We start from the raw sequence: 102,305 nt of genomic DNA on the forward strand, positions 1-102,305 counted from the left end.
GAGAAGTGGGGTTGGATCTGATAACCCCTCCTCAGCTCACAAGTACAGCTACGAAAAATACAGATGAAAACTCTAGGTAGATAATGCTTATAGCTTATCATGAGATACTGCACCTCAGACGAGCAATAGCTCGAGATTTCCTTAGATATCGTACACCAGCTGTTATTTTCTTAAATACATAGTCCTCCGCCCCTTGTCTTACCAGACACCGCTGTTCTATCCTGCCGGTGCTGTGTATAACCGCCCAGCTGTATGTTGATAGTGTCGTCGTTCAGCCACGACTCCGTGAAGCATAAGATATTACAGTTTTGAATGTCCCGTTGGTAGTTTAATCTTCCCGCATAGGTCATCTATTTTATTGTCCAAAGATTGCTCCTTTGCTAGCAGTGGGGGTTTATTTGATCGCCTACGAATTCTCAGAAGGCAGCCCGCTCTCTGGCCCCTTTTTCTCTGCCTCCTCTTCAGGCAAATCACGGGGATCTGAACCTGTTCCCGGGAAAGCAGTATATCGTTTGCGTCAGCCTCGTCGGAATGGTTAAAGGAAAAAATGGATTCTGCCAGTCCGTGGTGAGAAATCGCAGTCCTGATGTTCAGAAGTTATTTTCGGCCATAAGAGACGGTAGCGGCAACATTATGTACAAAATAAGTAAAAAATAAGTTACAAATAATCCAAATAAACAAACAAAAAAACACAATTGATTGGGGGCACGTCTGCCTTCTTCTTCGCCAATCATTTTGGACATGACAGTTTATGAAAAAGTTTGGCCGGGGTAGGCGGTCATTGTAAAATAAGAATGTGTTCTTAACTGACTTGGCTAGTTAAATATAGGTTAAAAAAAGTTATATATATATATATATATATATATATATATACACACATTGGCAAGAAAAAGTATGTGAACCCTCTGGAATTACCGGGATTTCTGCATTAAATGGTCATTAAATGTGATCTTCATCTAAGTCACAGCAATAGACAAACACAGTCTGCTTAAACTAATAACACACAAACAATTATACGTTTTCATGTCTTTATTGAACACACTGTGTAAACATTCACAGTGCAGGGTGGAAACATTATGTGAACCCTTGGATTTAATAACTGGTTGACCCTCATTTGGCAGCAATAAACTCAACCAAACGTTTACTGTAGATGTAGATAAGACCTGCACAACGGTCAGGAGGAATTTTGGACCATTCATCTTTACAAAACTGTTTCAGTTCAGCAATATTCTCAGGATGTCTGGTGTGAACCTCTCTCGAGGTCATGCCACAGCATTTTAAAATCGGGTTGAGGTCAGGACTCGAGATGGCGTATTTTCTTCTGTTGAAGCCATACTGTTGTTGATTTACTTCTGTGTTTTGGGTCGTTATCCTGTTGCATCACCCAACTTCTGTTGAGTTTCAATTGGCGGACAGATAGCTTTACATTCTCCTGCAAAATGTCTTGATAAAATTGGGAAATCATTTTTCCGTCGATGATAGCGAGCTGTCCAGGCCTTGCGGTAGAAAAGCAGCCCCAAACCATGATGCTCCCTCCACCATAATTTACAGTTGGGATGAGGTTTTGATGTTGGTGTGCTGTGCCTTTTTTTCTCCACACATAGTGTTTTGTGTTCCTTCCAAACAACTCAACTTTAGTTTAATCTGTTCACATAATATTTTGCCAAAAGCGCTGTGGAACATACAGGTGCTCTTTTACGAACTTCAGACCTGCAGCAAAAACATTTTTGACAGCAGTGGCTGACAGCAGTGGCTGTCTACACATTACAATTCTACCTGTGATTACAAATGTACAATGATTAATGTTTTCCTTTAGCTTGAGGTTAAGAATCAGTGATAGACCTTGCAAGGGCATGAAAAGGTCAACTGTAGAAAGTCATATGTCTGTGTGTTAAAACTGTACTTTAGGTAACAAATGGACAATAGGGAACCAAGAGTTCCTGTTGTTGCTATGTTCCAGTCTTACTTCTGCTAGCACATGATAGCAATAAGGAGAAGAGTGATTGGGAAACTAACTGCCAATAACGCAATAAGCTGAACCCCACCTAGCAGAGACATCTTTGTATTAGCAACTATGAATTATGAGCTTATATGGTATTAAAGTTAAGGGACATCACATCCTCAGTAGGGGATAAAAAGGGAGTGTGCTGAGTGTGTTACTTGCAAATTACTGTAAGTGTATACTCCGGGTTGCAATCCGGCTTGCAATCCTTATTAAACAAACTAACCTCTGATCAAAGAGGTTTCCTGTGGTCTCTTGTTTAACATAGGGCAGAATTCCCCTACAACACTCTAGGAATCTTCTTAACCCCATTCAGCATTCTGCACTGTGCTCTTGCAGTCATTTTTGCAGGACGGCCACTCCTAGAGAGAGTAGCAACAGTGCGGAACTTTCGCCATTTATAGTCAATTCATCTTACCTTGGACTGATGAACATCACAGCTTTATACATTTGTAACCCTTTCCAGCTTTACACAAGTCAACAATTCTTAATCTTATGTCTTCTGATCTCTTTTGTTCGAGGCATGGTTCACATCAGGCAATTCTTCTTGTGAATAGCAAACTCACATGTTGTGAGTGTTCATAGGGCAAGGCAGCTCTAACCAACATCTACAATCTTGTCTCATTGATTGGACACCAGGTTAGCTGACACCTGATTTCAATTAGCTTTTGGAAAAGCCATTAGCCTAGGGATTTACAAGCCTTTTCCAACCTACACTGTGAATATTTAAATTATGTATTCAATATAGAAAAGAAAAATACAATAATTTGTGTGTTATTAATTTAAGCACACTGTGTTTGTCTGTTGTTGTGACTAAGATGAAGATCAGATCAAATTTTCTGACAAATGTATGCAGAAATCCAGGTAATTCCAAAGGGTCACATACTTGTTTTTGCCACTTATATATAGATTCCTAAAGTCTCTCAGGCTCATGCTGATTAAAAGCTGCAAAGACCAACGACTCCATTTCTCTGTAGTCGGTAAACAGTGTAACCAAACAATGTCATAATCAGTTACCACATTTATTGTGCGTATATGTGACCCGTTTCAGGAAACTAGGCATATGTCGCAAGTCACGACTTTACAGGACAGCTATTTGAGCTTTAAACATTTTTTTTAAAGCATTTTTTGGCAGTAATACCTTCTGTAAGCTGTGAACTTTCATGTGCTAATAACAAACTTACAAATACAATTGTTAAATTACGAGCCTTCTTGGACTTCATGGCGTAGCTATTTGGAGGTCAACTGCATGTGGATGTTCTTGAGTTACAGTCTGTCAACTGTTCAAAGTAACAACCCAGGAAAGTAGTGATCACAGTGATAGATTGAATGTAAAATAGATACATTAATAAGTGAACTACAGAATATGTATGCTGAAAGGACATTGTCATTCCTCTCTTTGAAAAGGACACAGAACATTGGACTTTTTCCACATTTTGTTACGTTACAACCTTATTGGGGTGGCAGGTAGCCTAGTGGTTAGAGTGTTGGGCTGGTAACCGAAAGGTCGCAATATCAGATCCATGAGCTGACAAGGTAAAAATCTGTTGTTCTGAACAAGGCAGTTAACCCACTGTTCCTAAGCCATCATTGAAAATAAGAATTTGCTCTTAACTGACTTGCCTAGTTAAATAAATAAAAAAATCTAACATTTTTGAAATATATACACCACTGTTCACAAGTTTGGGTTCACTGACAAATGTGCTTGTTTCTGAAAGAAAGTACATGTTGTGTCCATAAAATAACATCAAATTGATCAGAAATACAGTGTAGACATTGTTAATGTTGTAAATGACTATTGCAGCTGGAAACCGCAGATTTTTAAAATGGAATATCTACATAGGCGAACAGAGGGCCATTATCAGCAACCATCACTCCTGTGTTCCAAAGGCACGTTGTGTTAGCTAATCCAAGTTGATAATTTTAAAAGGCTAATTGATCATTAGGAAACCCTTTTTCAATTATGTTAGCACAGCTGAAAACTGCTTTTCTGAATAAAGAAGCAATATAACTGGCCTTCTTTAGACAAGTTGAGAATCTGTAGCATCAGCATTTGTGGGTTCGAATACAGGCTTGAAATGGCCAGAAACAAATAAGTTTCTTCTGAAACTCGTCAGTCTATTCTTGTTCTGAGAAATTAAGGCTATTCCATGCGAGAAATTGCCAAGAAACTAATGATAGCAATTGCTTAATTAGCGTTATTATGCAAGTTGAGTGGACTTAAAAAGGACAAGAATTTGAGCCAATGTGTTCGTGTCTTTAATCAACAAACTCTGCTTGAAGTCATGCTCCGGGTGTCGTGGGTGTGGAGTCAAATGCAGGAGACAGAGAGTTCAATGCTGCGCGTCTTTTAATGGTACCAATGCACCACAGGGTGCTCACAAAAACGTTACGTTCCCAAAACACAGGGAATCAAAATGTACAATGGGAAACAATCCCGACCGGACACTAACACGTGCCTATACCACAGAGCCGAAGGTTTACATAGAAATAATCCCGCACAACAACCAGGCGGGCCGGCTGTCTAATAAAGACAAACTAATTAAACATTCACAGGTGCTACCACTCAACATACAAGGAGGGGAAGGAAAAACAATCAGTGGCAGCTAATAGGTCGGTGACGACGACCGCCGAGCGCCACCTGCCCGGGAAAGGGAAACACCCTCGGTCGGACTCGTGACAGTACCCCCCCCCCTGACGCGTGGCTCCCGCAGCGCGCCGACACCGGCCTCGAGGTCGCCCCGGAGGACGAGGCGCAGGGCGATCCGGATGGAGGCGATGGAAATCCCTCAACATGGAGGGATCCAAGATGTCCCCCACCGGTACCCAGCACCTCTCCTCCGGACCGTACCCCTCCCAGTCCACGAGGTACTGCAGGCCCCTCACCCGGCGTCTTGAGTCCAGAATGGCCCGGATCGTGTACGCCGGGGACCCCTCGATGTCCAGCGGGGGGGGAGGGACCTCCGGTACCTCACTGTCCTGCAGGGGACCAGCTACCACCGGCCTGAGGAGAGACACATGAAACGAGGGGTTAATACGATAATAGGAAGGGAGTTGTAATCGATAACACACCTCGTTTATCCTCCTCAGGACTTTAAAGGGCCCTACACACTGCGGACCCAGCTTCCGGCGGGGCAAGCGGAGAGGTAGGTTTCGGGTCGAGAGCCAGACCCTGTCCCCCGGTACAAACACGGGGGCCTCACTGCGGTGGCGGTCAGCACTCCTCTTCTGCCGTCCACTCGCTTGTCGTAGAGATTCCTGGACGGCCCTCCAGGTCTCCTTGGAGCGCTGTACCCATTCCTCCACCGCAGGAGCCTCGGTCTGGCTCGGATGCCATGGTGCCAGGACCGGCTGGTACCCCAACACACACTGAAAAGGGGACACGTTAGTAGAGGAGTGGCGTAGGGAGTTCTGAGCCATTTCAGCCCAGGGAATGTATCGTGCCCACTCCCCTGGCCGATCCTGGCAATACGACCGCAGAAACCTACCCACCTCCTGGTTCACTCTCTCCACCTGCCCATTACTCTCGGGGTGATAACCGGAGGTCAGGCTGACAGAGACCCCCAAACGTTCCATGAACGCTCTCCATACCCGGGACGTGAATTGGGGGCCCCGATCAGAAACGATGTCCTCCGGCACCCCGTAGTGCCGGAAGACATGGGTGAATAACGCCTCCGCAGTCTGTAGGGCTGTAGGGATACCGGGCAACGGGAGGAGACGGCAGGACTTAGAGAACCGATCCACAATTACCAGAACCGTGGTGTTCCCCTGAGACGGCGGGAGATCGGTTAGGAAATCTATGGACAGATGTGACCATGGCCGCTGTGGAACAGGGAGGGGTTGTAGCTTCCCTCTAGGAAGGTGCCTAGGAGCCTTACTCTGAGCGCACACTGAACAGGAGGAGACATAACCCTTAACGTCCTTAGCCAACGTAGGCCACCAATACCTCCCCTGAAGGCTCCCCACTGTCCTCGTCACCCCAGGGTGACCCGAGGAGGGTAGGACGTGAGCCCACCGAATCAGTTTGTCCCGAACACCAAGCGGCACGTACCTTCGCCCCGCTGGACACTGAGGAGGCGCGGGTTCAGCCCGTAACGCCCGCTCGATGTCCGAGTCCACCTCCCATACCACTGGGGCTACCAGCTTCGAGGCGGGAAGGATGGGAGTAGGTTCGGTGGACCCATCCTCCGTGTCATAAAGGCGGGACAGTGCGTCAGCCTTCACGTTCTGGGAGCCTGGTCTATAAGACAAAGTAAATCGGAACCGGGTGAAGAACATGGCCCACCTTGCCTGACGTGGGTTAAGTCTCCTAGCTGCCCGAATATACTCCAGATTCTGGTGGTCGGTCCAGATGAGAAAGGGGTGTTTAGCCCCCTCAAGCCAGTGTCTCCACACCTTCAGAGCTCTAACCACCGCTAGCAACTCCCGGTCCCCCACATCATAGTTACGCTCCGCTGGGCTGAGCTTCCTTGAGAAGAAAGCGCAGGGTCGGAGTTTTGGTGGCGTACCCGAGCGCTGTGATAGCACGGCACCCACCCCAGCCTCGGACGCGTCCACCTCCACTATGAATGCTAGAGAGGGGTCCGGAAGCGCCAACACGGGCGCATCAGTAAACAGCGCCTTCAACTTGTTGAATGCTCCGTCCGCCTCTGCTGACCACTGCAAACGCACCGGGCCCCCCTTCAGCAGTGAGGTGATGGGAGCCGCTACCTGGCCAAAACCCCGGATAAACCTCCGGTAGTAGTTGGCAAAACCCAGAAAACGCTGCACCTCCTTTACCGTGGTCGGAGTCGGCCAATTACGCACGGCCCTAATGCGGTCACCCTCCATCACTACCCCCGAGGTGGAAATGCGATATCCCAGAAAAGAGACGGCTCGTTTAGAGAACACGCATTTCTCAGCCTTGACGTATAGGTCATGCTCCAGCAGTCTACCAAGCACCTTGCGCACCAGAGACACATGCGCGGTGTGAGTGGCCGAGTAGATCAGAATGTCATCGATATAAGCCACCACTCCCTGCCCGCACAGGTCCCTGAGAATCTCGTCTACAAAGGATTGGAAAACGGCTGGAGCATTCTTTAACCCATACGGCATGACGAGGTACTCATAGTGGCCTGATGTAGTACTAAATGCGGTTTTCCACTCGTCTCCCTTCCGAATACGCACCAAACTATACGCGCTCCTGAGATCCAGTTTTGTGAAGAACTGCGCTCCGTGGAACGATTCCACCGCCGTAGCGATGAGAGGTAGAGGGTAACTATACCCCACTGTGATGGCGTTTAGACCTCTATAATCGATACACGGACGCAAGCCTCCCTCCTTTTTCCTCACAAAAAAGAAACTTGAGGAGACGGGTGAAATGGAGGACCGAATGTACCCCTGTCCCAGCGCCTCCGTGACATATGTCTCCATTGCCAACGTCTCCTCCTGGGACAGCGGGTACACGTGACTCTTGGGAAGCGCAGCGTCTACCTGGAGATCTATCGTACAATCCCTTCCCGGTCGATAAGGTGGTAATTTAGTCGATTGCCAAATCGGCATACTCGGGGGGAATGCACACCGTGGAACCCTGGTCTGGACTCTCCACCGACGTGGCACCGATGGAAACTCCCAAACACCTTCCAGAACACTCCTCTGACCACCCCTGGAGAACCCCCTGTTTCCACGAAATTTTAGGATTGTGCCGGGCCAGCCAGGGAGTCCCCAGCACCACTGGAAACGCAGGCGAGTCAATAATAAAGAAACTGATACGCTCCCTATGATTCCCCTGCGTCACCATGTCCAGTGGGACCGTGGTCTCCCTGACCATCCCTGACCCTAATGGCCGGCTATCTAGGGAGTGCACGGGGAAAGGAGAATCTATCGGCACCAGCGGAACCCCTAACTTAAGGGCGAGTCCGCGATCCATAAAGTTCCCAGCTGCGCCTGAATCGACGAGCGCCCTATGCTGGGAAGAGGGAAAAAAGCGAAGGAAAAAAGTTAAGACAAACATGTGGCCAACAGGGGGTTCTGGGTGAGTTTGATGCTGACTCACCTGGGGTTACCGAGAAGCGTTCCGCCTGCCATCTCTACTCCCAGACGGACCCCCCCAGCACCGATCAGACGTGTGTCCTCTCCGACCACAGTTGGTGCAGGGAAGGCCTCCTCCTCCGGTACCCCTCGGCGCAGCCCCTCCCAACTCCATCGGAATGGGAGCGGAGGGGCTGGGTGGTGGAACGCACAGGACCCTCTCTGAACGCCCGCGGGCAGCCAGCAGATTATCCAGTCGAATGGACATGTCAATCAGCTGATCCAGTGACAGAGTGGTGTCCCGACACGCTAACTCCCGGCGGACATCCTCTCGGAGACTACACCTGTAGTGGTCCATGAGGGCCCTGTCGTTCCACCCAGATCCGGCTGCCAAGGTCCGGAACTCCAGCGCGTAATCCTGGGCGCTCCTCCTCTCCTGCCTGAGGTGAAATAGTCGTTCTCCCGCCGCTCGGCCGTCTAGAGGGTGATCAAACACGGCGCGGAAGCGACGGGAACACTCTGGGTAGTGCTCCCGCGCCGAGTCTGGACCATTCCAGACCGCGTTCGCCCATTCCAGGGCACGACCCGTGAGGCAGGAGATGAGGACACTCACCCTCTCTTCTCCTGAGGGAGTGGGTCTGATGGTGGCCAGGTATAGCTCCAGCTGGAGCAGAAACCCCTGGCAACCCGCCGCCGCTCCATCATAAGCCCTCGGTAGCGTCAGACGGAGGGTGCTGGAGTCGGGAGATGGGGAGTCCGGAACCGTGGGTGCCGAAGGTGGAGAGAGGAGCCCACTCCTCTCCCATCTGTCCATTCTCTCCATCACTTGATCCATCGCGGATCCGATCCGATGAAGGACGGTGGTGTGGTGGAGAACCCGTTCCTCCATCGATGGGAGAGGGTTGGCTGCTGCTCCTGCTGACTCCATCAATTTGATAGGTGCGGGATTCTGTAATGCTCCGGGTGTCGTGGGTGTGGAGTCAAATGCAGGAGACAGAGAGTTCAATGCTGCGCGTCTTTTAATCGCACCAATGCACCACAGGGTGCTCACAAAAACGTTACGTTCCCAAAACACAGGGAATCAAAATGTACAATGGGAAACAATCCCGACCGGACACTAACACGTGCCTATACCACAGAGCCGAAGGTTTACATAGAAATAATCCCGCACAACAACCAGGCGGGCCGGCTGTCTAATAAAGACAAACTAATTAAACATTCACAGGTGCTACCACTCAACATACAAGGAGGGGAAGGAAAAACAATCAGTGGCAGCTAATAGGCCGGTGACGACGACCGCCGAGCGCCACCTGCCCGGGAAAGGGAAACACCCTCGGTCGGACTCGTGACAGTTGTGTTTGAACAAGCTTGTTGAGTAAAATTACAAATTCATGTTTACTCAAAACAACTCAAAATCATGCCAATCATTATCATCATCATTATTCCAGCATGATCTCTTGCTGGTTGATTTTCAAAATGCTTTGTTTCAATACCTGTGTATTTGCATGTACTTCGATTGGTCGATTAATATTATTCTAATATTATTCTACATAAACATAAATAACATAAATGTTTCTAAACTAATCCAATCTGTTAGTAGTTGGTGTTATTTCACATATTACTGATATGGCTGTTCCAGTTCATATGATTTAGGCAGTCTCTAATCAATCTTCCCTACCACAGCAGTCATTCTGAATGCAGGTTGCGTGTGATTAAATGTTCCAATTGTTGGATAACTTTTGCTGAATCCAACAGGAATTACACATCACTTTGCAAGCCAGCATAATGTGACTTGCAGGCGTGATGTGGCCTGTAAACCAGGAGTTTCTGATCAGTGTGTTAGAGTGTTGATGGAATTTATATGAATGACTAGAATATTCCACCCTGAAGCCATACAATCGTATGAAATTGAATAGAATCATGTATAACAATAGTCTGTACAATATGTCTATTATAGTATCTTAAAAACAGAGCAAGATTCGGTGCCGACCTTGGCTGGGGTCACTGAGAGTACTTCCCAGGGTCTCCCTATCTTGAGGGAGGATGGAGTAAGTCTCACGGATTCCCCTAATCTTTGTCGGCTTGGTAGCAGGATGTGTGTGCGTATATTAGTGTGAATGTGTGTGTGTATGTTAGTGTGAATGGGTGTGCGTATGTTAGTGTGAATGGGTGTGTGTGTGTATGTTAGTGTGAATGTGTGTGTGTGTGTTTGTGTGAATGTGTGTGCGTATGTTAGTGTGAATGGGTGTGCGTGAGAAGCCAGTATAAAATGAATTGTTTTGTACAACAGACCAGCGCTCTCGTGAATAAACCTTATTGACTATTTTAGCTGGGCCTCCGTCTGTTCCATTTCAATCAGTATCTTACAAATCCTGGTTTTAGCAGACTTGAGTAGTTTAATTGAGTTGGCTTATGAACATTGAGAACATAATTCTCGCGACATAATTCTCTAAGCCCTCAAAGCATTTATGATATATACTGTTGGGTTCTGGGAATATGAAACATACTTATTCATGTCACTGAGGGAGAGAAAGTCATGTATAACATTGACATTATATCAGGGATCCTATTGAAATATTGAGTGCTTAGGGTTAGAGGGTCTACGCCAGAAGTTAATGGTTATCTGTAGGAGGAAGGTATATAGTGGGTGCTATTACGTTTGGAATGTCCTGCGTGCAGGGAAAGGGATCACATGTGGCAGTCATTGATAAGGGGAGAGGGCCATGGATTAGTGATGAAGGGGGTCGAGGTCAGGTCAGGTCACGTTAAGGGGATAAAGAAAAGTTTATGGCTGTAGTACTTTGTTTCCTGCCTAGCAGTAAATACACAATGTTTGCTCAGATGGGTGGGAGGAGACTCAGCCTAGGAGGAAGGGTAAAACATCCGTGCTTGTGTGAAAATGTTTTTTGTCTAATGCAGTTGTGTTGATCCTCTGGGAAGAATATACTTGGTTATGCTTTCATAGTGTCCGTTGAGTTTTTACTCTGAAAATTAGAACCCAACGGCGCTGTGAGCAGGGTACACCACGATGAGCGTTCAAACTAGAGATTCCGAATCAGTGAAACAGGAGCCGGCACCAGAAATAAGGTAGGCACACTTCCTACACCTGTTATCACCAATTCTAACATCTTGAGGAGATGACAGTTGTAGGCTGAACCACTTATAGGATACGGACCTAGAAAGCCTAAGCTTAGTCCTAAGCTTAGTCCCATTGTATTACGTCCGGTCGTAGCTTTGTGGTATATGGTAAGTCCCGAAAGGTAAACCCAAACAGGTTGGTACTTGTAGGGTAAGTCCTAGGGGGTAAATCCTGAATGGATTAGTTCATGGGACTACTATAAGAATAGGGTGAGTCCCGGAAGGTAAGCCCGAACAGGCCAAAATCTGCGAAGGGTAAGTCCTAGGGACAAAGACCCAGATGGGGTCGGTTCCCTGCTAAACATGTAAGGATTGGGTGAAAGTCTCAGTCAAAGTGGCCATGCAGCAGTAGAGTATGTGTGGATGGATAAAGGGACATGCTTGTGTACTTGACATTCAGGGTTAGAAGAAAAGCGCTCCGGAGGAGGTAAGTAGGATTCTCGGAACACTGGGATAGGCTGGGAAATTAAGAGTGTGACCCGCTGCCCAGTGGGGAATCTGCGGAATTGCTCCAGCAAAGTCTTGGACGCTTGGTCATGGCGTTCTGCCAGGGTATGGAGTCCCTCCATAAGACATTGCAGTAACTCCTTGTGTCGTCCAATGGTGGCTCCTTGCAGGGAGACAGCATTGTGAAGCTGGTCTGAGTCTGCTGGGTCAGTCATGGCCAGTTCGTATTATCACGTATTAGGGAAGACCCAGATGCAGACAGTGTCGAAGTAACAAAAGTTTATTACTAGAACAGGGGGCAGGCAAAATGACAGGTCAGGGGCAGGCAAAATGACAGGTCAAGGGCAGGCAGAAGTCAGTAATCCAGATCAGAGTCCAAAAGGTATAGAACGGCAAAAAGTCTCAGGGTCTCAGGGCATGCAAAGGTCAATAATCTAATGTGGTGGGACAAGGTACAGGACGGCAGACAGGCACAGGGTCAGGGCAGGCAGAATGGTCAAAAGGGGAAAACTAGAAAACAGGAACTAGAAATAGACAGGAGCAAGGGGACAAACGCTAGTAGGCTTGACGAACAGAACAAACTGGCAACAGACAAACAGAGAACACAGGTATAAATGCACAGAGGACAATGAGGGGAGCTGGGAAACACCTGGTGGGAGGTGGAGACGAGCACAAAGACAGGTGAAACAGATCAGGGTGTGACAGCCCTATACTTCTACTCCAATGATTTGAAATGCCCCCTATTTAAGCCTGCCATCAGATCTACAGAGGCCCCAACTCTCTTTTTGATGATCAGAGGAAACCCACACCTGAAACACACACATTCTGACGTCAATCAATGGTTGCACACTATATTACAATGATCTTATTACTGTTTAATTATTCATGTAGTATGGAGTAGCAAGTGTTGTAATTACTCATTGTTACACTGTAATACTTGTTTAAGTGTGCCTACATGAATAATTACACAATAATACACTGCAATGCAAAGTCCTACCTAATCAATAATAGATCATAATGGATTGGATTTATATATCGCATTTCCAGGTTTCGTTTATGCTGTTCGTGGCACTTTGCATATTTTCACATTATATCTTTACATATCTGAGTGTGTGGGTCCTTTTTTACTTAATTAAAATCCAATTCTTCCCCACATTCAGCAGAACGGGATGAGATGACAGGAAAAGAGAAGTGGGGGTGGATCTGATAACCCCTCTCACAAGTACAAATCACACTCTGTTTACTGTGTAATCATTCTCCATAAATGCTTCATATACTGCACGGCGACATTATAAATACAGTGGGTCAAAAAAGTATTTAGTCAGCCACCAATTGTGCAAGTTCTCCCACTTAAAAAGATGAGAGAGGCCTGTAATTCATCATAGGTACACTTCAACTATGACAGACAAAATGAGGGGAAAAAATCCAGAAAATCACATTGTAGGATTTTTTATGAATTTATTTGCAAATTATGGTGGATTTGGTCACCTACAAACAAGCAAGATTTCTGGCTCTCACAGACCTGTAACTTCTTCTATAAGAGGCTCCTCTGTCCTCCACTCGTTACCTGTATTAATGGCACCTGTTTGAACTTGTTATCAGTATAAAAGACACCTGTCCACAACCTCAAACAGTCACACTCCAAACTCCACTATGGCCAAGACCAAAGAGCTGTCAAAGGACACCAGAAACAAAACTGTAGACCTGCACCAGGCTGGGAAGACTGAATCTGCAATAGGTAAGCAGCTTGGTTTGAAGAAATCAACTGTGGGAGCAATTATTAGGAAATGGAAGACATACAAGACCACGGATAATCTCCCTCCATCTGGGGCTCCACGCAAGATCTCACCCCGTGGGGTAAAAATGATCACAAGAACAGTGAGCAAAAATCCCAGAACCACACGGGGGGGCCTATTGAATGACCTGCAGAGAGCTGGGACCAAAGTAACAAAGCCTACCATCAGTAACACACTAAGCCGCCAGGGACTCAAATCCTGCAGTGCCAGACGTGTCCCCCTGCTTAAGCCAGTACATGTCCAGGCCCATCTGAAGTTTGCTAGAGAGCATTTGGATGATCCAGAAGAAGATTGGTAGAATGTCATATGGTCAGATGAAACCAAAATAGAACTTTTTGGTAAAAACTCAACTCGTCGTGTTTGGAGGACAAAGAATGCTGAGTTGCATCCAAAGAACACCATACCTACTGTGAAGCATGGTGGTGGAAACATCATGCTTCGGGGCTGTTTTTCTGCAAAGGGACCAGGACGACTGATCCGTGTAAAGGAAAGAATGAATGGGGCCATGTATCGTGAGATTTTGAGTGAAAACCTCCTTCCATCAGCAAGGGCATTGAAGATGAAACGTAGTGGGTCTTTCAGCATGACAATGATCCCAAACACACCACCCGGGCAACGAAGGAGTGGCTTCGTAAGAAGCATTTCAAGGTCCCGGAGTGGCCTAGCCAGTCTCCAGATCTCAACCCCATAGAAAATCTTTGGAGGGAGTTGAAAGTCCATGTTGCCCAGCAACAGCCCCAAAACATCACTGCTCTAGAGGAGATCTGCATGGAGGAATGGGCCAAAATACCAGCAACAGTGTGTGAAAACCTTGTGAAGACTTACAGAAAACGTTTGACCTCTGTCATTGCCAACAAAGGGTATATAACAAAGTATTGAGATAAACTTTTGTTATTGACCAAATACTTATTTTCCACCATCATTTGCAAATAAATTCATTAAAAATTCTACAATGTGATTTTCTGGATTTTTTTTCTCATTTTGTCTGTCATAGTTGAAGTGTACCTATGATGAAAATTACAGGCCTCTCTCATCTTTTTAAGTGGGAGAACTTGCACATTTGGTGGCTGACTAAATACTTTTTTGCCCCACTGTACATGTCAGTCCGAAGAAATGCATAATAAACCCTTACAGAAAAAAATATAGTTACAGTTCATTGAAGAATTTAAGGCAGAACTGCGGTTATCTTATTCCGTCAATGTCTCATATTATGTCATAGAAACAATCATTCAATACGGTCCCATATCTCCTTCATTTTAATGAATGACAGCCATTAGGCACAGGGTCGTAAGATCTGTTGCGTTCTAGAAGCACCGCAACAGCTGCTGACCCAACAGCACCATTGGCACGTGTTATGTTCCTGAATATAGGTATTATGTAGGTGTTGTCGCACAGTAATAAAGCAAACATGTTGAGATATCCAACCAATCCCTGATGACTAGGCATTCTACAGTCAACACACACCATGCAAAGACCAACAATGAAGTTAAAGAAAGCAAACTGTTTTCCTTTCTTTCTCATGCAAGCAAGCACATGCAATAGATCTTGTTTGGGGATGATTATACCCTCTTGGTTTCACATTAGAATAAAGAGACCGTTGAAAAGACGCTAAGCAGCCAACTGACTAAAGTCAGTAAGTGGTTATCCATTTAGGCAAGACAGAATGTATCCTGTTTGGTTCCAAACACTAAGTGAGAAACTCTTCCAACTTCTCTGTCAAGTGTAAAGGTGTGTAAAAATGCTCTTTTACATACATTGGGATGTGAACTGGACCAACACATGACATGTGAACTTGTGGCTCTGAAGGTCATTGGGAATTTTCACACCAGGACAAAGTTCCTGGGAAGGGTAGCCAAGTTCCTGGATAGAGACTATGAAGACCCAGGCAACATCTCTGGTCCACTACAACATACAGGTCCACTATGACTATGCTTGTATCTCATGGTTCAGTGGCATAACAAAACATGTGAAAGACAAACTTCAAAGGGCCCAAAACAAACTAATGAGAATTATACTCAAGCTCAGCCATAGAGACACACGTTGGTCCTAATCATTTCAGGGAACTGAACTGGCTTCCAGTTGATCTGGTGGTGGTGCAGATCAAACTGTTGATCGTTTAACGTGATACATGCCTTTTCCCCCAGTTACTGGTCTGGTTATTTTCATTTCATCACAGACTCTCATAGCCATCACACCAGAGCCAGTGTTGCCAATATGAGACCACTGCTCTATAGGAGCATGGCTGGAAAAAGCTATTTCCTTAACACTGGTGCAGAGGAATGGAATGGTGTACCAAACCATATAAAATCGATCAATACACTATGGAGTTTTAAGATAAACCTTAAGACATGGTTTATGGGCAAAATGCTTTAACTGAACAAGAAATTATTATTGTTTCAATGAACGTTACTTGGTCATCTGTGCTATCTAACCTCCAAACAAGCTTCAATGCCATACAACACTCCTTCCGTGGCCTCCGACTGCTCTTAAACGCTAGTAAAACCAAATGCATGCTTTTCAACCGATCGCTGCCTGCACCCGCATGCCCGCCTAGCATCACCACCCTGGATGGTTCCAACCTAGAATATGTGGACATCTATAAGTACCTAGGTGTCTGGCTAGACTGCAAACTCTCCTTCCAGACTCATATCAAACATCTCCAATCGAAAATCAAATCAAGAGTCGGCTTTCTATTCCGCAACAAAGCCTCCTTCACTCACGCCGCCAAGCTTACCCTAGTAAAACTGACTATCCTACCGATCCTCGACTTCGGCGATGTCATCTACAAAATGGCTTCCAACACTCTACTCAGCAAACTGGATGCAGTCTATCACAGTGCCATCCGTTTTGTCACTAAAGCACCTTATACCACCCACCACTGCGACTTGTATGCTCTAGTCGGCTGGCCCTCGCTACATATTCGTCGCCAGACCCACTGGCTCCAGGTCATCTACAAGTCCATGCTAGGTAAAGCTCCGCCTTATCTCAGCTCACTGGTCACGATGGCAACACCCATCCGTAGCACGCGCCCCAGCAGGTGTATCTCACTGATCATCCCTAAAGCCAACACCTCATTTGGCCGCCTTTCGTTCCAGTACTCTGCTGCCTGTGACTGGAACGAATTGCAAAAATCGCTGAAGTTGGAGACTTTTATCTCCCTCACCAACTTCAAACATCAGCTATCTGAGCAGCTAACCGATCGCTGCAGCTGTACATAGTCTATTGGTATATAGCCCACCCATTTTCACCTACCTCATCCCCATACTGTTTTTATTTATTTACTTTTCTGCTCTTTTGCACACCAATATCTCTACCTGTACATGACCATCTGATCATTTATCACTCCAGTGTTAATCTGCAAAATTGTAATTATTCGCCTACCTCATGCCTTTTGCACACATTGTATATAGACTCCCCCGTTGTTTTCTACTGTGTTATTGACTTGTTAATTGTTTACTCCATGTGTAACTCTGTGTTGTCTGCTCATACTGCTATGCTTTATCTTGGCCAGGTCGCAGTTGCAAATGAGAACTTGTTCTCAACTAGCCTACCTGGTTAAATAAAGGTGAAATAAAAAAATTGAAATAAAAACAAAATAAAAAATCTATTTTATTCCTTTGACAGTTTCCTCCCTATTGATGAGATGTATTTGAGAGGTATTTTGTTTTCATGTTATCTTGTGTAGATTTTTGTTTTCATGTATTTTCAAGAGGACCACGATGGGGAAATGTTTTTAAACTTGTTAATGGTTGTATTGTGTTTAAAAGGTTCAAATCAATACAAATCATTATAAAACTTACCATAGTGGAGGTTGGAGAAGGAATATTCCCTGTTTGGAGAAGCAGGAGAAGGGACCACCAGACATCTCTTTAAGGTGTTGTATGACTGTTTCCTCTGGCTGTATGTCCTTATCTATCACTGTCACTGATAGCTAGCAGTTGACTATCCAAAACACACAGAGAAGAAAGAGTAGAGGAGAAAGAGTAGAGACTTCCTTTTGATGAGAGCTGCTGTTCTATAAAATAATTCCTGTATGTTAGTTGAAAAGGAAGTCACATTCTATAGTTGATCTCTAAAAATAACCCTTCACTCAGATTGAGAGTTAGACGATGAGACGTGGGTGTGTTTGGGGTCTGTCACTGTGTTGATCAGTATGATGGTGGTGGTTTTGGAGCATGTGTTTCCTAGTTGCTGCTGGTTGTGTGGTTAATGGTCATGGTGTTTCACAGATACCGGTAGCTTTGTTACTTTATGAGCAGACCACTCGAAGTTGCAGAACATTTTTATCTAGGCTTCGTATACCTGCAGAAGTGTTTGCATGACTTCTTCTGCATGCTCATAGGTCAGTGTGTCTGAGGGACATGAAACACATGTCAACTTTTTCAGAAGGTACTGGGTCCCAGGTTCTGTTTCTCAGGAGCAGTGACAATGACCTGGCTGCCGGTTGTCTGTCTGACCACATAGACATTAACACATAGACACAGAAACCCCCTAACTGGAACGGTGATCTTCCAGACCATGCAGGGACACTGGAAATAGCAGTAAGAGTCATACACCACTAATGTCATTAATCATCATGATCTGTCTGTAGGATGAGGAGGCAATATGGGAGAACTGGTAGTCATGCATACATAGGTCACTAGTTGGAATTCAACACAGCAATGAACATATTCAATATTGCTTCCATGTAAATACCACACCCTGGCTAATGTGTCTTACCTTTGCTTACTTGGAAGATCCCTTTGCCATCATAGACGTGCATGTCCACATTTCAATATTAAAAAAGTGATACACAGTAACAGTACTAACCAGCTCCTCAGAACTCCTACAAAGTATATAACATCATAAAACTGAGAAGAACTGTTCTTTTCAGGCACACTCTTCCCTAATAAGTCATTCTGAAAAATGGGGTTCGGCATTTGAACTTTGTTCGTGAGGAATTTATGTTATATTTCTCAAGATTCAATGGGTATATATAATTAAGTCCAAAAATGGATGCAGAAATAGCAGATTGACCCTTTAATTTGCAACTCTAGGGGCAGTATTTTCATTTTTGGAAGAAAAAAAATCGCGTTTTAAACGGGATATTTTGCCAGGACAAGATGCTAGAATATGCATATAATTGACAACTTTGGATAGAAAACACTCTAACGTTTCCAAAACGTTAAAGATATTGTCTGTGAGTATAACAGAACTGATGTTGCAGGCGAAAGCCTGAGAAAAATCCAATCCGGAAGTGCAACCAGGTTTTGAAAGCGCTGCGTTCCAATGAGTCCCTATTGAGCTGTGAATGTGCCATCAATGAGCTTACGCTTTCTACGTATTCCCCAAGGTGTCTACAGCATTGTGACGTAGTTTTACGCATTTATGTTGAAGAATAGCCGTAGGCAGCTACATTGCGTAAGTGGTCACATGGTGGCTCCGAGAGAGATTCTCGTGTAAAATACAGAGGTAGCCATTACTCCAATCGGTCCTACTGAAAAACGAATTCTCCCGACGGATATATTATCGAATAGATATTAGAAAAACACCTTGAGGATTGATTATAAACAACGTTTGCCATGTTTCTGTCGATATTATGGAGCTAATTTGGAATATTTTCCGCCGTTTTCGTGACTGCAATTTCCGGGCGATTTCTCAGTCAAACGTGAAGAACAAACGGAGCTATTTCGCCTACAAAAAAAATATTTGGGGAAAAAATGAACTTATGGCTATCTACCTGGGAGTCTCGTGAGTGAAAACATCCAAAGTTGATTAAAGGTAAACAATTTAATTTGATTGCTTTTCTGATTTGTGACAAGGTTGCCTGCTGCTAGCAAGGCATAATGCTATGCTAGGCTATCGATAAACTTACACAAATGCTTGTCTAGCTTTGGCTGTAAAGCATATTTTGAAAATCTGAGATGACAGGGTGATTAACAAAAGGCTAAGCTGTGTCTCAATATATTTCATTTGTGATTTTCATGAATAGGAATATTTTCTAGGGGTATTTATGTCCGTTGCGTTATGCTAATTAGCGTCAGGCGATGATTATGCTCCCGGATCCGGGATAGGGAGTCACAAGAAGCCCTTTAAATCAAACATTTGGGAGCCTAAGATCTATACTAGGCTGAAGGGAGGTTTGACCAAATTAGGTTTTATGGAAACATTTACAATGACAACATCCATTTACTGTAAGAAAGCACTCATTCCATCAGGTGGATAAAAAAAAAAAAAAGTTTATAAAAAAGCATAATGCAAAGATAATGTAAAAGTACAGGCCAGTAGAAGAAAACATGAATAATACTTATAATATTTTGGAAATTCATATGCAAATATGTTATTCTATCATCTGAATAACAGACATAATAAATTAAAGATAACCATTGTAATACATTTACAACAAAACAGTACAATTCAATACACAACACAAAGCAGATACAATTACTGCAGCTGCAGATAAGATCCATTATCATTACACCACACAATACAAAAAGCTGTTACAGTAATACACAATCAAACCATGCTTAAATACAATATACAGTGCCTTGCGAAAGTATTCGGCCCCCTTGAACTTTGCGACCTTTTGCCACATTTCAGGCTTCAAACATAAAGATATAAAACTGTATTTTTTTGTGAAGAATCAACAACAAGTGGGACACAATCATGAAGTGGAACGACATTTATTGGATATTTCAAACTTTTTTAACAAATCAAAAACTGAAAAATTGGGCGTGCAAAATTATTCAGCCCCTTTACTTTCAGTGCAGCAAACTCTCCAGAAGTTCAGTGAGGATCTCTGAATGATCCAATGTTGACCTAAATGACTAATGATTATAAATACAATCCACCTGTGTGTAATCAAGTCTCCGTATAAATGCACCTGCACTGTGATAGTCTCAGAGGTCCGTTAAAAGCGCAGAGAGCATCATGAAGAACAAGGAACACACCAGGCAGGTCCGAGATACTGTTGTGAAGAAGTTTAAAGCCGGATTTGGATACAAAACGATTTCCCAAGCTTTAAACATCCCAAGGAGCACTGCGCAAGCGATAATATTGAAATGGAAGGAGTATCAGACCACTGCAAATCTACCAAGACCTGGCCGTCCCTCTAAACTTTCAGCTCATACAAGGAGAAGACTGATCAGAGATGCAGCCAAGAGGCCCATGATCACTCTGGATGAACTGCAGAGATCTACAGCTGAGGTGGGAGACTCTGTCCATAGGACAACAATCAGTCGTATATTGCACAAATCTGGCCTTTATGGAAGAGTGGCAAGAAGAAAGCCATTTCTTAAAGATATCCATAAAAAGTGTTGTTTAAAGTTTGCCACAAGCCACCTGGGAGACACACAGAACATGTGGAAGAAGGTGCTCTGGTCAGATGAAACCAAAATTGAACTTTTTGGCAACAATGCAAAACGCTATGTTTGGCGTAAAAGCAACACAGCTGAACACACCATCCCCACTGTCAAACATGGTGGTGGCAGCATCATGGTTTGGGCCTGCTTTTCTTCAGCAGGGACAGGGAAGATGGTTAAAATTGATGGAAAGATGGATGGAGCCAAATACAGGACCATTCTGGAAGAAAACCTGATGGAGTCTGCAAAAGACCTGAGACTGGGACGGAGATTTGTCTTCCAACAAGACAATGATCCAAAACATAAAGCAAAATCTACAATGGAATGGTTCAAAAATAAACATATCCAGGTGTTAGAATGGCCAAGTCAAAGTCCAGACCTGAATCCAATCGAGAATCTGTGGAAAGAACTGAAAACTGCTGTTCACAAATGCTCTCCATCCAACCTCACTGAGCTCAAGCTGTTTTGCAAGGAGGAATGGGAAAAAATTTCAGTCTCTCGATGTGCAAAACTGATAGAGACATACCCCAAACGACTTACAGCTGTAATCGCAGCAAAATGTGGCGCTACAAAGTATTAACTTAAGGGGGCTGAATAATTTTGCACGCCCAATTTTTCAGTTTTTGATTTGTTTAAAAAGTTGATTTGTTAAAAAGTAAAAATGTCGTTCCACTTCATGATTGTGTCCCACTTGTTGTTGATTCTTCACAAAAAAATACAGTTTTATATTTTTATGTTTGAAGCCTGAAATGTGGCAAAAGGTCGCAAAGTTCAAGGGGGCCGAATACTTTCGCAAGGCACTGTAGCTGTTGATAAATAAAATAAGAAAAAAATCCTTAATGTACAAGGTGTTATTGTGTGAGTGTGTGTGTGCGTGCGTGCGTGTGTGTGTGTGTTTGCGTGTGTCCCGCCATTCCCGCTATCCCTCCATCCCTCCATCCCTCAAGGACCTGCAACATTTCACCACACAAAGTAGTTTAGGACACGCAGTCAAACAAACTCTTAAGAATCAAACAAATAGACGTCCTTTAAGTAGTGTTGAAATCTAGCTTGAAATATACTTATTCATGTTATCATTCTAGAATTGATTGATTACTTCACGTGTATAAGGAATGTATATGTTGGGGCCAATGAAGGGTAGATGGGAACTAGGTGTGTGGAAAGTTACTGAGTGTAGAAAGTTCATATTCTGTTCCATGTTTCTAAGGAGGGAGGTGAAGGGCAACAGTTAATCACTGATAAGGCAGGCCAGCTGAGGAACTAGGGAGGAGTGAAGAATGCGTCTTGAGGTCGAATCAACAGATGAAGTGAGAAGAAACCTCTGGGAGGGAGGCCAGAGAGGCCCAACACAACGACTCGTCTACTACAGTCCTATCTCACACATACACTTCCATGCCCACAAATGTTTTAGTATCAGGCAGGTCTGACTACACCAGTGAGAGGTACCAATTAAATCCCTGCCTAGCAACGGAGATGTATTGGTTGTATAGATTTGTAAGGAGTTGACCTCTTCTAGTGCAAAGTTATAAATATATGTGCTTGTGTATTCATGCCTTGTCTTTGCAGATGTATGACCCAGTGGGGGAATAAACTTGGTTTGAGTTTTTTCTAGTTGTCCGTCTGAGTTTTTACTACAGTTTGTCCAGAACCTAACAATAGATTAAGTATACCTTGACATTGAAGAATTAGTTCCATATTAGTATCATATTAAATATCAATAGCATACGACTATAATTAGTCTTATCTGTGGATGTGCCTGGCTTCACTTTAGAATAGACCAAATGTGCCTCAGGTGGATTTGCAGTTTCTATAAGGGGTAAGGATAACACATTAGAATAATATAACCAGGCCTCCCAAGTGATCTAAGGCACTGCATTGCAGTGCTAGCTGTGCCACTAGAGACTCTGGGTTCGAGTCCAGGCTCTGTTGCAGCCGGCCGCGACCAGGAGGCCCATGGGGCGGCGCACATCGTTAGGGGAGGGTTTGGCCGGCAGGGATATCCTTGTCTCATCGCGCACTAGCGACTCCTGTGGCGGGCCAGGTGCAGTGCATGCTGACACGGGCGCCAGGTGTACGGTTTCCTCCGACACATTGGTGCGGCTGGCTTCCGGGTTGGATGGGCATTGTGTCAAGAAGCAGTGCAGTTTGGTTAGGTTGTGTTTCGGAGGACGCATGGCTCTTGACCTTCGCCTCTCTCTCTCTCAGAGTTGCAGCGATGAGACAAGACTGTAACTACGACCAATTGGATATCATGAAATTGGGGAGAAAAAAGGGGTGAAAAAAACAAATATATATAACCAGTGAATATACAGAATAATATACAGCTGGTGGTTAGAGAGTTGGACTAAGCTGACAAGGTACACATCTGTCGTTCTGCCCCTGAACAAGGCAGTTAACCCTCAATGATGGCCTGTTCCTAGGCCGTCATTGAAAACTAGAGTTTGTTCTTAACTGACTTGCCTATTTAAATAAAGGTAAAATAAAAAGAGGAGTGAGGGGAAATATGGAGGGATGTCTAGTCTTACCTTTCTTCTTTGGCTTTGGCCTTCTGTTTAAGCTGATGAAAATGTACAAATGAAAGAATGAGATTATTGCATCTTCATCAAAATTCCAAAATCGCACATTTAGATTTCACTGATTGCCAACCTGTAGAATGGGTCTCACCTGTGGCCTTCCCTGTCTTGACCTCAGAATAGACTGGATTTTCTTTTGGATCAGCTGGCATTTCTGAGGAGGAGGACTTTTTTTATGAGTGAAAAACAATGCTGCATTTTGTATGAATTTATGTGACAGTTGAGAATTACTTTTCTTTTTCTTGTCCAACTCTTTGAGTTGAATCTGGGCGTACATCACATCACTTGGTCCAGCAGTAGCAGCACCAGCATCTGAAACATACAGGTAATACACTAATATCTCTACTTAGTGCAACAACAACTCTATACTGTATTCATGCTAAACGTAACATACAGTATACGATACCATTGTCATTATTGTCTGGGGGAGTGATTGTATCGTAGATGTTAGCGCCACCTGTTGGTCAAAGAACAGATAGAAAGATGAATGTGTTGGTTTTCCCTCAGCTTGTCTAGGGACTTAAAGTACAGTAGCATGTTGTATACAAAGTGAATGGTGAAAAGTTAGTGTGTGAAATTACAGAGAGGGGAGAGAGACAGTGGTCTGGACTGAGAGACTGACCATGCTGCATACGTGTATACCCAGGATCAGGAGCCCGTCCCTGGGTAGATTCTTGGTCCTGTTGGTTGGTGCTCTGGGGCTGGGGGAGCCTTACAGGGAGAGAGATAGTCATGAAACACACAGATTATATTTTACTGTATGAAAAGGAACATAGTTGAAAGACAGGTGTACTCACGAGAATGTCCTGTTGCAACAGGAATCTGTAATGAGAAATGCATACTATTATATCAGGTCATTAATGTTTTGAACTTTTGCAATTAGAATTTTTTTCTCCTAAACATGAACAAAAAAGTTTAATGAGAAATTATAAAAGTCTCACCTTTGGCATTTTTATATCGACACAGCAGTACCAGGAGAATGGTCAGTAGAACACCAGCAACAACCAGGCCCACAACCACTCCTACTGGGTCTGATGTAGAGGGTCCAGGAGTTACGCCTGGAGAGAGAACAACAAATGGACAAAGTGAAACAATTCTGTAGATACATTATATATATTTGGCAACTGACTTGAGATCAGATGACCAGCCTGAGCTTACAACTCCAAACCTGGAGTATGCTTTTTAACACTACAAATCTCTGATGACCAGAGATGAAAATGTAATGTGATCATTATTATTTTCTCACCTCTCACTCTCACCACGCTCTCTGGTGACTCTGCTTTATTAGATTTACACTTATAGAAGCCTTCATCTGACTTGGACACTGCAGGGATGGTCATCTCTCCTGTGGTCTCATTCCTGATGAGTACTCCATCTTTGTAGAAATCAACCTTCGGTATTGGGTTTGTTTCCTGATATCTATGTGTACAGCGTAGAGTCACAGAGTCTCCCTCAGTTATGGGATAGGCAGGGCTCTCCAGGATCAGATGGCCAACTGTGTAACATAATATATCAATAAAACTGTAAATCTGGAGTAATCACTCACAATATATTAACATCTGATGAGCTTGTATTCTATGAAATGCAACCATTCAGTTACAGAATTAAACATCATTATCATACATTGTAATGTAAGAAAGTGTTAGTGAATGTTGGACAATAGACGTACCAGCCACTGTGATGTTGACAGCATTACTGTACTCTCCTGATCCAGACTCACACCAGTACACTCCACTGTCCCATGAGAATATAAACATTATGGTACATTTGGATCCTGCTATTGATCCCCAGATAGAGCCACACTCTGACTCCACTGCTTTCTCTCTGTATCTCTTCAGTTTCCATCCAATAGTGTTCCCCTTCTCCTCACAGCTTAGTGAGAGAGACTTTGATGTAAAGTGTTGAGTTCTGTTAGGTTTCATTTTGAGAGACACCGAAGGTTGCGGTTCTGAAACAAAGAGTGACAGAGTCAAATTATAGTCATATATACACATGAGGGGGACTTAAGTATGATTAAATGCAGTTTCAATGCAGTTAGTTACCTCCTGACCAGAGAAACTGAGGTTTACTGTAGAGTGTGTCATAAACTGGGTCTCCTCTTCCAGCTCTACACACATATCCTCCTGTGTGACTAGGACCAGCAGGGATCAGAGTGTAGGAGTCTTCACTAGTCCCATTGCCAGATAGAGGCTCTACAGAGTAGGACCTATCTGACAGAGAGAGTAACCCAGCTGTGTAGGGAACAGTTCTGTACCAGAAGAACCTCCAGCCTGTAGATGACTCTTTAACCCCACAGCTCAGAGTAACAGAGTCTCCAGGGTTCAGCCACTGAGGAGAGACAATCAGGACAGCTTGGGGTTGATCTGTTACAAAGGATAATGACACGATTAAATTAGTTAAATGTTCAAATAATTTAAGATAAAATAATTACCCATTTTGTTATTATGGTATAGTACCTTACCCTAAAATCTAAATATAATTGATCATTGCTCTCACTGTCTGCTACATGACCTCATTCCTTATGTCTTTTTCTCACTATTCTGTCTCTTTCTTTTGCAATCCCATAAAAACAGACTTACCTAACACAGTTAATTGTATATCATTACTTGTCTGGGAGTGTTTTAAGCCATTTCTTTTCTGAAGACCTTCACAGGTATATAAACCATTCTTTGCAGGATCGATTCTGTACTCAGGCTCTGTTTTGGTGTAGACCAACTTCCCACTGTTATAAAAAGCATACTCAATCTCTTCTCCCCCCTGTATGTCACATCTGAGAGTAACAGTCTCTCCACTGAAAATCTGGGGCCAGTTGAGTTGGAGGGTCAGAACAGCCGCAGGTCTCTCTGCACAGACACAACACAGAAAATAAACATTATCACATAGCTTAGAATGTAAAATAATGTTGATCAGAATTTTCCACAACATGACCATATCATAAATTGTCATTTCTGAACATACGTATGCAGTCTGAACTGTCTGACTTACCAAGATCTGGTCATCAGATTGCTGACATATACAGTGATGTCCACACACACACACACACACACACACACACACACACACACACACACACACACACACACACACACACACACACACACACACACACACACACACACACACACACACACACACACACACACACACCTTTCACAGTGATTGTGACAGGATCACTGATGATTGATGATATGGATCTGGACTGGGTCTCTCCCTGACACCAGTAGAGACCCTGGTCAGACTCAGCAGCACTAGTGATGGTGAAGGTGGTTCCTGTTGTCAAGTGTCTGCCAGACACGGTCACTACTTTCTTAGTGTTGCCTTTGTACCATGTATAGCTCCAGCCACTGTCAGACCCCACTGAACACGTCATAGTTACTGTCTCTCCAGTGTATGCAGGTTTTGGTGTTATGTTGAGTGTAGCTTTGGGCAGGGCTGTGAGAAAAGAGCATAATTTAAAGATCTGGAAACATGCTTGGTAATATCCATAGATTTAGCTGTTGTTGGAACGTTTTCATACTATAAAAATACTAGGAAAAAAATACTTGTCTGTGTGCCAGTCACTCCCTCCTTTGGCCTTGGAGGAGATACGGTCTGAGACAAGTTGTGTGGGGTAGTGTCTGGAACTATTGTACGTCATCTCTGATGTTACACCTATCCTGGGATAGTGTATGACCCAGAGGCTCACTCGCCTCAGGACTACAATTGATTTAAGCCCTATAAGTAGTTGGTGTTTCTGTACCAGGGACGAGATCAGAGCCTCGTCTTAGGGGCCTAAGCTCTGTACAATAAGAACAGTTTTCATAACAAATACTATCTGGCTGGGGGATACTCCTTGATCATATATCAAGTCTCACCTTGTGACCCATTCCATACATCTGTTGTTTGTCATGGAGACTTGCTATAAAATGTATTTTGTATTCTTTGTGTTAGAGCTGCTAGCCACAACACTTGGGAGTGTTGAGTTGACCAGCCTCATTATTGTAGAAGCAATTGCTCTGTGTTCCCTTATTAATAAGGTTTGAATAAAGTAATATCCTGATTGGTGATTGACCTTGTCTCTACTCATTATTTATTAGAATTTCCACAACAGAAAACAGCCTCAATTCTTCTTGGGTAAGACGCTACAAGCTTGGCACACCTGTATTTGGGGAGTAATCTCCGATTCTTCAGGTTGGATGGGGAGCATCGGTGCCCAGCTATTTTCAGGTCACTCCAGAGATGTTTGATCGGGTTCAAGTCCGGGCTCTGGCTGGGCCACTCAAGGACATTCAGAGAGTCCTGAAGCCACTCCTACGTTGTCTTGGATGTGTGTTTAGGGTCACTGTCCTGTTAGAGGGTGAACCTTTGCCCCAGTCTGAGATCCTGAGTGCTCTGGAGCAGGTTTTCATCAAGGATCTCTCTGTACTTTGCACCGTTCATCTTTCCCTCGATCCTGACTTGTCTCCCAGTCCCTGCCGCTGAACAAAATCCCAACAGCATGATGTTGCCACCACCATGCTTCACCTTAGGGATGGTGCCAGGTTTCCTCCAGTTGTGACACTTGGTATTCTGGAGTGCCATCTTGGTTTCATCAGACCAGAGAATCATTATTCTCAGGGTTTGAGAGTCCTCTAAGTGCCTTTTGGCAAACTTCAAGCGGGCTGTCATGTGCCTTTTACTGAGGAGTTGCTTCCACCTGGTCACTCTACAAGAATGGCCTGATTCCTGGAGTGCTGCAGAGATGTTTGTCCTTCTGGAAGGTTCTCCCATCTCCACAGAGGAACTCTGGACCTCTGTCAGGGTGACCATCAGGTTCTTGGTTACCTCACTGAACAAGGCCCTTCTCCTCTGATTGCTCAGTTTGGCCGGGCGGTCAGCTCGAGGAAGAGTCTTGATGGTTCCAAACTTCTTCCATTTAAGAATGATGGAGGCTACTTTGTTGATGGGACCTTCATTGCTGCAGACATTTTTTGGTAACCTTCCCCAGATCTGTGCCTCGGCACAATCCTGTCTCGCAGCTCTACGGACAATTCCGTTGAGCTCTGCGCTGTCACCTGTGGGATCTTATATAGACAGGTGTGTACCTTTTCAAATTTCCAATCATGTCCAAACAATTTAATTTACCACAGGTGGACTCCAATCAAGTTGTAGAAACATCTCAAGGATGATAAATGGAAACAGGATGCACTTGAGCTCAATTTCGAGTCTCTAAGTACATAAATAAGACTTGCCAGTTGGTCAGCACATGTTCGCAGTACACGTCCTGGTAATCCGTCTGGCCCTGCGGTCTTGTGAATATTGACCTGTTTAAAGGTCTTACTCACATCGGCTGCGTAGACCGTGATCACACAATCGTCCGGAACAGCTGATGCCCTCATGCATGTTTCAGTGTTACTTGCCTCGAAGCGAACATATAAGTTATTTAGCTCATCTGGTAGGCTTGTGTCACTGGGCAGCACTCGGCTGTGCTTCCCTTTGTAGTCTATAATAGTTTGCAAGCTCTGCCACATCCGACGAGCATCGGAGCCGGTGTAGTACGATTCAATCTTAGTCCTCTATTGACGCTTTGCCTGTTTGAAGGTTCGTCGGCATAGCAGAATTTCTTATAAGCTTCCAGGTTAGAGTTCCGCTCCTTGAAAACGGCAGCTCTACCCTTTAGCTTGGTGCGGATGTTGCCTGTAATCCATGGCTTCTGGTTGGGGTATGTACGTACAGTCACTGTGGCGACGACGTATTCGATGCACTTATTGATGAAGCCAGTGACTGACGTAGTGTACTCCTCAATGCCATCAGAAGAATCCCGGAACATATTCCAGTGTGTGCTAGCAAAACAGTCCTGTAGTTTAGCATCTCCTTCACCTGATCACATTTTTAATGATCGAGTCAATGGTGCTTCCTGCATTAATTTTTGCTTGTAAGCAGGAATCAGGAGCATAGAATTCTGGTCAGATTTGCCAAATGGAGGGTGATGGAGAGCTTTGTATGCATCTCTGTGTGTAGAGTAAAGGTGGTCTAGAGTATTTTTAGGTAAAACTGATTTAATTTTCCTGCGTTAAAGTCCCCGGCCACTAGGAGAGCCGCCTCAGGATGAGCGTTTTCCTGTTTGTTTATGGTGGGCTTAGGGCCAGCATCGGTCTGTGGTGGTATGCAGACAGATACGAAAAATACAGATGAAAACTCTCTAGGTAGATAGTGCGGTCTACTGCTTATCATGAGATACTCTACCTCAGGCAAGCAAAACCTAGAGACTTCCTTAGATATCGTGCACCAGCTGTTGTTTACAAATACACATAGACCGCCACCCCTTGTCTTACCAGAGGCTGCTGGTAAGACAATCCTGCCGATAGAGTGTATAACCTGCCAGCTGTATGTTATTAATGTCGTCGTTCAGTCACAACTCGGTGAAACATAAGATATTACAGTTTTGAATGTCCCGTTGGTAGGATATCTCAGCTTTTAGTTCATCCCGTTTATTTTCCAACGATTGTACGTTGGCTAACAGTACCTGATCCTCACTAGGCACTCCGATCTCCTTCAGTGAAATCTCCATCTCTCTCTCCTGCAAATGACGGGGATGAGGGCCTGTTCGGGTGCCTGGAGTAAATCCTCGTCCGACTCATTAAAGAAAAATGATTTGCCCAATTCAAGGTGAGTAATCGGTGTTCTGATGTCTAGAAGCTGTTTTCGGTCATAAGAGATTGTAGCAGCAACATTACATACAAAAAAGTTACAAACAATGTGAAAAACAAACAAAATAGCACGGTTACCCTTTCTAGGGCAGGGGTTCCGCTAACGGAACACCTCGACAACATTCCGCTGAAAAGGCAGTGCGTGAAATTCAAAAATATTTTTTGGAAATATGTAACTTTCACACATTAACAAGTCCAATACATTAAATGACAGACAAACATCCTGTTAATCTACCCATGGTGTCAGATTAAAAAATATATTTAGAGCGAAAGCACAACATATGATTATGTTAGGTCATAGCCAAGTCAAAAAACCACACATCCATTTTTACAGCCAAAGATAGGAGTCACAAAAAGCAGAAATATAGATAAAAGTAATCACTAACCTTTGATGATCTTCATCAGATGACAGTCATAGGACATCATGTTAGACAATACATGTATGTTTTGTTTGATAATGTGCATATTTATATCCAAATATCTCAGTTTACATTGGCGCGCTACGTGCAGTAATGTTTTGATTCCAACACCTCCGGTGATTTTGCAGAAATACTCATAATAAACATTGATAAAAGATGCAAGTGTTATTCACAGAATTAAAGATAGACTTCTCCTTAATGCAACCGCTGTGTCAGATTTTTTTTAAACTTTACGGAAAAAGCATAATCTGAGAACGGCGCTCAGAGCCCAATCCAGCCAAAGAAACATCCGCCATTTTGGCGTCAACAGAAGCTAGAAAAAACACTATAAATATTCACTTACCTTTGATGATCTTCATCAGAAGGCACTCCCAGGAAACACAGTTCGACAATAAATTACTGATTTGTTCCATAAAGTTCCATAAAGCCCATCATTTAGCCACTTGTTGTTAGCGTGTTCAGCCCAATAATCCATCTTCATGAGGCGCGAGCACTTCCTCCAGACAAAAACTTGAAACGTTCCATTACAGTCAGTAGAAACATGTCAAATGATGTATGCAATCAATCTGTAGGATTTTTAAAACTTAAATCATCAATAAGGTTCCAACCGGAGAATTTCATTGTCTGAAGAAAAGCATTGGAACGATAGCAAACTCTGTCGGGAGTGCGCATCATGAGACCGAGGCTCTCTGCCAGACCACTCACTCAAAGAGCTATTATGAGCCCCTCCTTTATAGTAGAATTCTCAAACCAGTTTCTGAAGACTGTGACATCTAGTGGAAGCCCTAGGAAGTGCAACCTCATTCATATCTCACTGGGATTTCAATAGGCACTGTTTTGAAAATCAATTTCTCACTTCCTGTTTGGATTACTTCTCAGGTTTTTGCCTGCCATATGAGTTCTGTTTTACTCACAGACATCATTCAAACAGTTTTAGAAACTTCAGAGTGTTTTCTATCCAATACTAATAATAATATGCATATATTAGCATCTGGGACAGAGTAGGAGGCAGTTCAGTCTGGGCACGCTATTCATCCAAAAGTGAAAATGCTCCCCCTAAGAGACAAAATCGGCAGCCATCTTCTACGGTGCCATTACAAAAGTGTTCTGACTTCTGTAGTTAATACCGTAACTATACTTTTTTACATTCATATGGACACACAGACCATTTCATATGGACACATCGACCACACAGACCATTGAGTGACTCAATATAAAGTGTCCATTTGTATGATAAAAAACTAAGTAAAGTAACTCACCTTTCACAGTGATTGTGACAGGATCACTGATGATGGATGATATGGATCTGGACTGGATCTCTCCCTGACACCAGTAGAAACCCTGGTCAGAATCAGAAGCTCTCCTGATGGTGAACGTGGTTCCTGTTGTAGTGTGTCTGCCAGAGAAGGTCAATACTTTCTTAGTGTTGTCTTTGTACCATGTATAGTTCCAGCCACTGCCGACTGAACACGTCAGAGTTACTGTCTCTCCAGTGTATGCAGGGTTTGGATGTACGGTCAGTGTAGTTTCAGGAAGAGCTAAGAAAACAAAAAGCAGAATATCAAAACATCTGGATACATGCGTGATAACAAATGAATACATAAACTATATAGTTTATATATTGTACCAGTCAACAGTTTGGACATACCTACTCATTCAAGGGTTTTTCTTTATTCGCTACATTGTAGAATAATAGTGAAGACTTGAAAACTATGAAATAACATACATGGAATCATGCGGGAACCAAAATAGTATTAAACAAATCTAAATATATTTTAGATTTTAGATTCTTCAAAATAGCCACTCTTTGCCTTGATGACAGCTTTGCACATTCTTGGCATTCTCTCAACCAGCTTCACCTGGAATGCTTTTACAGCAGTCTTGAAGGAGTTCCCACATATGCTGAGCACTTGTTGGCTGCTTTTCTTTCACTCCGCGGTCCAACTCATCCCAAACCATCTCAATTGGGTTGAGGTGGGGTGATTGTGGAGGCCAGGTCTTCTGAAGCAGCACTCCATAACTCTCCTTCTTGGTAAAATAGCCCGTACACAACCTGGAGGTGTGTCGGGTCATTGTCCTGTTGAAAAATAAATGATAGTCCCACTAAGCCCAAACCAGATGGGATGGCGTGTCGCTGCGGAATGCTGTGGTAGCCATGCTGGTTAAGTGTGCCTTGATTTCTAAATAAATCACAAAGGGTGTCACCAGCAAAGCACCCCCTCAACATCACACCTCCTCCTCCATGAGTCACGGTGGGAACCACACATGCGGAGATCATCCGTTCACCTACTCTGTGTCTCACAAAGACACAGTGGTTGGAACCAAAAATCTCAAATTTGGACTCATTTGACCAAAGGACAGATTTCCACCGGTCTAATGTCCATTGCTCGTCTTTCTTGGCCCAAGCAAGTCTCTTCTTATTATTATCTCTTCTTCTTATTGTCCTATAATAGTGGTTTCTTTGCTGCAATTTGACCATTAAGGCCTGATTCACACAGTTTCCACTAAACATTTGATGTTGAGAGGTGTCTGTTTCTTGAACTCTGTGAAGCATTTATTTGGGTTGCAATTTCAAAGGCTGGTAACTCTAATGAACTTATCCTCTGCAGCAGAGGAAACTCTGGGCCTTCCTTTCCTGTGGCGGTCCTCATGAGAGCCAGTTTCATCATAGCGCTTGATGATTTTTGCAACTGCACTTGAAGAAACTTTCAAAGTTCTTGAAATGTTCTGTATTGACTGACCTTCGTGTCTTAAAGTAATGGTGAGCTGTCGTTTTTCTTTGCTTATTTGAGCTGTTCTTGCCATAATATGGAATTGCTCTTTTACCAAATAGGGCTATCTTCCGTATACCAACCCTACCTTGTCACAACACAACTGGCTCAAAAATATTTAAATGGAAAGAAATTCCACAAATTCACTTTTAACAAATATTCTACGAAGTAGAACATAGTCAAAATCAAGAAGAACCCTGGAATGAGTAGGTGTGTCCAAACTTTTGACTGGTACTGTATATATTATTTGTATTATTATTAAGTTAAATGAAGACAAATGCTGTTAGTGTACCAATCAGTTAACAGTCTTTCGTATCGAACGCTACCTATCGAACCTACAGATTCAGATTCGATACCCGTGCCAGCCGCCACCGGGAGACCAATGAGGCAGCTTTTGGTTTTAGTTTAGAATCCTCCAATCCTCTATATGTAATTATTGGCCGAGAGTCACGCCATATTTTTCGATATACTGTAGGCCTACCATAGGCGACATGAGTCCCACATGAGTAATGTGCTGTTAAAAGTGGTGTATGTCTTATTTATTTAAAGAACATATTGAAGTTAGAAGCAATAGGATTTGAAGCACAAAGTATAAAAATAAAGAGCGGTAAAGGTCCAGTTGAAGTCGGAAGTTTACATACACCTTAACCAAATACATTTAAACTCAGTTTTTCACAATTCCTGACATTTAATCGTAGTAAAAATTCCCTGTCTTAAATCAGTTAGGATCCCCACTTTATTTTATGAATGTGAAATGCCAGAATAACAGTAGAGAGAATGATTTTTTTCAGCTTTTATTTCTTTCATTACATTCCCAGTGGGTTATAAGTTTACACATACTCAATTAGTATTTGGTAGCATTGCCTTTAAAGTGTTTAACTCTGATCAAACGTTTCAGGAAGCCTTCCACAAGCTTCCCACAATAAGTTGGGTGAATTTTGGCCCATTCCTCCTGACAGAGCTGGTGTAACAGGTTTGTAGGCCTCCTTGCTCGCACACGCTTTTTCAGTTCTGCCCACACATTTGTCTATGGGATTGAGGTCAGGGCTTTGTGACGGCCACTCCAATACCTTGACTTTGTTGCCCTTAAGCCATTTTGCCACAACTTTGGAAGTATGCTTGGGATCATTGTCCATTTGGAAGACCCATTTGCGACCAAGCTTTAACTTCCTGACTGATGTCTTGAGATGTTGCTTCAATATATCCACATTTTGGAGGTTATTTTGTTTTCAAAAAAACTAAAGTGAGCGATTGTAATCTGAATAAAAGGCCAAAGCCCAAAACATTTATTTCTGTTTTTAGAGGCAGAGAAACGCTGGGCCAATTGTGCGCCGCCCTATGGGACTCCCAATCACGGTCAGATGTGATACATAGTAATAATAATACTTTTTGATGTATTAGTCGTTTTGTCTTTTCTGATGGATTAAACTGAAATTGCAACCAATCACGGCCAACCTAACTAAGAAATACATTTGACGATAGAATTCTCCCTCTACCCTCCTTTTAGGCAAGCCTATTGTCCAGCTACCTGCTAATAGCCATAATGGCGCTATACGACGTGACCATGTGTGTTTGAAAGAGTATTGTCCTGTAAGCAACTATTTGTTTACCTTCATTAGACAACTTTGTTCCAATATTTCTGTAATTCAGTAATATTTATTACCATAGTAATTTGTTATGTATCCATATCTAAATAAACATCGGCATTTTGAAAGAGTATTTTTATCATTATTTTATTAACAAAGGCATAAAGATGCAGATGAAGATATACAGTACTGTACATTTGGATAATAAAACATTTAAAGCAAGATATAAGCCATCTGCATGTGTTTATTAGGCTATAGCAGAACAGCAGAACGGTCCGGACGGCCCTTGCTGTGCCTGGTGAGCAGTTGATCAAGTTCTGTTGTCTGAAGAGGAATGGAAATGTCAGGGTGAACCGACGACCTGATGAACCCGCCAGGTATGTTGACTCTCCCTGTCAGATATGGAGTTCCAGAGCTCACAGGTGTGCCTGGCATGGATTGTGACTCCATCTTGTTCCACGCCCTCTTCAACGCGCCATTCTCCGCCTGACTCTCCGCCAATGCCGCCTGGCTCTGGACCAATGCATCAGCTGTCGCCCGTATCTTTGCCCTCAGATAATATTTATCTTTCTGCTGGTCTGTCTTCAATGACTCAATCTCGGTCTTAAAAGTTTGAATCTGATCCATGTGCACCTTCATCAGATGAGCAGAATGGTACAGCCCTAAGCCCCCATCGATTACAGTGGCATATGAACAGGTACAGTAGGCGACAATACTGAAAAATAGGCCTAATAATGCTAAAAAATTATGCATAAATAAATCTTAACCATGTGCTGCTCATTTTTACATTGTATTCAGTTTCCAGCGAGACTATTCAAGACATCGACTCACTGAATGAGTCGATGGCAACACCAACATCACTATAATCACAGTCAAAAGACAGTTGAAGAAACTTGCATGGACTTATGGAAAAGCTTGGTAAGACATGTTTTATATACATATACATATCGTTTTTTTTTTTTTTCACAACACGAAAACACGATCTATGCAGGAACAAACGGCTAAAAACGCAGACTGACTGAGCAGAGGTTACGATCTGGCAGTGTGGATGTGGCATGGCTGAGTATTTGTAGAGGTCTTGATTATGGAACAGGTTGCAGCTGGTGGGGATCTGCTCTGCCTCCACCACACTTGTCTCCGCCCACACAATCACATACACACACAGAGAAAGAGAGGAAGAGAGCACTGCCAATGGCAGCAGGTTGGGGAGACAAAGGAGGAGAAGTGGAGGGCGTGACAAGGGCAGATGTAACACAGGCATGGATCAAAGCTGCCGAGACATTCAATGATGTCTTCTTCACAGACGAATCAACCGTGGCCCTTGAGCATTTTGCTCAAAATTGCTCTAGAAAAAAAGGAAGAAGGGCAAGCAAGCCCAAGCATCCGCTCAAACTCCATGTCTGGGGGGCAATTTCTCGCCAGGGACCCAGCCCATATTTGATGGTAAGTTTGGCAATTCACTGTTGGCTCCATTTTCAGGTATCATGGCCCGAGATGTCTTTGAGGAAGAAATCATCAAGAGATATGCTGGCCCCTATGTCAGAAAGGTGTTTCTGGGACCACATCGTTTCTTTCAAGGTAGGATTATAGCAATATTTTATCATTTTTAGGCCTATGTACATGTATATTTATAGTATTGTACCTAATGTTGTTGGCTGTTAGGCTAAACTTATTTTTTTCTTCTCCAAATGCAGACAATGACACAAAACACACTGCCGCTGTATATTAAACAGGCGCACTTTAATACCGGTCAACAACGACAGCACATAAAACAGACTAGTGCCACAAACACTGTCTAATACAAAAGTGCAGTGCCTGACAAAATAATCACGTAACAATAAACAATTACACACAAAGACATGATGTGGAACAGAGGACTAAATACATGTTGATTGATTTGGGAATGAAAACCAGGTGTGTATGGAACAAGACAAAACAAATGGACATATGAGAAATGGAGCAAGGAGAGGAGCCGACTTACTCTGCTGGTCAAGACGCCAGCAGAGTAAGTAGACCTTTATGAAGTAAAATAAAGGTTAGATAAAAAATAAATAAATCAAAGACCTACAACACCTACGGTAGTCCTACAGTATTTCTAAAAATGTTTTTTTTTTTATCTCTACATGTAGGTCTCCTGATTTAAATCCGTATCTCTGCCAAGCCTACAAGCAAATAAGAACTACTCAAGACCATCAAGACGTTTTGGCAAGAGAAAATGACAATAATACAATGCAAAAAAGATATTGATCGCCTCAGCAAGGTTTTACCCGTGGTCTTGGAGCTGGGTGGAAGTGCAACTAAAATGTAGTTTAAATAACCATCTGCATTTTGAATGTCTTTTTTTCGAGTTATTTTATTAACGAAAGCATAAAGACATTGATGAAGAAATACTGTATTGCTGTTTTGAGTTAGAAATGTAACACTTCAGAGTACTTAAGCATCGAATACATTGCAGTACAGTAACCGGGCTATAAAGAGTCTATTGTCTTGCTAATCGGGCTACAAGTGTTTGAAAACCTGTTTTCAAAATGCCACCAGCAGTCCATCACTACTGTAAATAAAAACACAGCATCTTGTTTACATTCTTTATTGTTACCACAATGTAACAAATCATTTGTATCTACCTTTCCAATTAATTTTAGAGTTTGGGATTAATTTGATTAATATTATTGTGTCTCTATTCAAAGAAAAACAAAAAACCCTCTGGGTTTTCGTTAGTATGGATCGGAAAATATGGCGCTGTACAACGTGGCGGTCAGGAGTAGGCTACCATACTGGGCTATTTAGCTAAAGAATCCCCTTGTCGTGCGGGCACGCTGGAGACTGGGGTTCAGGAGTAGGCTGTCCTTGTAAATTGTAAATTGTAAATTATTTCTTAACCTCTCTGGGATATAACCTCTCTGGCCAAAAGCCAGTGAAAATGCAGAGCGCCAAATTCAAATAAATTACTATAAAAATCAAACTTTCATGAAATCACACATGTACGATACCAAATTAAATTGTTGTGAATCCAGCCAACATGTCAGATTTCAAAAAGGCTTTTCGGCGAAAGCAAGCGATGCTATTATCTGAGGATAGCAACTCCGTAAACAAAGAGAGAAAAGCATATTTCAACCCTGCAGCGCGACACAAAACGCAGAAATAAAAACATAATTCATGCCTTACCTTTGACGAGCTTCTTTTGTTGGCACTCCAATATGTCGCATAAACATCACAAATGGTCCTTTTGTTTGATTAATTCCGTCTGTATATATCCAAAATGTCAATTTATTTGGCGTGTTTGATCCAGAAAAACACCTGTTCCAACATGCGCAACGTGACTGCAAAATATCTGTAAACGTTGCCAAAACATTTCAAACTACTTTTGTAATACAACTTTAGGTATTTTTAACGTAAATAATCGATAAAATTGAAGACGGGAGGATCTGTGTTCAGGAGGAAAACAAACTGTAGCTAGCTTTCTGGTCACTCGCCTCTATCTAACAGTACACTTGAAGTGACCCTTATTCTGAACAGGGCTACTTCTTCATTACACAAAGAAAAAACCTCAAACAATTTCTAAAGACTGTTGACATCCAGTGGAAGCGGTAGGAACTGCAAGTAGGTCCCTTAGAAATCTGGATTCCCAATGAAACGCCATTGAAAAGAGTAACCTCAAAAAAAGAGATGTGAATGGGTTTGTCCTCTGGGTTTTGCCTGCTAAATAAGTTTTGTTATACTCACAAACATGAGTCAAACAGTTTTAGAAACTTCAGAGTGTTTTCTATCCAATACTAATATGCATATCTTATCTTCTAGGAGTGATTATCAGGCAGTTGAATTTGGGCATGCTTTTCATCCGGATGTGAAAATACTGTCACCAAAATGTTAACAACTCACTTGCCTAGTTTAATAAAGGTTACACTAAGAGCATAACATTTCTACACCGTAATTGTAGTCTAACCAATACCCAAAAGGAGATTCAGTAAAAATAAAAATGTCATTGATTTATCAAGACCAGTCCCCATGCTTGTCTCAGAGCAGTGCGAAACGGTGCTAAAATAGTTGTAGGCTATTGCTTCAAATCATAATGCTTCTAACTTCAATATACTCTTTAAATAAATAAGACCTACACCCCTTTTACAGCACATTACTCAACACTAGTGTGACTCATGTCGCCCATGGTAGGCCTACAGTATATCGAAAAATATGACGTGACTCTCCTCCAATAATTACGTACAGTGGGGCAAAAACGTATTTAGTCAGCCACCAATTGTGCAAGTTCTCCCACTTAAAAAGATGAGAGAGGCCTGTAATTTTCATCAAAGTTAAAATTAAACTATGACAGACGAAATGAGTAAAAAAAATCAGAAAATCACATTGTAATATTTTTAATGAATTTATTAGCAAATTATGGTGGAAAATAAGTATTTGGTCACCTACAAGCAAGCAAGATTTCTGGCTCTCACAGACCTGTAACTTCTTCTATAAGAGGCTCCTCTGTCCTCCACTTGTTACCTGTAATTAATGACACCTGTTTGAACTTGTTATCAGTATAAAAGATACCTGACCACAACCTCAAACAGTCACACTCCAAACTCCACTATGGCCAAGACCAAAGAGCTGTCAAAGGACACCAGAAACAAAATTGTAGACCTGCACCAGGCTGGGAAGACTGAATCTGCAATAGGTAAGCAGCTTGGTTTGACGAAATCAACTGTGGGAGCAATTATTAGGAAATGGAAGACATACAAGACCACTGATAATCTCCCTCGATCTGGGGCTCCTGTGGGGTCAAAATGATCACAAGAACGGTGAGCAAAAATCCCAGAACCATACAGGGGGACCTACTGAATGACCTGCAGAGAGCTGGGACCAAAGTAACAAAGCCTACCATCAGCAACACACTACGCCGCCAGGGACTCAAATCCTGCAGTGCCAGACGTGTCCCCCTGCTTAAGCCAGTACATGTCCAGGCCCGTCTGAAGTTTGCTAGAGAGCATTTGGATGATCCAGAAGAAGATTGGTAGAATGTCATATGGTCAGATGAAACCAAAATATAACTTTTAGGTAAAATCTCAACTCGTCGTGTTTGGAGGACAAAGAATGCTGAGTTGCATCCAAAGAACACCAAAGCTACTGTGAAGCATGGGGGTGGAAACATCATGCTTTGGGGCTGTTTTTCTGCAAAGGGACCTGGACGACTGATCACTGTAAAGGAAAGAATGAATGGGGCCATGTATCGTGAGATTTTGAGCGCAAACCTCCTTCCATCAGCAAGGGCATTGAAGATGAAACGTGGCTGGGTCTTTCAGCATGACAATGATCCCAAACACACCGCCCGGGGAACGAAGGAGTGGCTTCGTAAGAAGCATTTCAAGGTCCTGGAGTGGCCTAGCCAGTCTCCAGATCTCAACCCCATAGAAAATCTTTGGAGGGAGTTGAATGTCCGTGTTGCCCAGCAACAGCCCCAAAACATCACTGCTCTAGAGGAGATCTGCATGGAGGAATAGGCCAAAATACCAGCAACAGTGTGTGAAAACCTTGTGAAGACTTACAGAAAACGTTTGACCTCTGTCATTGCCAAAAAAAAGGGTATATAACAAAGTATTGAGATAAACTTTTGTTATTGACCAAATACTTATTTTCCACCATAATTTGCAAATAAATTCATTAAAAATCCTACAATGTGATTTTCTTGATTTAAAAAAAAGTTTAAGTGTACCTATGATGAAAATTACAGGCCTCTCTCACCTTTTTAAGTGGGAGAACCTCCACAATTGGTGGCTGGCTAAATACTTTTTTGCCCCACTGTATAGAGGATTGGAGGATATCTGTAATTCAGTGATATTTATTCCCATAGTAATTCATTTTGGATCCATATCTAAATAAACATTTGCATTTTGAAAGAGTATTTTTTTCATTCTTTTATTAACGAAAGCATAAAGACGCCATTATTAGTTACATTGTTTTACTTTGAACGTGCAGCCTGGCACGAAAAACAGTGGGAACATTTCCCTAGTTCCCTAGTGTTGCTCTGTGCTACCCAGTGTCGTGTGGTGGGGGTCCATTGTCCATCTCCCTTCCTCATTGGCTAGGTCCAGCTTTTGGTGGGGCTCTCCGGCCCATCCAGTGCCCCCTGCCCTCGTGCCTTGAACCTCGTTCACTTTCAATAGATACAGCTGGAGAACTGCAAGGTAATCCCATTGTGCGCCACTCTGTAGCCATGACCAATATGACCAATATGACCAATATATATTGTCCTATAACAGGGTTAATAATATATATGTGAGAATATCCATGGGGCTTTTATATAATTCTAAATTAATAATAATCACTTTGTTTAAAAAATAACAATATTTTGGAAAATACCGATATTTTGGAGATTTTTTCGTTTTCAAATAATGTAAAATGAGCGAGAAAATGGCCATTCTTGAATATGGGTTGAGACAATGTTACTAATGTGTAAATAAAGCCAGTTTGTTATTTAGAATGATTTATTTATGTTTTTAGAGGGAGAGAAACCAGAAACCTAGTCATTTCATGGTTCTCCCAGTCAAGGACAGCACAGGTATTGAACCAGCATCTATAGCAACACAACTTGCACTGCTATGCAGTGGCTTAATCCATTACGCCACTCAGGAGCTGTACAATGTGACTGGTCGGGAGTGGCCTAAACTACTACAGTAAGAGCAAAATACTCCTAACAAAATAAAATAATAAAAACCATAGTGTAACAGTTTTGGTAAGCAACACCGAAGTCGTGAACAATTATCAGTTTCTATTTAGGTTTATGTCGCCCATTCATTGCCAGTTAGAGACACAGTTGGACCCAAAAGCATAAACAGTGCTCTAACTCCCCCTTGCGCTGGTCTGGAGCAATGAAGTCGTGACGCAGGGTACCGTACTAAACCACAAATTACCTTGAAGTACCGCAGCATAATGGCAAAACCTTTAGTGGAGCAACCACTGCAGGCAGACCTTTTTAAAATGATGAAATAGCCTCATTAAAATGGGGCCCAATGTCAAGTGGTTATGGGCATGGAGGCACTGTTGTGAATGAGAGATAAGATGACTTACCTGTCACTGTCAGTCTGACAGCATCACTCCACTTAGAATGCTTCTTCTGATCAATATGTGTACCCAGACACCTGTAGTCACCATTGTTTGAAATCTTAACCTCACTGATCTCATATTCATGCTTCCTACTGAGGAAGTCTACACCATCCTTGCGCCATGTGTATTTCCAGTCAGTGACTTCTCCCCTCTGTATGTTGCATCTGAAAGTGACAGATTCTCCACTGAATATCTGGGAGGATTTGGGGTGTTTGGTCAGAACAGCCTTTGCCTGTCCTGCACAAAATAAAACCAGCATGAAACAATTACTTTACACATGTTATTTGTTATTTGTTAACATGTTAACACTCAAAAGCACATTTAAAAATTCACAAACAAAGAAATATGATGAAGCATCAAGAGATGAAGGCTTGATCAAGTGTACAAATAACTACCATCGTCATCGTCAGAGTGTCCAGAGTAGATGTGTGTACTCAGCACTACAACAAAGAAAGTCACAATATTCCAATATTAGCTTGAAATAAATAGCATGCCATATTCATGTCACTGTTTACCAAATCCATAATGTACTTTATTTTAAAGGTACAATCTGCGGTTTCTACATCGATTTTTGCACTTTTAAATGAAACATAGCCATTTATTCTTGAAGAGTAGAATTTTGAATTCCCTCATTAGCTTAGAACAACTGTCTTATCCCATCATAACCTATAATATGGTTATTTTATTACAATGATTGTAAACAATGTAGATGAATTAATTTCTTTAGCCCCATCCCTCAGCCGTATACCACAACAAGCACAGGCTGACAATTTTGTGGTATTTTCGATTACATACTGCAGCTTTAAATGTCCACTGACTTCCCATGTTGGCACCTGACTTCCCATAAATGGCACTGACTTCCCAGAGAGAGTACAGAGATCCAAAACACCACTCATTAACTTTTTAGCACAGTTTGCTATAACTGTAGTGAAGGAACCCTCAACCATTTACAATAATACTACAACACATCCAACAAATATTGCATTTTATATTCATTGTCATTGACAGCACATTTTGCAACCACTGATTTAACACCACTCTTTAGTTCCTGAGTGATGACCTGGTTAAATGCACATCACCACGCTAACCAGGTCTGCATGGCATCAGCTAGAAAAGCTCCCATGGAGATACAACATCAAGGTAAAGTGGTCACTCACTCTCGCTTCATATATTCCTACACCATATTTGCTGCAATTTCCTTTCAGTGCTGTTTACTAAGCGTTTGCAATGTTCTCAATAAGGGATAAAAGACCATTTATATTAATGTCCTATTCCTTTTTCCCTTAAATTCTTAGTAAATCAGGTAATAAGTGTTCATATACAAACACTAACTCAGTACTTACATAGTAGCAAACAGAACAAGGTGTGCTCCATTCTGTTCCCACAGACAAGTTACTTTCTCTATAACTACAGTCGTTCTGACAAATCCCTCTACGCCGTCACAGAGAAAAACAGAGAAAGATTCTAGAGAAATGTACAAAGACAGAAATTAGAATAGCCGTTGATACATTTTTATCAACTTCTTCTTATGGTTGGCTACATTGCCACACACTAGTTCCTTCCTCATTTTTGGAAGACACTAGGATGGAACAAGAACACCACCCTCCCAGGTGGTGAGGGTAGGCAACAACATCTCCTCCCCGCTGATCCTCAACACTGGGGCCCCACAAGGGTGCGTTCTGAGCCCTCTCCTGTACTCCCTGTTCACCCACGACTGCGTGGCCACGCACGCCTCCAACTCAATCATCAAGTTTGCGGACGACACAACAGTGGTAGGCTTGATTACCAACAACGACGAGACGGCCTACAGGGAGGAGGTGAGGGCCCTCGGAGTGTGGTGTCAGGAAAATAACCTCACACTCAACGTCAACAAAACTAAGGAGATGATTGTGGACTTCAGGAAACAGCAGAGGGAACACCCCCCTATCCACAGCGATGGAACAGTAGTGGAGAGGGTAGCAAGTTTTAAGTTCCTCGGCATACACATCACAGACAAACTGAATTGGTCCACTCACACAGACAGCATCGTGAAGAAGGCGCAGCAGCGCCTCTTCAACCTCAGGAGGCTGAAGAAATTCGGCTTGTCACCAAAAGCACTCACAAACTTCTACAGATGCACAATCGAGAGCATCCTGGCGGGCTGTATCACCGCCTGGTATGGCAACTGCACCGCCCTCAACCGTAAGGCTCTCCAGAGGGTAGTGAGGTCTGCACAACGCATCACCGGGGGCAAACTACCTGCCCTCCAGGACACCTACACCACCCGATGTCACAGGAAGGCCATAACGATCATCAAGGACAACAACCACCCGAGCCACTGCCTGTTCACCCCGTTATCATCCAGAAGGCGAGGTCAGTACAGGTGCATCAAAGCTGGGACCGAGAGACTGAAAAACAGCTTCTATCTCAAGGCCATCAGACTGTTAAACAGCCACCACTAACACTGAGTGGCTGCTGCCAACACACTGACACTGACTCAACTCCAGCCACTTTAATAATGGGAATTCATGGGAAATGATGTAAATATATCACTAGCCACTTTAAACAATGCTACCTTATATAATGTTACTTACCCTACATTATTCATCTCATATGCATACGTATATACTGTACTCTATATCATCGACTGTATCCTTATGTAATACATGTATCACTAGCCACTTTAAACTATGCCACTTTGTTTACATACTCATCTCATTTGTACATACTGTACTCGATACCATCTACTGTATCTTGCCTATGCTGCTCTGTACCATCACTCATTCATATATCCTTATGTACATATTCTTTATCCCCTTACACTGTGTACAAGACAGTAGTTTTGGAATTGTTAGTTAGATTACTTGTTATTACTGCGTTGTCGGAACTAAAAGCACAAGCATTTCGCTACACTCGCATTAACATCTGCTAACCATGTGTATGTGACAAATAACATTTGATTTGATTTGATTTGATTTGACAAGATCAGAGCTTGTGGTTGGACATCAAAATGTGCAGTTTGTTTCATATTGCACCCACCAAGCACATTGATAGATAGATTGGCAAAAAAGTGCTCTTCACTGACGAGTCGTGGTTTTGTCTCACCATGGGGTGATGGTCGGATTCGCGTGTATCATCGAAGGAATGACCGTTATACTGAGGCCTGTACTCTGGAGCGGGATCGATTTGGAGGTGGAGGGTCCGTCATGGTCTGGGGAGGTGTGTCACAGCATCCTCGGACTGAGCTTGTCATTGCAGGCAATCTCAACGCTGTGCTTTACAGGTACGACATCCTCCTCCGTCATGTGGTAACCCTTCCTGCGGACTCATCCTGACATGACCCTCCAGCATGACAATGCCACCAGCCATATTGCTCGTTCTGTGTATGATTTCCTGCAAGACAGCTATGTCAGTGTTCTCAAATCAAATCAAATTTTATTTGTCACATACACATGGTTAGCAGATGTTAATGCGAGTGTAGCGAAATGCTTGTGCTTCTAGTTCCGACAACGCAGTAATAACCAACGAGTAATCTAACTAGCAATTCCAAAACTACTACCTTATACACACAAGTGTAAAGGGATAAAGAATATGTACATAAAGATATATGAATGAGTGATGGTACAGAACGGCATAGGCAAGATGCAGTAGATGGTATCGAGTACAGCATATACATATGAGATGATTATGTAAACAAAGTGCCATAGTTTAAAGTGGCTAGTGATACATGTATTACATAAAGATGCAGTAGATGATATAGAGTACAGTATATTTGTAGACATATGAGATGAATAATGTAGGGTATGTAAACATATTAAGTAGCATTGTTTAAAGTGGCTAGTGATATATTTTACATCAATCCCCATTATTAAAGTGGCTGGAGTTGAGTCAGTGTGTTGGCAGCAGCCACTCAATGTTAGTGGTGGCTGTTTAACAGTCTGATGGCCTTGAGATAGAAGCTGTTTTTCAGTCTCTCGGTCCCAGCTTTGATGCACCTGTACTGACCTCGCCTTCTGGATGATAGCGGGGTGAACAGGCAGTGGCTCGGGTGGTTGTTGTCCTTGATGATCTTCATGGCCTTCCTGTGACATCGGGTGGTGTAGGTGTCCTGGAGGGCAGGTAGTTTGCCCCCGGTGAGGCATTGTGCAGACCTCACTACCCTCTGGAGAGCCTTACGGTTGTGGGCGGAGCAGTTGCCGTACCAGGCGGTGATACAGCCCGCCAGGATGCTCTCGATTGTGCATCTGTAGAAGTTTGTGAGTGCTTTTGGTGACAAGCCAAATTTCTTCAGCCTCCTGAGGTTGAAGAGGCGCTGCTGCGCCTTCTTCACGATGCTATCTGTGTGGGTGGACCAATTCAGTTTGTCTGTGATGTGTACGCCGAGGAACTTAAAACTTACTACCCTCTCCACTACTGTTCCATCGATGTGGATAGGGGGGTGTTCCCTCTGCTGTTTCCTGAAGTCCACAATCATCTCCTTAGTTTTGTTGACATTGAGTGTGAGGTTATTTTCCTGACACCACACTCCGAGGGCCCTCACCTCCTCCCTGTAGGCCGTCTCGTCGTTGTTGGTAATCGAGCCTACCACTGTTGTGTCGTCCGCAAACTTGATGATTGAATTGGAGGCGTGCGTGGCCACGCAGTCGTGGGTGAACAGAGAGTACAGGAGAGGGCTCAGAACGCACCCTTGTGGGGCCCCAGTGTTGAGGATCAGCGGGGTGGAGATGTTGTTACCTACCCTCACCACCTGGGGGTGGCCCGTCAGGAAGTCCAGTACCCAGTTGCACAGGGCGGGGTCGAGACCCAGGGTCTCGAGCTTGATTACGAGTTTGGAGAGTACTATGGTGTTAAATGCTGAGCTGTAGTCGATGAACAGCATTCTCACATAGGTATTCCTCTTGTCCAGATGGGTTAGGGCAGTGTGCAGTGTGGTTGAGATTGCATCGTCTGTGGACCTATTTGGGCGGTAAGCAAATTGGAGTGGGTCTAGGGTGTCAGGTAGGGTAGAGGTGATATGGTCCTTGACTAGTCTCTCAAAGCACTTCATGATGACGTAAGTGAGTGCTACGGGGCGGTAGTCGTTTAGCTCAGTTACCTTAGCTTTCTTGGGAACAGGAACAATGGTGGCCCTCTTGAAGCATGTGTTCTGCCATGGTCAGCAAAGAACCCGGATCTCAATCCCATTGAGCACGTCTGGGACCTGTTGGATCGGCGGGAGAGGGCTAGGGCCATTCCCCCCAGAAATGTCCGGGAACTTGCAGGTGCCTTGGTGGAAGAGTTAGGTAACATCTCAGAGCAAAAACTGGCACATCTGGTGCAGTCCATGAGGAGAAGATGCACTGCAGTACTTAATGCAGCTGGTGGCCACACCAGATACTGACTGTTACTTTTGATTTTGACCCCCCCCCCCCCCCCCTCCTTTGTTCAGGGACACATTATTCAATTTCTGTTAGTCACATGTCTGTGGAACTTGTTCTGTTTATGTCTCAGTTGTTGAATCTTGTTATGTTCATACAAATATCTACATATGTTAAGTTTGCTGAAAATAAACACAGTTGACTGTGAGAGGAGTTTATCTTTGTAGTGACTCTGTGTTGTCACTTCATTGGAAAACCTCCTTGATCTTTGTGGTTTAACCTTTGTTTGAAAAATCCACCGCTCGACAAAGGGGCTTTACAGATAATTGTATGTGTGAGGTACAGAGATGAGGTGGTCATCCAAAAATCATGTAAAACACTTATTTCACACAGAGTGAGTCCATGCAACTTATTATTTGACTTGTTAAGCACATTTATACTCTTGAAACTATTTAGGTTTGCCATCACAAAGGGGTTGAATAATTATTGACTCAAGATATTTCAGGTTTTCATTTTTTATTAATTTGTAAAACAAATGCAAAAAACATTGACATTATGGGGTATTGTGTGTAGGCCAGTGACACAAAATATATACATTTAATCCATTTTAAATGCATGCTGTAACAACAAAGTGTGTGAAAAATCAAGGGGTGTGAATACTTTCTAAAGGCACTGTGCGCATCTGTCATTTAATTTTTTTAAATGTATTACCTTTTATGGCAGATGGCCCAGTACAGTGTGTATGGCATTGTGTGGGTGAGCAGTTTGCTGCACAATTTTAATTGTGAAGTGAGCGCTCCGTGGTGGTGGGGTTATGGTACGGGCAGGCATAAGCTACAGACAACTTACACAACTGCATTTCATCGATGGCAATTTGAATGCACAGAGATACCGTGACGAGATCCTGAGGCCCAATACAATGCCATTCATCCACCGCCATACCTCATGTTTCAGCATAATAATGTACAGCCCCATGTCGCAAGGATCTGTACACAATGCTTGGAAGCTAATAATGTCACAGTTCTTCCATGGCCTGCATACTTACCACACGTAACCCATTTAGCATGTTTGGGATGCTCTGGATCGACGTGTATGACAGCGTGTTCCAGTTCCCACCAACATCCAGAAACTTTGCACAGCCGTTGAAGAGGAGTGGGACGACATTCCACAGGTCAAAATCAACAGCCTGATCAACTCTATGCGTGAGGCAAATGGTGGTCATATCAGATACTGACTGGTTTTCTGATCCATTCCCCTACCTTTTTTGAAGGTATCTTTGACAAGATGTATATCTGTATTCCCAGTCATGTGAATCGATTAGGGCCTCAATCATTTATTTCAATTGACTGATTTCCTTATATGAACTGTAACTGCAAATTGTTGCATGTCGGATTTATATTTTTGCTCAGTATATGTTATGAATTTGAAAAATGTACAATATGATCTGAATTTGCAAATTGATATGTTATGAATTCTAGGTTAAAGGGTTAAGGTTAGGGTTAGAGGAAGGTTTAGCTAAAAGGGTTAAGGTTAGGTTTTGAGTTAGTCATCATGCTAAGTAGTTGCAAAGTGGTAAGTAGTTGAAAAGTTGCTAATTAACTAAAATGACAAAGTTGTCCATGATGAGATTCAAACTCGCGTCCTTTGGGTTGTCGGGCGACAAACCCTCAACCTTCTGGCCCATAGCCCTGCGTGGCATCGACTATGCCACAAAACCATGCTAAAGTGTTTATGTCAATATCCATGTTTATAAACGCAGGGTTGCTACAGTTATTGTTATTTGTGGTGGTACAGTAATCTTTTTTTTGTGTATATTATGAGGGTTAAAGGGTCAAACAAAATGTGTACAGTACAAGCAGAGGGTCATGTAAAAATCTTTTTTATATTTTTTGGGGGAGGGGGGGATTTTTGTCCACAACTCTCGTGCACTCCTAAACGGGAACACACACATTTAACATGAACATATCAGGATATAGTACTGTGAGTAATTCCATTTAGATTGCTTCCGGAGAAGAGTGAGGGAAGGCACAATGTTATCCTGTCTTGGAGTTTCACAGTGGATCATGCTACTACTTCTCCAGCAACGAACAAAGTCGATACGCTTGCATCCGTGACGGAGGACATCTGCATCCATGACTCGACTTGAGAATAAAGGACTCGGACCTCAAACACTAGGGACTTGGGACTCGACTCAGGCTCGTGGTTAAGTGACTTGACTACATCACCGAGGAGAAGGGTTGCAGACACTCCCCTGGATTGGACTGACAGAAGCGATGTAAGACGGACAGTGGGTCTGGATTGACAATACAAATCTTAATGACAGCATCAAGTAAGGACATGTTTAAGGCTAATTTACAGTACACACACACATACACACGCTTAAAAGCATGTATACATTGTACACTCAAAAGCATTTATTCAAATACACAATAACAAACACATTCTCACCAGGGTTGGGCTCAATTCTGAACTTTGGAATTGACTGCCATTCAACTCATGAGTTGAAATTCTAATTGAATTGGCCACACCCCACATGATGTATAATTTGAGTTTGAGTGGCAGGGAGTAGAATTGAATTAAGTGCAATTCAAAGAAATTCCATTCAGTCATAGAACATTAGTTTCATTGAATCTGTCATACCTGTATAGTACCTATGTAGTTCTACCACATAGCCAGCTAGATGTAACAGATCCTACAGAAATTGATTGAAACTTTTCTATTGATATTTGTAAATGCGCTTTCTCATCGATCATTGACATTGGACATTTCAGTCATTTACCAGCGATTCACATTTAGTGAATTTTAGCCAATTAGATAAGGTACTTATTACAAAAATGATAACCAAGAAAATATGATATACAGTTGATTGGTTGTCCGTGTCTTTTTATTGCTATTGTTTGGTTGAGCCTGTCATCTCAACCTTCTTTTCAGTTTGTTGAAGATGGGATCAAACACGGGATTCCCATTTGTTTTTTAATTCAGCTGTTTTGTATACATGTATTTTTAATAAAGCATGTACAGGTGGAATGATTAATTAAGCAAAATAAGTAAATGTTTTTTTTTTATATTCAATTTCCCCTCATTCTTCCTCTTTCACAATTTCCCGTGTTTTGCTTTTCGCTATCTGAGTCTACGGGTCAAGTCTTAGTCAATGTAATAGCAGGGTAACTGTGAGAGGGACGGAGGGGTAGTTTATCTCCTATTGAGCAGCTCTGTCTGGTTTGTTGAGATTATTCCTGTATTTGTCCACTGGGCAACACTGTGCTGCTGCTGGTTTCTGTACAGTGCTGTAGATCGATGTAGGGCTCTGCGGCCCTGGTCTGTCTTCTTTTGTAGCGCCCACTTTGTCCCCTAGGTGAGACTCTTCTGCAGCTGGTTGCTGCACAGTGCTGTAGATTGCCGCTGACTGTGACTCTGGCATCTCTTCTGGTGACGGGAGCTCCACTCCTGCAGCTCCTGGTTTCCCTACAGTGACGTAGATGGTTGTTACGTCAGAAGCCCCTGTGTTTTGTGGTCCCGGTCTCTCCCCTTGTGGAGCGCTCACTGGGTTGACCTGTTAGGATGTGAGATATTATACTATATCAACATTCAAATGATCATTCTTTAAAACATTTTGAGAAACATTTGTTCTTTAACTACTGAAAGTAGTGACATGACTACGTGGCGATAGAGCTGGGGGGGAAGAAAAAACACTTTTTTGAGATACAAGGTTTTTCCGGGACACTGACAATAGATATATGATGGACAGAGATGGTACCTGCAGTGGCAGCTCGTTTTTACGGGCCCTTCTTCTGGTTGATTTGATGCGTCGTATTCCAACAAACACAATAATGAGTAGCAATCCAGTAACACTGCCCACAATGATGCCAACTGGGTATTCTGAAGCTTTCCCACCCTTGACAATGCCTGTGATGTCGCACACACACACACACACATTGTTATTCACATTTTCGCTGGAAAATTGTAACATAATTATGTTAACAGAAATTATATTTTGAAACTTTGAAACTGATCTTTTTTTAACAATGATAGAGGCACAGAAGGTGGAAGCTAGTAAATTGGACTTACACATGTCCTTCATGGGTTGTGAGTTGGTCTCTGCACTGACGTGATTTTTGCCTGTGCACTGGATAGTGCTGTTGTCATTGGAGATGGTGATATTGACTACGGTGAGTGACTGTTGTGACAGTGTGCACTGACGCCCGTTACAGACAGACAGTGCCCAGACGTCTTTAACAGAACAGTTCACTGTGATGTTACATTGTCCCCTACTTGAGTTGGAGTAGAGAGACACCACCTTCATGACTGGTATGGAAACAGCTTCTACAAGAACCAGTGGAGTTGGAAAAAAGGTTATATCCATGACAAGAAGAGTCAGAGGAGTGTGAGGAATCTCCTATAGTTTAATCCTATAGTAAAACAAAATAATGATTGTGCATAAACCAGTTATAACCAGTGTGTGGGTAAAATCGCTGGGGAAGCAAAGCCAGAAACAAGCCATCTTACAACTTATGTGTTATATAGGCCTAAGCCTGAAACATTAAGAAGACACAGTGGCAGAATAAATTCAACCACACCTTTGTTTCATCCCAAAACCAAAAGCATATTGCATGTAAGAAACGGTTACATGACCTACAGCATGGTCAAGCAAATGAATGTTTCCAACATTTTGGGACCACAAAACAACTATTGATTTGGAAGCACATAGAGTTAACGCAAGTCGCAAAGAAAACAGCAGCTGCCTCCACTATAGCAGTACCATTTCAACTTCAACATTTCAACATCCTCAACATCATCAAATCACCTATGCTTAGTCTAATACAGTGGCAACTAAAAGACACCAAAAATAATTTAGTCCAATCAACAGTAAGCTAAATATGATGTGGCTGTCCATGGTTCTCATTTCTCTGTGTGTGTGTGTGTGTGTGTGTGCGCAAGCGCCGGTCTGTTTCGTGCAGTAGAAAAAACATTTTGACTCACCCTATTTTGATGTGGCTGTCCATGGTTCTCATTTTTGTGTGTGCGTGTGCGCGCGTGCGCAAGCGCGTGTTCGTTTTCGTGCAAGTAGAAAAAAACATTATGACTCACCCTACTTGTAAAGAAATGTCAATGCCATCCTCTCTTTCGTGTTGACAAAACGGTTTATCACTCTGTCATACAGTAAGTAGTACACACTTTCATGTTTTGTTGTCCTAGGCTACCTGGCTGAAATGCTTGCTTGGTAGCCTAACTTTCTTTCATGGGCAACATTAGCTAGTTAACATTTAGCCTTCTACATCTAGCTACATATTGAACTTCCATCCTCTCAGGCCTGGGGCACAATATATGAATTTGTGGTTGGATCAGAATCGCCATTGTAATCTTTGGCCAGTACGGAGAATTAAGTAAAACCACAAAACCATCTCCATTCATGGCTTAATTAGGAAAGGGACCATTTTAGCTAGCTATAGCTAGCTAACTAGCCACTGGATGGCATCAACACACAATGATTGGAGTGAAGCCAAATCCAAACGGGCTTCCCTTGACACTTTGTTTTGGTGCACCAGGACCATTCACAGTTGAGCTCTCTACGTTTAGCTCAACGCTGATTGGCTATTATTTATTTTTTTATCAAGGGAAGCCAAATGCTCTCTGGCTTCCCTTGCATTCAATGCTACGGGTGGCAAAAATGTCATACTCTTTTGGACCAGAAAGCATCAGATAAAAGGCCTACACATACAGCGACAGAGGGGAGCTGTTTCACTCTCTAGGATGCTTTCTCCGGTGAGACACATTAAGCCTATTGCATATTGAAGGAAAATTATGAAACACTGAGAGACAAAAAAAATAGTTTTTTTTTTTTGTTAGGTTTTTGTGTACATTTTTGGGGGGAGCCTAGCTTCCCTTGGCATCCATGAATACACAACACTGGTTATAACGTAGAAAGCAATGACCGTAGTTGTAGGAAAATGTGGGAAAACATTTGCAGGAATGTTTATATTGTGTGCAGGGGCATAGGCTTGACTCTGACATTGGGGGAGGGGACATTTTTCTACGGTGATCCGGTGGTATGGCCCTGGATTATATTTTTTTGAAACCTGTTTTAAATGCTCACTTCTACTAACTTTTGAGAAAATGATACAGACAAATATTAACTTACACATGTGAATAATGTACAAGGCTAAGTGGGGCATAGCAGAGGGGCACCTACTCTGGTCAATCAGTCTTAGGGGCATGGCTATTCATACTTACTGAATACCAGAGTGATTGTTAATGTGGATATACACTGCATGAACAAAAGTATGTGGACACCTGCTCTTTGAATATCTCATTCCAAAATCATGGTTATTAATATGGAGTTGGTCCCCCCTTTGCTACTATAACAGCCTCCACTCTTCTGGGAAGGCTTTACACTAGATGTTGGAATATTACTGCGGGGACTTGCTTCTATTCAGCCACAAGAACATTAGTGAGGTCGGGCACGGATGTTAGGTGATTAGGCCTGGCTTGCAGTCTGCTTTCCAATTTATCCCAAAGGTGTTCGATGGGGTTGAGGTCAGGGCAGTCAAGTTCTTCCATACCGATCTTGACAAACCATTTCTGTATAGACCTTGCTTTGTGCACAAGGGCATTGTCATGCTGAAACAGGAAAGGGCCTTCCCCAAACTGTTGCCACAAAGTTGGAATTACAGAATCATCTAGAATGTAATTGTATGCAGTAGTTTTAAGATTTCCTTTCACTGGAACTAAGGGGCCAAGCCCGTACCATGAAAAACAGCCCCAGACCATTATTCATCTTCCACCAAACATTACAGTTGGCACTTTGCATTCGGGCAAATAGAATTCTGGCACCCGCCAAACCCAGATCCAACCAATGGCGGCGAGCTTACACCACTCCAGCTGACGCTTGTTATTGCGCACGGTGATCTTAGACTTGGGTGTGGCTGCTCTGCCATGGAAACCCATTTCATGATGCTCCTGACAAACAGTTATTGTGCTGATGTTGCTTCCAGAGGCAGTTTGGAACTTATTAGTGAGTGTTGCAACTGAGGACAGACGACTTTTACGCGCTACGCACTTCAGCACTCAGCAGTTCCGTTCCGTGAGCTTGCGCGACCTACCACTTCAAGGCTGAGACTTGCTCCTAGACATTTCCATTTCACAATACAGCACTTACAGTTGACTGAGGCAGCTTTAGCATGGCAGAAATGTGATGAACTGACTTGTTAGAAAGGTGGCATCCTATAACGATTCCATGTTGAAAGTCACTGAGATCTTCAGTAAGGCCATTCTACTGCCAATGTTTGTCTATAGAGATTGCATGGCTGTGTGCTGGATCTGTCAGCAACAGGTGTGGCTGAAAGAGCCAAATCCACTATTTTGAAGGGGTGTCTGCATACTTTTGTATGTATAGTGTATTCAATTAAACAGCCATTTGGTACTCAGAATGATTCATTTCCCAGTATTTTTCTCGCTTTCCCTAAGTCAGGAATTGTACTTCTGCTTCTACATAGGGTATGGTTTGAAATGTACTGTAATATTCTCAACTTATAATAGTTATTATACTGTAATAACAACCAGCAACATACACAGTTGAAAATGTAAGTAGGTATAAAAGGTCAAACCGAAATAAATAAATCTCCACTCTACAGAAGTATAAAAAATGTATTATCATCATGGCTGCCTTTCTCCTGCATGAAATTAACACATGCAATACACTCTCTAGACCAGGGGTCCTTTTCTAAAATGAGGGCTGCTTTAAAAAAATCAAACATGTCACAAACTACTCGTTTTTTTCTAGCTTTCAAACAGGCACATTCATCTCTTCTCCTCTCCCCTGCAACTCTTCCCTGCGTCTTTAGTCTACAAGAGAAAGTGGGTGCACTATGTGTTCTGTCTATTTACGTGGTCAAATAATGGTTCATAAATAACTCTAAGGGGGCCCTATAAAATATGTGATTTTCTCCCTAAATTATGTTATACATTTTCCCAAATGATGTTCTGTTTCATTTTTCCTGGTTTTATATGTTTTTGTTTTTCTCTCTTAAAATTACAATTGTTCTTAAAGAAACAACAGAATTTGAGGTTCTAAGTCCATGTCAATGGATAAAGCACTTTTTTTTTTTAGGTCTGGAAGAAAACTAACATTTAGATGAATTGCGCATCTGGCCCTTTAATTGCTCAGCTAGTGAGTGAGTAATGTGCCTTCTAATTTGCTGTTCCCCTGATGGTTCTGTACTACTGCTGCTAATTTCATGGCAATGTTTGTAAATAACAAATATCAGATACAAATGATAACTACTCATGATACACTTCTGCCAGGTAAGCCTACTTTACAATTAACATATAATTGAGAAGGTTTAGGGGGACATATTTCAGCCTACCCACAAAACAGTTATCACATCAACTGGCTACACACGGAGTGATAGACAAACGCGCGCACCACACAGACAAACAGGGGCAATATTGCTGGAAATTAATTGTCAGATATTGTGTTAGGTTTGGCTTTTTAAGCCGATAATGGCTAACTAGGGGTGTGATGATGTTAAAGTTGCGATTGTACGATTTGTTTTTGACGGCTAGCGGTTGAACACTTGAAAATTGCATGTCCTTTCAGAATTATTTGGTGAGCTACTCATAGGTGATATGCGAGCTACTAGTAGCTCCTAATCGACCTGTTGGAGACCACTTCCCTAGAACAAGGATGAGCAACTTTGATGGTGGTAGGGGACACAAAAACATCTGAACTCATCATGAAGGACCAACGTGGTTTTCTCGGGTCTGCTTACTAACATCCATACCCACACACCCAGTCAGAGCCGGCAATAGCCTTTTTGTGGGCCCTCAGTTAAATTTTGAATTATACTCACCCTGTATTGTTACTTTGTACTCAATAATAGTTTCTAAATTCCATTTTCCAACAGTCGGATAGTAAATTCCACTGTCCGTTTCCTTCAGATTCTTAATGCACAGAGAGTGGTTCACCGGGTTATATTGCACCTTCTCCTTGTATTGAGGGGAGATCTCTTTATTATCAACTATTACATCACTTTTGAATTTCCATTTAAGTTCTTTATGCTCCCCAGGGGATTCAGCAACGGCCAGACACACCAAACCTCCCTTCAGCCCATACTTGTCTATTGACGGAACTTCAGCCCAGGTCCCTAAAGAAAAAGGAAAAGGTTCACCGGGTGCAACGTTTTTTCAGCAGGGGATAAAACGCGAATAGCATACCAGGCTAACTATTTACCTTCATATTTTTTTCTAACTCCTAACTGTTATTTGACATTTTTCTTTTGTCCTAAAAGCTTAATTCCCTTTGGAAAATACATGTGCACCATTTATTAAATCTATTTCTATAAGTCACCTCAACCTTAACTATCTTGAAAAAAATAATTTGGTATGGGTTACCTGTGAGAATGAGTAGAAACCATAAAATGTTCATTGTAGAAGTGTAAGTGAGGAAGTCTGGCATCGTTCTCTGATCTCTGTCAAGGTTGAGTTACTCAAAACTAACTAAGTAGGTGATGGCAGTTCCCTGCCCTAAATACGATTCTCACAACTTCCCGCCCCCTCAGTTTAAGCTCTAGTGTTAAGTGCTCATTTGTAAAACTTATTTTAGGGGGTAGATCAGCTTGAACATTGTAGATAGATTATGGCTTCCATCAATGTAATTGTCTGCATCATTTCCAGTCCCCCATATATATTTTTGTAAATAAACTGTAATGTGCCCTGCAAAAGTATTCATCCCCCTTGGTATTTTTCCTATTTTGATGCATTACAACCTGTAATTTAAATGGATTTTAATTTCTATCACACACCTTGATCTGTTTCACCTGTTCCTGTGATTGTCTCCACCCCCTCCAGGTGTCGCTTATATTCCCCAGTGTATTTATTCCTGTGTTTCCTGTCTCTCTGTGCCAGTTTGTCTTGTATGTTTAGTCAAGTCAACCAGCATTGTTTTTCCTGTACTCCTTTTGCTATTCTCTTTTTCTAGTCCTGCTGGTTTTGACCTTTGCCTGTTTCTGGACTTTGTACCCGCCTGCCTGACCATTCTGTCGGCCTTGACCACGAGCCTGTCTGCCACTCTGTATCTCCTGGACTCTGATCTGGTTTTGACCTTTTGCCTGTCCACGACCATTCTCTTGCATATCCCTTATGATTATTAAACATTGAAAGACTCCAACCATCTACATCCGGGTCTCGCCTTGTGCCTTGATAGATGTCATGTAATGGACATACAAAAAATAGTCAAAATTGGTGAAGTGAAATGGAAAAACAATTTTTTTTCAAAAAACTGAAAACTGGTGCGTGCATATGTATTCACCCCCTTTGCTATGAAGCCCCTAAATAAAATCTGGTGCAACCAATTACAGTGCCTTGCGAAAGTATTCGGCCCCCTTGAACTTTGCGACCTTTTGCCATATTTCAGGCTTCAAACATAAAGAAATAAAGCTGTATTTTTTTGTGAAGAATCAACAACAAGTGGGACACAATCATGAAGTGGAACGACATTTATTGGATATTTCAAACTTTTTTAACAAATCAAAAACTGAAAAATTGGGCGTGCAAAATTATTAAGCCCCTTTACTTTCAGTGCGGGCAAACTCTCTCCAGAAGTTCAGTGAGGATCTCTGAATGATCCAATGTTGACCTAAATGACTAATGATGATAAATACAATCCACCTGTGTGTAATCAAGTCTCCGTATAAATGCACCTGCACTGTGATAGTCTCAGAGGTCCGTTAAAAGCGCAGAGAGCATCATGAAGAACAAGGAACACACCAGGCAGGATATACTGTTGTGAAGAAGTTTAAAGCCGGATTTGGATACAAAAATATTTCCCAAGCTTTAAACATCCCAAGGAGCACTGTGCAAGCGATAATATTGAAATGGAAGGAGTATCAGACCACTACAAATCTAGCAAGACCTGGCCGTCCCTCTAAACTTTCAGCTCATACAAGGAGAAGACTGATCAGAGATGCAGCCAAGAGGCCCATGATCACTCTGGATGAACTGCAGAGATCTACAGCTGAGGTGGGAGACTCTATCCATAGGACAACAATCAGTCGTATATTGCACAAATCTGGCCTTTATGGAAGAGTGGCAAGAAGAAAGCCATTTCTTAAAGATATCCATAAAAAGTGTCGTTTAAAGTTTGCCACAAGCCTCCTGGGAGACACACCAAACATGTGGAAGAAGGTGCTCTGGTCAGATGAAACCAAAATTGAACTTTTTGGCAACAATGCAAAACGTTATGTTTGGCGTAAAAGCAACACAGCTCATCACCCTGAACACACCATCCCCACTGTCAAACATGGTGGTGGCAGCATCATGGCTTGGGCCTGCTTTTCTTCAGCAGGGACAGGAAAGATGGTTAAAATTGATGGGAAGATGGATGGAGCCAAATACAGGACCATTCTGGAAGAAAACCTGATGGAGTCTGCAAAAGACCTGAGACTGGGACGGAGATTTGTCTTCCAACAAGACAATGATCCAAAACATAAAGCAAAATCTACAAGGGAATGGTTCAAAAATAAACATATCCAGGTGTTAGAATGGCCAAGTCAAAGTCCAGACCTGAATCCAATCGAGAATCTGTGGAAAGAACTGAAAACTGCTGTTCACAAATGCTCTCCATCCAACCTCACTGAGCTCGAGCTGTTTTGCAAGGAGGAATGGGAAAAAATGTCAGTCTCTCGATGTGCAAAACTGATAGAGACATACCCCAAGCGACTTACCCCTGACATACCCCAGTTGTAATCGCAGCAAAAGGTGGCGCTACAAAGTATTAACTTAAGGGGGCTGAATAATTTTGCACGCCCAATTTTACCGTTTTTGATTTGTTAAAAAAGTTTGAAATATCCAATAAATGTCGTTCCACTTCATGATTGTGTCCCACTTGTTGTTGATTCTTCACAAAAAAATACAGTTTTATATCTTTATGTTTGAAGCCTGAAATGTGGCAAAAGGTCGCAAAGTTCAAGGGGGCCGAATACTTTCGCAAGGCACTGTACCTTCAGAGGTCACGTAATTAGTTCAAGTCCACCTGTGTGCAATCTAAGTGTGACATGATTTCAGTATATATATACCTGTTCTGAAAGTGCCCAGAGTCTGCAACACCATTAATCAATTGGCACCACCAAGCAAGCGGCACCATGAAGACCAAGGAACTCTCCAAAAAGTTCTGGGACAAAGTTGTGGATAAGTACAGATCAGGGTTGGGTTATAAAAAAATATCTGACACTTTGAACATCCCACAGAGCACCATTAAATCCATGATTACAAAATTGAAAGAATATGGCACCACAACAAACCTGCCAAGAGAGGGCCACCCACAAACTCATGAACCAGGCAAGTAGTGCATAAATCAGATAGGCAACAAAGAGACCAAAGATAACCCTGAAGGAGCTGCAAAGCTCCACAGCGGAGATTGGAGTATCTGTCCATATGACCACTTTAAGCCGTACACTCCACAGAGCTGGGCTTTAAGGAAGTGTGGCCAGAAAAAATCCATTGCTTAAAGAAAAAAATAAGCAAACACTTTTGGTGTTTGCCAAAAGGCATGTGGGAGACTCCCCAAATATATGGTAGAAGGTACTCTGGTCAGATGAGACTAAAATTGAGCTTTTTGGCCATCAAGGAAAACTCTCTGTCTGGAGCAAACCAAACATCTCTCATCACCCCGAGAAACCATCCCCACAGTGAAGCATGGTGGTGGCAGCATCATGCTGTGGGGAGGTTTTTCATTGGCAGGGACTGGGAAACTGGTCAGAATTGAAGAAATGATGGATGACCTGTTTCAGTCTTCCAGAGATTTGAGACTGGGATGGAGGTTTGCCTTCCAGCAGGACAATGACCCTAATCATACTGCTAAAGTAACACTCGAGTGGTTTAAGGGAAAACATTTAAAAGTCTTGGAATGGCCTAGTCAAAGCCCAGACCTCAATCCAATTGAGAATCTGTGGTATGACTTAAAGATTGCTGTACACCAGTGGAACTAATATAACTTGAAGGAGCTGGAGCAGTTTTGCCTTGAAGAATGGGTCAAGATCCCAGTGGCTAGATGTTCCAAGCTTATAGAGACATACCGCAAGAGACTTGCAGCTGTAATTGCTGCAAAAGGTGGCTCTGCAATGTATTGACTTTGGGGGTGTTAATAGTTATGCACGCTCAAGTTTTCTGTTTTTTCTTGTCTTATTTCTTGTTTCACAATAAAAAATATTTTGCATCTTCAAAGTGGTAGGTATGTTGTGTAAATCAAATGATACAAACCCCCCCAAAAATATATTTTAATTCCAGGTTGTAAGGCAACGAAATAGGAAAAATGTAAAGAGGGGTGAATTATTTCGCAGGCCACTGTAAATATATATATATATAGATATAGATATATATATTTTTTCCCCCTAACCTGTCATGCCCTGGCCATAGAGAGGCTTTTATTCTCTATTTTGGTTCGGGTGTGACTAGGGTGGGTATTCTAGTTTCTTTATTTCTATGTTTTCTATTTCTTTGTTTTTGGTCGAATGTGGTTCCCAATCAGAGGCAGCTGTCTATCGTTGTCTCTGATTGGGAATCATACTTAGGCAGCCTTTTACCCACCTGTGTTTTGTGGGTAGTTGTTTTCTGTTTCGTGTCATTACCTGACAGAACTGTGCGCTTTCGTTTTGATATTTTGGTAAATAAATAATCATGAACACTTTCACTCACGAGAGCTGGAACATAACCCTACAATCCCTCTCCTAATTGGAGTAAACTAATGGACAACAACATTTAGTCTTCTACTTCCAGCATACATAGTTTTTACATTTTATGGACACAGTATATTTTACTATAGTTATTTTTTGTTTGTTTTTAGTCCCATCCTTCAGCTCCAATCAACCCCTCCCATCTAGCTATAAACACCATCCAGTTTTGATTTCTATTTGCCATATATTTTTTTAACTGTGCTGTTTCACAAAAGTTCTGATCCTTTCTTTTCTCATAGTATCATGGCTCAGGATATGACCCAGGTGCAGACAGGAGGCATCAGTTATCAATCATTTATTATAGCATGGGGCAAAGGGCAGCTCGAGAACAGGCAGAGGTTCGTAATCAGGTCCGTCAGGCAGGTACAGGATGGCAGGCAGGCTTGGGGTCAGAACCGGGAAACCAACACTTGAGAAATAGGAAAACGGGAAAGCACGCTGGTAAGACCTGACAAGACAGGGCGAACTGGCAACAGACAAACAGGTTAGGGGTTAGGGTTAGAGAGCACAGGTATAAATACACAGGAGTTAATGGGGAAGATGGGCGACACCTGGGGGGGGGGGGTGGAGAAAAGCACAAAGACAGGTGAAACCAATCAGGGTGAGACACAGATTCTACATATTGTAAATTAAAAGTAAACATTTTTGCTAAGAGTATTATAATATTATTGATCGATTGACTATTACTTTTTAAATCAACCAGCAGTGGTATTTGTAGTGGGGGATATAACTTGGCAGGGGTTCTGGGGGGTCCTCCCATTTTTGTGGGGCATCTACAGCACATTTCCTGCATTTCTACACAATATAATATGACCCATGGCCCTTCTTGCTGTCTCTATTTACTATTAACAACAAAAAGTAAGCAAAAATGCCCACAGTTCGGTAAGATTATTAAATATATATATAAATATGTTTAAGTGATTGATAAGACTAGATCCATGATATTTCAATAATCAATATTTTGCTCCTCCTTTAACCAACAGCCTAACAAATGGAAAACTCTCACAAATAAAGTACAAAGACAACGTTTGATTGCCTTTAAGACCGACATCCTCTATATCAAATTTCAGCCAGACCGCCCAGCCAACCCGAGCCGCCTACATGCTCGACCCCCACCAGTCTAATCAATAACTCAACTCTCTCCCCAACACAACTTCCTTCCCATCTTTTTTTTATGTCTCGACGGAAAATGTTGTAGTTGGGTATGGAAATCTCAGAAACAATTCTTACTTTTAAAAATCCATCTTTCCAGAAACAAGTTTCTCACTGTTGATGCTTGCTATAGACCACCCTCTGCCCCCAGCTGTGCCCTGGACACCATATGTGAATTGATTGCCCCCCCCCCCCCATCTATCCTCAGAGCTCGTGCTGCTAGGTGACCTAAACTGTGACATGCTTAACACCCCGGCCATCCTACAATCTAAGCTTGATGCCCTCAAGCAGCCCTGCGCTCCCCACAGCAACTCGCCCAAACCTCCCGCACTTCTCCGTCACCCAAACCAGATAGCTGATGTTCTGAAAGAGCTGCAAAATCTGGACACCTACAAATCATCCGGGCTAGACAATCTGGACCCTCTCTTTCTAAAATGATCTGCCAAAATTGTTGCAACCCCTATTACTAGCCTGTTCAACCTCTTTCGTATCATCTGAGATTCCCATAGATTGGAAAGCTGCCGCAGTCATCCCCCTCTTCATAGGGGGAGACACTCTAGACCCAAACAGCTACAGACCTATATCTATTCTACCCCTGCCTTTCTAAGGTCTTCGAAAGCCAAGTTAACAAACAGATTACCGACCATTACGAATAACACCGTACCATCTCCACTATGGAATCTGGTTTCAGAACTGGTCATGGGTGCACCTCAGCCACGCCCAAGGTCCTAAACAATATCATAACCGCCATCAATAAGAGACATTACTGTGCAGCTGTATTCATCGACCTGGCTAAGGCTTTCGATCAGGCTTTCAGGCTTTCTGACGACCCTGCCGGCTCAGCCCACCGATATGCTATTAAGGAAAACAAGAGCAAAGAGAGAGAATTCAGCAGACAGAGTGGGAGGGTCGTCACACCTGGTTCACCAACTACATCTCTGATAGAGTTCAGAATGTCAAATCGGAGGGCCTGTTGTCCGGATCTCTGGCAGTCTCTTTTGGGGTGCCACAGGGTTCAATTCTCGGGCCAACTCTCTTCTCTGTATACATCAATAATGTCGGTCTTGCTGTTGGTGATTCTTTGATCCACCTCTACGCAGACGATAACATTCTGTATACTTCTGGCCCTTCTTTGGACACTGTGTTAATTAACCTCCAGATGAGCTTCAATGCCATACAACTCTCCTTCCGTGGCCTCCAACTGCTCTTAAATGCAAGTAAAACTAAATGCATGCTCTGCTCTCAATGCTCTGCTCTCAACCGATCGCTGCCCGCACCTGCCTGCCCGTCCAGCATCACTACTCTGGACGGTTCTGACTTAGAATATGTGGACAACTACAAATACCTAGGTGTCTGGTTAGACTCCTTCCAGACTCACATTTAACATCTCCAATCCAAAATTATATCTAGAATCGGCTTCCTATTTAGCAACAAAGCATCCTTCAGTCATGTTGCCAAACATACTCTCGTAAAACTGACCATCCTACCGATCCTCGACTTCGGCAATGTAATTTACAAAATTGCCTGCAACACTCTACTCAACAAATGTGATGCAGTCTATCACAGTGCCATACGTTTTGTCACCAAAGCCCCATTATACTACCCACCACTGCGACCTGTATGCTCTCGTTGGCTGGCCCTCGCTTCATACTCGTTGCCAAACTCACTGGCTCCAGGTCATCTACAAGTCTCTGCTAGGTAAAGCCCTGCCTTATCTCAGCTCACTGGTCACCATAGCAGCACCCACCCGTAGCATGCGCTCCAGCAAGTATATCTCGCTGGTCACCCCCAAAGCTAATTCTTCCTTTGGCCGCCTCTCCATCCAGTCCTCTGCTGCCAATGACTGGAACGAACTGCAAAAATCAATAAAGCTGGAGACTCTTACCTCCCTCACTAGCTTTAAGCACCAGCTGTCAGAGCAGCTCACAGATCTCTGCACCTGTACATAGCTCATCTGTAAATTAGCCCATCCAATCTACTTCATCCCCATACTGTGTTTAGATTTATGTTGCTCCTTTGCACCCCAGTATCTCTACTTGCACATCCATCTTCTGCACATTCTACCATTCCAGTGTTTAATTGCTATATTGTAATTACTTCGTCACCATGGCCTATTTATTGCCTTTACCTCTCTTATCCTACCTCATTTGCACATGCAAATGTGTTTGTTTATTCCATGTGTAACTCTGTGTTGTTGTATGTGTCGAACTGCTTTGCTTTATCTTGGCCAGGTCGCAGTTGCAAATGAGAACTTGTTCTCAACTAGCCTACCTGGTTAAATAAAGGTGAAATAAAAATAAAAAAATAAAAAAGCCAGAGTACAGTACAGTCCCCCAGGGCCAGTATAGTCCCCCAGGGCCAGGACTGAGCAGCCCAGCAGCTAGGGATTGCCTGAATCTCCTCTGACGTGGGCATGTTTTCAATACAGACTATAAAGGTTGCATAGTATACCCTTAATCTTAAAACAAATCTAGTGATACTGTACATAACTTTACATTTCTTCCATACATTGTGGGAGGATAACTAACTTTCCAATGAATGGCAATGCATTTATTAGCCACTATAAATGGTAGGTTGCACAGTTTCTTCTGATAACAGTCTCCAGTATCAACATTTCCAAGCAAACAAAAATAGGGAGGAGGGAGAATCTGTAGACTTCTTGAGATAAAAAAAAAAACATACTCTCTTCCTTAAATTAGCATCTGGCTTGTCCAGTGTTTGCTGGACAGAGAGAATAAAGTGTTGTAACTGTAAAAATTCACCTCTCCTCTGTCACCTACTGGTCTTCCCTGGCTGCCTGACCCTGCTGAGACCCCTGTCACCATCTGATCCTCCTAAAATGAGGCATGACAAAGAATTACCTTGGTGTACATTTATACATTATATTATCCAAGAATATAATTAATGGTTCAATAATTGAAATTACCATAATTCCCAGATCCCAGACAGTAGCTTAAAGCTTAAGCAGCTGTCCTGTAGCTATTGTTGTCACACCCTGATCTAATTCACCTGTCTTTGTGCTTGTCTCCACCCCCTCCAGGTGTTTCCCATCTTCCTCATTATCCCCAGTGTATTTATACCTGTGTTCTCTCTTTGTTTGTTGCCAGTTCATTTTGTTCGTCAAGCCTACCAGCTGTTTTCCCTTGCTACTGTCTTTGTTCTAGTTTTCTCAGTTTTGACGTTTCTGACTTGCAGACTTGTTTACATGTTGCTGTGCGTTTTGTTGCCAAACTTACTTTGCTACCTGACAACTTTACGGTTTTTACTTTTTAATTACCGTTTATGTTTTTGGTTTTTCCTTCACTCAACATTTTCACTCCCGGATGCTTTATCTGGACATGGTTCGTCAGGGCCTCCAACAGCCGAAGCTAAGTAGTAACATGAACATGATGCCTTCTAATTGCAGTCACTATACTCATAATATACAGGAGAACGATCGCCTTACGGCGAGGATAGCTGTGCTGCAAGCCCAGCTTCAGACGCAATCGTTAGGCAAGGGTAATTTCAGTGTAGGAAAGGATGAAACAGCATCTGTGCCACCAGTAAGTACAGATAGTAACGTTAGTATAAATCCCCTCGCACGGTTCCCGCAGCTGGACAACTTTCTCACGGTTTCTGGAGGGAAATGCTGTAGGAATGCTCAACCGGTGTCGCTCATTCAGCCGACAGAAACTTTCAACCGGTTTTCCCCATTAAGAAACGAGTCAGAGGCCGAGCCTTCTCTTGTCTCTACTCCTCCCGTTACGGGGGCTGAGATGCCGACGCTTCCCACCATTAGCTCTGACAAATAGAAAATTCTAGTCATTGGCGACTCCATTACCCGCAGTATTAGACTTAAAACAAATCATCCAGCGACCATGCACTGTTTACGAAGGGGGCAGGGCTACCGACGTTAAGGCTAATTTGAAGATGGTGCTGGCTAAATCTAAAACTGGCGAGTACAGAGATATTGTTATCCACGTCGGCACCAACGATGTTAGGATGAAACGGTCAAAGGTCACCAAGCGCAACATAGCTTCATCGTGTAAATCAGCTAGAAAGATGTCGGCATCGAGTAATTGTCTCTGGCCTCCTCCCAGTTAGGGGGAGTGATGAGCTCTACAGCAGTCTCACAACTCAATCGCTGGTTGAAAACTGTTTTCTGCCCCTCCCAAAAGATAGAATTTGTAGATAATTGGCCCTCTTTCTGGGACTGACGGACACCATCCTACCTGGAGGGGTGCTCTCATCTTATATATCAACATAGACAGGGCTCTAACTCCTCTAGCTCCAAAATGAAATGGGGTGCAGGCCAGGCAGCAGGCCTGCCAGCTTAGTGGAGTCTGCCACCAGCACAGTCAGTGTAGTCAGCTCAGCTATCCCCATTGAGACCGTGTCTGTGCCTCAACCTAGGTTGGGCAAAACTAAACAGTGTTCGCCTTAGCAATCTCACTAGGATAAAGACCTCCTCCATTCCTGTCATTATTGAAAGAGATCGTGATACCTCACATCTCAAAATAGGGCTACTTAATGTTAGATCCCTTACTTCAAAGGCAATTATAGTCAATGAACTAATCACTGATCATAATCTTGTTGTGATTGGCCTGACTGAAACATGGCTTAAGCCTGATGAATTTACTGTGTTAAATGAGGCCTCACCTCCTGGCTACACTAGTGACCATATCACCCGTGCATCCCGCCAAGGCGGAGATGTTGCTAACATTTTTGATAGAAAATTTCAATTTACAAAAAAAAAGATGACGTTTTTGTCTTTTGAGCTTCTAGTCATGAAATCTATGCAGCCTACTCAATCACTTTTTATAGCTACTGTTTACAGGCCTCCTGGGCCATATACAGTGTTCCTCATTGAGTTCCCTGAATTCCTATCAGACCTTGTAGTCATAGCAGATAATATTCACATTTTTGGTGACTTTAATATTCACAAGGAAAAGTCGACAGTCCCACTCCAAAAGGCTTTCGGAGCCATCGACTCAGTGGGTTTTGTCCAACATGTCTCTGGACCTACTCACTGTCACAGTCATACTCTGGACCTAGTTTTGTCCTATGGAATAAATGTTGTGGATCTTAATGTTTTTCCTCATAATCCTGGACTATCGGACCACCATTTTATTACGTTTGCAATTGCAACAAATAATCTGCTCAGACCCCAACCAAGGAACATCAAAAGTCGTGCTATAAATTCACAGACCACACAAAGATTCCTTGATGTCCTCCCAGACTCCCTCTGTCTACCCAAGGACGTCAGAGGACAAAAATCAGTTAACCACCTAACTGAGGAACTCAATTTAACCTTGCACAATACCCTAGATGCAATTGCACCCATAAAAACATTTCTCATAAGAAACCCCCTGGTATACAGAAAATACCCGAGCTCTGAAGCAAGCTTCCAGAAAATTGGAACGGAAATGCCGCCACACCAAACTGGAAGTATTCCGACTAGCTTGGAAAGACAGTACCGTGCAGTATCGAAGAGCCCTCAATGCTGTTCGATCATCCTATTTTTCCAACTTAATTGAGGAAAATAAGAACAATCCAAAATGTATTTTTGATACTGTTGCAAAGCTAACTAAAAAGCAGCATTCCCCAAGAGAGGATGGCTTTCACTTCAGCAGTAATAAATTAATGAACTTCTTTGAGGAAAATATCATGATTATTAGAAAGCAAATTACGGACTCTTTAAATCTGCGTATTCCTTCAAAGCTCAGTTGTCCGGAGTCTGTACAACTCTGCCAGGACCTAGGATCAAGAGAGAAAAAAATAAAGGGAACACTTAAACAACACAATGTAACTCCAAGTCAATCACACTTCTATGAAATCAAACTGTCCACTTAGGAAGCAACAGTGATTGACAATCAATTTCACATGATGTTGTGCAAATGGAATAGACAACAGGTGGAAATTATAAGCAATTAGCAAGGCACCCCCAATAAAGGAGTGGTTCTGCAAGTGGTGACCACAGACCCCTTCTCAGTTCCTATGCTTCCTGGCTGATGTTTTGGTCACTTTTGAATGCTGGCGGTGCTTTCACTCTAGTGGTAGCATGAGACAGAGTCTACAACCCACACAAGTGGCTCAGGTAGTGCAGCTCATCCAGGATGGCACATCAATGCGAGCTGTGGCAAGAAGGTTTGCTGTGTCTGTCAGCGTAGTGTCCAGAGCATGGAGGCGCTACCAGGAGACAGGCCAGTACATCAGGAGACGCGGAGGAGGCCGTAGGAGGGCAACAACCCAGCAGCAGGACCGCTACCTCCACCTTTGTGCATGGAGGAGCAGGAGGAGCACTGCCAGAGCCCTGCCAACTGACCTCCAGCAGGCCACAAATGTGCATGTGTCTGCTCAAACTGTCAGAAACCGACTCCATGAGGGTGGTATGAGGGCCTGACGTCCACAGGTGGGCGTGCTTACCAGAGAACACCAAGATTGACAAATTCGCCACTGGCGCCCAGTGCTCTTCACAGATGAAAGCAGGTTCACACTGAGCACATGCGACAGACGTGACAGAGTCTGGAGATGCCGTGGAGAACGTTCTGCTGCCTGCAACATCCTCCAGCATGACCGGTTTGGCGGTGGGTCAGTCATGGTGTGGGGTGGCATTTCTTTGGGGGCCGCACAGCCCTCCATGTGCTCGCCAGAGGTAGCCTGACTGCCATTAGGTACCGAGATGAGATCCTCAGACCCCTTGTGAGACCATATGCTGGTGCGGTTGGCCATGGGTTCCTCCTAATGCAAGACAATTCTAGACCTCATGTGGCTGGAGTGTGTCAGCAGTTCCTGTAAGAGGAAGGCATTGATGCAATGGACTGGCCCGCCCGTTCCCCAGGCCTTAAATACAATTGAGCACATCTGGGAGATCACGCCTCGCCCCATCCACCAACGCCACGTTGCACCACAGACTGTCCAGGAGTTGGCGAATGCTTTAGTCCAGGTCTGGAAGGACACCATCCGCCACCTTATCAGGAGCATGCCCAGGCGTTGTAGGGGGGTCATACAGGCACGTGGAGGCCACACACACTACTGAGCCTCATTTTGACTTGTTTTAAGGACATTACATCAAAGTTGGATCAGCCTGGCGGGATGCACGGTGGATATGGTCACTAGTGTAGCCAGGAGGGGAGGCCTTATTTAACACAGTAAATTCATCAGGCTTAAGCCATGTTTCAGTCAGGCCAATCAAAACAAGATTATGATCAGTGATTAGAAAAAAGTATTTAATGAGAATATTTCATTCATTCAGATCTAGGATGTGTTATTTTAGTGTTCCCTTTATTTTTTTGAGCAGTGTACATTTTAAAAATACCTGTTGCGCATATACTAAATGCTTTAGTCTGGTTTAATTTTTTTTGAGCAGTGTATATCTCTTGACACAATGATGAAAATAAGCATGGCCTCTAAACCTTCAAGCTGCATACTGCACCCTATTCCAACTAAACTACTGAAAGAGCTGCTACCTGTGCTTGGTCCTCCTATTTTGAACATAATTAACGGCTTTCTATCCACCGGATGTGTACCGAACTCACTAAAAGTGGCAGTAATAAAGCCTCTCTTGAAAAAGCCAAACCTTGACCCAGAAAATGTAAAAAACTATTGGCCTGTATCGAATCTTCTATTCCTCTCAAAAAATTTAGAAAAGGCTGTTGCGCAGCCACTCACTGCCTTCCTGAAGATCAACAATGTATACCAAATGCTTCAGTCTGGTTTTAGACCCCATCATAGCACTGAGACTGCACTTGTGAAGGTGGTAAATTACCTTTTAATGGCATCAGACCGAGGCTTTGCATCTGTCCTCGTGCTCCTAGACCTTAGTGCTGCTTTCGATACCATCGATCACCACATTCTTTTGGAGAGATTGGAAACCCAAATTGGTCTACACGGACAAGTTCTGGCCTGGTTTAGATCTTATCTGTCAGAAAGATATCGGTTTGTCTCTGTGAATGGTTTGTCCTCTGACAAATCAACTGTAAATTTCGGTGTTCTTCAAGGTTCCGTTTTAGGACCACTATTGTTTTCACTATATATGTTACCTCTTGGGGATGTCATTCGAAAACATAATGTTAACTTTCACTGCTATGCGGATGACACACAGCTGTACATTTCAATGAAACATGGTGAAGCCCCAAAATTGCCTTCGCTAGAAGCCTGTGTTTCAGACATAAGGAAGTGGATGGCTGCAAACGTTCTACTTTTATACTCGGACAATACAGAGATGCTTGTTCTAGGTCCCAAGAAACAAAGAGATCTTCTGTTGAATCTGACAATTAATCTTAATGGTTGTACAGTCGTCTCAAATAAAACTGTGAAGGACCTCGGCGTTACTCTGGACCCTGATCTCTCTTTTGATGAACATATCAAGACTGTTTCAAGGACAGCTTTTTTCCATCTATGTAACATTGAACAAATCAGAACTTTCTGTCCAAAAATGATGCAGAAAAATTAATCCATGCTTTTGTTCTTCTAGGTTAGACTACTGCAATGCTCTACTTTCCGGCTTCCCGGATAAAGTACTAAATAAACTTCAGTTAGTGCTAAATACGCCCACTTGAATCCTGACTAGAACCCCAAAAAATTATCATTACTCCAGTGCTAGCCTCCCTACACTGGCTTCCTGCCAAGGCAAGGGCTGAATTCAACCTACAAAGCATTACATGGGCTTGCTCCTACCTATCTCTCTGATTTGGTCCTGTCGTACATACCTACACGTATGCTACGGTCACAAGACGCAGGCCTCCTAATTGTCCCTAGAATTTCTAAGCAAACAGCTGGAGGCAGGGCTTTCTCCTATAGAGCTCCATTTTTATGGAACCTATGCCTACCCATGTGAGAGACGCAAACTCTGTCTCAACCTTTAAGTCTTTACTGAAGACTCATCTCTTCAGTGGGTCATATGATTGAGTATGGTCTGGCCCAGGAGTGTGAAGGTGAACAGAAAGGCTCTGGAGCAACGAACCGCCCTTGCTGTCTCTGCCTGGCCGGTTCCCCTCTTTCAACTGGGATTCTCTGCCTCTAACCCTATTACAGGGGCTGAGTCACTGGCTTACTTACTGGTGCTCTTTCATGCTGTCCCTAGGAGGGGTGCGTCACTTGAGTGGGTTGAGTCACTGATGTGATCTTCCTGTCTGGGTTGGCGCCCCCCCTTGGGTTGTGCCGTGGCGGTGATATTTGTGGGCTATACTCGGCCTTGTCTCAGGATGGTAAGTTGGTGGTTGAAGAGATCCCTCTTGTGGTGTGGGGGCTGTGCTTTGGCAAAGTGGGTGGGGTTATATTCTTCCTGCTTGGCCCTGTCCGTTGGTATCATCGGATGGGGCCACAGTGTCTCCTGACCCCTCCTGTCTCAGCCTCCAGTATCTATGCTGCAATAGTCTGTGTCTGGGGGCTAGGGTCAGTTTGTTATATATGGAGTACTTCTCCTGTCTTATCCGGTGTCCTGTGTGAATTTAAGTATGGTCTCTCTAATTCTTTCTTTTTCTTTCTCGGAGGACTTGAGCCCTAGGACCATGCCTCAGGACTAAATGGCTTGATGACTCCTTGCTGTCCCCAGTCCACCTGGCTGTGCTGCTGCTCCAGTTTCAACTGTTCTGCCTGTTGTTATTATTATTTGACCATGCTGGTCATTTATGAACATTTGAACATCTTGGCCATGTTCTGTTATAATCTCCACCCGGCACAGACAGACGAGGACTGGCCACCCCTCATAGCCTGGTTCCTCTCTAGGTTTCTTCCTAGGTTTTGGCCTTTCTAGGGAGTTATTCCTAGCCAACGTGCTTCAACACTTTCATTGCTTGCTGTTTGGGGTTTTAGGCTGGGTTTCTGTGCAGCACTTTGAGATATCAGCTGATGTACGAAGGGCTATATAAATACATTTGATTTGCCTGCCTGCTGTTCTGTACCATTGTCACACCACCCTGGATTATTGACCTCTGCCTGCCCTGACCTCGGACTGCCTGCCGTTCGGTACCTTATGGACTGATCTGGATTACTGACCTCTAGCTGCTTGACCTGTCATTTTGCCTGCCCCCTGTTCTAGTAATAAACTTTTGTTACTTCGACACTGTCTGCATCTGGGTCTTCTCCTGAAATGTGATAATTGTAGGTGTACCCAGCAAATCAAGAAGGAACCTTTTATCTTTCACTGAATATACTGCAAAATTCACCTGCGCTCTGTAGACTGGTCTTCACTGGCTGTCTGACACTGCTGGGACCCCTGTCACCATCTGATCCTGCTAAGACATGACGAGCATAGTGCTGAATACTGACTGCACTAGAGGGCTGCATTCCCACGGGATGCTTGCGGGACCTATGGGTCCCGACAGATCATTGCGGTGCGGGCGGTCAGACGATTTTTGGATGTAAATATTTTTGTTGTCCTACGAATTATTATTTGAGGTACTTTTTACCACTTTTTCGTGATATCCAATTGGTAGTTTTACAGTCTTGTACCATCGCTGCAACTCCAGTACGTACTCGAGAGGCAAAAGTCTAGAGTCCGAAACACAGCCACACTGCTCCCTTAACCCATAAGCCAGCCACACCAATGTGTCTGAGGAAAGTCAGTATGCCTGCGCCCGACCCCACAAGTAGTCGCTAGAGGGCAATGGGACCAGGACATCCCAGACAGCCAAACCCTCCATTAACCTGGTCGACGCTGGGACAATTGCGCACCGCCTCATGGGTCTCCCAGTCAGCTGTGATACAGCCCGGGAACGAACCCTGATCTGTGGTGATTCCTGAAAGCACTGCAATGCAGTGTCTTAGACCGCTGCGCCACTCAGGAGGCCCGCACAGATTATTCTGAAACGGTCCTCTTTCTGCTTTGTATGCGTTAGCCTACCTATTGTCTTTAAAGCACATATTTTTTGCATTATTCACACACTCAGAACCTCTCCTAGTTGGGCATGACAGTTCAAGTGCTCCTAGTACGTGTGGTTACATTGAAATAAAGTAGGCTGCCTACATGGGCTGAGAATCATGTGGAAGTTAACTTGAATATGAAATTAACTTAAATATGATTAGACTGTAGTTTACTAGAGTGTTTGTAAATAAATATTGATAATGAAAAGAAGTGGAGGGCGGACAACCAAAGTGAGTCAAAGTGGGGGGGAAAATGTAATCATCATTGAAAAGGAAAAGACACAACACACACAGGTTAGGCTACTATGGTGAGCGAGCATTGCACCTTTTAATTTTCAGTAAGTATGGATTAGCCATTAATTTGTTTCTGCCTGTAAATCGTCCTCCTAAATGGTAGGCTATATCCTATAGGTCGATGCAAAACGTAAGAGGTGTCGCTGTCAACATTCTTGCCTCATCCAGTTCAGTAGCCATACCTGCGAGATCAGGTGCGAGTGTAGTCTCAATTAAATAGAGTAGGCGATGGCCTACAGTGCATTCGGAAAGTATTCAGACCCCTTTCCCTTTTCTCACATTTTGTTACGATACAGCCTTATTCTAAAATGGATTCAATAAATACAAATCCTCGTCATTCAACACACAATACCCCATAATGACAAAGCAAAAACAGGTTTTTATAAGAAAGAAAAAAACAGATACCTTATTTACATAAGTATTCAGACCCTTTGCTATGAGACTCGAAATTGAGCTCAAGTGCATCCTGTTTCCACTGATCATCCTTAAGATGTTTCTACAACTTGATTGGAGTCTCCCTGTGGTAAATTCAATTGACTGAACATGATTTGGAAAGGCACACACCTGTCTATAAAATGTCCCAAGGTTGACAGTGCATGTCAGAGCAAAAACCAAGCCATGAGGTCGAAGGAATTGTCCGTAGAGCTCCGAGACAGGATTGCATCTAAGCACAGTGGCCTCCATCATTCTTAATGGAAGAAGTTTGGAACCACCAAGACACTTCCTAGACCTGGCCACCAGGCCAAATTGAGCAATCAGGGGAGAAGAGCCTTGGTTAGGGAGGTGACCAAGAACCCGATGGTCACTCTGACAGAGCTCCAGAGTTCGTCTGTGGAGATGGGAGAACCTGCCGGAAGGACATCCCTCTCCGCAGCATTCCACCAATCAGGCCTTTATGGTAGAGTGGCCAGACGGAAGCAAGTCCTCCGTAAAAGGCACATGACAGCCCGCTTGGAGTTTGCCAAAATGTACCTAAAGGACTCTCAGACCATGAGAAACAAGATTCTCTGGTCTGATGAAATGAAGATTGACCTGAATGCCAAGGGTCACGTCTAGAGGAAACCTGGCACCATCCCAATGGTGAAGCATGCTTGTGGCAGCATCATGCTGTGGGGATGTTTTTCAATGGCAGGGATTGGGAGACTAGTCAGGATCGAGGGAAAGATGAATGGAGCAAAGTACAGGGAGATCCTTGATGAAAACCTGCTCCAGTGCACCAGGACCTCAGTCTGGGGCGAAGATTCACCTTCCAACAAGACAACGACCCTAAGCACACAGCCAAAACAACGCAGGAGTGGCTTCGGGGACACGTCTCTGAATGTCCTTTAGTGGCCCAGCCAGAGCCCGGACTTGAACACAATCTAAAATCTCTGGAGAAACTTGAAAATAGCTGTGGAGCGTCGTTCCCCATCCAACCAGACAGAGCTTGAGAGGATATAATTTTTTTAAATATTTTTTTTAAATGTAACCTTTATTTGACTAGGCAAGTCAGATATGAACAAATTCTTATTTATAATGACAGCCTACAGCACAGTCCTATGGAACTCCCAATCACACCTGGATGAGAACAAAGTACTATATTGAGACCTATTGCACTGAGTCAGTGCCTTAGACCACTGCACCACTCAGGAGTCCACTCAGGATCTGCAGAGAAGAATGGGAGAAACTTCCCAAATATAGGTGTGCCAAGCTTGTAAGGTCATACCCAAGAAGACACGAGGCTGTAATCACTGTCAAATGTGCTTTAAGAAAGTACTGAGTAAAAGGTCTGAATATTTATGTAAATGTTTCAGTTTAAATTTTTTTAAATTAATTTGCTAACATTTCTAAAAACGTGTTTTTGCTTAATCATTATGGAGTATTGTGTGTATATTGATGAGGAAGAGAAAAAAAACAATTGAATCCATTTTAGAATAAGGCTGTAACATATATGTTTTTATTTTAGTCAAGGCGTCCAAATGCACTGTATGTATACATGGGTGGAGAAGCACGGGGAAGTTATCTTTTCAAGGAAATGTACTTCCTAAATAGGCTTATGATTAGGCTATATTTTACTACATTGCCTAAAAATAGGCGTAAATATTGATCACCCATATTTCTCGGTCTGAAAATCTTCCTAATCCTAAAAGGTAGGCTATAAAACCCACCCAGCAAACTGTCGTTAAAAAGACGTTGAATAGACAACTATGCCCGACTGCTAATATACAGTGGGGAGGACAAGTATTTGATACACTGCCGATTTTGCAGGTTTTCCTCCTTACAAAGCATGTAGAGGTCTGTCATTTTTATCATAGGTACACTTCAACTGTGAGAGATGGAATCTAAAACAAAAATCCAGAAAATCACATTGTATGATTTTTAAGTAATTAATTTGCATTTTATTGCATGACATAAGTATTTGATCAACTACCAACCAGTAAGAATTCCGGCTCTCACAGACCTGTTTAGTTTTTCTTTAAGAAGCCCTCCTCTTCTCCACTCATTACCAGAATTAACTGCACCTGTTTGAACTCGTTACCTGGATAAAATACACCTGTCCACACACTCAATCAAACAGACTCCAACCTCTCCACAATGGCCAAGACCAGAGAGCTGTGTAAGGACATCAGGGTTAAATTGTAGACCTGCCCAAGGCTGGGATGGGCTACAGGACAATAGGCAAGCAGCTTGGTGAGAAGGCAACAACTGTTGGCGCAGGTATTAGAAAATGGAAGAAGTTCAAGATGACAGTCAATCAGCCTCAGTCTGGGGCTCCATGCAAGATCTCACCTCGTGGGGCATCAATGATCATGAGGAAGGTGAGGGATCAGCCCAGAACTACACGGCAGGACCTGGTCAATGACCTGAAGAGAGCTGGGACCACAGTCTCAAAGAAAACCATAAGTAACACACTACACCGTCATGGATTAAAATCCTGCAGCACACGCAAGGTCCCCCTGCTCAAGCCAGCGCATGTCCAGGCCCGTCTGAAGTTTGCCAATGACCATCTGGATGATCCAGAGGAGGAATGGGAGAAGGTCATGTGGTCTGATGAGACAAAAATAGAGCCTTTTGGTCTAAACTCCACTCGCCGTGTTTGGAGGAAGAAGAAGGAGGAGTACAACCCCAAGATCACCATCCCAACCGTGAAGCATGGAGGTGGAAACATCATTCTTTGGGGATGCTTTTCTGCAAAGGGGACAGGACGACTGCACCATATTGAGGGGAGGATGGATGGGGCCATGTATCATGAGATTTTGGCAAACAACTTCCTTCCCTCAGTAAGAGCATTGAAGATGAGTCGTGGCTGGGTCTTCCAGCATGACAATGATCCGAAACACACAGCCAGGGCAACTAAGGAGTGGCTCCGTAAGAAGCATCTCAAGGTCCTGGAGTGGCCTAGCCAGTCTCCAGACCTGAACCCAATAGAACATCTTTGGAGGGAGCTGAAAGTCCGTATTGCCCAGCGATAGCCCCGAAACCTGAAGGATCTGGAGAAGGTCTGTATGGAGGAGTGGGCCAAAAGCCCTGCTACAGTGTGTGCAAAACTGGTCAAGAACTACAGGAAATGTATGATATCTGTAATTTCAAACAAAGGTTTCTGTACCAAATATTAAGTTCTGCTTTTCTGATGTATCAAATACTTATGTCATGCAATAAAATGCTAATTAATTACTTAAAAATCATACAATGTGATTTTCTGGATTTTTGTTTTAGATTCCTTCTCTCACAGTTGAAGTGTACCTATGATAAAAATGACAGACCTCTACATGCTTTGTAAGTAGGAAAGCCTGCAAAATCGGCAGTGTATCAAATACTTGTTCTCCCCACTGTTTGTTCAGTTTGGGTTGAAAGGGAGAGTTGAAAAGACGTCTTTTTTTGTGTCGTTGAAAAGACACCTATAAAAAGACGTCCATCTACGGCCCATTTTGGTTGAAAGTGAAAGTTGAAAAGATGTCTTTTTCAGGTCGTTGTTTTATTGACTTGCAAAGAACATAATGTCAATGTAACCTATACACATGGACGCAATAACCCCAAAAAAATTCTGTAATTTTTTTATTTATTAACAATCACGCTACTCATTACATTACTCTAGTACAGTGCCTTGCGAAAGTATTCGGCCCCCTTGAACTTTGCGACCTTTTGCCACATTTCAGGCTTCAAACATAAAGATATAAAACTGTATTTTTTTGTGAAGAATCAACAACAAGTGGGACACAATCATGAAGTGGAACGACATTTATTGGATATTTCAAACTTTTTTAACAAATCAAAAACTGAAAAATTGGGCGTGCAAAATTATTCAGCCCCCTTAAGTTAATACTTTGTAGCGCCACCTTTTGCTGCGATTACAGCTGTAAGTCGCTTGGGGTATGTCTCTATCAGTTTTGCACATCGAGAGACTGACATTTTTTCCCATTCCTCCTTGCAAAACAGCTCAAGCTCAGTGAGGTTGGATGGAGAGCATTTGTGAACAGCAGTTTTCAGTTCTTTCCACAGATTCTCGATTGGATTCAGGTCTGGACTTTGACTTGGCCATTCTAACACCTGGATATGTTTATTATTGAACCATTCCATTGTAGATTTTGCTTTATGTTTTGGATCATTGTCTTGTTGGAAGACAAATCTCCGTCCCAGTCTCAGGTCTTTTGCAGACTCCATCAGGTTTTCTTCCAGAATGGTCCTGTATTTGGCTCCATCCATCTTCCCATCAATTTTAACCATCTTCCCTGTCCCTGCTGAAGAAAAGCAGGCCCAAACCATGATGCTGCCACCACCATGTTTGACAGTGGGGATGGTGTGAGCTGTGTTGCTTTTACGCCAAACATAACGTTTTGCATTGTTGCCAAAAAGTTCCATTTTGGTTTCATTTGACCAGAGCACCTTCTTCCACATGTTTGGTGTGTCTCCCAGGTGGCTTGTGGCAAACTTTAAACAACACTTTTTATGGATATCTTTAAGAAATGGCTTTCTTCTTGCCACTCTTCCATAAAGGCCAGATTTGTGCAATATACAACTGATTGTTGTCCTATGGACAGAGTCTCCCACCTCAGCTGTAGATCTCTGCAGTTCATCCAGAGTGATCATGGGCCTCTTGGCTGCATCTCTGATCAGTATTCTCCTTGTATGAGCTGAAAGTTTAGAGGGACGGCCAGGTCTTGGTAGATTTGCAGTGGTCTGATACTCCTTCCATTTCAATAGTATCGCTTGCACAGTGCTCCTTGGGATGTTTAAAGCTTGGGAAATATTTTTGTATCCAAATCCGGCTTTAAACTTCTTCACAACAGTATCTCGGACCTGCCTGGTGTGTTCCTTGTTCTTCATGATGCTCTCTGCGCTTTTAACGGACCTCTGAGACTATCACAGTGCAGGTGCATTTATACGGAAACTTGATTACACACAGGTGGATTGTATTTATCATCATTAGTCATTTAGGTCAACATTGGATCATTCAGAGATCCTCACTGAACTTCTGGAGAGAGTTTGCTGCACTGAAAGTAAAGGGGCTGAATAATTTTGCACGCTCAATTTTTCAGTTTTTGATTTGTTAAAAAAGTTTGAAATATCCAATAATATTCCACTTCATGATTGTGTCCCACTTGTTGTTGATTCTTCACAAAAAAATACAGTTTTATATCTTTGTGTTTGAAGCCTGAAATGTGGCAAAAGGTCGCAAAAGTTCAAGGGGGCCGAATACTTTCGCAAGGCACTGTATATATGTGCCCTCATTTCCCCATTGTCCTGGTTGATTATTGTTCCCTGTTTGTTTTGTGCTCTGTTGTTATCGGCTTTCGTGTTAGTGTGCACTTGTTATTACGGGTCTCGTCCTGTGTATTGTTATTACAGGTCTCGTCCCGTGTATTTATTAGAGGTTTTACACCTCGTGCTTTGTTTGGGTAACAGCTCTGTGTTACAGTATGTGTATATATACGTGTTTGTTTTGGGAATCGTCCCCAACATGTTCATGACATACTCTATTTTGGATGGAGGAAAAAAAAAATATATTTCGTATTACTGCACCTGTCTCCTATATTTATACAACGTTAGGGCATTATTTTGTCTTTTTTTCACCCAACTTTTAACCTAAATCCAATGACATGGTGACATTTTGTTTATTTCACATATAATTTACATTAGTTGACAGCTCAACCAAATGTAAATCAAAACTAGACGTTTAACTGACATTTGTGGGCTGTGTCTAAACAGTTAATTAGACATTAACATGGTGAGGGTGAGGGGGTGTAGCTCCCTTTTTAGGTGTGAGAGTGAAACTGACTGCGGAAGGAAGCTAAAAACCACACCGCACACTTCCTGTTTATTGAGTTGTACGATGAACACCTGTTCAGAAGTTATCTGGTTTGAATATACTGTTTTTCCATGGCAAGAAGAATCAACTTTCGGGCCCACTTTTTATGAATATATAAGATATTCATAATTTCCTGGCTGATATTGACTCATAGGTGCTTAATTTAGAAAATGATCTTTCCTATATCTAAATATAATTTAGGACCCTAGCAGGTCCGGTTCCTAAATTTAGACTTGTCTCGGCTCTGGGTCGGGTCTGATATAACAGCCACGGTTCTCAAGTATGTGCAATTAAAATGTATTTACAGGCTGGACCCGTTTATAGACATTTTCATTGGCTAAACGTATTTAGTTGGGTTAAAAGTAGGCCTGTTGTAAAATAAATTGTTAGCCTATTGCTTTCCTTTGTTGGGTAGGCCTAAAGGAGACACTCACCTTTTGTTGCTAGGTTTAATTGCTGCAATATAAGCCCATTCAAAGCGTTGAAGGTTTTGTTTCATTCTGTTGAGACATGTTCTTTGGCCAAATTAAGTTCCAACTGTAATGTTTGTCGCATACAATTACCAGTAGGTCTACTATGCTACTCGAACTCAAACCATGAAAAGGAAAAACCAGAGGATGAGATACAAAACTTAATTTAATGGCGCAATATAACTTTTCACTAAAACAACGACTTGACTGACTTTTGATAATGCCCTAAAGAAGTTAAGAATATTTTGTGAAGGTTTATGGTACATGTATGGCTATTATTAAACTTAGCTACTGCAGGGCTGTGAAGGCAGTGCACACCAGCTCTCCAACTGACTGACTGTTGAACTTGAGGTGAGGAAGAATGCTTTAGGCCTACCAGAGTTAGACCTTTAATCTAATAATATAATGCTTATCGAAATTAACAAATTAGCCTCCTGTACGCCTATACCTTTTATAGTAGTAGTAGCAGCCATTTGACAATTATCTTTCTCTAGGGCTACACTGTAAAACATTTCCTGTACATTTTACAGTAACTTACTTTCAGAAATTGGCCAGTAGTTACTGTGATCCATTTTCCAGTAACATACATTTTAATGTAATCTAATCTACAATACAGTCAGTTACTGTAATCTATTTTACAGTAACAATTACAGCATATTACTGTAATTACCTAGTGACATATTACCGGGTGTTCTTTGCAAGTTTTCAGTTTCACATTTGTTTGAAAAAAAGAAGATATATCAGTAATAGAAAGTAAGTTTCTGTAACCTTTATAGAAAATGTTGTAGTTAAGGATACACTGGTCTTCAAAATTACTGTAATTACTACAAGATACCTTATGATATACATTACATGGCCAAAAGTATTTTGGACCCTTTCAAATTAGTGGATTTGGCTATTTCAGCCACACCCGTTGCTGACAGGTGTATAGAATCGACCACACCACCATGCAATCTCCATAGCAAACATTGACAGTAGAATGGCCTTACTGAAGCGCTCAATGGCTGATGCCACTTAATTTTGAATCCAATTTTATTTTTTTAGGGGGTAGATCAGCTTTAACATTGAAGATAGATTGTGGCTTCCATTAATGTAATTGTCTGCATCATTTCCAATCCCTCATATATTTAAAAAATATTTATTTTCCCCTAACCCTACCACCTCTTCCCTAATTGGAGTAAACTAATGGACAACAACTCTGAGGTTTGTAGTTCCAGCTTATACATACTATATGTATTTTACGGACATAGTATATTTTAGTTCCGACAATGCAGTAATAACCAACGAGTAATCTAACCTAACAATTCCACAACAACTACCTTATACACACAAGTGTAAAGGGATAAAGAATATGTACATAAAGATATGAGTGATGGTACAGAACGGCATAGGCATGATGCAGTAGATGGTATCGGGTAGAGTATATACAGTGGGGCAAAAAAGTATTTAGTCAGCCACCAATTCTGCAAGTTCTCCCACTTAAAAATATGAGAGAGTCCTGTAATTGTCATCATAGGTACACTTCAACTATGACAGACAAAATGAGAAAGAAAAATCCAGAAAATCACATTGTAGGATTTTTTGTGAATTTATTTGCAAATTATGGTGGAAAATAAGTATTTGGTCACCTACAAACAAGCAAGATTTCTGGCTCTCACAGACCTCACAGACCTTCTTTAAGAGGCTCCTCTGTCCTCCACTCGTTACCTGTATTAATGGCACCTGTTTGAACTTGTTATCAGTATAAAAGACACCTGTCCACAACCTCAAACAGTCACACTCCAAACTCCACTATGGCCAAGACCAAAGAGCTGTCAAATGACACCAGAAACAAAATTGTAGACCTGCACCAGGCTGGGAAGACTGAATCTGCAATAGGTAAGCAGCTTAGTTTGAAGAAATCAACTGTGGGAGCAATTATTAGGAAATGGAAGACATACAAACCACTGATAATCTACCTCGATCTGGGGCTCCACGCAAGATCTCACCCTGTGGGGTCAAAATGATCACGGGAACGGTGAGCAAAAATCCCAGAACCACACGGGGGGACCTAGTGAATGACCTGCAGAGAGCTGGGACCAAAGTAACAAAGCCTACCATCAGTAACACGCTACGCCGCCAGGGACTCAAATCCTGCAGTGCCAGTCGTGTCCCCCTGCTTAAGCCAGTACATGTCCAGGCCCGTCTGAAGTTTGCTAGAGAGCATTTGGATGATCCAGAAGAAGATTGGGAGAATGTCATATGGTCAGATGAAACCAAAATATAACTTTTTGGTAAAACTCAACTCGTCGTGTTTGGAGGACAAAGAATGCTGAGTTGCATCCAAAGAACACCATACCTACTGTGAAGCATAGGGGTGGAAACATCATGCTTTGGGGCTGTTTTTCTGCAAAGGGACCAGGACGACTGATCCGTGTAAAGGAACGACTGAATGGGGCCATGTTTCATGAGATTTTGAGTGAAAACCTCCTTCCATCTGCAAGGGCATTGAAGATGAAACGTGGCTGGGTCTTTCAGCACGACAATGATCCCAAACACACCGCCCGGGGAACGAAGGAGTGGCTTCGTAAGAAGCATTTCAAGGTCCTGGAGTGGCCTAGCCAGTCTCCAGATCTCAACCCCATAGAAAATCTTTGGAGGGAGTTGAAAGTCAGTGTTGCCCAGCAACAGCCCCAAAACATCACTGCTCTAGAGGAGATCTGCATGGAGGAATGGGCCAAAATACCAGCAACAGTGTGTGAAGACTTACAGAAAACGTTTGACCTCTGTCATTGCCAACAAAGGGTATATAAGAAAGTATTGAGATAAATTTACTTATTTTCCACCATAATTTGCAAATAAATTCATAAAAAATCCTACAATGTGATTTTCTGGATTTTTTTTCTCATTTTGTCTGCCATAGTTGAATGTGATGATGAAAATTACAGGCCTCTCATCTTTTTAAGTGGGAGAACTTGCACAATTGGTGGCTGACTAAATACTTTTTTGCACCACTGTACATATGAGATGAGTAATGTAGGGTATGTAAACATTATATTAAGTGGCATTGTTAAAAGTGGCTAGTGATACATTACATCAAGATGGCAAGATGCAGTAGATGGTATAGATTACAGTATATACATATGAGATGAGTAATGTAGGGTATGTAAACATTATATTAAGTGGCTAGTGATAAATATTTTACATAAATTTTCCATTATTAAAGAGGCTGGAGTTGAGTCAGTATGTTGGCAGCAGCCACTCAATGTTAGTGGTGGCTGTTTAATAGTCTGATGGCCTTGAGATAGAAGCTGTTTTTCAGTCTCTCGGTCCCTGCTTTGATGCACCTGTACTGACCTCGCCTTCTGGATGATAGCGGGGTGAACAGATATAGTTACAAATATAGTTAGGATTTTATACAAACGTTTCACCTGACCGGTAGCTTACTAGGTAGAGTATGGAACATTCAGGGACATGAGGTCGAGTCCCGTTGAAGGCACACTATTTTAAAATGTGTTTTGTGTCTTAAGCATCCTAAATTAATGCCATAGATTCCATTTTTGAATAGTCAACTTAAAGACAAAAATGGAAGCAAGAAGTAAGATGCATACCTGGTATTTCAACTGTTTATAGGCTACTAAAGCCAACGACTCACCCTAGAGTTTTGATATAAAGTATATCTGATTATGTACTGCTGGCAAGAAGATATCACTGATAATGACACTGAGAGTAATTAACCGTTTTTCGGCACAATTTGGTGAAAGCGCCGAAGCCTTCAGGAAGCCTCAGTTTCCCATCACTACAATACACGACTTTGAATTGTATGACAAAAGCTTTTCAGCAATTGCTAATAGTGAATATGTAATTATATATTACAGCATAAAAACTGATATTTGGTGTTTTACATCACTTGATTTAAGGCCTTAAAGGCTTCTAAACTGACAGTGACTACAGGGAAAAACCGATGAAAAGGACATGTCTAGCCATTCAACCATTTAAAGGTTTTAGACTTGATGCTACTGATCTGTCCCCTGTATAAATTAAATTGTTAGGGAACTACTACCACATATCAGTTAAATTCTATAACGGTTCTCTAACCACAGACGCTGGGAGACGGGAAGCAAGTACAGGGCGAGGATTTAATAGTAAATAGACATGAAACTAAACAAGAACAGCATGTGGACAAGCGAAACAGGAATGAAACAGTGACAGATATAGGGGAGGCAATCAATGACGTGATGGAGTCCAGGTATCTGGGTGCGCGTAACGATGGTGACAGGTGTGCGTAATGCTGAGCAGCCTGGTGACCTCGAGCGATTGAGAGGGGGAGTGGGAGCAGACATGACAAAATTCGTACAGCATTCTCACTAACGAGTGCAACAAATGTAGCCTATTACAAGACACACCTCATATGTTGTTTTTTTCTTTCTGGGGGATAGATCAGCTGTAATATTGCAGATAGATTGTAGGTTCATTTGAATTGTTTGCATCATTTATAATCCCCCTTATTTTAATTTTTTTCTCTATACCTGACCATCCCTACCGTGATTGAAGTAAACTAATGGACAACAATTACCTGTAGTTAAATAACTATTCATATATTCCTAATTTCCTTTTTCTTCAAGTGCTTAATTTTCACCCACAGCTGCCAATCCACCATTCATTGCTATTTTAACTCCTGACCTCCAGTGTCACAGATTAACCTTAATCTTTCCCAGTTTAACGCTATCTTGTTATTTCCTTTTGCAATACATTTCAACATATGTTAATGAGTCAGAAACAACAATACAATTCACCCACAAGTGTTCTAAAGGTTTTTGGTGCTCCTCTAAGATGTCGCCTCACTGGTTGGCCACCGTTTTGCAAGCTCCAACCCAATTTAGCATTTTTGTGATTCTATTTTAGTTTATTTTTACTTTCTTTTCATGAAACTTTTGAACATCAGATCGGCAGTTACTTACCTCAATTCTGGCTTCAACTTTGACTTTGACTTTGACTCCCAACTCATCTGCCCTGGGCTCTTTCTGTAATTTCAACCCAATTTTCAGGCTACCCAAGAGGAAACGCCAATGTTACACAGGCAAGAGAGGGTGGATACTGGCAAGATTAAGGTGAAGGGAGAACCGGAAACCTCTTCCCTACATTCTACTGGCCAATGTACAGTCACTTGATAATAAGATGGAGGACCTCCGATCGCGGATTTGCTACCAATGGGACTCTCAAAACTGCAATATTCTCTGCTTTTCTAAAACATGGCTCTCGGACAAGACCCCTCATGGCTTTCCAAGTCAATGGATTCTCCGTACATGGTGTAGACAGGACAGTAGAGTCAGGAAATTGACTTGAGCTCGGTGGAAGTGTTGACCGATTGTTCACCCATCTTGGAATACCTGATGTTCAAATGCTGACCATTCTACCTCCCGAGGGAGTTTTCATCTGTTATCGTGACTGTTTTATACATTCTACCTCAGGACAAGAAAAAGAACAAGCTGGCACTTAACGAACTGTACGAGGCTATAACCAAGCAGCAAAAACATACATCCAGAGGCTGCTTTTCTGGTTGCTGTCGTTTTCATCTCCGCGTCATTAAGACACGTGATGCCCAATTTCCATCAACACAACTCACCACTAGGGACAGAACAGCTGGCAGGCATAGTCACAGTCATTTTCAACCTCTCCTTGTCCCAGTCTGTAATCCCCACGTGTTTTAAGATGACCACCATGATTCTTGTCCCCAAGAATTCTAAGGCTTCAAGCCACAATGATTACTGCCCTGTAGCACTCACATCTATAATCATGAAGGGCTTTGAGAGGCTGGTTATGGCAGACATCAGTTCCATCATCCAAGACACCATAGAGCCACTCCAATATGCATACCGCCCCAACAGTTCCATAGACGAAGCAATCTCAATTGCACTCCACACTGCCCTCACCCACCTAGATAAAAAATAATATCTATGTGAGAATGCCGTTCTCACATAGGTATTTACTGTGCATTCTACAGTGTTTTACTGTAGAACTTACAGAAAAGTGTTTCAGTGTGCTGTAAGACACATTTACGGTATTCTACTGTGCGTTCTATTTTTTTTTTACTACTGTTGAAATTACAGTAAAGTCTTCCATTGTAGGCCTGAGCTTCTCTTCCTTTATATATGTTTTTGAAATATCAGTCATACAGTGGACGCCTACTGTAGGCCTATATGCATGCAATGCCCTGATGCATTTACCACAGTTGAACCGTGAGGTGGACAATTTTTGTTTTACGAAGGATAAAAACAATAGGCTATAAAGTTTTCAATATGCTACGCATCGGAGCAAAAAAACCTGTCATTTGACGCATAACGTTGGATTCTTCCTTCATGTGGTTTTCGGCGGACTAGACGCTTTGTTGCGTATTGCTGCTTTTCACTGTTCAGAAACTGCATTGCACATTTGTTTATACATACATACATACATACATACATACATACATACATACATACATACATACATACATACATACATACATTCTCTGCTGCTGCTGCTGCTACCAATTAATGACAATGGCAATAAATGCCAATAAGCCAACCTTACTAAAGCACAAAATGTTCGGGTCACTCTGTACTGGCCTACTACTCACAAGGATCATTTCAGTCTCCCTCACCCTTTGCCTACCATCCTCTACTTTCCTCACTCCCTCAGCATATGGCAGTTTCTGCATTGCTCTCAACCTGGAAACTTCCACCTGTCTCACTCGCACAGGACGTTTCTGATCCCAAACAACATGGCCACCCCCACAATTGAAACACTCTACTTTTTCCACCGAAAGGTTACACTCCTTTGTCGCATGCCCTCCTGCACACTTCTCACACCTTGGAATCTCCCTCCTGCATACTGTTGTAACATGATCATAAACCTGAAACACCTTAGTGTGTTCAGAACAACAACTTATACACTCTAGCATGACTTTATCGGCAAACAATCTGCATCAAACTCAGAAGGACAGACGGGGTCTTCTCAGTTTTGCGCTCAACACCAGGTCTGCATTTAAAATAAATAAATGAGGGACAACAGGATGATTTTGCAGAACATTTGCGGGACAGTGTAGCCTACATGAAAAACAATGTTAGGCACATTCTGCATAATGGCACGGGCAGTTGAGTTTTGGCCACATGATAATTTTGGGGGGGGGACTATTCAACTAACCATCCTAAAATGATGTGGTGTTTTTGGGGTAACAGTAACATTATACTATGTCATTATGTGACCCACCACCCTGATTTGGTCCGATGTAACAACATTTAAAATTCTGTTTTTTTTTGTACATTGGATAAAAGTAGAGACTCAGAGCTAGAAAATGGTAAATCATGCACTGCAGTTGAGGAACAATCGGAAAGTAACTGCTTTGAAAGTTGATCAACTTGTAACCCCACTTTGGGGGGGGGGGGGGGGGGGCAGGTGTATTCGGAATGCTTTGAACATTAAATTTACCCAAAATTCGAAGACTTTCACATTATCACATTTACATAAGTATTCAGACCCTTTACTCAGTACTTTGTTGAAGCATCTTTGGAAGTGATTACAGCCTCGAGTCTTCTTGGGTATGACGCTACAAGCTTGGAACACCTGTATTTGGGGAGTTTCTCCCATTCTTCTCTGCAGATCCTCTCAAGCTGTCAGGTTGGATGGGGAGTGTCACTGTGCAACTATTTTCAGGTCTCTCCAGAGATGTTCAATCGGGCTCTGGCTGGGCCACTTCAGGCCAGAGTTCAATCTTAGTTCCATCAGACCGGAGAATCTTGTTTCTTTAGTCCTTTAGGTGCCTTTTGGCAAACTCCAAGTGGGCTGTCATGTGCCTTTTTACTGCGGAGTAGCTTCCGTTTGGCCATTCTACCATAAAGGCCTGATTGGTGGAGTGCTGCAGAGTTGGTTGTCCTTCTGGAAGGTTCTCCCATCTACACAGAGGATCTCTGGAGCTCTGTCAGAGTGACCATTGGGTTTTTGGTCATTTCCCTGAACATGGCCCTTCTCCCCCAATTGCTCAGTTTGGCTGGGCGGCCAGCTCTAGTAAGAGTTTTGGTGGATACAAACTTCTTCCATTTAAGAATGATGGAGGCCACTGTGTTCTTGGGGACCTTCAATGCTGCAGAAATGTTTTAGTACCCTTCCCCAGATCTGTGCCTCGACACAATCCTGTTTCGTTGCTCTATGGACAATTCCTTCGACCTCATGGCTTGGTTTTTGCTCTGACCATGCACTGTCAACTGTGGGACCTTTATATAGACAGATGTGTGCTTTTCCAAATCATGTCCAATCAATTGAATTTACCACAGGTGGACTCCAACAAGTCAATGTGTCTGATTACTTCCAAATGTACTGTATATCAATTTTCAGGTGGTTTATTCATACTAGCTGAAAACTCATGCCATCCTCTTACACTACATAGACAAAATATATGTGTTTGTGAGTCCCCCTCTACCATCGTTGCATAGCATGTGCACTATACTAAATTGTCCTGGAGCATTTAAAATCCAATGTGTATTTGTAGGAGTTATTCAAAACTGTCCATGAATGGCTGAAAAAATACATAGTCACATATAAATAATTTTCAAAGACACAAGTAGGCATGTCAGACACTAGCAAAATTGTGAAGAAGCGGAATAATCAAATACTGTAAGTGTGGGGAATAACAGTAGGGTTCTTGCTGGCAAGTTATTAATTACACTTTGGATGGTGTATCAATACACCCAGTCACTACAAAGATACAGGCGCCCTTCCTAACTTGGTTGCCGTAGAGGAAGCAAACTACTCAGGGATTTCAACATGGGGCCAATCACTGGTCACTTTAAAACAGTCACATGGCGGTGATAAGGGAAAACGAAGAATTAATCAACAACATTGTAGTTACTCCACAATACTAACCTAATTAAACAAAATTAAAAGAAAGAAGTCTTTATAGAATAAAAACATGCATCCTGTTTGCAACAAGGCACTAAAGTAATACTGCAAAAAATGTGGCAAAGCAATTCACTTTTTGCCCTGAATACAAAGTGTTATGTTTTGGGCAAATCCTACACAACACATTACTGAGTACCACTGTCCAATTTTAGTGGTGGCTGCATTATGTTATGGCTATGCTTGCCATCGTTAAGGACTGGGGAGTTTTTCAGGATAAAAAGAAACGTAATGGAGCTAAGCACAGGCAAAATCCTACAGGAACACCTGGTTCCGTCCGCTTCCACCAGGCACTGGGAGATGCATTCACCTTATAGCAGAACAATAACCTAAAACACAAGGCCAAATCTACATTGGAGTTGCTTGCCAAGAAGACAGTGAATGTTTCTGTGTGGCTGAGTTACAGTTTTGACTTAAATCTACTTGAAGATCTATGGCAAGAACTGAAAATGATCAACCAATTTGACTGAGCTTGAAGAATTTAGAGAATAATAATGGGAAAATGTTGCACAATCCAGGTGTAGAAAGCTCTTAGACTTATCCAGAAAGACTCACAGCTGTATTCACTGCCAATGGTGCTCTACAAAGTATGGACTCAGGGGTGTGAATACTAGATATTTCTGTATTTCATTTTCAATACATTTACACCAATTTCAAAAAAACACATTTTTTACTTTATCATTATCGGGTATTGTGTGTAGATGGCTGAGAAATGTATTTTATATATTTTTTCTATTCAAGCTGCAACACAACAAAATGCGGATTAAGTCCAGAGGTATGAATACCTTCTAAAGGGACTGTATTTGCTATTCTGTGAGGGCCTACGTTCCGAACCCACTTCGGTGCTTTAGGTGCCAAGGAGTGTAACATGTGTGTAGAAGGGAGATTTCACGATGTGAGAAATGTGCAGGAGGGCATAGTCAGATCGAGTGTACAGTTGGGATAGAGAAAGCACTGTGTCAACTATGGGGGTGCCCATGCAGCCTGGTGTAAGATTGTTTAGGGCCAAGTAGTGTGATTGGGTGGGGTTTTGTTGGGGATAGGTGCAGGGTTAGATGGTGGTGCAATTTGAAGGTTTTCTCATTCTCCTTTTCCCTTTTTTTTTTATAATACTTCCTTTAGGGGAACTGAGAAAGGCAGAAATATCATAAGCGTCTAGTCTGCTGGAAATTCACAAGAAGTCCTTCACCATAGCAGTCATTCTGAGTGCAGGTTTTGGGTGATAAAAGATTCAAATGGTTGGCTATTCATTTTCTGGCTGGATTCCGATAGGAATTACTAATCACTTCACAAACCAGCGTGTTGTGACTCGCAGGTCTGATGTGGTCCATGAGCCAGGATCAGACTATAATGTCGATGATAACTAAGCCATAACTAAAGGCCTTATGAAATGTATAATTTGTGGTCATACAGGGTTTACTTTAAATTGAAACGCATTAACTTAGGCAGGCGCTTGGTGAAGGCTTCTTTGAATTGCAACAACCATTTCACTGTCACTAACAAATACAGCCATGGGTGGGTATCTCTCACATTCACTCAAAAGACATGCTGGGTTGTACAGTATGCAAATAGGGCAGTGTCCCAACACCCTCAGTGTTTAAAACCTATACGCCTTGCGCTGAATAAACGTGTTTATGTGACTAAAAAGTGTTACAGCGAACAAAAATGGTGCGCCGTTTACAATCTAAACACTGTGCCGTGTTTTCATCTGAATTATTTGACTCGTTTAAATCCAAATTCAGATCCTAAACACTTTGTTTTACGGTGTAGGGTGATGTTCCATTATTAGAGATGGGCCCTGGCCTGGCAACACATTATAAACAATCACAGACATGGGGCACGTTCAGCAGGACATAGCGTATAAAAAATATTCTATGTAAAACAAACAGCTCTGTGTGACATGTAGAATAAGGAATCAGGTCAGCTCTATTCGTGGTATTTCTATCTGCAACGTTCGACAACGTTTGGCTACTTAATGTGGCCCTGATGAACCAAACCCTCTGACCTACACAGCTCTGACAGGCATTACAAAATACATTTACTGGCACCATAGAAAAGGATGTCAATATCCTCTGAATGGCAATGCTAATGATATCATAGTAGAGAGGAGTTGGTGTAATGTACTGTCGTGGCCAAAAGTTTTGAGAATGACACATATTAATTTCCACAAAGTTTGCTGCTTCAGTGTTTTTAGATATTTTTGTCAGCTGTTACTATGGAATACTGAAGTATAATTACAAGCATTTCATAAGTGTCAAAGGCTTTTAATGACAATTACATGAAGTTGATGCAAATAGTCAATATTTGCAGTGTTGACCCTTCTTTTTCAAGACCTCTGCAATCCGCCCTGGCATGCTGTCAATTAACTTCTGGGCCACACCCTGACTGATGGCAGCCCATTCTTGCATAATCAATTCTTGGAGTTTGTCAGAATTTGGGTTTTTGTTTGTTCACCCACCTCTTGAGGATTGACCACAAGTTCTCAATGGGATTAAGGTCTGGGGAGTTTCCTGGCCATGGACCCAAAATATTGATGTTTTGTTCCCTGAGCCACTTAGTTATCACGTTTGCCTCAAACTGTTCATGGATGGTTGGGAGAAGTTGCTCTCGGATGATGTGTTGGTACCATTCTTTATTCATGGCTGTGTTCTTAGGCAAAATTGTGTGTGAGCCCACTCTCTTGGCTGAGAAGCTTTACTGTTGGCATGACACAGGACTGATGGTAGTACCCACCTTGTCTTTTCTGGGGATTCATCAGAGAAAATGACTTTACCCCAGTCCTCAGCAGTCTAATCCCTGTACATTTTGCAGAATATCAGTCTGTCCCTGATGTTTTTCCTGGAGAGAAGTGGCTTCTTTGCTGCCCTTCTTGACACCAGGTCATCCTCCAAAATTCTCAGACTCACTGTGCGTGCAGATGCACTCACACCTGCCTGCTGCCATTCCTGAGCAAGCTCTGTACTGGTGGTGCCCCGATTCCGCAGCTGAATCAACTGTATGAGACATTTCTGGCGCTTGCTGGACTTTCTTGGGTGCCCTGAAGCGTTCTTCACAACCATTGATCTGCTCTCCTTGAAGTTCTTGATGATCCGATAAATGGTTGATTTAGGTGCAATCTTACTGGCAGCAATATCCTTGCCTGTGAAGCCCTTTTTGTGCAAAGCAATGATGACGGCATGTGTTTCCTTGCAACCAACCATGGTTGACGGAGGAAGAACAATGATTCCAAGCAACACCCTCCTTTGAAGCTTTCCAGTGTTATTCGAACTCAATCAGCATGACAGAGTGATCTCCAGCCTTGTCCTCGTCAACACTCACACCTGTGTTAATGAGGGAATCACTGACATGTCAGCTGGTCCTTTTGTGGCAGGGCTGAAATGCAGTGGAAATGTTTTTTTCTTTGGTGTTCAGTTCATTTGCATGGCAAAGAGGGACTTTGCAATTAATTGCAATTCATCTGATCACCCTTCATAACGTTCTGGAGTATATGCAAATTGCCATCATACAAACTGAGGCAGCAGACTTTGAAAATGCATATTTGTGTAATTCTCAAAACGTTTGGCCACGACTGTACTGTAAAAATGACATTGACATATCAAAAGGCATAAGTGTTCAGGTTTTGAAGTGCATTATGAATACGAAGTACATACACATTCAGAATTGCACTCACATTGACTCATGTAAACATGCTTGCACACCCACGCACACGGACACACACACAGCGCATGAAATTAGGAAGTTAGTCCCATTGCTCTCCATTGTGTAAAGTACAATTTTCCACCAAGTTAAAGTGCTTTTAGTATTGTTAACATACATCTTCAATGCTTATATTCCAGTGAAAAGAAAACATAAAAGAACAAACTCTGAACATCAGGGTTGGTGTCAATTCCATTTCAATGCCAGACAATTGAGGATGTACACTGAAATGACAATTATTTTCAATGCTTTTCAAGAAGGACCATTTGGATTTGGAATTTGGTTTACTTTACTTTTTTGACTGGAATTAAAACGTAATTTACCCCAGCCCTGCTAAACATATATTCAGAAGAATGAGTACTGCCGTTGTTCGCATCGATAGGGACAAATACACATACATACAATATGATATATTCAGTCAAAATCCTTCATGAAAAATAGTGTGTTTTCCAGTGCTTCCACTCCCAGTACCTTTTTGTGTAAAAAACAGACAGTACCATGATTCTGTGATTATGTCCAAGTAAACCATGTTATGTTCACATAAACCAGTCAACCTTTATAGTTACACAAGTACTTTCATTAAAAAAAATACAGACATATGAAGTTTAAAAAGCCCCTTTAGTCCATCTTTGAGTACAGTACAGTAAACCCAGATCGGATGTACAGTATGTTGTCCCTTTCCAGGTTATTGCTTGTGGAATCCTCATCAACCACAAGGGGTGATACATTCCCATCAAATCCAAAACACAAGCGCATGTGTGTGTAAGTGTGTGTGTTTTGTGTTCACGTTTCCCAACAGGGGAGCAGCTCTTCTCTATTGCATTCAATAATGTTTTCTCACTTGATAATTGTGCAATGTCCATGTCTCCTTGCTCTCTCATTGCATCCTACTAGTGCTCTCTCTCTCTCTCTCTCTAGACATTGCTGATACGGACACTGAGAAGACTACTATCTCGCCCCCTGTCCCTCCCCCTCTCATCCCCTCTATAGCCCTCCTCCAGTTTGATCTTCTCCGGGTCTGCCCCTTCCTCCGCGCCCCCTCTGTTGCTGCCATGGTAAAGGGAGGAGCGCATGGCTGGGCTTGGGGGCGAGGCCTGTTTGACGAGGGGGGTGGTCTTTGTTTTGGCCACCTTGTCAAAGAAGGCGAAGTCGGCCACATACTTCCCCGAGGGGGACAGGGAGACCACGGGGGGGAACTCGTACCCCCACAGGATCTCGTCAGGCAGGTAGGAGGTGCGCACCTGGCAGGTGGCGGAGGTGGGCTCCACCGTGGCACTCATGATCACCAGCAGCTCAAAGTCTGCCAGATCCGGATCCGTCCATCCCCCTCCTACGACAGAGAGAATGAAAGAAAGATACAAACTCTTTAGCACTAAATATGCATGAGCCAGAATGGGCTGTAACAATAAAAGGCTAAATGTTATATCTTGACTTACCATCTGATTTGAATCCAGATCACAAAATGTATGGACTAAATGGCGTGGAACTTCCTTGCGTAAAACCAAAGCTAAAGTGTACCATGGCTACTGAGCTATAAACACAGTCCATTGAGAGAAGTTAGTGTGTGGCCTCTTACCATACACACACTCTCTTTCCACAAGCCTGCTCCAAAACATAAAACCCACACAGCTACTCACAAAAACACACACTTACTGTAAACACAAATTACTATACTCATAAAGGACATCAAGCACACTGTTCAAGCGGTTGTTCCTGAAATCCGATCACCCATTCATACAAAGACCCATTAAAGAAAACAGATACATAATGATACCATTAACATGCGCATCACCTTTCACTAACACACGGCCACCATTACACAAATAATACGCTACAAGGCATATACACTCCAACAAGCACACACCTGCGTCAACAGCCCACACTCAGAGATGTTCCGTCATCTGTGAAAACAGCCCTCATCCTAACCTGAACCCAGTACTGCTCTCACTGAGGCAAAAACAGTGTTTCGTAACACACACACATGCCCATGCACGAACGCACAAGCACACACACACGTATGCATGCGCCAGTGGAGGCTGCTGAGGGGAGGATGGCTCATTATAATGGCTGGAATGGCGTGAATGGCATCAAATACATGGAAACCATGTATTTGATACCGTTCCACTCCAGCCATTACCACAAGCCCATCCTCCCCAATTAAGGTGCCAGCAAGCACACACACACACACACACACATACACACATACATACATACATACATACATACATACATACATACATACATACATACATATAGTACAAAATGCATGGTATGTGGTAGACAGTCTAGTTAGTCAGAGGAGCTTTTTCTTCAGAACCTGCCCCAGTTCCTACGCCGGTTCCTACGCCAACACCATAACACCACTCTCTCAAACGGCTAAGTCGTGAGTAGGGATAATTATGTGGATATATTGAAGCAACATCTCAAGACATCAGTCAGGAAACAAATTACCCCAGCTCGAAGCCGTTTCATTAGAGAAGTAGGCAAAACTTGAGACGCTGCTGAAAGTGTTTGCAATTCCCCCAAACAAACAAAAAAACAACTCTCAGAGAATGAGTGCACAACTGGTAGTCGCTTATACAGTTGAAGTTGGAAGTTTACATACACTTAGGTTGGAGTCATTAAAACTAGTTTTTTAACCAATCCACACATTTCTTGTTAACAAACTATAGTTTTGGCAAGTTGGTTAGGACATCTACTTTGTACATGACACAAGTCATTTTTCCAACAACTGTTTACAGACTGATTATTTCACTTATAATTCACTGTATCACAATTCCAGTGGTCAGAAGTGTACATACACTAAGTTGATTGTGCCTTTACACAGCTTGGAAAATTCTAGAAAATTGTCATGGCTTTAGAAGCTTCTGATAAATTATGTCAATTAGCCTGAGTCAATTGGAGGTGTACCTGTGGATGTATTTCAAGGCCTACCTTCAAACTCAGTGCCTCTTTGCTTGACATCATGGGAAAATCTAAAGAAATCACCCAAGACCTCAGAAAAAAAATTGTAGACCTCCACAAGTCTGGTTCGTCCTTGGTAGCAATTCCCAAATGCCTGACGGTACCACCATACAAACAGTACGCAAATATAAACACCATGTGACCATGCTGCCGTCATACCGCTCAGGAAGGAGACATGTTCTGAACATACTTCGGTACGAAAAGTGCAAATCAATCCCAGAACAACAGCAAACGACCTTGTGAAGATGCTGGAGGAAACAGGTACAAAAGTATCGATATTCACAGTAAAATGAGTCCTATATCGACATAACCTGAAAGGCCGCTCAGCAAGGAAGAACCCACTGCTCCAAAACCGCCATAAAAAAGCCAGACTATGGTTTGCAACTGCACATGGGGACAAAGATCATACTTTTTGGATAAATGTCCTCTGGTCTGATGAAACAAAAATAGAACTGTTTGGTCATAATGACCATTGTTTTGTTTGGAGGAAAAAGGGGGAGGCTTGCAATCTGAAGAACATCATCCCAACCGTGAAGCACGGGGGTGGCAGCATCATGTTGTGGGGGTGCTTTGCTGCAGGAGGGACTGGTGCACTTCACAAAATAGATGGCATCGTGAGGAGGGATAATTATGTGGATATATTGAAGCAAAATCTCAAGACATCAGTCAGGAAGTTAAAGCTTGGTTGCAAGTGGATCTTTCAAATAGATAATGACCCCAAGCAAACTTCCAAAGTTGTGGCAAAATGGCTTAAGGACAACAAATCAAGGTATTGGAGTGGCCATCACAAAGCCCTGACCTCAATATAGAAAATGTGTGGGCAGAACTGAAAAAGTGTGTGCTAGCAAGAAGGCCTACAAACCTGACTCAGTTACACCAGCTCTGTCAGGAGGAATGGGCCAAAAGTCACCCAACTTATTGTGGGAAGCTTGTGGAAGGCTACCTGAAACGTTTGACCGAAGTTAAACAATTTAAAGGCAATGCTACCAAATACTAATTGAGTGTATGTAAACATCTGACACACTGGGAATGTGATGATAGAAATAAACGCTGAGAAATCATTCTCTCTACTATTATTCTGACATTTCACATTCTTAAAATAAAGTGGTGAGCCTAACTGACCTAAGACAGGGAATTGTTGCTAGGGTTCAATGTCAGGAATTGTGAAACTGAGTTGAAATGTATTTGGCTAAGGTGTATGTAAACCTCCGACTTCAACTGTATGTCATTCAGATGGCTAGCTTCCCGGCAAAGGCTGGCTAGTATTACTTAGCTAGCTAGAAGGATGAAGTAAGAAACTAACTTGAAACAGAGCCTGCCTCAGCAGGATAAATAAATTGGTTACTAAGTTCTCATAATTACTTTGCATAACAAAGTAGGCTACTGAGACAGAGAGTGATGTGGTGCTCAGTGGTGAGGCTGGGGCAGGCTGCAATGCAAACTTGGTCGGTGCCCCATGTGGGGTCCCTGAGGAAAATCTGTACTAATCTTATCAAACAAGTTAGAAACAAAAAAAAAGGATGATGTGTTTCAATATGAACATCTCCACATGGCCACATCTTCAAATCAAAATCCAATCAAAGTTCATTTGTCACGTGCGCCAAATACTTACAGGCTCTAACCAATAGTGCGAAAAAGGTGTGTGTGTGTGTGTGTGTGTGTGTGTGTGTGTGTGTGTGTGTGTGTGTGTGTGTGTGTGTGTGTGTGTGTGTGTGTGTGTGTGTAGTTAAGTAAAGAAATAACACAACAGTAAAAAGACATTTGAAAGGTATGGTTAAAGTGACTATGCATATATGATGAACAGAGAGCAGCAGTCGCGTAAAAAGAGGGGTTGGCTCTCTACAGATCCCAACCCGTCACTTGCACTGGTTCCTGGATCCCAGTTCCTGTTTCACAGTCCCAGCACCAATTTGTGGTTTACAGTCCCAGCCCCCAGCATCTGCACGGTTCCCAGTTTTCCCAGCAACAACAACCTTCGCCAACCCTGGACACAGCAGTGGCTACCACAACTGCCACCTCCACCCAGCCTCTGCCAGCTGATTTTATTCAAACATAGACATGCTCTATCAGGTATGAAGGTAAGACCCAGATGCAGACCACATTGAGTAAACAGTAGTTTAACATTCCAGCACGGGCAGACAATAGACAGGTCAAGGCAGGCAGGGGTCAGTAAACCAAAGGTGGGGCAAAGGTACTGGACGGCAGGCTGGGTCAGGGTAAGGCAGAGTGGTCAGGCAGGCGGGCTCGGAGTCAGGACAGGCAAGGGTCAAAAAGAGAATTTTACTTGCCACCGAGCTGCCTGAAAATTACTGTCAAATTCATGGTAACCCCTTTCCATTGCAAAGAGGTCCAGATATATCTACAGAAATCCATCATGAGGAGTTGCGAGCAGAGCTACTGTGAGAGGAGGCCGTATTAGAAGCTAGATCCATAGATACTGCAGGGGAAATGACTGTAGTATTATGTACTATTAGTATTATGATACTTCTAATAGTAGTATTAGGCATGCTACTTTTATACAGTATTAAGATTTGATCAGACATTACTTACATTTTCAAGGTACACCGCATGAAGCCAAAGCAAAATAGAGTGTTATCTGGGATCAGGCATCATTAAAAAGCCTTATTATGTGTACAGTAATACAATACCATATAATCTGAGCACAGTCAATTTAACAGGAGGAGTCTGGCGGCTCAACTAGACAGAAATTCATGATAGACAGGAAATAGAGAGAGATAGAGAACTGCTTCGGTGAGTAGAGAACAATGGGGTGCACAGGAAGAGAGATGTAGAGAGATAAGCATACATACATACCACACAGTGCTGCAGATAAAACAGAGAGGAGTGAGCGTCAGTATCAGAGAGGAGTGGAGAGGTAGAGCAGTGAAGGAGTGGAGAGATAGGAAGGAGATTCAGCATCAGAGAGGAGTGGAGAGGTAGAGCAGTGAAGGAGTGGAGAGATAGGAAGGAGTCAGTATCAGAGAGGAGTGGAGAGAGGAGTGAGAGTCAGTATCAGAGAGGAGCGGAGAGGTAGAGCAGTGAAGGAGTTGAGAGGAGTGAGAGTCAGTATCAGAGAGGTAGGAGTGAGAGTCAGTATCAGAGAGGAGTGGAGTGGAGAGGTAGAGCAGTGGCGGAGTGGAGAGGAGTGAGAGTCAGTATCAGAGAGGAGTGGAGAGGTAGAGCAGTGAAGGAGTGGAGAGATAGGAAGGAGAGTCAGTATCAGAAAGGAGTAGAGAGTTAGAAGCAAAGGAGCGAAGCAATAGAGCAGCAAAGGAATTGAGAGATACACTCTTAGAAAAAGGGTTTCTAAAGGGTTCTTCAGGTGTCCCCATAGAATAACACATTTTGGTTCCAGGTAGAACCAAAACTCCTCTGTGGAAAGGGTTCTCCCTGGAACCAAAACTAGTTCTTCAAAGGGTGGGGGACAGCCAAAGAACCCTTTTAGGTTCTAGATAGCACCTTTTTTCTAAGGGTGTAGAGCAGTGAAGGAGTGGAGAGGGAGTGAGAGTCAGTTTCAGAGGGGATAGGTAGAGGAGCGCAGGAGTGGAGAGGTAGATCACTGGTCAGTGTGGGTCAGTAATAGCCCTGTGGTTAGTGGTGATGAGAGGTGTGGTGGAGCGGTAGAGCAGCGTAGTAGTGGAGCGGTAGAGCAGCGTAGTAGTGGAGAGGTAGAGCAGCGTAGTAGTGGAGTGGTAGAGCAGCGTAGTAGTGGAGAGAGAGCCGCGTAGTAGTGGAGAGGTAGAGCAGCGTAGTAGTGGAGAGGTAGAGCAGCGTAGTAGTGGAGCAGTAGAGCAGCGTAGTAGTGGAGAGGTAGAGCAGCGTAGTAGTGGAGAGGTAGAGCAGAGTAGTAGTGGAGTGGTAGAGCAGCGTAGTAGTGGAGAGATAGAGCCGCGTAGTAATGGAGAGGTAGAGCAGGGTAGTAGTGGAGAGGTAGAGCAGCGTAGTAGTGGAGCAGTAGAGCAGCGTAGTAGTGGAGAGGTAGAGCAGCGTAGTAGTGGAGAGGTAGAGCAGCGTAGTAGTGGAGTGGTAGAGCAGCGTAGTAGTGGAGAGAGAGCCGCGTAGTAGTGGAGAGGTAGAGCAGCGTAGTAGTGGAGTGGTAGAGCAGCGTAGTAGTGGAGAGAGAGCCACGTAGTAGTGGAGAGGTAGAGCAGCGTAGTAGTGGAGAGGTAGAGCAGCGTAGTAGTGGAGCAGTAGAGCAGCGTAGTAGTGGAGAGGTAGAGCAGCGTAGTAGTGGAGAGGTAGAGCAGAGTAGTAGTGGAGTGGTAGAGCAGCGTAGTAGTGGAGAGATAGAGCCGCGTAGTAATGGAGAGGTAGAGCAGGGTAGTAGTGGAGAGGTAGAGCAGCGTAGTAGTGGAGCAGTAGAGCAGAGTAGTAGTGGAGAGGTAGAGCAGCGTAGTAGTCGAGAGGTAGAGCAGCGTAGTAGTGGAGCGGTAGAGCAGCGTAGTAGCGGAGAGGTAGAGCAGCGTAGTAGTGGAGCGGTAGAGCAGCGTAGTAGTCGAGAGGTAGAGCAGCGTAGTAGTGGAGAGGTAGAGCAGCGTAGTAGCGGAGAGGTAGAGCAGCGTAGTAGTGGAGCGGTAGAGCAGCGTAGTAGTCGAGAGGTAGAGCAGCGTAGTAGTGGAGAGGTAGAGCAGCGTAGTAGTGGAGAGGTAGAGCAGCGTAGTAGTGGAGAGGTAGAGCAGCGTAGTAGTGGAGAGGTAGAGCAGCGTAGTAGCGGAGAGGTAGAGCAGCGTAGTAGCGGAGAGGTAGAGCAGCGTAGTAGCGGAGAGGTAGAGCAGCGTAGTAGCGGAGAGGTAGAGCAGCGTAGTAGCGGAGAGGTAGAGCAGCGTAGTAGCGGAGCGGTAGAGCAGCGTAGTAGCGGAGAGGTAGAGCAGCGTAGTAGCAGAGAGGTAGAGCAGCGTAGTAGCGGAGAGGTAGAGCAGCGTAGTAGCGGAGAGGTAGAGCAGCGTAGTAGTGGAGAGGTAGAGCAGCGTAGTAGTGGAGAGGTAGAGCAGCGTAGTAGTGGAGAGGTAGAGCAGCGTAGTAATGGAGAGGTAGAGCAGCGTAGTAATGGAGAGGTAGAGCAGCGTAGTAGTGGAGAGGTAGAGCAGCGTAGTAGTGGAGAGGTAGAGCAGCGTAGTAGTGGAGCGGTAGAGCAGCGTAGTAGTGGAGCGGTAGAGCAGAGTAGTAGCGGAGAGGTAGAGCAGCGTAGTAGCGGAGTGGTAGAGCCGCGTAGTAGCGGAGAGGTAGAGCCGCGTAGTAGCGGAGAGGTAGAGCCGCTAGTAGCGGAGAGGTAGAGCAGCGTAGTAGCGGAGAGGTAGAGCAGCGTAGTAGCGGTGAGGTAGAGCAGCGTAGTAGCGGAGAGGTAGAGCAGCGTAGTAGCGGAGAGGTAGAGCAGCGTAGTAGTGGAGAGGTAGAGCAGCGTAGTAGCGGAGAGGTAGAGCAGCGTAGTAGCGGAGAGGTAGAGCAGCGTAGTAGCGGAGCGGTAGAGCAGCGTAGTAGCGGAGAGGTAGAGCAGCGTAGTAGTGGAGAGGTAGAGCAGCGTAGTAATGAAGAGGTAGAGCAGCGTAGTAGTGGAGAGGTAGAGCAGCGTAGTAGTGGAGAGGTAGAGCAGTGTAGAGGTAGATCAGCATTCAGAGTGGGTCGGTAATAACCCTGTGGTTAGTTGTGATGAGAGGCCTGTCCTCCTGTAACAGGATCCCCCACCCCTCACTGCATCGGACTGTACCCCATTGTCTTCTAAGGAGACACCCTGGCACCCACTTACACACACATTCCACAAACACACACACACACACAGAGTGAGAGAAAGAGCCCTCTCCCGGTGCGGTCCCTCAAAACACACACATAGTATGTAAGAATACACACATAAACATTCAGTACGCATATATACACATACAGAATGCATGCGCACACACAGACACACATACAAACATGCTCCCCCATCCCTCTACTGCCAATGTCCCCTCTCTCCATCACAACACTCCCTAAATTCACCCTTCTCTTTCTTTCCACACAGATTGGTTTCAGTCCCCACACCCCAACGGACCCTCTCCTCCCATTGAGGATCAAGATATGTGAGATGTAAACGATAGCAACAACTTCACCTACTTTACACGGACTGTACAGTTCACTAAACTCCAAAAAAACACTGCTACAACAGCACCTTGGGAAGGAGAACACTACACTGCACCTGAACACTACACTGTACCTGTAACTACACTATGCCTGCCTACTTAATTACTCTCATGTAAAGACATGGCTTTCAGGACACTTGACAGAAAATGGGGCCTATAGAACAAGAATACACAACTCCAATGACTCTTCGGGTGTCAGGCAAGGTTACTCATCATACATGCGCAAAGAAAACATAATGGTAGCCTTTTCCTGCAGTCAATGACCAAAAGCGCACTCTTTGGCTTTGTGTGTGGAATGTTATTCATATTTTTCATACTTAATCCAGATTTGGTTAATTTTTTTGAAACGTCTAAAATCTTGTGTTTCTATGTCAAACTGTTTTGTTATATTTCAATCTTCTGCGATGTGTATAGAAAGTGTAATATTGGGATGCAAACTCAAAATTGAATACATTTTAACTCTTATCTATCTGACAGGTGTCTTCTTTTTTTTTAAGCCCGTAACCATGTGTGTGAGGCGTATACTTTTGTTTCCCAGTAGATTTGTTTAAGACTACCAAGAATCTCTCTGTGTGACCCTGATTTTGCCCACTGCAATAAAAGTGTCAACGTTATTGAGACTCGTACCCTTGATGGCCCAGGCTCTGAGTGGGCTGCTGTCATCA

At 43.0% G+C, this 102,305-nt stretch overlaps 3 protein-coding genes across 4 annotated transcripts in view; all 3 read right to left on the bottom strand.

Moving 5' to 3' along the window:
* Window positions 1–23,188: 23,188 nt before the first annotated feature.
* LOC110500421 (Fc receptor-like protein 5) lies at window positions 23,189–43,378 on the bottom strand. Its single transcript, XM_021577793.2, has 16 exons — window positions 43,188–43,378; window positions 42,240–42,284; window positions 41,809–42,081; window positions 31,652–31,930; window positions 26,453–26,737; window positions 25,885–26,148; window positions 25,348–25,668; window positions 24,975–25,253; window positions 24,552–24,800; window positions 24,247–24,363; window positions 24,103–24,127; window positions 23,928–24,016; window positions 23,712–23,762; window positions 23,537–23,617; window positions 23,397–23,459; window positions 23,189–23,289 (listed from the first exon to the last, which is right to left on the bottom strand). The coding sequence occupies exons 1-16, from the start codon at window positions 43,216–43,218 to the stop codon at window positions 23,285–23,287; spliced, it is 2,457 nt and encodes an 818-aa protein (XP_021433468.2). The 5' UTR covers window positions 43,219–43,378; the 3' UTR covers window positions 23,189–23,284.
* A 5,665-nt stretch (window positions 43,379–49,043) lies between these two features.
* si:ch1073-220m6.1 (signaling lymphocytic activation molecule) lies at window positions 49,044–56,696 on the bottom strand. Of its 2 annotated transcripts, XM_021577794.2 has the most exons (5): window positions 56,571–56,696; window positions 56,030–56,323; window positions 51,249–51,503; window positions 50,938–51,086; window positions 49,044–50,733 (listed from the first exon to the last, which is right to left on the bottom strand). In XM_021577794.2, exons 1-5 carry the CDS (start codon window positions 56,632–56,634, stop codon window positions 50,380–50,382), a joined length of 1,116 nt encoding a protein of 371 aa, XP_021433469.2. In that variant the 5' UTR covers window positions 56,635–56,696; the 3' UTR covers window positions 49,044–50,379. The 2 variants fall into 2 exon arrangements, with proteins under 2 accessions (XP_021433469.2, XP_021433470.2); XM_021577795.2 differs by lacking the exon at window positions 56,030–56,323 and having other exon boundaries at window positions 56,571–56,685.
* A 36,047-nt stretch (window positions 56,697–92,743) lies between these two features.
* The window catches only part of LOC110500423 (ATP-sensitive inward rectifier potassium channel 10-like), a 16,047-nt gene continuing 6,485 nt past the window's right edge, over window positions 92,744–102,305 (bottom strand). The window contains exons 5-6 of the mRNA XM_021577797.2: window positions 102,268–102,305; window positions 92,744–93,893 (exon numbers count right to left, since the gene is read on the bottom strand). The exon at window positions 102,268–102,305 is cut by the window's right edge and continues 140 nt beyond it. Coding sequence (XP_021433472.2) covers window positions 93,478–93,893; window positions 102,268–102,305 — 454 coding nt within the window. The 3' untranslated portion in view covers window positions 92,744–93,477. The remainder of the gene's footprint in view (window positions 93,894–102,267) is intronic.

Source organism: Oncorhynchus mykiss, chromosome 21, assembly GCF_013265735.2.
Source record: "Oncorhynchus mykiss isolate Arlee chromosome 21, USDA_OmykA_1.1, whole genome shotgun sequence".
Lineage (NCBI taxonomy): Eukaryota > Metazoa > Chordata > Actinopteri > Salmoniformes > Salmonidae > Oncorhynchus > Oncorhynchus mykiss.

Bases quoted from the DNA above. Each gene is read 5' to 3' on its own strand.
- LOC110500421 (XM_021577793.2), bottom strand. From the start codon at position 43,218: ATGGAGCACACCTTGTTCTGTTTGCTACTAT. The intron at 42,285-43,187 runs GTAAGTACTGAG...TCTTTGTTGTAG, and splicing joins CTTGTTCTGTTTGCTACTAT to TGCTGAGTACACACATCTAC. The intron at 42,082-42,239 runs GTAGTTATTTGT...TATTTTGTGCAG, and splicing joins ACACTCTGACGATGACGATG to GACAGGCAAAGGCTGTTCTG.
- si:ch1073-220m6.1 (XM_021577794.2), bottom strand. From the start codon at position 56,634: ATGCCAGACTTCCTCACTTACACTTCTACAATGAACATTTTATGGTTT. The intron at 51,504-56,029 runs GTGAGTATAATT...TGGTTCTTGTAG, and splicing joins GTACAAAGTAACAATACAGG to AAGCTGTTTCCATACCAGTC. The intron at 51,087-51,248 runs GTAAGTCCAATT...GCGACATCACAG, and splicing joins ACAACCCATGAAGGACATGT to GCATTGTCAAGGGTGGGAAA.